The 113,963-nt window shown below is 38.0% G+C and overlaps 7 protein-coding genes, 1 non-coding gene and 4 pseudogenes across 13 annotated transcripts; 1 reads left to right on the top strand and 11 right to left on the bottom strand.

Moving 5' to 3' along the window:
* Positions 1–1,891: 1,891 nt before the first annotated feature.
* On the bottom strand, positions 1,892–32,730 carry LOC103977681 (alpha-N-acetylglucosaminidase). Of its 3 annotated transcripts, none has more exons than XM_065098639.1 (19): positions 32,340–32,725; positions 32,175–32,248; positions 31,840–32,051; positions 29,408–29,529; positions 28,082–28,167; positions 26,231–26,325; positions 24,651–24,732; positions 21,811–21,917; positions 19,012–19,042; positions 16,881–16,998; positions 15,279–15,329; positions 13,855–13,964; positions 13,604–13,706; positions 11,969–12,067; positions 5,895–6,005; positions 2,833–3,077; positions 2,451–2,688; positions 2,298–2,376; positions 1,892–2,218 (listed from the first exon to the last, which is right to left on the bottom strand). In XM_065098639.1, the coding sequence occupies exons 1-19, from the start codon at positions 32,574–32,576 to the stop codon at positions 1,983–1,985; spliced, it is 2,436 nt and encodes an 811-aa protein (XP_064954711.1). In that variant the 5' UTR covers positions 32,577–32,725; the 3' UTR covers positions 1,892–1,982. The 3 variants fall into 3 exon arrangements, with proteins under 3 accessions (XP_064954711.1, XP_064954713.1, XP_064954712.1); XM_065098641.1 differs by having other exon boundaries at positions 24,627–24,732; positions 32,340–32,724; XM_065098640.1 differs by lacking the exon at positions 5,895–6,005 and having other exon boundaries at positions 24,627–24,732; positions 32,340–32,730.
* Positions 32,731–35,161: 2,431 nt separating this feature from the next.
* On the bottom strand, positions 35,162–36,516 carry LOC103977680 (probable membrane-associated kinase regulator 1). Its single transcript, XM_009393260.3, has one exon. It carries the CDS (start codon positions 36,453–36,455, stop codon positions 35,328–35,330), a length of 1,128 nt encoding a protein of 375 aa, XP_009391535.2. The 5' UTR covers positions 36,456–36,516; the 3' UTR covers positions 35,162–35,327.
* A 221-nt stretch (positions 36,517–36,737) lies between these two features.
* Positions 36,738–36,809, top strand: TRNAH-GUG (transfer RNA histidin (anticodon GUG)). Its single transcript has one exon. It is a non-coding gene; the product is annotated as a tRNA-His (tRNA).
* Positions 36,810–46,009: 9,200 nt separating this feature from the next.
* LOC135607111 (cytochrome P450 709B1-like) lies at positions 46,010–48,260 on the bottom strand (annotated as a pseudogene).
* A 1,398-nt stretch (positions 48,261–49,658) lies between these two features.
* LOC135607110 (cytochrome P450 709B1-like) lies at positions 49,659–51,907 on the bottom strand (annotated as a pseudogene).
* Positions 51,908–53,307: 1,400 nt separating this feature from the next.
* On the bottom strand, positions 53,308–55,571 carry LOC135607109 (cytochrome P450 709B1-like; annotated as a pseudogene).
* A 3,239-nt stretch (positions 55,572–58,810) lies between these two features.
* Positions 58,811–60,902, bottom strand: LOC135607108 (cytochrome P450 709B1-like; annotated as a pseudogene).
* Positions 60,903–67,395: 6,493 nt separating this feature from the next.
* Positions 67,396–68,604, bottom strand: LOC103978074 (agamous-like MADS-box protein AGL80). Its single transcript, XM_009393776.3, has one exon. The coding sequence runs from the start codon at positions 68,143–68,145 to the stop codon at positions 67,453–67,455; it is 693 nt and encodes a 230-aa protein (XP_009392051.2). The 5' UTR covers positions 68,146–68,604; the 3' UTR covers positions 67,396–67,452.
* Positions 68,605–74,000: 5,396 nt separating this feature from the next.
* LOC103977677 (probable transcription factor At5g28040) lies at positions 74,001–75,577 on the bottom strand. The gene has a single exon (XM_009393256.3). The coding sequence runs from the start codon at positions 75,485–75,487 to the stop codon at positions 74,159–74,161; it is 1,329 nt and encodes a 442-aa protein (XP_009391531.2). The 5' UTR covers positions 75,488–75,577; the 3' UTR covers positions 74,001–74,158.
* Positions 75,578–76,214: 637 nt separating this feature from the next.
* On the bottom strand, positions 76,215–77,893 carry LOC103977676 (acyl transferase 4). The gene is made up of 2 exons (XM_009393255.3): positions 77,373–77,893; positions 76,215–77,222 (listed from the first exon to the last, which is right to left on the bottom strand). Exons 1-2 carry the CDS (start codon positions 77,778–77,780, stop codon positions 76,383–76,385), a joined length of 1,248 nt encoding a protein of 415 aa, XP_009391530.2. The 5' UTR covers positions 77,781–77,893; the 3' UTR covers positions 76,215–76,382.
* Positions 77,894–86,652: 8,759 nt separating this feature from the next.
* On the bottom strand, positions 86,653–89,317 carry LOC135607106 (S-adenosylmethionine synthase 5-like). Its single transcript, XM_065098637.1, has 2 exons — positions 89,164–89,317; positions 86,653–88,065 (listed from the first exon to the last, which is right to left on the bottom strand). The coding sequence occupies exon 2, from the start codon at positions 88,053–88,055 to the stop codon at positions 86,865–86,867; it is 1,191 nt and encodes a 396-aa protein (XP_064954709.1). The 5' UTR covers positions 88,056–88,065; positions 89,164–89,317; the 3' UTR covers positions 86,653–86,864.
* Positions 89,318–90,436: 1,119 nt separating this feature from the next.
* Positions 90,437–113,082, bottom strand: LOC135607105 (calmodulin-binding transcription activator 1-like). 4 transcript variants are annotated; one of them, XM_065098633.1, is made up of 12 exons: positions 112,799–113,082; positions 111,888–112,007; positions 110,008–110,123; positions 108,858–108,946; positions 106,146–106,191; positions 102,582–103,041; positions 102,077–102,342; positions 100,659–101,135; positions 99,836–100,524; positions 96,586–97,168; positions 93,975–94,283; positions 90,437–90,572 (listed from the first exon to the last, which is right to left on the bottom strand). In XM_065098633.1, the coding sequence occupies exons 1-12, from the start codon at positions 112,836–112,838 to the stop codon at positions 90,507–90,509; spliced, it is 3,261 nt and encodes a 1,086-aa protein (XP_064954705.1). In that variant the 5' UTR covers positions 112,839–113,082; the 3' UTR covers positions 90,437–90,506. The 4 variants fall into 4 exon arrangements, with proteins under 4 accessions (XP_064954705.1, XP_064954706.1, XP_064954707.1 ...); XM_065098634.1 differs by having other exon boundaries at positions 102,624–103,041; XM_065098635.1 differs by having other exon boundaries at positions 102,681–103,041; positions 112,799–113,081.
* Between the last annotated feature and the right edge of the window lie 881 nt (positions 113,083–113,963).

The following is a 113,963-nucleotide window of genomic DNA, read 5'->3' as shown; positions in this document are numbered from 1 at the left end:
CTTACAAATCAGTATAAGTATTCGGAGGAACATATAAGTGAAAATTATTTTTTGATTATAAAGGTCTTTTTATTTGCTTCCGACCTAAACACCGACTTCGCATGTGACACCTCTCGTGATCCACATGCGGACACCCATATGAAACCAATGTGCAATCAATTTTGCTCCATCATTTAATGTGTTTGTTGTACCTTGATAATTAAATGGCAATAAGAGGATGGCAACTTCAAATCCTCCAAAGATCCATATGAACTGATGCCCATTTAAGTGCTGAAAAAGACACTCTAGTAAACGAGAAAGTGATATTATTAATGTAAGGTAATGGTTCAGATTAACATTTATACATCTATATACTACACTCTTGAAGTTAATGTAAGAACTTGTTTGGAGGTTTAACCTTTATTCATCTACATAGTACATTCCTGATATTAATGTGCCAAAATCTATTAATTTAGTTCGTTGACATAACAAATCTAGTTTATAAGAAAGTCTCGTATAGTTGACATGGTTTAATGGTCATCCATCAACAACATATAGGCATTAACACAAAATCTACATATAAATGAATATATTATCTCATGCTTTAGCTGAACAAGTCACGTACAATGCAATTCGATACGGGGTAAAAATCGAAATCGACTCATAATAGTATTTCAATAGTTAAATTAATCATTGAAACATTATTATCCCTCTTATTTCATTTCATTTTACTCTCATATTATTTTAAATTATCTCAAACTCATTTTTTTCTTACATTTACGCTCTTCTGAACTTTACATAGTAATTATTTATGAATTAAATCGAGACTAATTTGAAAGAATTAAGAGGAATAACCTTTTAATCATAAGTAATATTTTACACATGTCACCCAAGATTCAGATCATGAAACGCGACAAGATACTGATCAAATTTATGCATGAAACGAAAAGACAATGAATAGAGCAAATGTGACGAAGCTTATATGATGTAAACATAGAACGAAGCTTATTGTATTCACAACCGTCGTATTATGGAAAATCATATGACCTACAACAATACGATGATAATTGATCATACTTCTCCGAACAACAGTATGATATGAAGCAAGAGATCAATAGCAAAAATAAAAACTCTAACATTCACCAATACAAATGTGATTCATGTAATTAGTAATTACATAAATTTTCACCAAAATTCATATAAAAACTCTATCCTATTTTTTTTAAATATTTTTTAAAAATTTTACACCTAAATTAGATGCATCGATACATCATACCATACTATACCGAGCAAAACTCAAAACTCCAGTACGATATGAAATTTCAATCCTTAATAAGAAGTATAGTTGCTCAATAATATATTCTTTCACCTTATACACAATTACTGCACAAAATAGAATTTCAAATGTTATTTAGTTTATCTAAAATTAAAATATAAAACCATAATTATATTTTCATGAATGAAGAACATATTATTGTTTACCTTTCCTATATGTACATAAAGAAAAACTAAATGCTAATTAATACACCTTAATAATTAAAAAGAAATACTTTTAGTTTCACCAATGAAAAATATATGATAATGTGAGCATTAACTAATTATGTTGAGGAGATCATTATCAATACAAAAAAACACTTGGCAGCTTTGAAGCTTCGAAGCAGAACCAAACTGCCAGAGAACATCAAGATCAGAACCTCTACAGAATCTTTGCACCATGACTGCCATCTTGGAATCTTGGCAACAAGTAATAATATGTCAACAAGCCCTCAGTGGCCTAACACCTTTGTACCTGTAGTACATGGTGGGAACAAGTTTTGTTTTCTCCATATGATCTTGCGAGGAGCAAGCAATCTATGGAGTGCCAATACCAGCACTGTTTTTTGTCCACATAACATGAAATAGAAATTGGGAGTTCAGATCAGGGAAATCACTGGAACCCAATAAACTGCAATCTGCTTATTTATTTTACATCCATAGTTCGAATGGAGAAAGAAAAAGTGAAATCAGCTAAAATATTTCTCTAACAAGGCTTTAGAAATGGCTATAGAGTTGCCTGCAGCTTCGGTAGCATAAACTTCCGTGCCTGCTTGCCAATTATTAGAATATGATATCCAATCCATTCTCCATTTCTCCAAAGCGAAGTCCGTATTTTGTTGCAGGCTTCGAGATAGATAACTGAAATAAGTTGAAGCCCTGGGTAGGTAATAGCTCCTGAGCAGGCCACTCCAAAATTTGTTGGCTGAGCATAAAGATGCATATGCAAAGGTCAGATGTATGCAAGCATTATACTTCAAGATTTACATTCAAAGAGTATCTACCATAGTCATGAAGTCTGCTCTGGTTGGTCTTCGTGTTGTCATACCACATTGTTACTTGTGTTCTTGCATTCCATTGATACTGCACATCGGTCGAGTTTAGCTATACCAATAAAGAAGATCTAAATTTATACAATTACAGATAATTGGACTCACCTGCCTTCTCTCGCTATCACTTACTGCTAGGCTTTTTGCACTTTCTAACCATGTCCCAAGCAAAAAGTTGTTATTAGAAGCCAAAAGCTCGTCAATGTCCTCGATAAGATCCAGAAATTTTTGGCTGTGAAAATTTAATGCTTTTGCATCCTTCTCTTGGTATGCAGTCATCACATCTAAATAAACCTGATTTCCTAGTTTTGATAACACTTGCCTTGCAAGATCAACAAGGTCATATCTGGTACAAACAACAAGATTTAGGTATACCTCACGTGGTTAAAATATCAGGTATCAATTAAACCTAGTTTGACACTTGAAAGATAGGTGGCAACAACGTGATGTGAGTATTGGAGAAATAATGAATGGAAAAGCAAGTACTTACCTGTATGTTGCACTTCTTGTGAGATTATCTCCTGCATCAAGAAATAGCTTAAGGGCATTTATCACTTCTTCAGTTGAATACCATAAATGTGGACGTGGCATACTAGAACTAGTCTCCCTAAATGAGAACCTATGGTTCTTGTCCACCACTGAGAATCTTCTGCTTGGTCCTTCATTAGAAGACTGAGAATCCTGTAGAATGGGAACAGAATCTGGGAACTGGACTATGTAGTCTCTGTTATGATCCTGGTTCGGGACACAGTTCATTAGAGAAGAAATGGAAACAAGTTTTATATTTAATAGCACAATTTTCTAACTGTAAATTAATAGGGCTAACTTCCTTTTGCAGAATCAGGTATACAAGGATTACATATAGATTAATAGACAAGGTACCCAACAAACTTTTGTGCAATCACCAAAACTAAATGGAGATACCTTATGATTCATTCTGTGGATGAAATTGAACAATCTCAATAGACCATTTGAGATGACAAAAAGACCTACCCTGGTTATAACAAATGTCATAGTTGCAGTAAAACAAATAGATTTTTAGGGATTAGCTACATATATCCTCACCCATTAATTAATTATGTTGAGTGAAATATCACTAATTAAGCTAAAAGCATCAAATGATTCTTTATGGTTTACAATGACTTCTTTTCTCATTTTATCCACAGTTGAAGCTTTCATCTTACTGTTCATGAGTGTGAACATTTTCTGTTTTGTTTTTTCGAATATTAACACATCAATCTCACATCGTTGTCAATGTAACACTATCTTTCTTGTACTATATATTCTGATAGCATATGAAATTTCTAGAACTTAACCTTTTTAGAATTTAAAATCCAACCAAAGAAAGATTAAAGCATAAACAAGATTGCCAAAGAATGGGTCATAGTTGTTTAGCAGGAACAAAGCAATTGGTTTCAGATTTCAAATGGGCCTCAAAAAGTATAAATGTGCAGAAAAGGATGCTTTTATAAAGATCAGTAGTTGCATCCTTGCTGAGTTTCACAGTTTGTAGAGATGTCAGCACTCCGTGTTGGTTGGTAGAGCTCAAATCCATTGCCTGAGGAACAAGTGTCTTTGGACTTTTGTAAACAATGAAAGGGAAGAGATTCTGTCCGAAAGAAACCATAAGCAGACCAGCAGCAGGGTCAGAAAAATAAAAAGATAACTAGCAAAAAATGGACATACCTAGTTTACATGTACTAGGGAGGATCCGCCAATGCAGGGTCCTGCCAAAGAACCCAAGGCTCCCACCAATGCAAGGGTCTAGGGAGGATTAGAGACCAAAAATAAAAATCAACTTTACATGGACTCTTGAGTTCCCATATATTTTATGTTGGATACCAAGCTTTGCCATTTTGGATACCAGATCGATGCCTATCCATAGTCGGACCAATATGGATGTGATTCATGCCAATAAATCGGAACATGATATGTGTATACATACCATGGTACCAAGAAGGGGAGAGAGGAAGAGGAGGGAAGAAGAGAAGGATGAGAGGAGAACAAGAGAAAAAAAGTGAGGCGACAGAAGATAGGAGAAGAAGAGGAGGAAAAAGAGGCAGTAGAGGATGAGAGAAGGAGAAGCGGCCGAGGTGAGACTAGGAGAAGAGGACGAAAAAGAGATGGTTGAGTTTTAAAGGAGGAGAAGAAAAGGAAGAGGAGTAACAAATAGATCGACAGGATGACTATAGTGGTCGGTGCAAGGCAGGTGACAATGAGAGATGCATATAAATAGGGAGAGAAAGATACATACCACCAACCTGTATAACATGGCACCGTCAAAAAGTTAATTGAGAAAATTAAATATCGACTGGTACCGAGCTATAAGCTACAGTTTGGATCTTCGATCACACCAAAAATTATTGCTCAATACCAAATAATCCTACCAGTATTTGATTACTTGCATCAATGGCTTCAAACATGTCTAGCTTATTATAATTGGATTTATTGCACTTTTTATTTGTATATCCATTATTTTCAATTTTTAATGTCATTCTTTTTCTTTCCCAAAGGGAAGATCTGTATTATTTCAAAAACCTGATACAACCAAAGCCCTTCTCATCCAATAACTAAACTTCAAGCAAATTTAGAGGCAGAGTGTCCTTCAAGAACTGTTTGCATTTACCAATCTTAGCATAGACAGATAGCTAGTTAGCACAATGATTCCCCTCCCTCTATAAATTTGAGATTATATAAGCTCTCAATTGTTCTTAAATGAAAAATGTGTCTCTAAATATGAGTAAAGCAAGGATTTAGTTAAGAATAAATCGGCTTGGTCTAAGTTTGCACAGATGCAGGTCAGATCCTCATGGGTTCAGCTTAGATCTGCAAGGACCTCTGCTGATTCAACTCATTTGTCATGTCTGCTTGGTTTTGGGCTCTCCATATATTGGGATGGCCTTAAGGCTGTGGCATGATCAAAGCTCTTATTGCAGAGCATCACTGCTTTGGAACTATTGCTTGAGGACTCACGACTTCATAGGTTACTTCACTAAAGGTATGTGATAGTTTTCTCTTGATTCCTTTTTCTTCTCCTCCAACTTTTCTTCTCTTTTTTTAATTATTTTAAACACAGTTTCTCTTTGCCAGAAATTACATAGTAACTGGGTAGCATATCGTGCCAATGACATATTGATATGCCTTCTGGCTAGCACTGACCCTTTTGACTAAGCCAATTCAGCTGACGTGTGGGGCACGGTCCACATGAGCCTCCATATATTTATATATTTTTTATTCATAATTTATACATAGACATTTGGCCACATCTGTGCCCAAGTGGCCACTTCATGGAACACTGATCACTACAATCTATTTATTTAAGATGAGATAATTTAAGAAATACTTTTCTGTACACCAACTCTAGATATACTTATCCAGAGCAAATATATTTGTAATCTGTGTGCAAGGAGGTGACATGAATTTCATTGCATAGAATGTAATCTCATTGAAATTTGAAACAACATTTCTAAACTTTATTTTTCAAATAATAAAAATCTTTGGACATCTGTAAAGTTGAGAAAGATAATTTCAATAATGGGACAAGAAACATACAGCTACTCCATCTGTGCAATTATATATTGTATGATAAAGAATATTCCATGCAGCTTCTATCTGGGGAAATGCCTGACCATAGCGCCTAAGAGAATAGCTTTTCAACCATTCCTATAGGATCAATAGCACAAATTGGTTATGAAGAAATCTCATCTGGTAGTAGTTCACATGTCATTATGAAAACCATGGGAGTAGTTAACATCCAAACAATGAAGAACCATACAGGTCAACATGAGCGAGTTAAGATCCGAAAGACAGACAATTGCTACAGACAAATAATGTGGTTCACAAGTAAATGTTATTGTTCATGTAAGTGGTCTTATCCATCATGATAATTTAATTGACAAACTTTTAGGGTACAATAATTGACCCAATAGTCCAATTTAACGAGTTCCATTGAAATGTCTCATATTACTTCGTAAATTCTTCATGTTTAGTTCAATTTTCTCAAATTCTTCATACCAAAAAGATTAAATCCTAGTGCTTATACAACATATGCCAGGGGGTTAATGGTATTAAAAGAAAGTTGACATACACACACACATACATACATTCATATTACCGGTCCATACCAATGTACCGACCAACTATCGGTACGGTATGTATCAAACTGTACCAAATCGTACTGACATATGATACATAGGAGCATACTGATATACCGCCTGTACTGGTCACCTATTGGACCGGTACATACCATCCCATACTAAGTAGTACACTACGGTATGATGAATCTTCACACACACACACACATTATGATTCATCTATATATATATATATATATATATATATATATATATATATATATATATATATATATATATATATATATATATATATATATACAAACTACATTTCATGTATTATGCAAACTGGATGCACGGTACATATCATTTAGGAAAGGAGAAGTACCCAAGAATATAAAACCTACAATGGCAGGGATATTTTGTTGGAACATGTGAAGAATGGATATAGATATGAGATAATGCTGAGGCGATGACTGTATGACATGATATGAATGCATTGATACGAGCATAATATAGATGAACTGATATGACAAATCTCGAATAAAATAGGATACAATACAGCATGGAGATTCATTGTGACAAAATATGTAATTACATCTCATTATATATTATGACAAGATATTAACTGCCTCACCAACCTATCATTATGAAAGAGATTATTTTAAAGACATAATAACTCAAGAGTCAAGACTATGGAAAAGATAACAAGAACTTTGAAAATTTGAGTACTATTATGTTAATTTTTATTAATCATAACTTGATGTTCAATAAAAGTAACATAAAATGACATTACCTAATTATACAACCATCCTGCATGTAATAAAAAATAAATTTCACCAAAATACTTTTTGTCAAGTCCCCAAAGGCCAGAGTATCCTAAAAGTGTTTGGTCTCTTTAATAATTATTTACAAAAAGAAACCTCTGAGCTAGCAAGATTTTAAATATAGGTCCAATGTCGGTTTCAGTAACCTATAAGACTGATATGGGACAAGTATACAAGTCAAAATACCAATTTGTACCACCAAGTATCATTGAATAAAATAAAGAGAGAAAATAAACGGTTCACTAAATATTAGAATTTTGGTTCTTGGTTAGACTCAGGGTTCTCAATTTCAATATGTACCACCCAGTACAAATGGTACATACCAGTCCGAGAGAATATCAGTACGTGGACCACTCTCTACCGGGCTGTCACGGACTTAACTGGTTTTGCCTAAGTCGTGCGGCACCCTTGTATGTCTGTCTACAAAGGTCAGCCTCCCCGAAACCTCCTATGGTCTCTTAGGACCTACAAAAGAGAAAACGGGTTAGAGAAAGCATCTCACTTGGGATCCACAAGAAATCATTTCAGTAAACACTTCATAGCCAATGCAAATTATAGACTTTATAAACTCTGAACGGTCGCACAACAAAGGGTCCAAAATGGTCCACTACAGATCGAAATCCCCACAAGTATCCATATGACACAATATTTGTTTGCAAGCCTAAGACGACCACCAAAACCAAAGAAAAGGGGCTGCTAAGCCTACTACCAGCCTTTTATATGCTGTGCAAAGCATAAACAAAACTGAAAGACACGGACATACATAAGCATTACATCGAACACCCCGTTTACAATTTTGTCCGTGACATTCTCCTCCACTTATTCCTTCGACATAGTTGTCGAAGCCCTTGTTGACGCTACAACTCTTCACCTTTGCTGAGTCTTTAATTTTCTGCTCCAGCTGCAATGCGCCTCTTGGCTCCCAACTGCTCTCCGCTGCTGTTGTTGAGTAGTCAAACTTTTAATCTGTCATGTTGCTTCAACACGCCAATGACTCTACCATCATGTTATAGGGTTTGCACCGATTCTGTTCTCCTTAGCTTCCTTGGTAGCAACGTTTGTTTACCCGGTCTTGTCCTCTGACTTGCCAAGCTCCCTTAAGCAAATATGAGCTCTGGAGTAGTCCAACTCTCCAGCCACTCTGATCATACCTCTACATGATCAAGTCCCTCCTACGGGACTCACTGGTACTCGCATTCGGTATACTCCCTCGATGGTACACAGCTCCCATATGCTGATGACCAAGGCTTTTATCCGATGCATAATTCGATGCACGCACGGAAGACCCGCCTCTGCGATACCATGACATTCACTCCTTGAATCAATAGTCTTTCTTGTCGTCGTGTTGTTCATCGAAGTGGAGCTCCCGATCATACCTTCGTATGATATAATCCCTTGTAGGACTAGATTTATATGTATCGCATTGCCACGAACTGTTCCACCACGATTCGTTGCACCATGTCGCTTTCTGGTGACATCTCCATTGCATTCTGATCCTTGTGGGATGAACTCGGATTGTGATCCCTCCATGTGTGGTCTCTACCAACACATCGTAGGGCCTCTTCCACTTTCGATTGTATTCGCTCCTGTGGCAATCGACCTTCGTCCACACACTCTCGGGTCACACCTAGACAAAGCACCGCTCTAGGACAGTCCGTCGCCTAGTAGCTCTCGAAGTCCACCGACTTCGCTGAAATTGGCGCACCATTATCTGGATCTTGGGCCTCTACCCCTACCAACACAATCTCCGCTGCGCACCGCTTCCTTCATGGCAACTTGAATGACAGCACTATAACATATTCTTCAAGAGTACTCGCCTTTGCATTTTCTTGCCCTGTGCCAAGGCCTTCTGAACCCAACTTTGCCTCCGCAAGTTGAGTTGTCTTAGTTCCTCCATCAAATTCTTCTCCGAGATAAAGTGCATGTATCTCGAAGCTCCCTTTGTCTTTGGCACCATGCAGGATGAGTCCGCTCCATTAGAATGAGGGACCCATGGAACGACATGATCCCACTCTTGCCTCTGCAAGAGTTCATATCCTTGACCTCTGTCCAAGGAAAGATTTGTGCCTCCGCTCCATGTTCCATCTTCTATGTCGGCTCCCTTCATGCGGCTTGGGTACTTCGCCAAGTTACACCCAAGTTGCTCCGCTCCTCGATTTGCATTGAGTTGATGATGGTCCTCACGCCCACCATTTCACGGGTCAGCCCTCTATTGAGTCTGATCTTCATATCGACTCCAAGTGTGCCTTCATTTGTGTTGTCTTGGGTCGCTCCCCCACTTAATCTCGCAATGCATCCCCCAATGCATTATCTCAAGCGAGATCATGCGACGACTCCTCACCGCTCACTCGGTCCGTTGAACTTTGTGGAGTTGTTTTTGAGGTACTCCTCAACATGTGCGGTCTGTTGCAATGATTCTTCCTCTGGAGAGCCGGGACTTATCCCTCCTAGATATCTGTCCCGTTGGAGCAACTTCGCTCTTCGCATCCTTCCCTATTGAAGTTTTCGGAGACCACCATCCCCTTGGACTACTCCGCTATACTGAACAAACTGTGCATTGTTCTACCCCTGCAAATGCACTTGCTAGATTGCGACTTCATGTCAATACAACCCTCGCTGCACCCCTCAAGGAGTATCAACATGTTGAACTCACTGCACACTGCAGCCTCCTACGGATGTATCCTTCTCATGTTGAAGAGAAAGTTTCAATGCTCCATGGTGCCAAGTTTCGGTCGCCTTGAGATGACCATGAACACTCCATCGTTTATATACAAGTCGTTGCATGAGTACCAAATTCTTTGAGTTAGCAATTCCCCTCGCCTCTGTAAGCTTTGCACAACTCTTTCGGTCGTTGAACAACCCATTCCACATTGCATAGTCTCATCCTTTACCAAACGCCTCACTTGCCTTGAGCACCATCAAGTATGGTTGCCAACGTTGAGCCGTAGCTCAAACTCAGTCATCCCAACCTTTGCGTGCTACGCATTCTTCCCAACTTGCTTGTTCTCGTGGTGCCTCTTGCGCGAATGGTTGGTCGTTCCTCTGAATGCCAATCTCAGATGCTCGCTCCTCTGAGCGACTCCTTTTCCCTACATCTTCATGCCCGTTTTCACCCAAACGATCGCGCGTGCTGGCTGCCCTCAACGCAGCCCTGCTAGGTCCCCTACGTTTGCATGCCAAGTGTTTCTATGAGTGCTTGTCCCACTCTGATATCATAATGTCACGGACTTAGTTGGTTTTGCCTAAGTCGTGCGGCACACTTGCGTGTCCGTCCACAAAGGTCAGCCTCCCCAAAACCTCCTATGGTCCCTTAGGACCTACAAAAGAGAAAACGGGTTAGAGAAAACGTCTCACTCGGGATCCACAAGCAATTATTTCAGTAAACACTTCATAGCCAATGCAAATTACAAACAAACTTTACAAGTTCTGAACGGTCGCACAACAAAGGGTCCAAAATGGTCCACCACAGACCGAAATCCTCATAAGTGCCCACATGACACAACCTTTGTTTGCAAGCCTAGGACGATCACCAAAACCAAAGAAAAGGGTCTGTTAAGCCTACTACCAGCCCTTTATATGCTATGCAAAGCATAAACAAAACCGAAAGACACGGACATACATAAGCATTACATCGAACACCTCATTTACACCCAAGCGTGGTTGGTGGAGGTATTTTTAAGGTTTTAGGGTATATCATCGATACGACCTGACGTATTGACGGTATATACCAATAGGTACCGTATTGAGCAGAGCTCGATACACCGGTACAAACCAGTATTCAAAACCCTGGTTAGACTATTAGTCACCAATTATTGCATGCCAGTTGGACTTATATTTTTAAAATGTTGATATCTAGTATGCATCCGGAAGTATCTTATTGTACAATTTCTAATATGTATGTGACAAGTAATTTGAAGCACAATTCCAAATTATGGTTTGGTATAGTACCTTATTTTCATGCCCAACATTATCAAAAGACTCAATTCTTGTTGTCTCTTACATTGAGCACAAAAAAGAAAAAGGTAAAGAGAAGTGACTATTGCAATCCTTAATACCTTAAGATTTATGCCTCTGGCGGCCTCTTGTTCTCATTCCCAACATGCTTCTGTAGATCCACCTAGCGAGGAAATAGAGAACCAACTGATCTCTAGTACTATCTCCGTATTAATGTCCTTGGTTATGAGAGGTAACAGCATGCTATTCTACTTAGGTCAACCTCGCTAGAGATATGAGGTAGCAACCCCAGTTCACCATAAAGGAATGGATAAATGTTTCTCTTTTCCTTTTCTCTTTTGCTTCTTACTCTCCCTTCTTTTAGTTTCTTACAATGGTAAAACCAAAATGGATGGTTATTCCACTGTCCATATAGGTTGGTATACTGGCACAAACACTTAGCATCGCATGATATACAGGCTTGTACATTCCAGCAGACATACAGCACCCTCGTGCTTCTAGAACTTAAAGCTTGTGTTTTGCAAGGATACATATTATTCAGGTAACAAAATACATCATTATGTTTTGCGTATCAGCTGAAATATCTGAAAGAAAATGACAATCAATTGGTTCACTGAGAACTGCATAGAAACTAAAGATCAAGACCAGTATATAAGTTTGTGAAGTTGAATTATCAATAATCAAATTCAGATGATATGTATATTAAACATAATCCAATATCTAACAGAATAAAAAACTATAACAATCTAAAGAAGTTGATAAAGTTCATTACCTTGAGTTCAACCTTTTGACTTCTAAATCCCATTTCAGACATAAGCTCATACACTACAGGATTGTGCTCTATTCCTTCCATGCACATACCAACACCAACCTATAGCATAATTAAGCAATGGTGAAATTTTAGTACATGTACACTACCAAGGTGAGGTATAATGGAATATTAATAGATTTTAATTTAAAGAATATGGCTTATGTGGCACCCAACCGACAAGTACCTCAAACAGCGATGCATATACATGAATACATTAAAGATGGCAGCAAACTAAGAAAGACTCACTCAAAATCATGAAATATCAAGGTTCAATCTATATTAAGCTATTATTTGTTTCTATTATGAACAGATGAAGAAAATTAAACAATTATAAAAAAATAAAAAACACAATATCAGGTGGATTGTCAATTTTGATCATCAGAAACTTCATCAGCATGATTTTACTAATATGAAATTTTTAGAAGTACATATTGCCATATGATAGATATTCTGCTATCTTTTGTAGATAGCATACTGCTGGTTTCCTCCTGTCTTTACCATCTATATATGTAATCATGAACCAGACCCTCTAGTTTTACCATTCTCTTCTCCTCTTCTTTTTTACCCTTGCACTTGTCAATGCCAAATGTGTAGGTGATAAAACAAATTCTGATATCATTGTATATGCCTCTAGTCTTTGAAGATTTTCTCATCTTCAAAAAGGCAAAGAAGAAACTGTTCTTACTGCGGCACAAGAATAGCATGTCATTCTAATTATTATGGAAAATGTGAACAATCATATTAGTGTCTGCAAACAAACCAGACCCTTGATGTCATTGTAAGAATTCTATTTAGAAAGGCCAGCACTCCGGTTTTTCATTAGCCTTTTCTAGCATATCACTGTCATTCTTGAATTCAAGCACCAGAGTTCTATAGTGTGTGCTCTTTGAATACTTTTTGATGTCTGATATGTATGTAATTTAGCATTAGGATAAAACAAGTGCATATTTGAAGCTACATTTTTAATTTCGAATAATACCGCCCGGTATGGGTGGTACCATCGATTGGGGCTGTTTCCACTCCGTTACCATGCAAAATCGGTCGGTGACAATCGATTTTGACCATCACCACCCACTACGGGGCGGTATTAGCCGAGGGAGAAGAAAAGGGAAAACCTGAAGATCCGACGCTGCTCTCCCTTGATGATCCCGATCCGTCGCTGCCCTCCCTCGTACCGTACCATACCGAGCTGAGCTCGATACTCCGGTATGATACGAAATTGCGAACCTTGATTTGAAGCAAGTGTGGTGAAGAGTTATCCTTATTTATATGGTTCAGCCTTATGGTAGCTTTTAAATATTTTTAAGTGAGAACAAATAATTAATGCTGATAGTGTTTGTATCTTCCAGAATAGTACAGTCTGCAACTTGTTATGAAATCTTGGCATCACAATTGATTTGGACATTTAGTCAGATTATTTATGAAGAATGTAGGAAAACGATTCATGTGACCAATCCCAAATAACTGAGACATTACAGCTTGTTGTTATTGTTATACATTTAGTCAGATTCTCTCCAGAAAATGCTTTTGTAACTCTCATTTTTCATCCTACTATTTCCTCAGTCAGAAAAATGTATTAACTGACTAGTAGCATACCATGGTAGAATTCTTGCTAAGACGAGCATCATTAGGGCCTGATGAGATCATGTCAAGTATGCCATACATTTCCAAGTTTCCACCAAAGTTATGTAACATGCACCTATTAAAATAAATTTCTTGTAAGATAAATTAATAAAATCCTGGTTATAGAAATAAAACAACTGTCTCACATCTGAAAATTTTACATTTGATATGAAGTTTAATTACAATAATAAGAGGGCATAAACACGTTAAGATAAGGATTATACCAGACATATGGAACCCCATAGAACTGAGAAGATTGTATCCATATAGGTTTGACATCAGCAAACAAGTCAAGGACTATCATCTTTCCAATAGGAACAGAATGCAGAAGTGCCTAGAAAAACCAATAAATTGAATTACTGCATTCCTCAAGAATTAAAAGAGCTCAATTAAAATGCAATCTACATATGTGACAAATTTCCTAAGAATGAAATTTCCAACGGAAAATTAAAAGAAAGAACAATTTGTGATGTCTAAAAATTTCTTCCAGAAAAGCTAAATTCCATGTGGAAAGAAAAGATAAGATACTATACAGTCCATGAACAAGCCATATTCAAACATAAATTTATATACTCAACCAGACACTGAAAAAGCCTCCATTATTGTCATGTCAAGCATAGTTCATAGGCAGGTCCATCCGAATACCTAGGACCAGGTCATTATTGAGATGTCAGCATCAGATTCTTAAACTAACTTATTTCTTTGTTCATGCCACTCTCTCTCTCTCTCTCTCTCTAACTTTCAAATAGTAGAATTGTGTATTCTGATAACTTACAAGCTTTTTAATGAACTTACACTTGCCTTGAGAATCTGGCTGCAATCCACTAAGACCATTGTCTATGGTAAAAAGAAAAGAGAAGGTGGTTCAAAGTACAATGCTTCAGCCAATGCAAGATTTGGGAAGAGTCGATATAAGCAACCTTAACCCTAGAAACAGGGAGGGTGTTTCCGTGGACCCTTGCTTGTGGCATTAATCATGGTTTAAAATCTTGGGTACTGGTTCCTCCTATAACCAGGTCAGACTAGTATGGGTTTGGCATGAACCACGATACTGACACAACATCATTATGTGCCATAAAATCCAAAGGGGGGAGGAGGAGAAAAGGAGGATGAAGAGGAAGAGAAAAAAACAAGTAGAAGAGGAGGAAGAAGAGAAAAATAGAAGAAAGAGGTAAGGGCCTATGGCAATGGGTGGCGCGAGGGATGTGAGCACGGTGAGAGATCAAGACGGGAGTGCAAGGGCAGGGGGTTGATTAATCCAAAATAATTATAATAATAATCAAGGTTTCTTGTACCGCCCGAGTTGATATAGTATGAGCAGTACGTACCAGGCCGACTCGCCACCGAGACGTGGCTCACCCGAGTCCCTGTCGGCATGCCCCGACATACCATGTGTTGGTACACTGATACAAATCAATACGTACCATACCAACAAATCTCCAAGATGGGTCTGATACTCAAAATGGCGAACCCTGATGATGATGATAATAATAATAATAATAATAATAATAATAATAATAATATGTATAATATGTATAATATGAATAATCATAGTACCATTGAAAACAAGGAAATACAGAATTTATAACTTGTAATTCTACAACAGCTTTGTTTATTAAATAAACATGTAGTATAGAATGATACTTACTTTCATTTGAGGTGGCCTCCAAAATGCTGCATCTGAGGAAAATAACCAACCCTGAAGATTAATAAAGTTATCAGTAATTGGAAGTATATCATCAAGTAAATTGACAACAAGAAGTGCTTTCAGCAAGACATAAGATTAGCATCCTCCATTTAAGTTTTCCTTTTTCTTGAAGGGACCAATTAGATTATTTTTCAATCCTTTTAGAGTTCCAATAAATGCCTTATGTGGATACAGTTAGAACTTAGTTAGAAGAGTGATACAGGAAAGACAAGTAACAGCTTCATCCCTTTGCTTTAAGCTATGCCACTAGTGTAGCTTTCTTGGTAAAGCAACTTATTTCCTTGTTAATGATATGGGACAGGAAAGTGTTTTCCTTGTCAAAGAGATTGTCATTGTATAGGCAGCCCAATGTCTTATATGGGCAGAAAAAAGAATAACCAAATCATTCATAAGGACACAACTTTAAATTTGTAGCATAGGCCCACAACATCATATGTACTTTAATTAGCCAAAAGGACAATCAACAAGGTCGTTAAAACTTAGCATTAAAACTTAGCATTCATCATAAAACAAAATAGTCAAGTACAACAGAATGGAATATGGACATTTCTTTACTAGTGAAGTAAAAACATTCTTGTTACCAAGGTTTGTAATTTCGTACCCTACTAGAGTTTCGAGCTCAGTTCGGTATGGTCCGGTATAAATATACCGGGTGGTACATTTCAGTATACTGCTCGGTATATATAAAAAAAAATTAAAAAAAAAAACGATGGCTCTGCTCGGGTGAGGAGGAGGTTCCTTCTCCTCCGCGCAAAAAAAAAGGGAAAGGCGACGACGTCGCTCAGTTTCCCCATGCAAACAAAAGGAAAAGGGAAAGGGAAAAGCGACGTCACCTTGGTTTCCCCGTGCAAAAAAAAGGGGAAAGGCGACGTCGCTCGATTTCCCTGTGCGAAAAAAAAGAAGAAGAAAGGCATCGCCTCGCTCGGTTTCTTCTACTGGGGAGAAGAAATCGCTTCTTCCCACGACGTCGCCACGCCAGATCTCCAAGTTTTCTTTTTTTCTTCTCCCTCTTCTTTCTTCTTCGTCACCGACCGATTTAGGAATGAAAACAATCGCAATCGATGCTACCACCTGGTAGCAGACAGTCCGTGTACCAGTTACAACTACCACTTCAATGCATTATTGGTTTTAAATAATTATAGCCCAAATTAAAGAAATTATAAATACAATTTCAACTAAAAGCTTCCCTTCTTTATTGGTGATCATGCAAGTAGAAGACTTCTACAAATTATTTATCATGGTTGTCTTTATTAATCACAATTGTCTTTTATGTCATATATTTGACCGATGCATTTTTTATTCTTGTTTCCCGATTAGTAACTACTCTTTTATTGAGGTAAAATCTCTAAGAGCTCTTAGCATGTATCATGAATATATTCACCTTTCAACTAAGTATTATAGAACAGACAATCAAAAGTATGGTAATGCTATTTAGAAAATAATAATAGATATAAACAAAAAATGAAAGAAGTTTCTAATTAATATAATTTCATTATGAAAAGGGTGCTAATTTGGAACATGTTAAGCTAAGGAATGAAGTACCTGCATTAACCATACAGCATCTTTATCACCTTTAGACATGGCCTTATAAACAGCTGCTCCAAGCAATGAGATATACTTTGGATCATCTGTTGGTGGGGAATTTTCGTTAAATGTATCACTACAAAAAATAGTATCAAATTAGAATTTGCATAAACAGTACAACTGTGCATTTAATTTGGGAAGAGACATCAGGATCCAGAAATATAACAAACAATCAGCTCATCAAGAGAATCACCAAAGTAGTCATAAACTCATAATTGTCCATCTACCAAAGTGAAGGGACATCAAACTGGATAAAGATTAAGTACAAATGATAGGGTGCTTGAAAAGAAGCCAACTAAAGATTCCATATTTTAAGTGAGTAACAATAAACTAAACTCCAATCCAAGGTTTCAAGTCTGGTCCGAAACCAGTACTGTTCCTGGCAGAGATTGCACTGTCGCAACTGAGCAAAGAAAAGAGAAAGAAGGGAAATATGTTAATAGCAACTTCAGCTGATGCTCCTACCATTCTACAGGTTCAACTAGTCCTTATATCTACAGCAGAAATTATACTTAATTAAGACTCTCAAGCAAATGTATAAGGCTTCTATCATTATTATCTTCAGATATGATTTCTTTTGGAGGAATCTAAAAGCCTTTGTGGGACTCATTCAAATAGGAAAAACCAGCTGAAACTTATGCCTTTTTATACTCACAATATATCTGCTACATAAACTCACATAAACCCAAGATGCATTAAAATTGACACTTGTAACCATACAACAAAAATTTATGAAAATACTACGATAATATCCAAGAAGTATGAAGTCTTATTTAAACTTAATCCATGGAACTACTATGACGAAATACTGTGGTATTAACTGAAGGTTATCAATATCTTGATTTAGCTTGCATCCAACCAAACTACGTAGCATGCATAGCTCATGAACTTTCTTGGCATCAAAGATTCATCATGTTTAGATATGTTTATTAATATTTTAAAAAATGAATGATTCTCCTCAATCCATGAATTTTTATAGTCGGGCAACCCAAGGTCTCAAAACTAGAAGTACCAGTTGGTAGATGCCATGGACCGGGCAATTTCACCTGGTCCCACACAACATCGAGCCTACCTCTACAGCCATCAGAGTGAAAGCATGTTCTTCGAAGATACATCCAGTCTCTCTCTCTCTCTCTCTCTCTCTCTCTCTTCTTGTAGAGGTCTGACTAGTATTGATTCAGATTTTACTTATTGGTCAAACAACAAAATTATATTGGAAATGGATTTTCTCCATTTTGAAGGTGGCAGCCATCTCTGATATGACCATACACAGATTCATATCAAATTTACCACTGAATCAAATTTTGCCATTTCGGGAACCAGAACCGTGTTAGTCCATGTGTAATACCCCAAATTTAATTTGAGGACCTAATTGTAAATATAGATATTATAGGGACTAAATTGCAAAAGTATTAAAAAAACTTTCCATTTGGTTGGGGGCATTACACCATAACCGTGGTACCAAGAGAGGGATGAGAAGGAGGAGATGGGAGAAGAAGAGGAGTGGAGGAGGAGGTGGAGAAAAAGAGGCGTGGACCGACAGTGATCGGCCGTTGGTCGCACAAGCAACAAGTAGGCGAGGTTGACAAGGGAGGAAAGCACAAGAGACAAAAAAATCACAAGAGAGAGAGAGAGAGGGGCGGGAGGTAGTATAACTTGAAATTTTAAAATAACTGGGTCGTAAACACAATTTAATAGGCTTACCAAGCAGTAAGCCATGTACCAGACCCAGATGACCGGAAAAGAGGTCGTCCATGTCATGATTTACCAATCTGAGCGAAATGGAGTTCCATGCATTAAATATTGTTTCGGAACCAACAAAAAAAATCTACTTGAATAAAGTTGAAATCAAGCCATATTCTGATGTGTCTAAGGCAGTTTTGGTTTAAACCCACTCCCAAATGTCAATTAGGAAACTATATCTTTTGGTGATGGCCTCCTAACAAATAAAGACTCCTTTAGCATGCCCCATGTCTAAAAATGAAGGACTTATACTAAAGTACATGGCTATTACAGAACATTTAAGGATATTTAGAGATTGCATAACTAGTATGAATAACTCAAAATTCCAACAACAATGTATATTTACCAGTTGTAGATGTCAGTTACATCCCCAAATTCTGCAATATGCAGAGGCAGCAGAACAGTCAGAGACTGAAACAACTATATATTAAAAACAAAAGTATGTTGACATACAAGTCACGAGCTTACACAACATATGAACAATTGCACCATATGTACAATAAATACATATCAGAAGGCAACACTCGTATTCTGTAGTTCAAATATGTCATCAACAACAAAAACACTTAAATTCTTAATGAAAATGCAGCCAAAGTTGATGTGATGAATTTCATGCATGATGCTGGGAGATTATCAGAACTGAAATTCTACAAGGTTTATAAAACCAAACAAGTACGCATTACAGGTAAAATCAAAGAATATTCTCACTGCCCTAAGAAAACAGCAAGCAGTCTTCGGATGCTGAGGATGGTAAATTCTTGCCAACAATCAAGAAACATAACAGAAACCAGTAACATATAGAACAAACATTAACAAAACAAGTAATTGAGTGTAATAATGTTAGAGAAGTATACACAAGCAATAGCATAAAAATCATTATAGAGAAAGCAGGTATCAGAGAAAAAGAGCAAGTAGAGAGTGATGGAGGCTAGAGACGCAAAGAATGCAGTTGAGATCTGAAGAAGAAAGAGAAGCCTTAACTGTTCCAATTAGAATCAGACTAAGACATTCAGGAAAATCCTGAGGCCCTAATATCCAAATATAACTTGTTTATTGCTATTGCCTCTTCCATGTTATCTGGATCATCCCTAATTCTGAGTATGCAATTCTAATCCCACTGAATCTGAGTGCGGTCAGGCACTCAGGAAGGTTTATTATTGAGCTATAATTTCTGTGTCATGACTCATGACCTCCACCCTTGCTCATACACAGGTGGGATATTTCAGGGCCCATATTAATGCAAAATAGACATTTCTGAAACCTCTCAAGACATTGAAGGCACTTCTGGATGCTCAATATGAGTGGAATATATCTGAACTCTCCAGTGCACGTCTTATAATATGATTTTGCATTTTACTCAACCTGATCATTTATGTAATCTGGATTTTACTTCATTCTTGGATCGTCACACTACCATCTAGATCTTCACTGCTATTAGACCTTTATGACAAGCTTGTTGGGTTGCCTAGCTCTATTTACTTAAATATTTTATAGATAAATTGGTCATTTTGGGATTAAAGCTTCAAAGATGTCTCTGATCAAGTCACAATTTGAAGTTTTGGGCTTTTGAAGACTATTTGTAGTTGGATCAGGAATTACAGAGTATGCATAATTGTAGCAAGGTCAGTAAATAACAACATCAAACGTGTTTACTTCAGTTTGTAATTGATTTCATACATCACAAATGAAAGTTGGAGTCAAGATTTGCTTAAAAGCTAAATATCCTGGAAGAGTATTTTGGAACTCATACATATATCTGATGTTCATGACTCCTCCTAAATTGATTAAATTTGAATATTAAATTACAACATGCTCAAGTATGTTAATGCTTAATATCATGGATCCACATTCAATCTTTAGATATTATGCATATCAAGCTTATGGATATCTCCAGTGTTCACTCTTGGGATGAAAAGCAACTAAACGTTCTTTTAATGCTTTCATCCTAAATCACCTCAAAGAGGCACCACTTGGGCGCTCGCCCGAGCCCAAGCGCCAGGCACTTCGAGCGAGCACCCGGGTTAAACCAGGCGACCGAACCAACGTTTTAGGTATGGTTCATTCTTCGGTGCTTTCGTTGCTTCAATTGAAAAACTCAAGCACCGATATCAGCCTCCCAGCATTCCTCTCGCGACTTCCCCAACCCTAACCAGCACACAATTCTACCGTCGACATTTCCTCCTTGCTGTCGTTGCCTCTCTCCGTTGTTGTTGCCTCTCTCCGCTATTGCTGCCACTGTCGCTGCTCACCGTGCCACTACCACTGTTGTCGCTGTCGCTGCCACTATTGTTGTTCTCCGTTGCCACTATTGTTGCTCTTAGTCAACAGCCCCGGTCTTGCTCTTACTCACACTCTTCTCACATCGACTCGATAGTATACTATTAACAGTATATTAACAGTATACTGTTAACTGTATACTAATAATTAATAAATATAAATAATAAATAATTATATTTATTAATTATATTATATATTTTTATATTTTAGTGCCTTGTTTCGCTCGGGCGAACACTTAGCGCCTCGGGCATTTTTGGACCTTGATGCCTTTTGGCACCTAGTACTTTTTAAATCACCGATTTTAAATATAATTGTTTACTTGTAAAATCTATTTATGTTTAATTATTTGTGTTATTTCATTAGCAAAATAATTCTGAACTACCAATTTCCAACAAACACCCATTAACAATTTTATCTAACCAAATAGTTGTGAACTTTACATAAAACTAATTAATAAACGGTTCTCTTCTAAATGACTTGTGATAGTGGATTTTACAACAAAGCATATGTGAGGAGATAACTTTTGCATGTATTTAATTTTAAAATTTTTGATAGTATTGTTGGAAAATATCTAAAATTGCAGGCACTCATATATATATATATATATATATATATATATATATATATATGAGTGCCTGCAATTTTAGATATTTTCATGTATTTAATTTTAAAAATTTTGATACTACAAAGCATATATATATATATATATATATATATATATATATATATATATATAATGACTAGATAAAATTCAAGTAAAAATTTCTAATCTGGCAATAAATTTGTTAACAAGAAAAAGGAAAAAATGGACTCGCATGCAATTAGCTGATGATTAGATTAGAAATATCTTCCGTAATTGAAATGGCACCTTCAATTTGTTGCTTGATAAATGCCTCTCCCACTTGAACAAACAAAGGATCTTTTGGATCAAGAAGATATGTACAACACCACCGAAGATCACCATCAACAGTGTTCCTGAAATAGAGAAATAATGAGATACAAATTGTATATCATGGGGAAACAGAATATAGGCTCTCTCAATTATCAGATATATTTCAATTGTCATATCGCAGTGGTCCTACTAATGAAGGACCACCAGTGGCCAATTTGGTATCAAGAAAAAATGCTTTAGAGCCTAAGGCAGATATTTAAATAACTTACAAAATGAAACCCGAAATTTGGTTCCAAACTGGGACTTGATTTCAAATTACAAATTACAGCAAAGGAAGGGGCTATAATGGATTAGGATTTCAGAATCCTAAATACTACAGCCTCAAAAATAGTGGATAGCTAACAGGGGAGATAAGACCAATAAGATCAGGAAGAAGAACTTCAAAAGGCAATTCTCAGAGCTGCCATTGCATATCCGTAGATGTATGTTATGTATTACCATCTTGTAATCAATCAGCAGCTTCTAATTAGCATGCCCTTCAGTCCAATCCTCAGAAAAAATACATTAAACCTTGTTGGTAGAATTCTGGATTGCAAATAGAGGAAGCTAAGACCAATAAGATCAGGAAGAACTTCAAAAGACAATTGTCACAGTTGCAATTGCATATGCGTGGATGTATGTTAGAGTTAGACTACCATCTTGTGATAAATTGGCAGCTTCTAACTAAAATGCCCTCCAGCCCAAGAATAAAATCCATTCAACCTTGTTCTTAGAATTCTGTATAAAATATTAATCAGATATCATAGAAATATTCACTGCACTCTGACACTGATTAGATAATAAACATACAGGTGAGTTAAGGCTGTAAGGAATAATGACACTAAGGCTACAAGATTAACAATATAGAAACTGAACAACCATTCAGGTTCTGGACTGCAGCAAAACTAATTTGTCAAGGTTCAATACCAATGCAAAAGGGTTCAAGATAGGCATGTGACAGAACTGTGAATTAAATGAGTTGATTAAGTGATGTGGGTTCAACCTCTCAGGAATTTAGACATGGAAGCAACAATTGCTGATTTTTCAGGGATGCAGGTTTCTGTGGATGGAAACTGATTTGTAGCTGCTGCAAGAAGGAAACAAAGGAAAAAGGTAAAGAAAGCAAACAAAAAAGAGAAAATAGAAGAGGAAAAGACATAGGGTCTATCTCATACAAAGCACCTAAAAATCTGCACTTCCAGGACTTCATTTCATGGGAAACAGATGACAATTGGTTCATATTTATAACATAAACTGGCTATAGAACCCTCTTAGCTGGCTAGCTAAGTCAAATATTCATGATATTACCTATTTCTAGAAATTAATCTGCCTACAATGCTAACTAAAACAAAGAAAAAGGAACTACTAAACTTAGCACTGATGACCTTAGAGTTGGAGAAGCTCCTAATCACAATAGGAAATCCAGCAATGAGATCCACATCAATACTGAATAAGTTTCTCAACAATGTACTCCATTTAAAAACATTGATTCACCAATAATTCATTGAAGAACTATCCATGTCTAATGATTAAAATTGAAAGTACATTATATTGGAAGGACATGAACAAAGGAAACAAGTGGGAATGAAACTTCAAGACCAATGTGCATCATGATGAAATAGAGTGTCCACAAATGATGTTAGAATCGATATCATTTTGATCAGCATAAAGCACTAGAGCTCAAACAGTCTGCTAAAATTCAAAACTTTTTGCTGTAATTTGTTGCCAATGTAGTTTTGACGATAATTACTGCTAAATAATATAACAGGAAAGAGATCCTCAAACAATAGATAAAGTACTTCCAAAGAAAATCCAAAGAAACTCAAGCAAAGAATGCCATGCATGCACAAAGCAGGTACAGGTTGTGCAGCATGGTATATTACTAACATGTGACAGGTTCTGCTTCAAATAAACCCATGCTGTGACAGTGTTTCAACTTTGTGACTAAGAAGGAATACCATACATCAACCAGGCATAAAAATATATCAAACAATTGAACTTGGATGTCATAATTCCTTTTACTAGAAATTGGGCTTTGGTGTACATGTAAGGTTCAGTGTCAAAAAGTTCTATTCATGAAAATAACCTCTCTGCATTTTAGAAGCTTCATGTAGTGGGCTACCCTCTTTCAACTGCGGCTCTATTTTTGTATTCAACTTGCATTTGGATTTTGGAGAGCAAGCAGATGTGAGGAATCAACAAATAATGGACAATGGGATCTTCAGATCCATTAACACTAATTGCTCCACATGGACTCACTATATAAGTTTCTGTGACGAGCTTCTAGAATTAGACTATACTGTGTATCGTTAACAAGTTTCTACTGTAAGGATCCATGTGCATTGTCAAGAGAACAGATAGATGAAGAATTTTGTTGAATATCTGAGATATATGCTCAACATTGAAAATAAGTAAGCAACATTTAAAAGAAAATGTTTTCAAAATTCAATGTAAAGGCACTTTCTTTAAATGTATATGTTCTAGGATGCCAATTCTAAGCATGCAGTGTATTCATCTTTGACAATGAATCACCACCAGGAAATTGTTCTCTTATTCCCAAAACTCTCAAACCAATATATCCATTGGTACTTAGCAGTCAGATGAAAGGACAACAAATGAAGCATTACAATCACATTTTTCCAAACAACCCCCTAAATCTGGCTAAAATTGGTAGCAAGCAAGTAGCTAACCATGAGAAATACAAATACCAAAGGCAGTACAAACAAAAAACTTCTATCGTATCTGTCTAATACCAAAAAAAGAAACCAACAAAGTACCAATCGCCAAGTCTGGTAATACTTGCAGAGGGGAATAATTTTCTAAATACAGCTGGAACATTGCCGGAGAATGATGGTAACACTGAAAATCACAAGAACTATATAAGTGAAAGAATAAAGTATAACTCTTAAAAAATTCATTACAAAATTTATTGAAAATGATAAATATCTATTTGTCTGGAAATTGTTAACAAAATAGTGGTCGTTAATATAAAAATTAAAAGGAAAAATTTTTTTAGTAGAGTGTCCAAATTTTTTCCTTTTTTTTTACTGTAAGTATTACCTAGTTAATTCCCAGAAGTAGTGAGAATTTAAGCAAAATATCACAACATTGATGGGAAAGCAAGTGGAACAACACAAAATTGAATTTATACAACACCATATGTAATTGGTGATTGATAGGACAAGGACAAACACTGAATAAAACAAGCAACATATAACAACATGACATCTTCAAGAACAACAAGATTGAGCTTGCAGAAAATGCTACATTTTGTAATTCATAAAGATACAGACCAAGTATTTTAGTTTTAAATTGTTTCAGGCGAAATGGTTGAAATTTTTGTTGTACCAATTTGGTACATCCTATTATTTAACTGTCCAACCATGGACCAATACAAGACCATATAGGTTAATACTGGTTAGTATTTATCTTTCTTATTTTTCTAAAGATACTGGGTGACATGGGTCCATATAACACCCGATATACCAGTACCACATTGTTTTGAGCAGTGACCAAAGCTGGTAGCATGTTGAGATTTAAATTCTTGCTCAAAATATCTTATTATGATGAGGTTCTGAAACTCCAAAATGACGTCATATTATACCAGAAGAATAGCCATTCCAAAAGCATTAAACAGTCACATAAATAGGCGATTCAGTCACTTAAAATGGAAAACTTAAAAGAGTACTAACCAGTTTAAACGATTGAACTGGACACGACCAATTACTAAAACTTAAGTGTTTTCCCTCTTTAGGGCTCAAACTTTCTGGCTGATATGGCATGCCCCTTGTCCTTGTCAACCGAGTTTTGGTACTCGACATCCACATTTCACAGCACTACGTGGCTAGAAAAAAAAACCTACAACAGAGCGCATACTGGATAAGCTCTGTTCTCACAGCATAAGTTGATTGTTGTTCATTTTGTTGTTTCTTTCAATTTTTTGTTCCATTTCAAGTGAATTAACATGAACCCTCCGATAGCCCGTGTCATACTGTCACCACAAACTGTATCACTGCAAAGCCGAGATGGGGGGTTTCAGCTAGACTTGAATCCTTGATATTGGCAATTAACAAAGAAACAACAAGCAGCACTTAAAATGAAGTTTAACTTCTCTTGAGATTTGCATATAGTCCAAAGAGACATGCAGACACTGAATATAATCATGTCACATGCATTATCATGTATAATTCAATTGCTATGTTCAGATTAAAATCATTAAATCCTTCGATAAGACAATAGTTCATAGAATCTTCTTTTTTGAGTATGGTCAAGATCATGAAGTAAAAAAAGATGGGCAATATCAAAAGCTTTTAGCACAAATCCCTTGAATGTGTAATAGAACATGTTAAAGAAGTACCAGGAGTCATTCCAAGCTCAACCATATGAGATAGGATCTGTTTCTGCAATAATAATTGTTGATTCAACCAATTTTGAGACAGCGGTCCACCCCATCTGTGTGACAAGTAATGAAATATCAAGGTTATTCATTATCTTCAATGTTATACTTCCAACTAAATCTTTTAATATGTTCCTTTTTTTCTTGTATCACATCATTAACATGCCCAAGATGCTCTTGTCCTAAAGGAACCAGTTCGTAAGATTCAACTAAGCGCTTTTGATTGACAGAATAAATTGCAACAGACTCATCAATACTGATTTTTAGAAGTGGCAAATGTTCAGAAACTTGAACATGCAACGAAAATATAATGCACTATGACTGAGCACCTGGACCCCAGGTTATTCCCGAGAGAGCCCCACCCTGGACAGGAGGCCTTTTAAATAGGCTTTTCTATTTCTCTATCATTTTTATATTTTTTCTATCTTTTCTGTTACTTTTGGGTTCATCTTCATACATATTTGTATATTAAGTTCACTGTCATATTGTATTTTGTCATGTTTTGGTTATAGATAGAGTAGGAAAAGCCCTTAAGCCAGTAGGAGTAACTAGAGAATCCTAGACTTACTTTTAGATAGACTTTTGTAGAATGACAAATTTACAAAAGTAACAGATAAAAATATCTTCTCCTAAACATTATCTCAATTTACTATAGATGGTATATTGTATGCCCAAAAGACCATATCTTGTTATTGGTTATTTCATTTTGTCATAGATTTGTCATGAAAGTGGTAAAATTTTAATCTATCTGTTTTTCAGCCTTGGGCAATTAGTTTTGCTTGAATTGGAGATAACCTGATGCAAGAATCATATCCTACTAAGCTCCTGAAAAAATGGTGGAGCTTGCTTATCTTGACCTAAATATAGACACTGACCACACCTTATTAGTGTCATGTGCAAGATTATGTTCCATTCTTCAATCTTTACAATAAAAGATTTCTCATGGTATAGAATTATCAAATGCTATACAATTGAAGATAATCCTAGGAATTTTAAGATGGTATGATTTTTCTAATGTCTTGCCATTGAGCAAAAAACAAGCTTCTACTGGTTGATCAACAAAAGGTAAACAACATATCCGAAATAGAACATAGAACTTCCCAGCTATATCCTCTGGTTCTTCAAATTAAGTTTACCAGCATATTAGTAGGTCATTACAAGAAAAAGGGGAAGCAAGTATTGACAGGAAATAGAGCAAAAACAATATTATATTATTAGATGATAGGTTAAAGGTCATTGAGAAGTTAATAAAACATTACTAGTCTTCTGTAATTAGATTCTTTAGACATCAAAGGAAAAACTATGGATGATGTATAGAATTTCACAAGTTTGAATTGTCGGGACATTATATTGGCAACAATATGAATTGAAAACAATCAATTAATACACCTGAGTGCCATAAAAAAAGCAAAAAAAGATAGTGGAATCAAATTGGCTTCATTTGCCAACATTTTCCTATGTGAATAGGCCAAGATCCATCACAAGCGAATAGAAAACATAATTATTAACATATTATAATCACAAAATTCATAGTCTTTATCTATTCCTATTGCATAAAAGATTCACCAACATTTTAGACATAAAAGTGAATGATCATTTTATCATAACATGTCAATAATATAGGGAAGTAAATAATAGAAAATATGTTTATTTAATCTATGTGTCCTTATGCTTTATTATATCATGCAGTATATTGATTTATTTGGTCAACATTTTTCTGCTTGCATGTGCTTCCAAGTCCAAGAATATACTAAATATAGATGTCTAAAAAGTATTCAGATTTCCTGCAAAATTAATTTGCACATGACATACCCATGTAAGTTTCCCATTCGAGCCCAAGCAAGAAAGGCTGGTCCACCAAAAAAATCATTCAAATCATCACTACTAACATTAAAACCCTGAGACAAAAAAGAAGAAAATCATTCAGAAACAAAGAAAGAGAGAAAACTGTTAAAATTCAAATAAGATATGCCAGTGTTTCTGGAAAGATACACAGCCTGATAACTTTGAATTTTCAATGCATTGCTTGAATTCCAAGGAACCTCATAAACGGTGTACCCAACCCACACCACAATTGTCCCCCTTTTTTCGCAACCCCACCGCCCCCCCCCCCCCCCCACCCAAGAAAAAAATACAACCAAATGTGTGTGCAATAGGGCATGTATGTTAGCAAAACATATACACCTACTAAACAATAGGGGAAGATGGGCATGAGATTATCTTTTCTGAAAAAACAGCCCTCTTCTTCTCTTCTTCCTTTCTTGGTCATTCCATTTTCTGTTTATTGCTATCTTAATTATCACTTTTTATTTTGTTATTAATAGCATGAGAGAGATAAAGTATAAGAAAATTCTCTGATGGGTAGATTGCAGCCTTCTTCTGTCAACCATCATTCCATTTATTTTACTTATTTTCTTTTATACTTTTTATTTCTGTTCAGAAATCAGAATTATAATCAACCAGATGTTCTAGAAAATAGAAATATAAACTATAACTAAGAAAATCAAAGAATCAATTCACAATATTCTGAGAACTCCATTAGCACCACAACCAAGCAGAATATTTTGCACTCAATTGGATTACCACATTGCCACCGAATCTTTCATATGCTTGATTTGCCAAAGCCTTTAATTACAGTTTGTCCATGAATAGCAACTTAATTTAATTTAAAGCTAAGTAATAAAATTATTTGTTACAATATCAATCTAGCTATGTTCATGATGACACAGTATATGCAGTTATGCACTATGCCACTGATGAGATAAGGATTAATAAGGTCTCATTATTACAAAGAAATGTAAGCAAGTTATCATAAAATCTATCTTAAATCTATTCATCATGACATGGAAGTGCACTCTACCACTTGACAAGTTGACATAAGGAAGCAATGTAATGGATATATTATGTATATCCAATTATCTGTGGATTTATCATAGAGGTAAAGCAGAACCTTTTGTAGTTATTTAATTACTTAAAGAAACTCAATTCACAATGATAAGTTCCTAAAACTTGTTGAAGGCAATGATTTTCCCAACTAAAATCTAGAGCTCGTATTCAATGAAATAAGTTTCAATTAAAAGAAAACAAACTAGGAAAAAAATGGTCATGAAACAAACATAATATGATTACTAACATCACCTTAAAAACCTTCTTCCAGATGGCTTCTTGCCCTGTAAATGCCAAAGGTAAGTTGATTCCTTGGAGTGCCATCCAGTCAATCTCTTTTTCCCATCGTCTCCAGTCCCACCAAACATAGGAGTCTTTGGAGAGCACCAAAGGAAGATAAAAATTTCAGGGCTTTAGACGATCGTTAAATATATGGCATTCCGTAGGAAAAAGACTAAAAACATTTCATTTGATACTGATGTTTAAGAAACCAAGCAGCATATTTAAAAGAAGAAAAATATCACAACAAGTAGGCAACAGTTACACATTCAAAAGCAGGCTTCAAAAACTAGCGACAAGGACTTCAACACTTACCTGTCCTAGATATAAATTTTATTTCACTGAGGGAGAGGGTTACATAGTGAACAGACATAAGGATAGACCGATGATTTAAATTTGGATACACCGAGACAGTACAGATACAGACTCATCAAAATTGTCTAGTTCCCTCATAAAAACATTATCAATTCTCAGAGATAAAACAACATCTGATGGAGACCTTTAATGCAACTTAGACCTATATATCATAATTTACTCTGTTTCTTTTTCTTTTTGTTTTCCCATGAGATTGAAACAAATAACCCAATCCAGTAGAATCTTCCATCATTTATCCTTCTTTTCCTCCATCAGTCCCAACTCCCAAATTAAGGTAGCTCTAGTCGAGTGAGAATAAAGAAGTCCCTCTTCCACATTGGCTTTGCAAAAGGGCAAATGAGCAGGATACAATCCATTGTTTACAGAAGATTGCTGCAATACCAAAAGGGTATCATTCCTCCTTTTTTTCCTTAATTACAGGATGGACAGGTACCCTCTCTTAGAGCTGACCACATAAATTTGTCTTGATTTAAGAAGAGTCATTTCCACAGAGAACTAGAATGAGTCAATAAGATTCCACTAAAATTTAATGCTCTATAGAAGAAAACTATTAATCCCAAACAATCCCATCCCCATTTCACTTCCTGTCTAATGTGAAAATCTTTTACTCAGTCAAAAAGGGCAACCAATTTGAGAAACTATTATGGCTTTGATGCACACCAAAAGTGACATCTTAGATATGCCAGTTTTATCTTGGAGTCAAGCAAGAATTGTAACAAAAACATCATATATCCTTGAAGATAGCAAAGGGAATTCAGTTTATTGTTAAGCCCCATCCAAATATCTATCTTGAGTATGGTTTCAACTTTCAAATACTAATTGGATTGGTAATATTCATTTTATTGTTTTTAAAATGACATAGGGTGATATAGGGGCAGTATACCACTTGGTACGCCATTACCTTATCCATTCGACAACATGTCAAAACTGATATTTAAAACATGATCTAGAGTCCATCAAGCTTGTCATTTCCCATGACAAAGGAAGTCACAAATATAAATAATCCAAATAAGATCATTTTCTTCCAGATAAGAGAGAAGACCGATTCACTGACAAAGTTATCCCATCAAGGATACTATGAGAAAGTACTTGGCCCAAGTAAGATCAATCCATATTAGCTCCTTGTGGTTAATGAACTTCCACCACCATTTAGCAAACTCTCACCAACCAAATATATGACAAAGTGGTGATGAAAATGATAAAATTTGTAGTTTCAAAGACAAAATACAATATCTCAATACAGGTGACATTGACAACCAAGCTCCTCAAAAGCATGTGAAACTCATGAAGAGGATGACCAAAATTAATCATATGAAGAGGATGACCAAATTTAATCACATTGTGCATTAGTGTTGACCAAAAAGTAAGTGCATAAGTTATCTCATCGGATCAGGTCATGATAAATGATATTTGAACTGATGAGGAAGCTAGGTAAAAAAGGACTATCAGTGGATGGTACTAAAGACATCATTCGTGGAGTCACCATAGCCTTGCCCTCATATGCATTGTGTTAGGATTTGATTCTAGACAATGTTGGGTCTTGATGAGACCTTCAAGTCATTAAGAGAGGAAGATTATTATGGTACCCAAAGAAGATTTAAGTTAATCTATAAAAACCCGATGGATGCACTATCATTAACTTAGGCGCATGCATTTTGGATCATTAATGATGGAAAGATACTGCAAAAGTAATTAGCCATATTTCAGTTCATTATTTTCTTTAAGCTAATGCTGACATCAAGTGTTGTTCATATAATAATCATATCATTCTAATAAAAAGATAAACTAAATATAAAAGGGAAGGCCTAGATTCAGCAATTGAAATTTATAAAGGTCTAAATACAAAATTTTCAGTGAAGCAACAAATATGAATTGTCTACAGAATTATGTTCCTCCCTCTATCATCAAAGTAGTACAACATGCCAGCCTAGAAAAACAACTTCAAAATAAAAGCCGGAGTTGAGATATTTCTTATGTCTTTTGCATATTAAGTACTGAGAAGAAAAAAGCAAATTTGATGGAGCACGTACAACTGGAAGTAACAACATTTTGGTAGTAACTCCAAGGAACGGGGCGTTCAACCTTCACCCCTTCACCATCTACACGAGCCAACGACCCAGGTGGAGGAACTGAAGCTAATTGAACACCACCTGTTTTGTCCCATGAAATATGGGCACCACACCAGTACTTGAGATACCAGTGAAGACCGGAGGAGATCTCTACTGCTGTGGTACCTCGAATCCTATTTGGCAAAGACAAACGTTTACATAATTCATGATCACAAGTTGCTGAACACCTACCCTGATTCAATTTGGAACAAGAACGCAGTAGTTATTGAGCTTAATTAACTGATTAGGTTTCATACAATATCTCTGCTCCATCACTGTTCGAGCTATTGACATTACTGATATGGAAGCAACCGTTTTGCTTGCAAATTCCCTGACAAGAAATAAAAACAGTAGTAAACAATGGTAAAATAGCAACAAACGAGAACATTATGAGTTACATCATGTCTAACCAGAGTTCCAACCTTGGGGATGATCTCAAAGCGGAAGCTGGAGTGATGGGTGGGGAGCAACCGCAGGAGGAGGGCATGGGCGGCTGCCACCTGGACGGAAGAAGAAGGCCGCTTGTTCTCCAACCTTCGCAGCAACTCCCCGACGCTTTCCCGCACATCAGGAGGCGACGAAGACAGCGACGACGAAGGAAGAAGCAACAGCAGCAGGAGGGGGGCAAGAAGCCGGAGACGATCGGGAGCTCTCATCATGCTCGGCACCCGGGGCTGCCGCTTCCTCCCTCGACAACGGCAATCGGACGAATACTCGCGATCGAAGCGAGAAATCGTCGTGGGAAGCAAAGTTGGGGCAATGTTTGGTTGTGATTTCTTCCTCCGTCCGTCGCAATCATTTTCGATTGAAATATCCACCTCATGGTAGGGCCCCGTCGCCGAATGAAACAGGTAAGCAGATGCTTAATAGGATGCCCCCATTGCTTGCCACTTGTTTTGGATTCTTGCATGTATCTTCCCTCTCTGTTATTGTCTCTCCTCACACGAATGTTATATATCATTTAATTTAGTGTATATATATATATATATATATATATATATATATAAAGCTCAAAAAATGTCGTAGATATATCATTTATATCTACGACATTTTTTTAGTCAATCATTGCCATAATGATGTCAAAACTCAAGCTGATAATAAAATCCCTTTAAAATATTTGAAACTATGAAATGTCAAATAATTAATGTAAGCAACAAAAATAAATTTACGTAATTATTATTATTTTTAATTTAATGATAACCATGACTGGTAGATGTTTTTATCTATCCATCCTAGAAAACCTTCGATAATCTAAAAAAATCTAAAATCAATGTGAAATATACTCAGAGCAACGCCTCAAACGTCAAAACTCAAAAAAAAAAAAAAAATTGAATAATTTGATTAATAATTGACTATATCGTGACTAGTCGTCTCCTATTTTTATCAATCGTGGTGAAATATAGTCCCAAAATAATATGATCAAATAATTTGGAGCTGTTTGATTATGTTGGGATTAACTTTTTTTTATTTGCATTTTATGTTAATTAGGAAACTAATTCGAGATGGGATTAAGTTTTGTATTATGTGATCCAAAACTCTCGAAGATTTCATATTAGGAAGAAAAAAATAAGAATCTTTATTTTTTGTGCACAGACAAATATATGAAAACTTCTTATTTTAAAAATAATTCACTGTGCATTTTATTCATTGTAAATTCACTAGATAAATCAGAAATTGCAAAATTCTTCTTATTATGAATCTAATCATATTATTTATTATATTAGTCACACTGTTACATCTTGATCATATGATACCAAAATTGTGGCATCTAAATTGTAATTATACTCATCATCTATCATAGTTTAACTATGGCATCGTCTTGTAAAGGCACAAGTTATAAGCAACCTACTGCACATGTCGGCCCTTCGATCCATCAACGAGCATCTGCAGAGGCACATGCCAACCTTCCACGTGACTTCTTCTCTCTACTGCTGCATGTGCATGGCTCATGACGCACCAGTTAAATATCTCCGTAGATGCAAGCAAACACTGTACGTTCTGTCTTCGCTCCATCTGCTCCCGCTTCCACCTGTGATTCCGGTGGGCGAGAAGAGAACTCCTCATGGGATCGCATCAGCTGTCGGCGGACCCGCCCTGCGCAAGCGCCATGCGCATCGGTCTGGCTGCTCGACGACAAAGAAAACACGGAAACACGGCTCCCCACCACCCCGTTCCCATTTCTTTTACCCCTGCAGGTGTCGGTAGCTGCGAAATGATGGGATCTCAGTAGGTCGAGTTCGCTCTCGGCTCCCTTCTTTACTGGTTCTGACGCCATGTTCAGCATCTTTTTCTTGGGTCAGGATCCCTATATTTCAGAGCTTGCTGATGAGATTCCAGGGTTAACTTATCCTGGTGTGGAGCTGGACACGTTCAATGAGTGTACTCTAGTGCAGCAGCACGCATAATCCAATGATAAACGCTATGACAATGATAGAACTAAATGGCGCTGATGATTTGCTTGATCTTTCCTTTCTCCGAAAGGGTTGGCTCTTGGATCAGTATTCTCTATGTCAGAGTTCGCGGATCAGATTCCAGGTGTAAAGTTACCATCATTAAGCAGCACGGTTGCCTTTGTAGTTTGCTCGGAAGTGGAAGGAGGTCGACATCATAGATAATTGATCTGATGAGGTGCCCTCTTTGGTATTTTGAACAGCAAGGATGATCTTTCAGTTTCTCTCAATAGCAGATCGTGAGCTTTGATATTGTTTCCTTCTTTAGAGAGAGAGAGAGAGAGAGAGAGAGAGAGAGTGACACACACACGAATGGATGAAACTTCTCAGAATACACATGGAGTTGGCATTAATCCACCACACATGGGTTCAGGTGCATGGCAGCGAAGACAGCTCTGGATGAAGTGAACAGGGAACTGATTCCAAGAGCTGCAATGAGAAAAGGTGACGCACGAAAAAGGCAAAGGTTTGACCTAGTACAGAAGTTTGCTGAGAGATTCATCTACTGTTGAAGCCGGCCATTGCCTTTAATCCGGTATTACTCCGATTTTGTTCTTGGTTCAGTGGCATGTTTACCGTTCTCACATTTATAATTACTGTAGCTCTTAAAGTTCGATTCTTAAGTGGGAAGTTGCAGGCTTTTGAGATCAATATGGATGGATCTACCTAGCCAGAGGGAAGCTGGACTTTGGACAAAGTTGGAATCTGTTGTCGACAATGCAGATTTGAGATTACTTTGGTTGGATTTTAAGTAGGCGAAAAGATCTCTGTGAACCAGAGAGAAACATTTAACAGGAGAAAACGAAGAGCAAAAGCACACTTGATGTTGTGGATCTCATCATTTGACAAGCTTACTGCAATCACATCTGATTAATCTTTCTGAACGAGAAACATAAAGAGGAAGGCTTCGCCATGCAAGTACGACAACGTTAGTCAGCTAGCAAGGGATGCATTTTCTTCTCAAGATCCAGCGAACTCCTCCTCGTTGCTTGACAGAAATGGTGCCTTCTTCTCATTTGCTTGGATCATTGAACTCTTGCAGTGGGCAATGGCGCCTTGTATGGCGCTTTGCAGCTCCTCCATTGACGAAGCCGACAACGAAAGGGCAGGGGGAGGCTCATGAAACCCGCTCCCACCAATGTAGAGCAAGCCCGAGTGGCTGGGTGACGACCTCATGGAGGATGGACAGCTCGCAGCCCACGGCTTCTTCCTGGTGGGGTGTGCAAGCAGGTTCCCGGAGAAGGACGAAGAGCTGGAGCAGTTCATGCCCTTTCTGCTGGCATGGTTGCGGTCGTACCCCAATACATTCTTTTTGCCTGATCCGGCGAGTACTCTATCCTTCCTGATCGAGAACGAGAACGTCTTCTTCCGTTGCTGCTGCAGGGGCTGCTGGTTGTTTCTGTGCTGTAACGCCGTGAGTTTCTCGTAGATCGGCTTTACCTTCTTAACGTACTTCCTGATCACCTCCTTTGCCGACGACGATGACAATGAGTTTGCTCGTTTGGTGGGAAGAGGAGGAGGAGGCAGAGGAGGGGCGGGAACGTTACTGTTGGGAACGGAGGATGGGTCTAGTTTCTTGCTACCGCGGTGGAGGAAGACGGAGAAGCGGGTGGCCAAGGAGGAGAGGTATTTGGAGCCCCCAGGGCGTTTGGCGGTGGAGAACCGGCGGATCTCATCCTCCGTGATGGAGCTGGGGCGGGAAGAGTCGAATTCCGGGAGGATGAGGTCGGCGGCAGAGAAGGAGGAAGAGGAGGAACTGCCGTTGGAGTCGCGGGAGGCGGTGGCTGTGGTGTCGGTGGAGGAGGAGGAAGCGGAGGCGGAGGCGGAGGCGAGGAGGGTGCGGACCATGGAGATCCGGGGGGAGAGGTGGAGGGGGAGGAGCTGGCCCTTGTAGAAGAGCTCGTCGGCGGGGCACAGCTGGGCGCAGGATCGCCTGGAGGAAGGGGATAGGGAGACGGTGAACTCGAAGTCGGAAGAAGAAGACGAGGACGGGGATGGGGACGGGAAGGAGGAGAGCGCAGGCGCGGCACTGCCGCCGCTCCCCCACGGCCCATCCCCGTCTCTTGTCCTCTCCATCCGCGAACGCATCCTTGCGTCAATGCCTCCTCGGCTCAACAGTTATGCCGATGGATTTCAACCGAAGGAAAGAAGGGCGCAACGAGATTGAAGTATTCGCTCGGGCAGAGGGAGATTGCCACGTCACGCTTTAGCGAGGAAACAAAGGTGGGCCACGTGACAAGGATGCTCGTAAGGCCGAATGGAAAGCCCCTTCCCATTGTGAAAGGACGCTCACAGGAGTTCATGACACGTAAGCACCTCGTTTCCTAAGAATTATAATAATAAATTATTAGCCTCAAATGAACACAAATAGTGGCTGTAGTTTAGTGGTTAGAATTCCACGTTGTGGCCGTGGAGACCTGGGCTCGAATCCCAGCAGCCACATGTTATTTTATGTATTTTTAATTTTATTTATAATTTGTGTTTTACGGATACTTAAAATTAAGATCTATTTTCCTTTACACAATATAAATTCACGCATGATTTTTTGTTTATATTTTCTATTTTTATCTTAACATTTAAATTGCAATGACTTGCAAGTTTATTTTAGCATTGTTTCCATTTTCGTCGATACTTTAATTACAATTTCCACAGGATAGTGCACGCTCCACACCGCTACAATTTCCACAATTTTTTTATTGATACTTAAATTAAAATATATTTTTTGTTTACACGATGCAAAAATCTCACATGACTTCTTTTTATCTTTACACTCAAATCACACAAATCTTCTATGCTTAAATCACAGGATTCATTCAATGCTCGCTTTTTTTTTTTGTTTCGATTTTGTTACATGATTAATAAAATTATTTTTCATAATCCACACAAGTTGATTCAGTTTTCATTTTCTTGTATATTTGGTTAGTCTCATCTCTCCCTTGATGAAAGAAACAATGCAAAGGAACAGGCTTGCTCACCAAACTAAGTTCATCATCCTGAGGTCTCAAACTAAAGAAGCACACTCTAATTGGCTCGGTCTCTCTTGTTGTCCTTTTCATCTCTTTTCCTTTTGCCACTGTAGCGGAACTTGAATCATAATTTATTGAGTTTTTTCTAAGGTACAAAATTAACACGAAGAAAATTCAAAATGAAATTAAAAAAAAGGAAAACATCTATGTTGTGCCAAAAACTAGCTTTCACCACAAACCAGAAATAGACTAAAGATCTTTTGTCTTATAGTATCACAACACTAAATGATAAATTGAACGAACCATTCTTTTTACTAAGTGATAAATCGAACCAACCTTTTTTTTTTTGTTCAGAAATTTCATGTTAGATGGGCTTAGATCAAAGGTTCAACATGGACCATTCTTTCACCACAAACAAGAAATATACTAAAGATATTTAGACATTTTATCAAAAAATAATAATTATTGGCTTTTTATTGGATTAGCATCCCCCATTTGTTTTTTACCACCGAGCTTTTTTTATAATAATAAAAGATCTATGAACCATACCAAATTAAAATTAGAGATTTTTTTGATAAATTATGTGATTGAGTGTAACAAATATAAATTAGTTCAAATTTGAGTGTAACTGGGTCAACTTCTACTAAACCAGCTCAAACATTTTACACAATAATTATAACATGATCCTTAGATTATTAATATTATTTTTTATTTTAAAATTTTATGATAATTAATTATCAAGATTTAAGATTTTTTGAATCAACTTTATCAACTTCTACTATACCAACTCAAACTTTCATAGATCTACTAAGGCATGGTTCTAAGATGACTAATATAAATTTTTTTATTTTTTTAAAAAAATATTATAATTATTTATGAAAATATTTTTTAAAAAAAATATGTTCTATGATCAAGAGTAACTAAGTTTAGTTTTAATTGTAACTTGGTCAACTTTCATCAAATTAACTAAACTTCTGGTAAACTATTTGCCATGATTCTAAGATGGTTAGTATCATTCTTAAAGGATTTTATGATAATTAATTATTAAAATTAATATTTCTTTGAATATGTTTTGTGGTTATGTATAACTTACTTCAATTTTGAGTGTAACTTGGTCGATTTCTACTAAATCGATCCATACTTTCATGAAATCACTATGATATGATTTTAGGATGATTAATACTATTTTTATTTTTAAAAAATTATAATAATTAATTATTAAAAATAAATATTTTTTGAATTGGTACTATAATCAAGTGTAAATTCAATTTCGAGTATAACTTGATTAAATTTTACTAAACTAACTAAAAATTTTATATAATTACTAAAATATATTTATAAGATGATTAGTATTATTTTTAATTTTTTATAATAATTAATTATCAAAATTGAAGATTTTTTAAATAATATATATCATCAATTCATTTAAATAAAAGTCTGAGGATAAGGATGCCTTGAAGTTAGAACAAAAATGAAAGATGGTTTAAATTTTTTAAAGAAAATATCTCATATCTTTTATGTTATCACAACACTAAATAAAATTGAAGTTTCATGTTAGATGGTTTAGGTGAAAGGAGACAATTCAAGATTACATGAAGTGAGGAAGAATTTAACGGAGATTATGAAGGGTTGTTTTTTTTTTACTTGTGGAGTTGATCCATCACTAGTCCAGTCGATATAATACTGATGACAAATAAATTTTACTTTCAGTTCCATTGTAGAATAATTATGTCCATATGATTGAGTAACCACAATTATTAAAAACCTAAGTTATTAGGAAAGGAATGATGTATGTTTTAGCATCATTTTAGATGTTGCATTTTGCTATCTCATTACATCTTCCGAATATTTCTATGGTCAGTGCGTTTGATTTTTATTTTATAACGGACCCCACGATTCCATAGTTTAGCTAACGAAGGATAGATTATTATTACCATAGGGTATTTGACGTAATATTTATATATATTCATATTTTGAACAATATATAGATGACTTTGTGTTTAATAATCCTATTTTGATTCATTTTTATGATTATTGTATTCTTATAAATAATAGTTATGTATTGTGTAGAAATAAAATTATTTAAAAATAAATTATTTAGATAGTTATTTTGAAAGGTTTTAGCTCCGTGGCGTAAAGTGTTTGTTAGTATAACACCCTAAAACTACCCGAGTGACATATAACTAGATGGGTCTTTGGGGTATTGTCTCTAGTTCGTTGTCTTGTTCTATAATAGTATTTTATGAGCATTTGTGGAGACTTTTTGTCGTGGCGAAGTACTTTTGACATTTTGTCGTGCAATCATTCGGAGCTTACAAAATCTATGTTTATCATATGTATTGTTAATCAAGTGTTTGTTAAAATGTCAATTGTGAGATCCTGAGTTAAACACTTCCTCTGACCCATCTTCTATTTTGTAGGTCCTTAAGGGACCATAAGAGATTTCAGAGAAGTTGATCATTTACGGATGAACACGCAAGAGTATTACACAACTTAAGTAAAACCAGTTAAGTCTATGATATGGTATTAAAGTGGGACAAATATATTTAAAAATACTTGGTATGTAAACGTGAGTGACCTAACGGAGTTACGTTGAGGATTAGTGCTTTCGAAATAAAGTTTTGATTTAAAATTTTTGATTGATAAAACCCATATCAAAAATGTATTTAACTTAAAATGTAAGTAAGGGTGGTGAGCAACTAAATCAGTTAGTAATAGCAAGGAAAAGTATAAAGAAAAATACAAACCAGATTTATAGTGGTTCGGTCGTCTGAACCTACGTCTATTCTCGATTCTTCTTCCCTTAAGGTCATCGGCTTTTACTACCGATCTTTTTTTTAATAAATGAAGATCAACTACCTTATTACAATATTTTCTCTTTTTCACGGCTTAAGAGAGAACTTTTATACATCTCTTTTATAAAAAATCTCATACCACCTTAATATAATCTCTAAAATCAAGGAGGAAATGACTCGACATTTTTTAAGAGAGTTTACTATACTTTTATGCTAAAAAATTCTTGTTCCATCAAGCAAGCAATGGGATATTTATAGACCCCAAATGACTTCAAAAATATAGCCAAAAATTTAAATCCTCAATTTTTTGAGGTAGTGACGGTACTACTATCAACGTTGCATGGTATTATTACCATTGAACAAAGCCCAAGAATTTGGGCTTTAGTGGTACTACTATCGTTCGGTGGTATCATTACTAGCAGTAGGCATTACTGCCACCGGGGTTCCTAGAAAAGCATAGACAATGCTTTCCGACTCTCAAGTAATATCATCGCTTGAGCCTGGTGGTGCCACCGCCCAGCCCAACCCCAAGTCACTGAATTGACCTTCAAATAGACTTAATTCAGCCCTTGTTTTGGCCCAAAGGCTCATAATCAAGTTAGCATGGTTACACCCGAAAACTAACTCAATTAGACTCTAAATAACTTCGATTAAGACTTAAAAACTCTAATTACAATCATGAGGCCTTCAGCACATCGTCCGACATGTCATCTGTTCATCCGACACTTCGTTCGAGCCTTCGGCGCATCATCCTTTCTTTCGTCGTATTGTCTGATCCATCGGTGTATTGACCTCCCACAGCATCCAATCTTCTTAGCGCAATACCCTATCCTTCCGACTTGATGCCCGAACTTATGGCACGAAACCTATCCTCCAACACGCCGACTAATCCTCTAGCTCGATATCCAATCTCTGATATGATGCTCTTTGGCCCAATGTCTTATTCTCTTGCTTCAACGATTTGTCTTTCGATGGTTTAAGTCCATGATCAAAGTTTCTCTTATGTCACTTATCTTAAACACTTATTAGTCCATAAACTTATAAATTGATTTCATCATCAAAATCTAAGATTCAACATGACTAACCTTTTGCGTGAGAGGCACCACGAGGATAAACAAACTAGAAATAATGCATAGCTCACAAAGATTGAGATGGTAGAGTTTGAGCTATGGCTTGACATTAGTAACCAAACTTGATGGTGCTCAAGGTAAGCAAAGACTCTTAACAAAGGATGAGACTATGTAAAGAGGGATGACTTGTTCGGTAATCGAAAGAGTTGTGCAAAACCCATAAAAATAAAAGAAATTACTAACTTGAAGAATTCAGTACTCATATAGGGGCTTATATACGAATGATGGACTATTCATGGCTATCCAAAGGCGACCAAAGTTTGACATTATAGAGCATGAAAAATTTCTCTTTAGAATAAGAAGACTATGGAGATTGTGTTACCTAGGGAGATCGTATATCTTTGAATTTTTTCAAATCTATAGAAAAGAATGAAGGAGGTTAATTGTCCTCATCTCTAGTGATGATCCATATGGTAGGGGCTGCGAAGACGCTCCTCAAATCGCTACATAATCCTTATCGTAGCATGCACCATGCAATCAAGAAGGGGATGCCCCTTCTTGCTATCCACATGCCCCAAATAGGGGCTGTGGGTTGAGAAGGAGAGGGAGAGAGAAGAATAGGAGGTGCCAACTAAAAAGAACATTGCTTATGGCCCTTTGGTTCCCTCTTATTTATATAAGTCTCATGTCAACTTAATCCTAATGAATTTTACCATATTGGATATTAGATATTGGATCTCCATCTAATTACCCAAGCCTCTTAGATTAGTAGGTCTCTACTAAATAATCTCTTATTAGCTCTTATTGGATCTTATCTATGAGATCTAATAATTCAGGGGGCTTAATGGATATCTAATAAGATAGGTGTTTTGGCGGATATCTTATATCCGAAACTCTACTCGTCGTGTTGAATCACAGATTTTGATGATGAAATCAATTGACGAAATTATGATCCAATATGCATTTGAGTGACACATGACTAACTTAGATCAAGGAAAGACAATTCGATTAACGTAGGAAGAATCAGACATTGGGCTAGAATAGAATATGTTAGAAGATTGGACATTAGGTTGAAGGAATGATCGACATATCGAAAGGACTTCGTGCCATGAGTTCAGGCACCGGGTCAAAGGATCGGATATTGCGCCAAGGAGATAGGAAATTACATGAGTCAATATGTTGATTAGGCAATACGTCGAAAGAGAGGATGATGCGTCGAAGGATCGGACAAAGCACTGGATAAACCAATGACATGCCAAACAACATAGGATTCATTCTTATAACCGTGTGAATATAGATCGAGTTAGTTTAGGGCTAATTGAGTTAGTTTTTTATGTAATCAGACTAACTCAATTAGGGGCCCATTGGGCTTGAAATGAGACTATTTTGGACCAAGAGGAAGGCTCATTCAATGATCCAAAAGTTGGGTCAATTAGTGGCATCGCCAAATTGGCGGTAGAACCACCTATGAGCTAAAAAAGTCAAAAGCCCAATCTCCGAGGCTATTAGGCAGTGATACTATTAGATTGGGCGGTTGTACTACCCAGTGTTAGTGTGTCAAGCGATGGTACCACTAGACTAGGTGGTGGTACCGCCTAGTGTCAAACTAATAGGCGATGGTACTGCCAATACCTCGAAATCCCATAGATTTGATTTTTTGCTCCACTTTTTAAAGTCATTTGAAATATATAAATACTCCACTAGTTTCTGCTCGGGAAAGCAAGAAATAGAGTTGAAAAAGGGGAAAGAATACTTGAGAAAAAAGTTAAAAACTCTAAGTTATATAGTCTCTTCCTTCTAGGGTTGGAAGTTTTCTAAGGGAGGAGTAAGGTCTAAAAGAGATGTGTAAATGTTCTCTCCTGGGCTTGTGAAAAGGAGAAAAAGTTGTAAGGGTAGTTGATCTTCGCCCATTGAAAGAAGTAACCAATCATCATTCCATAAGCAGATCATTTAATGAACTTATTCTCCAATCACTTATACTATATCCCTAATATCTCAACATAAACAGTTATGAGATATGGATGAGTATATAGTATACTAGTCTATTTGATTATTTCGATGACCTTTTCGAGTAATCTATGATTAGGAATATTTAGGATCTTATATTTAAAGGTAAATTGGTCTCATTTTCATGATCTCATCATGATCCAATTCCCATTGCACAGATCCAAGGACATCACAATATATATTCATTACCAAATATAAAACGAGAAAAAGTAATAATAATAATATTAACGAAAAAGATTGTGTCGCATGTCAAACATATCATCACTCACGTGATTGACTTGCAGGGCACCTATAACTAGTACAAGAATTACCAAGTCCCATAGGGAGAGTTAATTATACAGAGGTATGATCGTAGTGATCATAGAGTTGAACTACTCAAGTGCTCATATTCACTTAGGGGAGCCCAACAAATCGAAAGATAAGGACAAGTGAGTGAATATTATTACCAATGATACAAAGGAGAATAGAATCCACATGAACCCTACAACATAATGGCAAAGGCTATGCATGAAAATTATAGTTTATCTTTTCATTGACCAAGGGGAACTGCCTATAAAATATAAAGATGTTAAAGCAACTAGTCGAAAGGAGTGAGGAAGTGACGAAGAGTCTAAGTGACTTAACTACTCAAAACCATGAGACAATTATAATAGAGGTAGACTTAGAGGAGTGCCACAGTACTGCAGAGGCATACATACTGATGACAAAGAAAGAGATGCAGATGCAAGATGCTGGATAGTAGGGTCATGGGCATAGCAGTACCATAGTATCACGAGAGCGAGATTTTCGTGGAATCATCGATCCATTACTCTCATGGAGGGAGAGTGCATGCTCGTGAAAGGGGCTGAGTATGTGGAGAATATAGAGGCAAATTATAAGTATTGAGACAAGGCAGAAGAGTATAGGCTAGAAAAATTTATAAGACCGATGTCGATGAACTTCTCATCAAGATAGCCAAAAGTGGGGATTACAAGTTGATGCAAGAGTGCTCGATCAAAAATAATGTAGGTAGTTTATAGTATTGTATTTCTACTTAGAGGAGTAGATAGTAGAAATTATAAAGAAGACTAAATCTATCAATGACTTGCTCCAAATTATGATAAAATTTTACTCTTTTTAATCAAAACTTCTTACATTCTAGAAGTCAAATAATAATGAGTATGTGAATTATAATAACTAACTTAATGTAAGGAGTGCAAGCACTTTGGATGCTTTATAAACATAAAAAAACAGATGAAGGCTTATAACCAACTTGATGCTTAAAATATAACCCTTGAGGAGATAGGCAAAGTTAAGTAACTTTTTCTTTCTCAACTCCTAAGAGAATAAGTGAAATCGAGTACTCTAGTTATTTTATTTATCTAGTAGAGGAGCTATACACATGTTCAAAGACCATTCGAAGAGACTTAGTGAAAGACAATAATTATCAAATCCTCACCAACACTGATTGATTCTATCAAAAGTAGATTGTTCGCTTTATTTCTCCATAAAATATTAATTAAAAGCGAAAGTGATGTGAACATACTTGGAGGTGATAATTAAGTAGAAAAAAAATTGATGGCAAATTTTATAGAGAAAAGACCTAAAAAAATTTTAAATCTATGAGACAATGCTCATTAAAACTTCAATAAGTATTTACATAGTTCAAGTGGTGCGAAACGTTTAAAAGACTAGTACACAATAAGAAAGGTATTTTTCTTTCATCTAAGAGATCCGTTGGAATTAGCAAAGATAAATATAACTCACTTGACTGAAGTTTATAATTCGAAGACAACATTTATAGATCAAAGTTTGACTACTTAATAATAACGATGAGAAGTGGTTGGAAGCCTAGGGAGATACATTGTAGCTAAAGTGAAAGATTAAAAATTTAGCAATTGTGAGGAGATGTAGTGTTCGTAAGGCTTCAGCAAGGATATCAAAGGAATAAGTATTGTGCATAAGGTGTTCGATGTAATATTTGTGTATATCTGTATATTTTGATTTTATTCATGCTTTGCATAATATATAGAGGGCTTATAGTAGGGTTAGTAACCCCATTTAATTGACTTTCATGGTTATTTTAATTGTATAAATATAAATTATGTATAATTATCATGCAGAGGCAAAACCTCCCAAAAATAAATTAGCTAGATGCCATTTTGGGTGTTTCTCAAGTTTCGCAAAATGGGATGGAGTGTTAGCCAACACCCTAAAGCTACTTGAGTGGTACATGATTGGATTGATCTTTGGAGTATTATCTAGGACTGGTTTGTTGTCTTATTTTAAAATAGTGTCTTGTGAGCATTTATCAAGATTTTTGGTCGTAACAGATCATCTCAGACCCTTTCTCGTGTGATCATTCATAGTTTATAATATCTAATTTATATTATTTATAAAATATTTATTAAAATATCTACTTGTGAGATCTCTAGTTACTTCCTTCATGTCTCATCTTTTGTGAGTTCTTAAGGAACTATAATATCTTTCTAGATGAACATATAAGAGTACGTACCACTTAAGTAAAATCAATTAAATCAATAACAATATGATATTATTTATTGAAATGTCTAGTCGTGAGATTTCGACATTAACGTGTCTCATCTTTATAAATCAATTAAATTAGTTAAATTAATATTATTTATGAAATATTTATTGAAATGTCTAATGAGATCTCGAGTTAAACATTTCATTAACGTGTCTATCTTTTGCATGTTTGTAAGGAACCATAATATCTTTCTAGATGAACACTACGTACGATAATATGATGGTTAATCATCTAGTTTTTATCCGATAAAAAACAAGAAACAATGATCAGCAACCAATAAAGAACCACCAATAATTTTATTTATGGGTTTATAGTTGGATCCAAGTCACAGACTACGAAATCCAAGTGCAAATTATCTGGTGGTTTCCTCGACATTTAGATACAGTTCCATGAACATGCTGGCCATACGCTTACATGGTAATAATAAGCACGATGACATAGAGATAGAACCACAGTATCAACCAATTCAGGTTCCGGCTCGCAGCGGCTTAAGAACGACAGGAAGGCCGTACTGAGGTTGGACGGTGGTGGAGCGTCGAGGAGCGTGCTTGTACTCGGACGAAAGGGAAAATGAGAACCTCTGCAGTATCATTGCGATCACAGTCTTGGCTTCCAACATGGCGAAGTTTTGGCCGATGCAAGCCCGCGGCCCTACCGCGAACGCGAGCAGCGCAGTGGGGTGTGTGGCAGCTTTGGTGACCCCGTGCTCGAATCTGAGTGGGTTGAACTCATCAGCATCAGGTCCCCATATCTCCTTGTTCCTATGAGTCAGCATGATCGGCATCACTATCTCGGTGTCTTTGGGGATATTGATCTTCCCCAAGGTCATATCTTTACCGGCCTTTCTCCTTAGCACGTCGACTGGGCCGTAGAGCCTCAAGGTTTCCAGGAGAACCATGGTGACCTGCACAGGATCGACACACTGTCACACCACAGCTTTATCGAGCTTACATGGAGAAAACGGGCAGTGAATTTACTAGTTTCAGCTTGCTGAGCATATCTGCATCTGGGGTTTGCATCCCACACTCTCGCTGCACCTCCTCCCGGAGCTTCTCCTGCCAGTTCTGGTTTGTGCTCAGCAAGAACATAGTCCATGTCACGAACTGGGCGGTGGTGTCCTGTCCTGCGAAGAAAAACGTCTTGCACTCGTCTACAATGTCGTCCCTGCTCAGGATCTGCCCCTCTGGCTTGTGACAAGCTTCTAACATCAAGCCAAGCAGATCATTTCCGTAGCCACAGCGTTCCTTGGAATCCACTCGAGCCTGAATGATACTAACGAGTTTGCTCCTCACTCTCTTCTCCAGCTTCCATTTGTACAGGTTACTCCTGCTAGGGATGTATCTGCAAAGCAAATGAATCCAGATCAAGGATTCTGCAACGCCTGATGACATATCCCTGCAAGACTCAGGTGCAAACTAGACTTACTCGGCTCCTGGGATACTTAAATTAAGATGACTGGCTACCACGATCTTCTGGAGTTCTTGCTGTGCTAGGAAGACTTCTTTCCCTTCCGTGAAGCTGCTTCCGAAAGTGGCTTGAGAGATCACATCTACTGCCAGTTCTTGAAATTGTGCAGACACCTCTATTTCCTTCTGCTGATCCTCTGCTTCCCAACCTTCTAACATTGCCTTAGCGCATTCTGCCATTGTCTTTGTGAGTATCTACAACAAGCAACGAGTTCTTTGTGTTAATCGATAATAAAGGTCCAAAAGAAACAAACAATTTGATTTCTGATACAATTACAGTAAATTGCACCATCAGCTAGGCCAGACCAGACATCAAATTGAGGTCATATAAAAGATATGGGAAGCTGACCTTGAGCTTGTCCATGTGGAAAGCAGGGCCGACGACCCTTCGATGCCTCACCCATTCCGTGCCTTCTACAAGGACCAATCCCTTGCCCAGGAGGGACGTCACGTTGGGAGGCGGATCGATCTTGGGGTAGAACCCGAACTTGTTCGCAAGAACTTGCTTAATTAGCTCCGGGTGGCTGACGCAAATCCTTGGCTCTGGTCCAAACCAAAACAAGAATGGTTCACCTGCTTGAAGAACAACGGATCGACCATCAGCGCAGCCACATAAGAAATCCACATGGAGGACTTGATTCTTTTCAGCATGACAGTGGAACTGACAAATAAGTTATGCAGGATCTGAGGAAGGGAAGATGGAGTCTGACCGTATTCCGACGTCCACTTGCGGTAAAAAGGCTGAACTCTCGTGGAGATATCATGTGACTTTACGTCCAAGGTCTGCTCCATGGCGGCTTTGCTTATGCTTCTGATCTCCCCAAGGGATCCCGACCAGAACCTGTAAGCAGGGCCTCTCACCCCTTGCTTCCTGAAAGCTTCTGTGATCACGTATGGCCTCCATGTCAGATACTTCAACCCCTTCCATAAGTACCAGATCAGAACCACCAACAGAGCACCCAGTACGAGACCGAGATTACTCATCGGTCTTGCAGAAGGGAGAGCTCGGAAAGGCGAAGCTGTGTGCGCTTTCTCTTGCGAATGACCTCCGATTCTTCCGGTTTTATCTACAACAAAACGATCTCTCCCACACATTGACCCACTTTGCTTCGTCCACTGGTTACGTTGATTTGGATCCTTCTGTCCGTCATTTGCACTAACAAAATGTGGACACAACTGTGTTGCTCGGAGTCAAGTTTCTTGTGGCCATAAGAAGATTTCTGCTGCAAGCCGTCACCCTATTTTAATAACCTCATTTTAATTAATTTTCATGATTATTTTAATTATGTAAATGTAAGTTATGTATAATCATCATGCAGAGGTAAAATCGCCCATAATTAAATTACCTAGATAGCCAACCAATTTGGTTGTTTCTCTAGTTTCGTAAAATGATATGGAGTGTTAGCATACACCCTAAAGCTACACAGTGACTGGATTGATCTTTGGAGTATTGTAGACTGGTTTGTTGTCTTATTCTGAAGTAGTGTCTTGTGAGTATTTATGAGGATTTTTGATCGTAGCAGGTCTTTTCTCGTGTGACCTTACAAAATCTATATTTATAATTTATATTATTTATAAAATATTTGTTGAAATGTCTACTCGTGTTATAAAATATTTGTTGAAATGTCTACTCGTGAGATCTGAATTAAACACTTCCTTAACCTATCTCATCCTTTGTAAGTTCGTAAGGAACTATAATATCTTTATGGATGAACACAAGAATACGTACGAATTAGGTAAAATCAGTTAAATTGATAACAATACGATGATTAGTCTTCTAGTTTTTATCAAAAAAAAAATACAAGAAACAATGATCAGCAACCAATAAAGTGTTGGGTCCAACCCATATGTCGGCTTGGACAAATTTGGACCATAAGCCCAAATTAGAGAGAAAGGGCAAAAGTGGGTCAGTAGGGTAAACATAGAGTGCAGCGCGCAGCGTGAGTGAAGGAGTGAACGTGTGTGGCGGCGTGCGAGAAAAGAGGAGAGAGAAATAAAGAGAGAAAGTAAGATTTTTGAGTTTTCTACTTGACGATCGGTGGTCAAACGTTATCAGTTTTGGTCCAAATTTTATGTGGAGAATCCTTGCAGCAAACTCTACAATCCTAACGGTGTTGATCTTCAGTTTATCCTCTCTAAGATACTTTTCTATGATATCCATTTTGTGAGACCTAGAATTCTTTTTGAAAAGATTCATCCTATACGATGATACGCTAGAGCCAAGATCTATGTTGTTGATGTTATTCTGATCCTCTAGTTATTCTAGAGAAGATCTACTGTAAACTTATTATCATTATTATTGATAATTAAAGTTTGAGGTGGACTAGGTCCCCTGTGTGATTGATTATTTACTCTATTGTTTATGCTGTGCTGGTTGATATTTACGTTTGGATATCAAGTTAGTATTTTGATATATAAAAAGGAAAAAAAATATTCCGCTTTAACAGGTTTTTCCCAACATAAAGAACCACCAATAATTTTATTTATAGGTTTATAGTTGGATCCAAAGTCTCAGTCTACGAAATCCAGTGCAAATTATCCGGTGGTTTCCTCGACATTTAGATACAGCTCCATGACCATGCAGGCCATACGCTTACACGGTAATAATAAGCACGATGAAATAGATATAGAACTACAGTATCAACCAATTCAGGTTCCGGCTCGCAGCGGCTTGAGAACGATAGGAAGGCCGTACTGAGGTTGTACAGTGATCGAGCGTCGAGGAGCGTGCTTGTACTCGGACGAAAGAGAAAAGGAGAACCTCTGCAGTATCATTGTGATCACAGTCTTGGCTTCCAACATGGCGAAGTTTTGGCCGATGCAAGCCCGCGGCCCGACCGCGAACGCGAGCAGCGCAGTGGGGTGTGTGGCAGCTTTGGTGACCCCGTGCTCGAATCTGAGTGGGTTGAACTCATCAGCCTCAGGTCCCCATATCTCCTTGTTCCTATGAGTCAGCGTGATCGGCATCACTATCTCGGTGTCTTTGGGGATGTTGATCTTCCCCAAGGTCATATCTTTACCGGCCTTTCTCCTTAGCACGTCGATTGGGCCGTAGAGCCTCAAGGTTTCCAGGAGAACCATGGTGACCTGCACAGGATCGACACACTGTCACACCACAGCTTTATCGAGCTTACATGGAGAAAACGGGCTGTGAATTTACTAGTTTCAGCTTGCTGAGCATATCTGCATCTGGGGTTTGCATCCCACACTCTCGCTGCACCTCCTCCCGGAGCTTCTCCTGCCAGTTCTGGTTTGTGCTCAGCAAGAACATAGTCCATGTCACGAACTGGGCGGTGGTGTCCTGTCCTGCGAAGAAAAACGTCTTGCACTCGTCTACAATGTCGTCCCTGCTCAGGATCTGCCCCTCTGGCTTGTGACAAGCTTCTAACATCAAGCCAAGCAGATCATTTCCGTAGCCACAGCGTTCCTTGGAATCCAATCGAGCCTGAATGATACTAACGAGTTTACTCCTCAGTCTCTTCTCCAGCTTCCATTTGTACAGGTTACTCCTGCTAGGGATGTATCTGCAAAGCAAATGAATCCAGATCAAGGATTCTGCAACGCCTGATGACATATCCCTGCAAGACTCAGGTGCAAACTAGACTTACTCGGCTCCTGGGATACTTAAATTAAGATGACTGGCTACCACGATCTTCTGGAGTTCTTGCTGTGCTAGGAAGACTTCTTTCCCTTCCGTGAAGCTGCTTCCGAAAGTGGCTTGAGAGATCACATCTACTGCCAGTTCTTGAAATTGTGCAGACACCTCTATTTCCTTCTGCTGATCCTCTGCTTCCCAACCTTCTAACATTGCCTTAGCGCATTCTGCCATTGTCTTTGTGAGTATCTACAACAAGCAACGAGTTCTTTGTGTTAATCGATAATAAAGGTCCAAAAGAAACAAACAATTTGATTTCTGATACAATTACAGTAAATTGCACCATCAGCTAGGCCAGACCAGACATCAAATTGAGGTCATATAAAAGATATGGGAAGCTGACCTTGAGCTTGTCCATGTGGAAAGCAGGGCCGACGACCCTTCGATGCCTCACCCATTCCGTGCCTTCTACAAGGACCAATCCCTTGCCCAGGAGGGACGTCACGTTGGGAGGCGGATCGATCTTGGGGTAGAACCCGAACTTGTTCGCAAGAACTTGCTTAATTAGCTCCGGGTGGCTGACGCAAATCCTTGGCTCTGGTCCAAACCAAAACAAGAATGGTTCACCTGCTTGAAGAACAACGGATCGACCATCAGCGCAGCCACATAAGAAATCCACATGGAGGACTTGATTCTTTTCAGCATGACAGTGGAACTGACAAATAAGTTATGCAGGATCTGAGGAAGGGAAGATGGAGTCTGACCGTATTCCGACGTCCACTTGCGGTAAAAAGGCTGAACTCTCGTGGAGATATCATGTGACTTTACGTCCAAGGTCTGCTCCATGGCGGCTTTGCTTATGCTTCTGATCTCCCCAAGGGATCCCGACCAGAACCTGTAAGCAGGGCCTCTCACCCCTTGCTTCCTGAAAGCTTCTGTGATCACGTATGGCCTCCATGTCAGATACTTCAACCCCTTCCATAAGTACCAGATCAGAACCACCAACAGAGCACCCAGTACGAGACCGAGATTACTCATCGGTCTTGCAGAAGGGAGAGCTCGGAAAGGCGAAGCTGTGTGCGCTTTCTCTTGCGAATGACCTCCGATTCTTCCGGTTTTATCTACAACAAAACGATCTCTCCCACACATTGACCCACTTTGCTTCGTCCACTGGTTACGTTGATTTGGATCCTTCTGTCCGTCATTTGCACTAACAAAATGTGGACACAACTGTGTTGCTCGGAGTCAAGTTTCTTGTGGCCATAAGAAGATTTCTGCTGCAAGCCGTCACCCTATTTTAATAACCTCATTTTAATTAATTTTCATGATTATTTTAATTATGTAAATGTAAGTTATGTATAATCATCATGCAGAGGTAAAATCGCCCATAATTAAATTACCTAGATAGCCAACCAATTTGGTTGTTTCTCTAGTTTCGTAAAATGATATGGAGTGTTAGCATACACCCTAAAGCTACACAGTGACTGGATTGATCTTTGGAGTATTGTAGACTGGTTTGTTGTCTTATTCTGAAGTAGTGTCTTGTGAGTATTTATGAGGATTTTTGATCGTAGCAGGTCTTTTCTCGTGTGACCTTACAAAATCTATATTTATAATTTATATTATTTATAAAATATTTGTTGAAATGTCTACTCGTGTTATAAAATATTTGTTGAAATGTCTACTCGTGAGATCTGAATTAAACACTTCCTTAACCTATCTCATCCTTTGTAAGTTCGTAAGGAACTATAATATCTTTATGGATGAACACAAGAATACGTACGAATTAGGTAAAATCAGTTAAATTGATAACAATACGATGATTAGTCTTCTAGTTTTTATCAAAAAAAAAATACAAGAAACAATGATCAGCAACCAATAAAGTGTTGGGTCCAACCCATATGTCGGCTTGGACAAATTTGGACCATAAGCCCAAATTAGAGAGAAAGGGCAAAAGTGGGTCAGTAGGGTAAACATAGAGTGCAGCGCGCAGCGTGAGTGAAGGAGTGAACGTGTGTGGCGGCGTGCGAGAAAAGAGGAGAGAGAAATAAAGAGAGAAAGTAAGATTTTTGAGTTTTCTACTTGACGATCGGTGGTCAAACGTTATCAGTTTTGGTCCAAATTTTATGTGGAGAATCCTTGCAGCAAACTCTACAATCCTAACGGTGTTGATCTTCAGTTTATCCTCTCTAAGATACTTTTCTATGATATCCATTTTGTGAGACCTAGAATTCTTTTTGAAAAGATTCATCCTATACGATGATACGCTAGAGCCAAGATCTATGTTGTTGATGTTATTCTGATCCTCTAGTTATTCTAGAGAAGATCTACTGTAAACTTATTATCATTATTATTGATAATTAAAGTTTGAGGTGGACTAGGTCCCCTGTGTGATTGATTATTTACTCTATTGTTTATGCTGTGCTGGTTGATATTTACGTTTGGATATCAAGTTAGTATTTTGATATATAAAAAGGAAAAAAAATATTCCGCTTTAACAGGTTTTTCCCAACATAAAGAACCACCAATAATTTTATTTATAGGTTTATAGTTGGATCCAAAGTCTCAGTCTACGAAATCCAGTGCAAATTATCCGGTGGTTTCCTCGACATTTAGATACAGCTCCATGACCATGCAGGCCATACGCTTACACGGTAATAATAAGCACGATGAAATAGATATAGAACTACAGTATCAACCAATTCAGGTTCCGGCTCGCAGCGGCTTGAGAACGATAGGAAGGCCGTACTGAGGTTGTACAGTGATCGAGCGTCGAGGAGCGTGCTTGTACTCGGACGAAAGAGAAAAGGAGAACCTCTGCAGTATCATTGTGATCACAGTCTTGGCTTCCAACATGGCGAAGTTTTGGCCGATGCAAGCCCGCGGCCCGACCGCGAACGCGAGCAGCGCAGTGGGGTGTGTGGCAGCTTTGGTGACCCCGTGCTCGAATCTGAGTGGGTTGAACTCATCAGCCTCAGGTCCCCATATCTCCTTGTTCCTATGAGTCAGCGTGATCGGCATCACTATCTCGGTGTCTTTGGGGATGTTGATCTTCCCCAAGGTCATATCTTTACCGGCCTTTCTCCTTAGCACGTCGATTGGGCCGTAGAGCCTCAAGGTTTCCAGGAGAACCATGGTGACCTGCACAGGATCGACACACTGTCACACCACAGCTTTATCGAGCTTACATGGAGAAAACGGGCTGTGAATTTACTAGTTTCAGCTTGCTGAGCATATCTGCATCTGGGGTTTGCATCCCACACTCTCGCTGCACCTCCTCCCGGAGCTTCTCCTGCCAGTTCTGGTTTGTGCTCAGCAAGAACATAGTCCATGTCACGAACTGGGCGGTGGTGTCCTGTCCTGCGAAGAAAAACGTCTTGCACTCGTCTACAATGTCGTCCCTGCTCAGGATCTGCCCCTCTGGCTTGTGACAAGCTTCTAACATCAAGCCAAGCAGATCATTTCCGTAGCCACAGCGTTCCTTGGAATCCAATCGAGCCTGAATGATACTAACGAGTTTACTCCTCAGTCTCTTCTCCAGCTTCCATTTGTACAGGTTACTCCTGCTAGGGATGTATCTGCAAAGCAAATAAATCCAGATCAAGGATTCTGCAACGCCTGATGACATATCCCTGCAAGACTCAGGTGCAAACTAGACTTACTCGGCTCCTGGGATACTTAAATTAAGATTACTGGCTACCACGATCTTCTGGAGTTCTTGCTGTGCTAGGAAGACTTCTTTCCCTTCCGTGAAGCTGCTTCCGAAAGTGGCTTGAGAGATCACATCTACTGCCAGTTCTTGAAATTGTGCAGACACCTCTATTTCCTTCTGCTGATCCTCTGCTTCCCAACCTTCTAACATTGCCTTAGCGCATTCTGCCATTGTCTTTGTGAGTATCTACAACAAGCAACGAGTTCTTTGTGTTAATCGATAATAAAGGTCCAAAAGAAACAAACAATTTGATTTCTGAAACAATTACAGTAAATTGCACCATCAGCTAGGCCAGACCAGACATCAAATTGAGGTCATATAAAAGATATGGGAAGCTGACCTTGAGCTTGTCCATGTGGAAAGCAGGGCTGACGACCCTTCGATGCCTCACCCATTCCGTGCCTTCTACAAGGACCAACCCCTTGCCCAGGAGGGACGTCACGTTGGGAGGCGGATCGATCTTGGGGTAGAACCCGAACTTGTTCGCAAGAACTTGCTTAATTAGCTCCGGGTGGCTGACGCAAATCCTTGGCTCTGGTCCAAACCAAAACAAGAATGGTTCGCCTGCTTGAAGAACAACGGATCGACTATCAGCGCAGCCACATAAGAAATCCACATGGAGGACTTGATTCTTTTCAGCATGACAGTGGAACTGACAAATAAGTTATGCAGGATCTGAGGAAGGGAAGATGGAGTCTGACCGTATTCCGACGTCCACTTGCGGTAAAAAGGCTGAACTCTCGTGGAGATATCATGTGACTTCATGTCCAAGGTCTTCTCCATGGCGGCTTTGCTTATGCTTCTGATCTCCCCGAGTGATCCCGACCAGAACCTGTAAGCAGGGCCTCTCACCCCTTGCTTCCTGAAAGCTTCTGTGATCACATATGGCCTCCATGTCAGATACTTCAACCCCTTCCATAAGTACCAGATCAGAACCACCAACAGAGCACCCAGTACGAGACCGAGATTACTCATCGGTCTTGCAGAAGGGAGAGCTCGGAAAGGCGAAGCTGTGCGCGCTTTCTCTTGCGGATGACCTCCGATTCTTCCGGTTTTATCTACAACAAAACGATCTCTCCCACACAATGACCCACTTTGCTTCGTTCACTGGTTACGTTGATTTGGATCCTTCTGTCCGTCATTTGCACCAACAAAATGTGGACACACAACTGTGTTGCTCAGATTCAAGTTTCTTGTGGCCATAAGAAGTTTTCTACTGCAAGCCGTCACCTCGAAAGCTGCCACGCTAGTCATCAGCCACTGAGGATGCTTGTATCCCGAAAAGTCTATGCATAGTTGACTTTGCATTCGAGGGCATGCAGACCAACAATTTACAAAGATCCTCGTGGAGTTGTATCATCGTCCATCAGTACCCATTAGAATGAAGCATCGTGTGGTTGAAAATGACTCAGCATCAAAAGCTAATATAAATAAAAATAAATAAATAAATTTCTTTCATTTGGGCCTCAATAGTTATTTTCATTTTCTCATTTGATGTCGTCAAACTTTATTCTAAACTCAAAACTGTAGTTATCAAAGTCGGATTAGAGATTGACTTTCTTGAAAAAGATTGGGTTAATGAGTCATCGGTTGAACCATTGATCAATCCGTGAGAGTGTAATTTTTATTTTTTTTTAAAGAAAAAATAACATTGTATTATGCTGAAATATAAAATGTAAATAATAATATTTTTATAAAAATAAATAAGAGGTAATGGTGAAAGAAGAATGGGACCGCCATGTATCCATAGTTCACATGAGTACTTAAAATTCATGCATCGATAGTTCAAATAAAAACTTAAATTCTGTGCACGGTACTAAAAAAATTAAAGAGAAAAATCCACATTCAATCAAATAATATCCGGGTCTCATTTTCTCTTTAATATGCAATCAGGGTCTAATTTTTGGAATCATCTTTTGTTCTAATCAGACGGATAATTGAGATGACGATGCAAAGCTGTCCATACATAATGGATTCAAAGAGAACGAAAAAAAAAGCCAGTGAATAGTAGTACTGTGCAAGAGAAGTTCAATAATTTTGGCCCAATTAAAGCAAGCATCCACCATGAAAATGCCTTTTTGTATTTCTCTTTAGATTTGAGATAATTCTCCTATTGCATGAGTTAGATGTTTGAGGAGGAGGAGGAAGGAGTTGCAATCCATTTTGCGATGTCAAATTCTTATATTTTAATTGCTTTTTTCATACCAATAATTGATACATATTTCATCAAATTCGAACAATGGTCAAGTAAATATTAATAACAGATTTAGGAAAAAAATTTAATGTGCATATTTAAAATATACTATTGTTTAAAATATTTAAATTATTAGATAGTAAATTACTTAAAATATCAAACATATAATTTAATTAGTATTTTTTTTAAAAAAATATTCTCTTTTTAGTACTTTTCAAATGGCAACCCATCTTTTCGTTATTTCCAAACAATAGTTTTAAGATATCATAAATATCCCTCCAAAAGCTACCAGCTATTTTTTCGCCCATTTTTGATCTACCCTATTGGCCGGTCCATAGGGTGGTATGCTCCGAGTGTTCCAAAAAAACATTATATAGTCATAATAAAATAAATGTATGGCTGATCATAGAGTATTAGAAGACTATATCTGTAAGTACTGAGATAATACAGAAGAGTAGAGGTTAGAAAATTTTGTAAGATCAGTGTCGATGGACTTCTCATCAAGATAGCCAAAAATGGAGGATTTCAGGTTGATGCAAGAGTGCTCGATCAAAGAACAATATAGGTAGTTTGTAGTATTATATTTTCCACTTAGAGGAGTAGGCAGTAGAAATTATAAAGAAGACGATATAATCCTAAAGGTGATTAAAACTATCGGAGACTTACGCCAAGTTAGAATAAAATATTACTCTTTTCAGTCAAATCTTCTTGCATTCTAGAAGTTAAATAATAATAAAGAGGCAAATTATAGTAACTAACTTAATACAATAAGTGCAAACACTTTAGATGCTTCATAAGCATAAGCAAAGAGTCGACGAAGCCTTGTAACCAGCTTAGTGCATAAAGTATAACCCTTTAGAAGATGGGCAAAGTTAAGTAATCTTTTCCTTCTTAACTCTTAAGAGAATATGTGAAATCGAATATCCTAGTTCTTTTATTTGTCTAGTAAAGGAGCTATACACATGTTCAAGGACCCTTCGAAGAGACTTAGTGAAAAATAATAATTATCAAATCCTCACTAATGGTGATAGATTCTATTGAAAGTAGATTGTCTGCTTCATTTATCAATAAAATACTAATTAAAAACAAAAGTGATGTAAACCTACTTGGAGGTGATAACTAAGTAGAAAAAAAATTAATAGCAAATTTTATAAAGAAAAGACCTAAAAAACTTTTAAATCTATTAAAACAATGCTTATTAAAATCCAACAAGTATCTATCCAGTTCAAGTAGTACAAGATGTTTGAGAGACTAGTACATAATAAGAAAGGTCTTTTGAACTAACAAAGGTCAACACAACTCGCTTGACTAAAGTTAATAATTTGAAAGTAACATTTGTGGATCAAAGTTTGACTATTTAACAATAGAGACGGAAAGCGGTTGGAAGTTGAGAGAGGTGCATTGTAACTAAAATGAAAGATTGAAGATTTAGCAATTGTGAGGAGATGTAGCGTCCGTAAAGGCTTCGGGGAGGACGTCGAAGGAATAAGTATTATACATAAGGTGTTTGATGTAATGTTTGTGTATATCGGTGTCTTTTGATTTTGTTCATGCATAACACAATATGTAGAGGGTTTGTAGTAGGGTTAGTAACCCCATTTTGATTGACTTTCATAGCTCTTTTAGTTATATAAATGAAAGTTATGTGTAATTATCATGCAGAGGCAAAACTGTCTAAAAATAAATCACCAAAATAGTCATTTTGGGTGTTTATCTAGTTTCGGCTATATGAGTGGTACATGACTGGATTGATCTTTAGAATATTATCTATAGTTGATTTGTTCAAGCAGTGTCTTGTGGGTATTTATTAGAATTTTTTGTCATAAAAGACTATCTCGGACCCTTTCTCGTACAACCATTCATGACTTACAAAATATATATTTGTAATTTATATTATCTATAAAATATTTGTTAAAATGTGTAAGATGTTGAGTTAAACACTTTCTTAACATGTCTCATCTTTTGTAAGTTCGTAAAGGATCACAATATTTTTATAGATGAACATACAAGAGTACGTACAACTTAGATAAAATCAATTAAATCCGTAATAATACATGGTTAGTCTTCTAATTTTATATGATAGAAAACAAGAAACAATGAGCACCAACCAATAAAGAACCACCAATAATTTTATTTATGGGCTTATAGTTGGATTCAAGTCACAGACTACGAAATCCAGTGCAAATTAGCAGGTGGTTTCCTCGACATTTAGATACAGCACCAAGACCATGCGGGCCATACGCTTACATGATAATAATAAGCACGATGACATAGAGATAGAACTACAGCATCAACCAATTCTGATTCCGGCACGCAGCGGCTTGAGAACGATAGGAAGGCCGTACTGAGGTTGCACAGAGATCGAGCGTCGAGGAGCGTGCTTGTACTCGGACGAAAGAGAAAAGGAGAACCTCTGCAGTATCATTGTGATCACAGTCTTGGCTTCCAACATGGCGAAGTTTCGGCCGATGCAAGCCCGCGGCCCTACCGCGAACGCGAGCAGCGCAGTGGGGTGTGTGGCAGCTTTGGTGACCCCGTGCTCGAATCTGAGTGGGTTGAACTCATCAGCATCAGGTCCCCATATCTCCTTGTTCCTATGAGTCAGCATGATCGGCATCACTATCTCGGTGTCTTTGGGGATGTTGATCTTCCCCAAGGTCATATCTTTACCGGCCTTTCTCCTTAGCACGTCGATTGGGCCGTAGAGCCTCAAGGTTTCCAGGAGAACCATGGTGACCTGCACAGGATCGACACACTGTCACACCACAGCTTTATCGAGCTTACATGGATAAAACGGGCACTGGATTTACTAGTTTCAGCTTTCTGAGCATATCTGCATCTGGGCTTTGCATCCCACACTCTCGCAGCACTTCCTCCCGGAGCTTCTCCTGCCAGTTCTGGTTTGTGCTCAACAAGAACATAGTCCACGTGAGGAACTGGGCGGTGGTCTCCTGCCCTGCGAAGAAAAACGTCTTGCACTCATCTACGATTGCGTCCATGCTCAGGATCTGCCCCTCTGGCTTGTGACAAGCTTCTAACATCAAGCCAAGCAGATCATTTCCGTAGCCACAGCGTTCCTTGGAATCCACTCGAGCCTGAATGATACTAACGAGTTTGCTCCTCGCTCTCTTCTCCAGCTTCCATTTGTACAGGTTACTCCTGCTAGGGATGTATCTGCAAAGCAAATGAATCCAGATCAAGGATTCCTCAACGCCTGATGACATATCCCTGCAAGACTCAGGTGCAAAGTACACTTACTTGGTTCCTGGGATATTTATACTAAGATTACTGGCTACCACGATCTTCTGGAGTTCTTGCTGTGCTAGGAAGACTTCTTTCCCTTCCGTGAAGCTGCTTCCGAAAGTGGCTTGAGAGATCAAATCTACTGCCAGTTCTTGAAATTGTGCAGACACGTCTATTTCCTTCTGCTGATACTCTGCTTCCCAACCTTCTAACATTGCCTTCGCGCATTCTGCCGTTGTCTTTGTGAGTATCTACAACAAGCAACGAGTTCTTTGTGTTAATCGATACGAAAGGTCCAAAAGAAACAAACAATTTGATTTCTGATCCAATTACAGTAAATTACACCATCAGCTAGGCCAGACCAGACATCAAATTGAGGTCATAGAAGAGATATGGGAAGCTGACCTTGAGCTTCTCCATGTGGAAAGCAGGGCCGACGACCCTTCGATGCCTCACCCATTCCGTGCCTTCTACAAGGATCAATCCCTTGCCCAGGAGGGACGTAACGTTGGGAGGCGGATCGATCTTGGGGTAGAACCTGAACTTGTTCGCAAGAACTTGCTTAATTAGCTCCGGGTGGCAGACGCAAATCCTTGGCTCTGGTCCAAACCAAAACAAGAATGGTTCACCTGCTTGAAGAACAACGGATCGACTATCAGCGGAGCCACATAAGAAATCCGCATGGAGGACTTGATTCTTTTCTGCATGACAGTGGAAATTACAAATAAGTTATGCAGGATCTGAGGAAGGGAAGATGGAGTCTGACCGTATTCCGACGTCCACTTGCGGTAAAAAGGCTGAACTCTCGTGGAGATATCATGTGACTTTACGTCCAAGATCTGCTCCATGGCGGCTTTGCTTATGCTTCTTATCTCTCCGAGTGATCCCGACCAGAACCTGTAAGCAGGGCCTCTCACCCCTTGCTTCCTGAAAGCTTCTGTGATCACATATGGCCTCCATGTTAGATACTTCAACCCCTTCCATAAGTACCAGATCAGAACCACCAACAGAGCACCCAGTACGAGACCGAGATTACTCATCAGTCTTGCAGAAGGGAGAACTCGTAAAGGCGAAGCTTGACCTCCGATTCTTCCGGTTTCATCTACAACAAAACGATCTGTCCGACACAATGACCCATCTTGGCTTCGTTCACTGGTTATGTTGATTTGGATTCTTCTGTCCGTCATTTGTGATAACAATCAAGATATCCCGTGATAACAACCGCAACAACAGTCAAGATCTCCCGTGATAATAACAGTCAATATCTCCCTAACTATATGATAAGATATCATAAATCTGTTGAGGAAAATTCTCTCTTCTAAACATGTATAAATATGAAGTATTGTGTACTCATGTTATCAGAGCAGTGAGAAACTTAAGGGGAACGAAAGGAACGCCTGTGCCCTCAGATTCCTTGCCCGCTTTTGCCTCCTCTGCAGTGCATCGCTGCAACCTCCTTTGCAGCCTCCTCGCTGCAGTTCATCGCTGTAGCCTCCTTTGCAGCACATCATTCTGCTTTTCTCCTCCTCCCTCTCTCGCTACAGTGGCCGTCAGTTTCATAAATCACCCAACCCATTGCCTACTCGTCGGTCGCAGCTCTAACTGATGTGTGGTATCGTCGTCTTGGTCATCCCTCAACTTTTATTCAGCAAAAATTACTTTCCCGTTATTCTCTTCCTACGCTAATAATCCAACTGATGTGTGGTATTGTCGTCTTGGTCATCCCTCAACTTTTATTCAGCAAAAATTACTTTCCCGTTATTCTCTTCCTACGCTTATAACCAATAACATCATCACTCATTGTGATGCTTGTTTAAGTAATAAGAGTCATAGACTTCCCTCTGGAAAATCCTTTATATTTTGCTCTAAACCCCTTGAGGTTATTTACACTAATGTTTGGGGCCCCGCTCCACTCACTTCCTTTGACAAATTTAGATTTTATGTTATTTTTGTAGACTATTTCACGAAGTACACATGTTAGATTTGGGCTTGTGGTATACAACATCCTTGTCAGAGACTACTGAACCTACCACAATTACTCAAGCCCAAAAATCTCCATACTAGCGTAAAGCCATGTGTGAAGAATATGATGCACTCATCCATAATTCTACATGGACTCTTGTACCCTCTCATCCCACACAAAACATCATCGGGTGTAAGTGGGTCTTTCGAATTAAGCGGAACCCAGATGGATCCGTAGCTAGATATAAAGTGCGTCTAGTGGCCAAAGGATTTCATCAACGACCTGGTGTTGACTTTACAGAGACATTCAGCCCTGTTGTTAAACCAACAACAATTCGACTTATTTTGAGTTTGGCCATCTCAAAAGGCTGGCATTTACGTCAACTCGACGTTAACAATGCCTTTCTACAGGGGACCCTAACTGACGAAGTCTTCATGCAGCAGCCTCTTGGCTTCATCCACCCTCAATATCCAAAGCATGTTTGTAAACTACAAAAAGCTATTTATGGACTTCGTCAGGCTCCAAGAGCTTGGTACACTGAACTTGGCTCGTTTTTTGTATCAATTGGCTTCATCAACTCTAAGTCTGATACTTCCTTATTTCTTCGTCACCAAAGTGGCAATATATTATATCTTCTGGTATATGTGGATGATATTATTGTCACAGGCAATAATCCTATGGAAATCAAGACATTCCTTAAGCATTTAGCAGATCGGTTCTCCCTTAAAGATCTAGGAACCTTGAGCTATTTTTTGGGAGTGGAAGCAACATATATATCTTCCGGGCTCTTTCTATCACAACGTATATTCAAGATCTATTATCTAAAACGAACATGCAAGATGCAAAGGCAGTTACAACACCTTTGTCTACTGGCGAGTCGCTCAAACTATGTGATGGAAGCTCTACTACAGACCCAACTCAATACCGTCAAGTCCTTGGCTCCTTACAGTACTTATCTCTCACCCGTCCGAATATCTCATTTGCGGTCAATAAATTATCTCAATTTATGCATCGACCATCTACTATGCATTGGTCTGCAGTCAAACGAATATTACGATATCTTCATGGGACTATAAATCATGGCATCTTTTTTCGCAAACACTCTCCCCTTCATCTCCATGCCTTTGCTGATGCTGATTGGGCAAGGAATTTTGATGACAGAACATCCACATCGGGGTATATTCTCTTCCTTGGACCTAATCCGATCAGTTGGAGTTCCAAGAAGCAAAAGACAGTTGCACGTTCTACAATTGAAGTTGAATACCGTGCCATTGCCACCGCAGTTGCAGAACTCAATTGTGTCATGAATCTCCTCAAGGAACTTGGCATCAACATCAACTCTACTCCTATAATATATTGTGACAATGTCGGAGCCACTTATCTATGCGCCAATCCGGTATTCCACTCCCGCATGAAACACATCGCCATCGACTTTCACTTTGTGCGAGAACAAGTTATCAAACATCAACTACGTGTGTCTCACGTACATACGGCTGATCAATTAGCGGACTCCCTCACAAAGCCTCTCACCCGCAAATCGCTTTTATCACATCGGTCCAAGATCGGCGTCCTTGACAGAAGCACCGTCTTGCGGGGGTATGATAACAATCAAGATATCCCATGATAACAACCGCAACAACAGTCAAGATCTCCCGTGATAACAATTGTCAAGATCTCCCTAACTACATGATAAGATATCATAAATCTGTTGAGGAAAATTCTCTCTTCTAAACATGTATAAATATGAAGTATTATGTACTGTTTCGATCAATACAATCAATCAATACAATCTTCTTCTTTCTATGTCATTTCATTTCTATCAATTTGCACTAACAAAATGTGGACACACAACTGTGTCGCTCAGATTCAAGTTTCTTGCGGCCATAAGAAAGATTTCTGCTGCTATCCATCACCCCGAAAGCTGCCACGCGAGTCATCAGCCAGTGGGGAAGCTTGTATCCGGAAAACTCTGTGCATGGTTGACCTTGCATTCGAGGGTATGTAGACCAACAATTTACAAAGATGTCGTGGAGTTGGATCATCGTCCATCAATACACATAGCATGAGGCATCGTGTGATTGAAAATGACTCAGCAACAAAAGCTAATATAAATATAAATAAATAAATAAATTTCTTTCATTTGTGCCTCAATAGTTATTTTCATTTTCTCATTTAATATCATCAAACTTTATTCTTAACTCAAAACTGTAGTTATCAAAGTCGGATTATAGATTCACTTTCTTGAAAAAGATTGGGTTAATGAGTCATCGGTTGAACCATCGATCAATCCGTGAGAGTGTAATTTTTATTTTTATTTAAAAAAAAAGAAAATATAACATTATATTATGCTAAAATATAAAATGTAAATAATAATATTTATTTATAAAAAAAAAATAAGAGGTAATGGTGAAAGAAGAATGGGACCGCCATGTATCCATAGTTCACATGAGTACTTCAAATTCATGCATCGATAGTTCAAATAAAAACTTAAATTCTGTGCACGGTACTAAAAAAATTATAGAGAAAAATCCACATTCAATCAAATAATATCCGGGTCTCATTTTCTCTTTAATCTGAAAGCAGGGTCTAATTTATGGAATCATCTTTTGTTCTAATCAGACGGATAATTGAGATGACGATGCAAAGCTGTCCATACATAATGGATTCAAAGAGAACGAAAAAAAAAGCCAGTGAATAGTAGTACTGTGCAAGAGAAGTTCAATAATTTTGGTCCAATAAAGCAAGCATCCACCATGAAAATGCTTTTTTGTATTTCTCTTTAGATTTGAGATAATTCTCCTATTGCATGAGTTAGATGGCTGATGGAGGAGGAAGGGGGTTGCAATCCATTTTGCGATATCAAATTCTTATATTTTAATTTCTATTTTCATGTCAATAATTGATGCATATTTCATCAAATTCGAACAATGGTCAAGTAAATATTAATCACAGATTTAGGAAAAAAAATTAATGTGCATATTTAAAATATACTATTGTTTAAAATATTTAAATTATTAGATAGTAAAATACTTAAAATATCAAACATATAATTTAATTAGTATTTTTTTAAAGAAATTTATTTTCTTTTTAGTATTTTTCAAATGGCAACCCTTCTTTTCATTATTTCCAAACAATCATACGATATTTTAAAGATATCATAAATATCCCTCCAAAAGCTACCATCTATTTTTTCGCCCATTTATGATCCACCCTCTTGGCCGGTCCATAGGGTGGTCTACTCCAAGTGTTACACAAACACATTATATATAGTCATAAAAAAATAATGTATGGCTGACCATATTTATTTAAAATATGTTTTTAAAATATTTAAAACATTATATACTCCATCTTTTTAAAATATGTAAAATATATTTATTCAAAAAATAATTATTTTCTCATCAAAACCCAACCAAGTGAATCGATTCACAGTTCTTTCCTTCACCGAATGGATTACAAAGTTTCCGACTAAAGTTACAGTGATTTGTCGAGTAGCCAAGAACACTATAATTCTATTAAAAAATATTTAATTTATTTTTCATTATCATTGATCACCAACGAATGAAAACAAGTACTATAAGTTACCCTAAAATATATACATATAAGTTTAAGATTAGATGGAAAAAATTAATATTTTTTTTTCTATGACGAGGAGCTGACTATGATGGATTAGAAACACTTGCTTTTAAATATAATTAGGATTCATACGAAACGGGAAATATTTTTTTTTTCAGTTTTTGTTAAAATAATTTTTATAAGTGAAATTGTATAATAGGCTCCAAATTAGTCGATGAGATGATAAGCTTACTTGGGAAGGAGAAGACGAAGACGACAACGATAACGAGAGGAGGGAGGAGATAGATCAATTTTAATTCTTTTCAATAGAACATGCTATATGAAATCATAATTATATAAAATATATTACAACTTTTATATATTTTCATAATATTTTAGTATAAAACTTGTTATGAATGATGAATAATAGAGGATAAATCTTTATCAGCTAAGCTAGCTAAGTAATTTAAGGTGAAAATAAAAATTCAGTCCAATTTATGATGAGAGTTGAAGATAATATTTTTACTACCTAAATTAGTCAATATCTTCAAATTTTAATAAGAGCATCAAGTATCAATGAAAAGATCATTTCTAAAAATTGACATAAGAAAAATCATGACATTTACTTTTAGAGTGAGAAGGTTGACCTCCAATTGGAGTTGCATTACATACAACATAAATGTATCAAGTGGATTTCATGTAGACCATGGAAAACACATTATGAGCAAAGTTAAAACATACTGGTTTTGGAGCCTCCCAACTTTGATCCACACACACAGCTCGACTCATTGAATGAATCCCATCATGTCGCTTTGCGAAGAATAATGCTTGTAATTTAGTGTGCCAAATCCTTGAAAGCTGGTGGCTGAGTGGGTAGACAAAATGCGACATTAATATGTGGGTTGCAAGATCAATCATTAATACTTATCTCATCACTATGTTTCTGAGTTTCTCCACAATCATATGAATTTATCTCTTTTTATTTAGAAACAAATATGGAGTTCATGGAATATTATTATTCCCGAAAGAAAATATAATTTTTTTATCAAACCAAAGTTTCTTGAGAATAATTTCTATATCGATTGATGGCTAAATAATATGATATATCGAAGAAAATCCAAGTATCCTTCTTACTTAGAAAAATAATCAAGTTTATAATTGAGGTAATAATTGGTCTCCATTTGTGCAGCAAGTAATTACTGATGCTTGCATTTGGAATAAGCATAGTCCTCAAAAACGTTGAATATAGTTTTGAGAATGGATGTGCTAAATAAATGAGTGTATGGTGTATGAAACATAATTGCAATGGATATTCCTAAATTAGAGTCTTGAAATGAATAAGGACCGAGCATTTCGAGGTTTTTCAGCAAACTTACATGAAAATTAAGATATATTTCTGAGATTTGACTTACAAGTCATTATTCTAGGTTCTATCACTCTTGGAGTTGGTGCATAATTGTTTGACTGATATAATTTCTCATGTCCTCCATTATTCTTAAAAATGAGCAAACAAATGCTTCCTGTTTGGTGTTCACTTTCTGTCATATTGTCTGTCTAGTTCTAGTGAGGTGGAAGATGATGATAATGAGTCATTCAATTCTATTGATATTTGTCATCTCCTATCCATGATATTTATTGTGATCAGATTGAGATGAATAGCTGCATCACTTGCCATTCTAGTAAAGGTAAGTCGAGCTGTATCTCTCTGTCCAAGAGCACGGTGAAGTGAGTGAGCTTCTCTTGCTTTGATATGATGGATTGTTGTTCTGCATCATTGACACTTGAAGTTAATGCTTGCCATTTTGTGCCTTCAATAAAACCGTATGTTAACGTAAATAAATAGATGAAGGAGAGATTTGATCGAATAAGTTCTTATTTGTTCATATGGGACACCCTTTATCCTACAGTTAATATGACTAGCTGAAGAAGAAAGGACCAAACGAGAGAGAAGAAGGAACAACAGACATCAGACATGACCAGTGAGGTCATGAGGTTTCAGTTCAAAGGGTAGTAAGGATCGAGCCATGGGCTGCTGTGGTCGATGTAGGATGGAATCGTTTCATCCCCTCCACCAAACATCACGTTGTGATCGTTGGGGTTCATCACCTCCATGAACCAGTCCTGCCGCTGGAGCGCCTCCATCGCCGCCTCCACGGGCGTCTTCTCCCTCGTGGCCACGGTTGTCTCCGCCGTTCGCAGCGCGGCGGCCACGTGCTCCTTCCTCACGCGCTCGATCCGATCGTGCACCACCTTCGCCTTCATCTCCACCATCCACGCCAGGCTCGTGGCGTCCTCGATGCTCACGTCGTCGAGGCTCCGCCCCGCCAGGCCCTCGTGCACGAGCAGCGCCACCTCCAGCTCACGGTTCTCGCGCGCCTGCTTGCGGAGCTGCTCCTGCAGCTTGGCCACGCGCTGTCGGAGGAACCCCTCCTGGTTCATCATCTTCTTGCACTGCTCCATCTCCGGCATGCTCTTGAAGCGCGCGAGCACCCGGGTGGCCTCCGGCACCGACGGCCACACCTCCGGGTGCGGCTCCTGCGGCCCGTACACGATCATGCACGCCTTCACGTCGCACAGAGTCGACAGCTCGCTCACCTTCTTCATCAACCCCTTCCTCCTCTTCTTGAAGGTCGCCCTCCTCGTGGAGTCATTGGCGATCCATGCAAGGTTTACCTTCTTCCTGGCCATGTGTACCGTATGCTGTGTACAGTTAGTTACCTTTTATAGGGGGAAGCAGGAGGAGTGTTTTGACCGAGGGATTGCATCTTTAATTCACTGTTTTTAAGACATGCTGAGGTGGATGGAAAGAAGTGTTAGGATGGAAAGGGGGATTAGGGGGTAGCATTTAGATTGGTTAAATGATGATGGAGATGGAAAGAAATCAGCCTGTGAGGATCATCATGATATTATGATTATAAAGATGGGCTTTGACCAAGGGATTGCATCTTTAAGACATGCTGAGGTGTGTATCAAAATCTTTAAGGTACCCAGCTTTTTGGAGTTGTGGATGTGCTAATTGAGACCACGAGCTACAAGAATATGTTACTACTTGGCATTGGACTTGGTTCATGGATTCATGGACATGAGGTCTGTGACATGCAACCTATTAAACCTTCACCACATTATCTTATATTCTAAAGACTTTGATGGGCATGGAATTGGAGGATAGAGATTAAACTAGGCATGCACCCTTTTCTTTTCTTTTTTTCTTCTTATCTATATATGACGATGATGATAAGCATGAGAAATGCCTAAAAATTAAGCTGTAAAATGTTTTATGTTCCAACTTGCATGTCGTTTTGCTCGAACAAAGACCGAAGGGAGATTATTCCCATGAAGATCCTTGGTTGCTAGTTTTTTTCTACATAGTAATAATCAACATGATCGAAATATTTATTACCTGATTGATGGTTTCATCAAGTAACTATGCAAGAGGGAAAACATGTATTCCATATGCCCAAACGGTGGTGTCTAAGTCAGCTGCTTTGCAAGTGAAAATTTAGCTTCAATTTTTCTCAAAATCTAATTTAATCATAAAATGCCATTTGTCTTCGAATAATTGATTTGACATTGATGCTTGTGACATTTGACTCCAACCAATGATTGATGATCGCTCGAACCGATGCGAAACAATCAATTCACTCATGTAAAAAGGAAGTAGCGGAACCCAAATCGCACTTCCTGCACACAAACTGACCTCTTCATGCATCCTAACCACGTAGTGACTTGCCTTAATCATACGTAAGATACATCACAATATCATCACACACTACCGTTGTGCATCGTCACATATCAGTACGCCTCTTCTCCTCTTCCTCTTAGTCTCCACTTCCCTCCCTCCCTCCCTCCTCTTCCTTCCGTTTGCTGCCTTCTTCGTATTTTTCTTTTATATCTGAAATAATAATGTACCGACACAAAATACATTGACACTAATTGATTGATACTGATCCAACTAATGGTACATCAGAGAAAATTGACTTGTACTGATCCAACAAGATGACTGAAAAAGATCTGATACTGAAATGACGATCCTCACTCCAACTAAGCAATCATTTCAACTTTTTATGCAACATTTAGGAAAGTAAAGCATTATCAAATACATAAACAATAGCATGTAGCCCCGGATACCAACCAAGTTCATGTTGATAACCTACATATGCAACACCATTCTCGCAAACTCCTGGTGAAATATGTAGCTGCTGATCTCCTTACAAGTTTCCACGTACGGAAGATAACATACTATTCCATTTGCAACGTCTTGAGAATCAAATCCCATCCAACGAAGTCAAAGAAACATATCCAGAGCCTTGAATGGTTTCTGATTCAGCAACATTCAGAATTAAGTGCATTTTGACCAACTTATGAAGGCAATTTTGACCAAATGTTTTACCAGCTTAAAATGTCTGTCCCATTGAACCAAGTCCAGCAGCAGAAACAACAAAAAAAACCTCTGCATTGTAGGCAAAAGTATGTGCTATCTTCATAGAGTACCATTTGCTGTCCACATCATTCTGAAATATACATGTAAAAGATGCTCCACAGAAAATTCAAAAGTACATTTCCAAAGAGCAGCTCCTTCACACCTGCTGCAATATTTACAAACTTGTGCCCTTGTTTTGTGCATTGCTGATCAGCTAAGCTATACATATCTCCAAGCGAAACAGCAAAAGAATTCCAAAACATTTGCTTTTCATTGCAATATTGTTCAGTTCAAAAACCAAACTGAGACCATTGAAAATTTGCTATTAGCCAATCATGTAATTTGAAGGAAAACAAACATATGACTCAAAGTTGCATACTGGCAATATTCTCTATGGCTGTCTGCTGCTGACATCACTTCAATAATGGAGCACTTTCTACAAGAGATCAAACATCTGGAACTCCACAAACACAACTTGATACCTATTGACCCTCTTGAAAAGAATTTCATGCAATTTTGTAAGGTTGTTAATGAAGACATTTACTGTTCCAACTCAAAAACTTGATGTGTTACCTGAATTTGTGTGGTTCTTAAAAAAAGAACTCATTGTATCTTGTACTTTAAACTTCTACATTAACCGACACCATTTCCTGTCATGGTTACCAAAATCATCTCCAAAGAGTTTCATCAAAATATATTTCTATGCAAAATAAGCAGGCAAAACTTGAAATCAAACAGTCCAAATGCAGACAAAACAAGACTGTTATCTAATGCACATCTTGCCAAAAGACAATTGAAGCACCTGAACTAAACTGCTGAGAGAACAAGAAGACCTAGAAACCAATGAAACACTTCGAAGACAAGTATCACTCAACTAGGTACATTTATCAATCTCCTCTACGACTGCCCAGTGCGCACTACTGAAGTCAATTCAATGATGGAGAGGACCTTTTGCAAGAACTGAGGCATGTGCATCTCACAATAGCCGACTTAATTTCAGTCAATCAGTAAGGATTCAAATAAGGTTGTGTGATTTTTAAGAAACATCTCAGGATTCCAACGCAAAAAGATCAAATATGCTACAGCATTAGCACACTGAAACAATAATGTAAATAGAAAAGTGGGCTCTGTTTCTGTTATAACATAAGCTTCTCTATCAACATATAATGATGACATATGCATGTGCATAAACAAGAAGTGCTTGTAACTAAGAGCCTAGTCCAATTTTAGCTAATGATTATCAAATAATTCACAATATTGTTTGACACAATTCTATCAATCCAAACATGAATTCTATACATGCCTAATCCTCAAACTCTAATATCATAAAGCTCGTAGCCTCAGTGAAGACAACATCATCAATAAAGGGAAAACCATTCATTAATAGAAAGTATGTTGTCTTCACAACCAATCCACAACAAATAAAATGAAGATTACTTCGGTCTTACTTTCAATCGTTAGTGTCTTTATCTTAAAGACAATGGGTAAGAAAGGACATTTGTGTACCATATTTTTTAATATATTTCATAATTTCCCTAATTTTATGGTTCATTGCTGCATTATATACATTATAAACACAATTTTGGTCTGGCATGTGGAAAAAATTACTTCAAGAATATTCGGTATGGATCAGCACTCTAACATGTGCTCGACCTATGAAATTTAGATACACATTATTTTTCTTACAAATATTTTGTTTGCAACCCAAATGCAATCTGTGGCTCTGTGCAACAGCATATCTCAATGTGGTCATATGATTGCAGAGCATAAAGCCCATGTGGCTATGATACACACCACTATTGTGTAAGCTAAATATGTGGCAGCATAATCAACAGAAAATAGCTATGCAGGAACATGCATTGGTGGCATTAGCACAAAAATTCAGTCACATAACTAATATTTCCTTTCCATTTCTATTATATATTACCCTAACATATGCTTGTGATGACATGACATTAATAACTCAAACCTTCAAGTTTTCTTATAATGTATCACTTAAACATCTCCATAAATAAGTGCAAATGTCATCCTATAAATTCTTAATTTGCTATAGTGTACAACATTTATTATTTTACCTTAATGTATTATTCTTAATTATTATATTTAAATTTGAAAAACAAACAACCATATTCGTGATCAAATATGAGCTATGCCATACCTCAAAGGCAAGCATATGGTAGTGGCAGTTTAAAATAATCTATTTTAAGATCTCAACCTCAATTTAATTCAAAACCATCAAAACAAATGCAAACTAATTGAAACCATTGAAACTGACTTAAAATGACCAAAAACCAATGAAATGGAAAGAAAGATAAAAACCTCGGCTGGCGTGACATAAAGTTGCATCATGCAATTATATGTTTTGGAAAGTTCATTCATAAGACCTGACAAGAGATTATCTGTAAAGTTCCAAGTAACCTACTTGTCCAACAAGCTACATGTAAGAACTTCAAAACATGATCCAGATAATTTATAATATCAAGCCATGCAACCATTTCCATTTCTCTAATGCAAAGCTAATGGGTAAAAGGATATGCCATATAACTAAGCATCTGCCTCTAGGAGTCACAAACAGAACGAGGCATATATATAGGCTTCAATTATATTAAATATAAGTAGTTCCTACATTTCTTTCTATGACAACAATCATATCATCAACGTCGACTTGGAACATAGTTAGTGAGCCCACATGAACATAAAGTATTTTATGATAATCTAGTGCTATAAATTGCTTATCTCAAGTGAATTTTACTAGCATGACCCAATATACCAAAACTAAAATTTAGTAGAAAACCTCTCTAAGTGTTCTCTCTCTCTCTCTCTCTCTCTATATATATATATATGTATGTCTATACTTTCTGTTTTTCCTGATATTCCACCTATCAGGATATTTAAATGCCCATGTATCAAGTGACAATTTGAGTAATAAATACAGTAAGTGTAATTCCATATCAATCATCATGATAATTTACCCTACCTTTGATAGAAAACAAACTAAAACCTGTAAAAATTCTATGCCATATCAATGTAAAAGATAATTTAATTTCTTCAAAAAAATAATCCACATAAAAGAACTAATAAATCATGAGTTGCTGACATTTAAACAGTGTGATGCCAATAACTACTAATACAGCATTCGTAATTGCAAGCAATGCATCTTGTAAATGAAAGAATCAGTAGTAATATGCTGCCCCAAACAAACTTATTTGACTAAGTTTCTAAAAGAGATAATAGCTACCCAGATAGGTAATTTGGCATGCTTCAGAGATAGTATTTATAGCATCTAAATTGACCATTTCTAGTTCCCAAGCCTGGTGCTTTGCCATCTTCAGGGACCAAGTTGAAGAAAATGCATTTATATGAAATACGCCCTTAATTTTCCCAGTTATTGTACTGTTGCTTATGTATGCCTATTTCTGTTTTTGTTGCAACCTTACATCAAGTCTCCTAAATTATTGTCTTTTCCATAATACGACCTTAATTTTTCTCCCAAGTTATTGTACATCCTTACATCAACTATACTATGTTTTTCTCTTTCCATAACCTAAACACTATTTGCCACTAACTGTCAATTTCTAGTGCACCTTCTCCGTCACAAAAGATCTTCTCCATCTTCAAATTACAAATTCATGCATAAAATTTCAAATCCAACGACATCCAAGCAACATCTAGTTCTGTCGTACTGTACACAATACTGTCATGCTTAGTGTCTAAGACTAGAGCTTACTGGTTAAGGAATGGAGAACATGTATTAACAAAACGGTATAATAAAGAGCAAACGATGTCTTAAGAAGTAATAAGTATATCAATAGTAAGCATTATGTAGCAATCCTAATTACTATGATGCATGTAACAATATCCTAGAGAAAACAAGTAGTCTTGTCCAATCAACAAAAGATCAGTGAGCAATATGAAAATCTAGTGTAAAAGTGCTTCCACAAACTAGTGACTCTCAAAGCATAAACAGCATAAAGGCAGTGAACAAAGCACCCACCAAAGTAGATTCTAGGAAGGATCAAATTTCGCATCCTTACCCCTGAAAGCAGAGTTGTTTCCATATCAAGCTGCCCACTTTCTTTTCTCCTATTTTTCCTCTCAAAAAACAAAGATCAAAAGATGGAAATGATCAAAGTTAACTAAGACTAATTAGGGACTATAAGAAGGCGAAAACATAGTCCATTGAAGTCCAGTATAGCTAACACTGTCCAAGGAAACAAGAATCACAAATCAAAGCACAGGATCCAGCACTAAGAGTTGCAAGCTTTCTGGCAGAACCTCTAATCAGTTCCCTGAAGACTTGAGTTCCTCCAAGGTCGCCTTGATGTGGTCCCTTACAAGATCTATCCGTTTCAAGTAAACCTCCATTTCCAGAATCTGCTGCTTTCTCCATTTGTCATCCACAGGTGTCCCTGGGGCCCCCAAAGAACTATCCCCAAGGCTCAGGGGCAGCAGGCTGAATGGTGATGTCCCACCACTGGGTCCTGGACCAAGAGGCCCTCCAATAGCAGAATTTATCAGCTCCTTAAACAAAGGTGAGAGGCAGCTCTTCACAGTCTCCTCGATGATGCTTGGCATCCCAGATGCTGAAGCTAAAGGCGTTTGCATCATAGGAGTGGAATTCTCTGTTCCGACTCCTCCAACTGGTGCTGCTGCAGCTGCCTCTTCCGCGAGTCTCCTATTCAAGCGCCTTCTCGATCTTGAGATCCTTCTATTAGAACTCAGAGAACCCTCGTTGATGGGAACTGTGATGACCTCGTTGGGGATGGTGTTGTTGGGGGTATTCAAGTCCTCATCGTCGCTCTCATGGGCCCTCTTCACGCTCGCGCTCCAGATGTTCCGAGCGATGTCATAGATGGCCCGCTCGTGGGCGCTCTTAAAGGCGAAGTCTTTCCCCATGGACCGCATTCGACTGACGCAATTCCGGTACTTCTTCTTCAGCCGGCGCAGTTTCTCGATGAGCTGGTTCTTCGTGAACTCAAATTGGAGCTGCTTCTTGATCTCCTCGTAGAAGGGGCCGGTGTCGTACTGGTGTGAGGCAAAGGTGGTGCCGCGCCTGGATGTGAACTCGAAGAATCCCTGCAGAATCTTGATCTCTTCTTCGTCGGTCCAAAGCCGCTGGAAGAGCCGGCGGGAATCATCGAACGCGACGACGGCAAGGGACCTTCTATCCTCGGAAGCGGAGGCCGCGGAGACCAGGACAGGGACGGAGGAAGAGGAGGGAATGAATAGGGCAGCGTCGGAGGAGGGGGCAGAGGCGGCGGCGGAGACGGATAGTACTTGGACCGAGATCGCACCATTCTGAGGAGCGGCGGTAGCGGTGCTGGTGGTGGCGGAAGCCACGGTAGCGGCGTGGGTTAGGTTGGGGTTGGCTTTGGGGTCAGAGTTAGGGTCTGCAGCGTGATGGGAGGAGGCGGCAAAATTCGGATGGCCAGCCGCAGGTGATGCCTGAGGCTGCAGCGGCGGAGGCGGCGGCAAAGTCGCCTGGGAGGCCTGGCCATCACCACCGTCGTCGTCCTCATCTTCGCTGTCGTCGCTCTCGTCGTCGTCGTCGGTGTCCTCCTCGTCCTCGAAGACAGCGCGCTCCTGCTCTGCTTCTTCCGCGCTCGGCATCTCCTATTTTTCTTCTCTCTTGAAGCGAATGGATCGATCCGGCACGGAGAAGGGTTCGGTTAGATTTGGGTTTAAATTAGGGTTAGGGTTTGGTCGCGATGTGATACCTCGGGCGATGTTGGGTAGGTACGACTACGGCTTCAGGTCTGATACACGAGGATTTGGTGTAATCCGCAGCAGGTCGTGAATCTTCACCGCACGATGCCTCTCGGACGGTCATGATGATGATCGTGGTTTGGTGGAACCACGGGTTCGATAAGGCCGTGACAGTTTCCAAACAATAAAAGCTCCCATCGTCATATCTACAGCTCGAATCTTAACCGCTCGTTAGACGGTCAAAGCTCGGAAGATGCCACCCATCCGACGGCCGAGATTGGTCGAATCGCAGATCTGTCCTTGCCTCCGACTGCCTCAGTTCAGGTAACAGAACCAATGGAATCGAGCCACGTATGACAAACCAATCATTTTACTTACGTGTCGCATGACAAAGCACGTGTTATGGTGTCCAGAGTGCAGTAGCCACGAATCCTAGGAATTTGACTGTGTCATACGTGCCTATGAGCCCCACGTAGAACATCTCCTATTGCCTGTTTGCAAGTAGCCACTACGGCATGCAGTTTACCTTGGATTGCTTCCATGGAAGTTGAAAGAAGATGAAGAAGACAAAAGATCGAACACCGAGAGGACAATGGAAGACAGTGAGGGTGCAACATGCTGCGGACAACACTTTGTCGAAGTAACCTTTATTGCACAACAAAAACACTTGCTTACATGAATCACAATAAACCATTCCAATCCTGCATAATTCACCACTCCACTGGATCTCTAAGCTATGGTAATTTGAGCATGCTTATGCAACATGATGTACGGATAACATGGAGTCTTCTTGTTGCTTTTATGCGGAAGACTTCATCTCTTCTAGGAAGGCTTCCATGTGCTCCTCCTCCACGCACTGCGTCATTATTCGGGTACCCTTCTTGGGCGTTGGCGGCGCCCCGATGATGCCGACCGCCATGAAATCGAAGTAAGCGAAGGGTATCACGTGGAGCGGCTTCCCCCACCCGTAATCCACGTCAAGGAAGCCCAATCGCGTCCAGTCCGACACGAACAGCGAGTCGTACGTGAAGGTGAGCTCGTAGGGATCCTCCTTGAAGTCCCCCACAGCCCACTTGGCGAACTTGCCGGGGAGACCGGCCTTGGCGATCCTGATGATGTTCACCACGTCGACGAGCTCCGCGGTAGCGACGTGGCCGCTGCGGGCGGTGACGGCCACCGGGTAGAAGCAGTTTCCGTAGAACCCGCCTTCCGCGGGCAGCAGCTGCTGCATCAGGTGGCGGGTGTTGGCGAAGAAGCAGAGGTGGACGTGGGCCTCGGGGTCGAGCTTGATGGCGCGGGTGCGCGACCGCCACAGCTTCGCGATCGCGACGTCGAAGGTGGAGCAGCGGTGGCCGGTGAGCTCGAAGTACTGCGCCTTGATCTGGTTGACGGCGTCGTGGGAGACGTCCATGGTGTTGTAGAGCAGCCTGAAGGCGGGGAAGACCGGTGGGCCAGCGGGAGGGAGCTTGGGAGGGCTGGGGATGACCTCCCTTATCCATACCGGGTCCACGATGGGCTTCGGAAGGCCCCGAGCAACCTCACCGATGGCGTTCACGAACTGGGCGGCACCGAGGCCGTCAGCGATGGTGTGGACGGAGATGAGGCCGACGACGAATCCGCCGCAGATGAACTCCGTCACCTGTAAGGGAGAAGAACGTAGAGTCAACTGCTTGCCATAGAAGTCCCTCTCGCCACAACTCCACACGCGCGCGCGCACACAGTCTTAAGATCACGGACAAGAACATACAGATCTGTGCTACATGTCATGAAATCATCAAAGTATACATGCCTGCATCATGAGAGGAAGATTTATGGGGTCGAACTCTGGGCTTGGCACAGGAAAGAGCTCATCCTTGGAGATCATGAGCGGGAGGTCGAGATACTTCACGTCCTCGAGGCTACAGTTCGCGGACGCCTCGACAAACCAGGCGCCCTCGCCGGTGCAAGCAACACACACGTCACCTTGCTCGGAGTCCACGAACCGGCCGGCGAAGGGGTAGTACATCACCAGCACCCTCGACAGTGCGTCCTTGATCACCTCGGCCGGCTTCTCGCCGTGCTGGAACACATGGAGCGACCGCACCATGTGCCTGAGGCCGGCGACGCGGTCGATGATGGAGAGGGAGAGCGTCTCGTTGGGAGTCGGTTCGCGTGGAGCGACGAAGGAGTGGGACGTTCTGGTCACGGAGAAGCTCATCTTCTTCTTGGCCTGCAACTACTGGATTGATAGCACATGTAGGTTTTGGGGCGTTTAAATAGATGGAGAAGATTGCAGGTTGTTGCGTCTCGAGTTCATGCTGTGAGGAGGAGAACACCATCAGATCGTAGGTGAAAGTGCAATTCATCTCTAACAGTCGAAATGTGTACTCTCAGACAACGATCGTTGTTGGTGTTGGTGGAGATGAGTATGAAGAATGTGTGGATGAAACAACCAAGATGGTTTCTGGACTTGCAAGTTTTGTGCACACCAACTCTTGACGTTGATAGCATTGCATCCACATTATAATTATTTATATCACACGTCTATCCTCTTAAAGTATTGTTACATATCTATCCTTAAAGTATACAAATTGTAATTGTTCCTCCAAAATTAGCATACTATAATTATAAGTAGACTATCTGAATTAAAAATAATATAAAAATTTTAAATACCTAAAATGATTTTATTATTGTATTAATTATTTTACCCTCCATTTATTGCATTAGGATTATCTATCTCTTTCATTTTGATCCTGGAAAAAATTAGATATTTGAAGGATTATATCAAATATTTTAGAAGAATTGAATATATATATATAATTTAGATGGGAAAAAAAGAAAAAATCACCAACTTTAAAGGAAGATACATGTAATTTTGGTTTTCATTTTTTATAATTTACTTTCTATTTGGGCACAGTTGGAAGGTTAAAGGACCACTAAAAGAAAAAAAAAAAAAGTCAACAATGGTCGACCCAACTTATCTTGTATCCCAAATCCTAGCAAACCAATAGCCAACATGTACCTTTCATGTTTATAACTGGCTTGTGGATTGGGTTGCTTAATTGCTAGGCCATCGTTAGCTAGAATAGGTTTTTGAGATGTTATCCAACACTTAGCTTGATTGATCATAAAGGAATCATTTGGATACTTGTTTACATAGCAATATTCCAATTCCTTTTAAGGATCCATGCAAGTTGGCGTGTTGCATCAACTACAGGCTTCAACCCCTTTCTTAAAATTAATTCAAATAGTTAAGATTAGATAAAATAAAAGATAAAGTTTTAATTTTAATTAAATAGATTAGGATAAAAAAATTTATTGGGATATTATAGATTTTTTTTATTATTTATTGAAAAACTATAGAAAAATCAATAATATGATATCAAAGTTAACAATGTGGTATTATATTCGAAGAAGATCAATAGGAGTATATTGATTAAAAAAGAAAGGAAGACTAATAGATCCAAAAAAAATAAAAAAAAAGAAGATGATAGACGTTCGAGTAAGTGTTCATATTCAATTCCTTATCTTCAAGGGTGACAACGATCAATTCAATTTTGGACTATTAAAATGAAAATCAGATTTCAAGAAAGAGATCAAAATAGTATAGATCATGATTGATCAAAATGAGAGTTAGAGGAACCCATCAATGTTTTTATTATAAAAAAAATTGACATATTGAAAAGAATTATTGGTTAAAAATAATAATAATAATAATAATAATAATAATAATAATAATAAAAGAGATAAAAAATATATATTTTTTATAATATTTGATGAAAAATATTTTAGATCATTTAGTTTTTGAAGAATGGATGTAGTAATCATCGTTATTTTCCTTTTATCAGAGCAATGAACGGAAGGCAACAGTCGATTAAGGAAGAGAGAGTCATAGTCACATGCCACCTCCATCACCAGCAGCCAAGCCAACAATTAGCGTACCATCAAATGCATGATATATCGGTTGCCGACGTTCGCTTGGAATGGATTGTCTTATCCTTTCAAAGAGAGTGACGACGCTCTAGTTTTACCGGTGTGGGTTTAGCAGGAAGGAAGTCTTCGATAAAATGGAGTAAAGGAAAAGAAATGTTCATGCAACATTTCTATCACGCATAAAATTAAACTAAAATTAAACCCAATTACACTTAAAATTAAATTAAAATTTAAATATCCAAACGAGATCTGATCGGTTCACTTAAAATATTCAATTTCAAATTGATCCAAACAAGATTTGATCGGTTCAACATAATAAAAAGGACTATGAATTCTTTCTTGATTCTAATGTTAATTGACATAAATAGTGAGAATGTCGCCATACAAGTAGTGAAATTTTTTTCTGATAAATATCATAAAATACTGATTAAAAATCTAAGAAAAAAAATCTAAGTTCTCAATTCTTCAGACAACTTCTCAGATGAAAATGCTAAATACAGTGAACCTAAAGCCACAGCTGAACAACTTCCATGACCTTACACAACTTGGAGAAACCTTTTGCCTCAAAGACCTCAAAGGGACACTTCAACCAATATATCCAGCCTGTCTCAGATATAGCATTGATTAATTTGGTTAAGTTGGTAACATGATCACACCGAACCTAAAATCGACTACAAGTCCGTGCTTGAAATCCAATAATGGAAGTAGCTCCCAGTTTGTATGCAGAGAGAGATTCACTGGATAGGAGGACGACAGATTCCTTTCTTCTCTGTTATATTGCTTAGTTAAGTATTGACTTGTCTTAAAACGAAGCCGGCGAGTGTCCAGAGCTAAACATCGGTTGACAAGTCACAAGAAGTTGTGTGCATCTCTAGTTTACTCTAATAAAGCCATGTTTCATCAGTCTTATACGAACTTCAAAGTTACGTAGGAAGAACTTCTGCTCAGAAGCAAAGTATACCAGTAATAATAAATTGTGGGAACTTTAGAGAACTATTGAGTAATGCTGATGTATAAGTTCCATCATGGCTGCGTGGAGCATGCTACAAGGATAACTAAATGTTGGACACCAACTTGTGACTGTGCTACAACACATAAAGCCATGAGTAGAATGCTGTAATGATCATAACATGGTGATATAATGAGGTGTGTGTGTGTGTGTGTGTGAGAGAGAGAGAGAGAGAGAGAGAGAGAGAGAGAGAGAGAGAAGAAACGGGGAATTCAAAGGCCTTAGAATGCTATCCATCTTTAAAGATTTCAAATACTGACGCTATGATAATGATCAAGTGGCTCTCATTCTATAGTCTTGCCTTACCGTGTGGATAAATATTTAACTTTTGTCATTGTATGGAAATAAACTACAGCTGATAGATAGCACCTGTTTGTCTGGTGGAGTGTGGAACATCAGAAGAGGCATGAATAATTTAGTGAAGACCCCTTTTTTGGTTGTTGGTAGTGTGGGCGCCATGAGACAGATGCTTGCGAGATTCTTTGTCTTCCGTCTCCTTGTTCAAGACAACCTGAAGTTTTCTATTTTTTTATTCTCGTGGGACAGAAATAGAAAAGTTTGGTGTTCCAATCTAGATAATATATTTGAAGGTTTAGATTATATGATCTAGATAAGATATATTATAAATATAATTAGATTTTATGATTATCGATAAATACAAAGAAAATTATCATTGATCAATGTTGATATGTGAGTGGGAGCTAATTATTATTGATCTATATGTAGATAATATTTTATTTATCAATAGTAATATTAGTTTATTATATTAAATTTAAAAAATTTAAAATTTTAGAATGATTGATATGAATGAATCATCTTATATTATTGACATTGAAATTACTACTTATAAATAAGTGTCATGAAAGTTAATCATGTGAGTGATAGTACGTGTGACACGTGTAATCAGTTTGTTTATTATTATTATTATTATTATTATTTTCTTACTTTATGTTACATATAATATATATTGTGATCTTCATTGATCCGTACAATGGAATCGGACCATAATGAGATCACGATAATAAGACTGATTTATCTCAAAACATAAACCCTAAAAATTCTGGTCATAAATTACTCGAGAGGAACATCGAGATAACTGGACAGACTGGTGTATTATATATATATTTATATGATAGAGGAAACTAGTCTCATAGCTACTCGTATGGGGACACTAGGAATATATTGCAGGTGCTCATTGATTCCATGATCCTTATTTTGTGTCTAGTCCTTAGACTTAAGGCACCAAAGATATCATGTATGAGTATTCTATTCTTTGATACCAGACTTGTAGGTTTGAAGATTCCAGATCTAGCATAATTGATCATCAGGAGTAGTAGCCAAACTTACTAGGTCAATTGAGTATCGATAGAGGATCATTATCTCTCGGTGTCATAAGAGAAATATCATATATATTCTTGCTCAAGCAAATCCCTAGCTAATGTCATTCAGATTAGAAAAAAGAGTTATCCGAAAGAATTTAATTATAGTGAAACTTGAGTAGATTCCGTATGGGTTTTATAGCACCATGCACGGTATACGGTCTCTGAGATATTAGATGGATAAGGGACTATAGATACCTAATAAATGATGACAGATAGGTCTAATTAATTGGATTCCCTTATATCATTTGGGAAGTACGACGTAGTGGCTAATATGTCGGTAGTCGACGAGTCGAGTGAATTATTATGAATATAATAATTCATTGAGCAAAAGGAGTTTTGATAAATATGATCACAACCAGCTCGATATTGAGCCTAGAAGGTCACATACATATGATAGGTGTTACAACGAGTAGAGATTTAGATATAAAATATCCGTTAGAGCCCTTATCTTATTGGATATCTAGTAAGCTCCTGGATCTTATGGATAAGATTTTCTAAGAACCAATGAGAGATTATTAGGTAGAGATCCACTAATCAAAAAAGCTTGGGTAGTTGAATAAAAATCTAATATCCAATAGAGTAGGATCCATCAGGGTTAAGTTGACAGAAACCTCTATAAATAGGAGAGAACTAAATGAGCATATGCTAGACTCTTTCCCCTCCATCGATAGCCTTAGTTTGGGGCATGTGGACAACAAGAAGGGCCAGCCCCTTCTTGATCACATGATGCACGTGGAAAGGAAGATCATGTAGCGATTTGAAGAGCGTCTTTGCTGCATCTATCGTATGGATCACCGCTAGAGAAGAGGACAATTGTATAGAAAAATATATAGGTTACATCACATGTGCAGTGGAAGAACAAAAACAAAAGTTTCAAATTTTCATAAAAAGGTTTCATCATCATGCGAAGATTGATGTGTAAAAATCTATGAAACTAAAATCCACATATGAGATAGTTGTGTTACTTAAGGAGATCTTATATCCTTAAAATCTGGCAGATCTTTGAAAAAGGATGAAGGAGGTCAATTGTACTATTTAGCGGTGATCTATATGGTAGAGGCTGTGAAGATGCTCCTCAAATCGCTACCCAAATCTTCATATTTGTTAGCCGAGAAGAAATATGGTGGAGGAGAATAGGAGGTGACAGCCAAAAAGACTTAGCCTTTAACCCTTTGATTCCCTCCTATTTATAGAGGTCCTTTGTCAACATAATCATAATAGATCCTGTCCTATTGGGTATTGGATCTTCATGGGTATTGGATCTCCATCCAACTGCCCAAGCCTCTTAGATTAGTGAACATATATCTAATAATCTCTCGTTGACTCTTATTAGATTTCATCCATAGGATCCAATAATTCAAGGGTTTATTAGATATCTAATAAGATAGGGGCTCCTACGGATATCTCATATCTGAACCTCTACCCGTCGCAATGCCTACCATATATGTGTGATCCTCTAGGCCCAATATCGAGTTGGTCATAAGTCATACTTGACAGAACTCCTTTTGGCTTAATGAATTATTATCTCTATAATAATTCACTCGACTCATCGATTGTAAACGTATTAGGCCATTATGTCGTAATCCCTAGACGATATAGGGGAATCCAATCCATTGGATTTATTTGTCCTCGCTTTAATCAGATTCTTCCGGAGAACTCATCTCTCAATCTGAATGATACTGGCTAGGGATTTATCTGAGCAAAAACACATGAGATATTCCTCTCATCACACTAAGAGCGGATGATCCTCTATCAACACTGATTAGCCATCGTAAGGTTGACTGCAAGTCCCGATGATTTGTTGTGTTAGATTTGGAACTTCCAAACCTATAAGTCTGGTATCAAAGAGTTGAGTACTCACATAAGACATCCTTGGTATCACAAGTCTAAGGACCAGATATACCACTAGAATGATGAAATCACTATTTAACAATAAGGTATCATCAACAATCCAGCATTCCGTGAGCGGATTAATCAGTGAACTTATTATCCAATGAGCACATGCATTATATTCATAATGTTCCCACACGAGTAGCTATAAAACCAATCGCCTCCATTATATAGACGAGTATACAATACGTCAATCTATATGGTTATCTTAATGTCCCTCTCGAGTAATCGATAACTGAGATTATTTATGATTTATGTTTAAAGATGAATCGGTCTCATTATCGTGATCTCATCACAATTCGATTTCCATTACACATATCCATGAATATCACTATATATATATATATATATATATATATATATATATATATATATATATAAAGTAATAAAAATTAAAAATATAATAATAATAATAATAATAATAATAATAATAATAATAATAATAATAAGCAAAAAGAGAGTGTGTCATGTGATAGTGTCATCACTCACGTGATTGGCTTATAAGGCACATATGACTACTAAGTTGACCTCTTTCATCCTTTTTTTATAGATATGGAAGTTTTCAAGGATATACGATCTCCCTAGATAACACATTTTTTATATATGGGTAGTTTTCGATTTTGCAAATTTTTCACACACCAATCTTCTCACGATGACGAGAATATTTTTTTGTGAGAAATTTAATATTTTTGTTTTATATTCTTCCGCTGTGCATATGATACTGCCCAAGGTTTCCTAATAGAAATATTCAAGAATAGATCTAAAGAATTACTATGATTGTATCAGAAAGGACATATCGGTTGAGTTTTCGAGAGATTTAGTATACAACTTTACTTAGCAGATGATAAAAATAAAAATTTAAATCAAAATATGTGTTTTTAAAGTAATTTGAAAAAGGATCAGATAAAAAATATTGATTATGTATGTACAGTTGAAAGTCTTATTACATACTCAAGTCTATACCAAAGATATCAATTTTGTAGTTAGAATACTGGTATCTACTATCCAATAATAAAAAACTAAAAGACTATAAAGAAAATAATAGGATATCTGGAAGAGACAAATATTATACAATCAAATATATAAAATTTAATTAGCTTGAAATGATGGTATTTTTTTTATGTTGGTTCTATAAATTATCTTAATAGGTGGAAGTCAACTTTATGTTTTATATTTATATTAGTTAGAGGAGTAATTTATAAAAAAATATAAAATAAATGTATTATTATATTATCATCTATAGAAGTTGATCTTATGATATGCCTAGAAGCCACTAATTCTGATGACCGTCAAATTTTATCTCAAGACTTTGAGATCAAACTTAATTAATTCACCGAAGTTAAATGACAAAAGTAAAAATTTTAGCAAATGAATATTGATTAAGTTTTAGAGAGATTTAGTTTACAACTTTCTTCAACAAATGATAAAAGTAAAAAAAATTTAATCAAAATAAATATTTTTAAAATAATTTAGAAAGATCAGATAAAAATATATTCATTATATACGTCGAAGTTGAAAGTCTGCTCAAGCTCATGCTAGAACAAATATCAATTTGAGAGTTGGAGTACTATGTGTATATTAGAGCTACCTAAGAATGAAATACTAAAATACTATAAAAAATAATAAAATATATAAAAGGGATAAAGGATTATATATATATATAATTTAATTAGCTTGAAATATTAATATTTTTAAATATTAATTTTATAAATTATCTGGATAGTAGGAAATCCACTTTATGTTTTGTATTTATATTAGTTGGATGACCAATTTATAGAAAAAAAATATAAAACAATGTATTATTACATTATCAATTATAGAAGCTAATTTTATGGCATGTTTTGAAACAACTAATTAAGCTTTATAATTATAAAATTTTATTTCGAGACTGGGTGTAATCAGACTCAATTATCAAGTCATTGAAAATATATTATGATATATCGTAATAATTTTCTTCTTTAAGAATAGTAAGTATTATAGTAGTTTTATGCATTATAGTATAAATCATTTGATGATTAGAAAAAATATTCAGAAATAATTAATGTTAATTAAGAACTTCACTACGATGATTCTTTCTCCCTTTTGTTCCTAATTTATTATTTATAATGGTCATAATAGGTAAAAAGAGAAATACGAGTTTAACTGTTCTTGCATATCAATATTATTATGACTTTCGAATCCAACTATGATGCGTTTATAAATTAGATAAAGACCAATGATGATGCGTTTATAGATTAGATAAAGACTTTTGAATGACATTGAAAAGTATATATCATATATTTAAATTATTATAATTTTATTTTAATTTCTAATATTAAAATTTTTTACATAATAGGAACATAATCTTAATTTTTATGCTCACATAAGTTAAATGCAATTGGATCTAACAAGTATGTGTACTGGTTCAAGCATATCAACCTCAGTTTACTGGAGTCTTGCATCAATGGACGATATTATTTCAATATAATAAAAAAATGATGGAGGTAAGACTGTCTTTGACTTTTTTTTCAAGAATAATTAATAAAATCATATTCAAACCCAAATTCTTGAAAGATCTATCAAACTATTTACTAGCTAGCATCATTATTTATTGTCTTGCATTTCGATTTGTATTGCCTTTCATTTCGATTTGTTTTATCTTACGTAGGAGTCATGCTTTTTTTTTTAATATTATTTTAATTATATTAGAAGTTAAATGAGAACTCAATATACGCATGAACACTTGACTCAAATACAAGCCAAATAGCCAAATACAGAAAAGGAAAAGCATATCAAGAGCAAATACAACTCATAAAACTTATAATAGATTGGATAACTAGCGATTCTAAAAACTTGCCTTCAAGAAATAGGTCAATAAAATTATAAACTTTTATCAATTATAATAAAAAATACTTAAATTTCTTGAGAAAATTAACAAGGATGACTACAGCGTAGAGAACAAGCAATAAGCTGTTCGTTGCGCTTCTGTTCTAATCAATTAATGGAAATCAAACCAGACGTCATTACTTTTATTCTCAGGAACGAAGACACAAAAGAGAAGGGCCAAAGCAGCAGAGGAGGGTAGCAGTAAGGGAGGCCGAGCTGAGTTCTAGGCGGCGAGCTTCTCCCACTTGAGGGGCTTCACCACCTCCCAAGTGAAGTCGGGGTCGTCCCTCCCAAAGTGCCCGTAGGCCGCAGTCTTCAGGAACCTGCCACTGCCTCCCCTCTTCAGGTCCAGGTTGATGGTGATCATCCCAGGCCTGAAGTCGAAGTTCTCCTTCACAATGCTCAGGATCTCCTTGTCCGGGATTTTGCCGGTGCCGTAGGTGTCCACGAACACCGAGAGCGGCTCCGGCACGCCGATGGCGTACGAGACCTGCACGATGCAGCGGCGGGCGAGCCCACTGGCGACGATGCTCTTGGCCGCCTGCCTCACGATGTAGGCGCCGCTGCGGTCCACCTTAGTGGGATCCTTGCCGGAGAAGGCGCCGCCGCCGTGCGCGCCCCAGCCGCCGTAGGTGTCGATGATGATCTTACGGCCGGTGAGCCCGGCGTCGCCGTGGGGGCCGCCGATGACGAACCGGCCCGAGGGGTTGAGGTGGAAGATGGTCTTCTCGTCGAGGTACTGCTCGGGGACGACGGGCTTGATGACGTGCTCCTTGAGGTCGGCGGCGATCTCGTCGTTGGTCACGGTCTCATCGTGCTGGGTGGAGATGAGGATGGTGTGGACGCGGATGGGCACCATGGCACCGTGGTCGTTGCGGTACTCCACCGTCACCTGGGTCTTGCCGTCGGGCCTCAGCCAGGAGCAGGTGCCGTTCTTGCGCACCTCGGTGAGGCGCGCGCCGAGCTTGGTGGCGAGGACGTGGCTGAGGGGCATGAGCTCCGGAGTCTCGTCGGTGGCGTACCCAAACATGTGACCCTGGTCGCCCGCGCCGATCTCCTCGGGGCGCTTGGTGAAGTGGCCGTGCACGCCCTGGGCGATGTCAGGGGACTGCTGCTCGATGTTGACGAGCACCTTGCAGCGGTCGGCATCCAGGCCGACCTCGTCGGACACGAACCCGATGGCGCGGCACGTGTCGCGGACGATCTTCTCGTAGTCGACATTGGCCTTGGTGGTGATCTCCCCGAACACCATGACCATGTTGGTCTTGGTGCAGGTCTCGCAGGCGACCTTGCTGTCGGGGTCTTGCTCCAAGCAAGCATCGAGAACAGCGTCGGAGATCTGATCGCAGAGCTTGTCAGGGTGTCCCTCGTTCACAGACTCGGAGGTGAAAAGGAAGGTTTCGTCGGTAGCCATGGCGTCGAAGCTGCAGAATAAACACAAAAATAAGCAACTCTAAATGATTGAGCAGTTGATACATCTGATCCCAATAAAATTCTACATCTTCCTATGTCCAAGTAGAATGTTCTGTAGAGAAAGGCAGCAAAGAGGCAATCTGATTCCGACAAGGAACTCGTCAGCATCGACAAAGTAATGCGCATGGAATGTCAAGAGAATCTACTTGCCCAAGAATCAGAATCCAAGGAACAGAGGGAATATCAAAAGAATCTATCTAATCAAGAATCAGAATCCAACAACGCGATAGCAAAGTGGATCACTTTAATGTGGATAAGATCCCCGGCAACGCAAGCCACCACAGGAAGCAAATCAACACTCGAGGATCTTAAAACAGAGTTAGGAGAAGTATGAGTGAGGCATAATTTGACATTAAGCAGCATCGAGAACCAGAAATTACACCGAAGTAAAAGTGAGGTGCTATATGACACAGGATCGAGAGTGTGCCATAACAGAGATGCGGCAGAAACCAGACATTAGCAACATCAAATGGCATATGATAGTAACTGGATCTAATAATAAGAGTGATTCAGTGCATGAAGCTCCTGCAACATAGCAATCTTACCCCTTTACATAAAAAGAAATCTTCTTCTCAATTGTAACCCTAGTCACCGAGGCCACAGAAGAACAAGGCACAATCTATCTAGATCTAATCATCATCAACGAAATCAAAATGGGCGATCGATTCACTTAAGCTGTTAAGCTTTCTCGCCGGAACTCTCAGATCCAGGCAGTCAAAAGTACAATCATCGGTGATTGGCCAAATAATATACCAAATCTGGCCTCAAGCAACGATGCAAGGACAAGAAAACTGGTTGCAGACTATCTTATTTAGGACTATGGCCAGATCTAGTCACTCACGAAGAAGAACAACACGGATCAAGCAAACAAAAACACAGCATTTGCACAACATGCGAGTAGATCTAAAGCCATCAGATCCGGATATTCATGAAGCAGAGGAACAACCTCAACGACAGGTTAAAAGCCCCCATTCCGACCTATAAATCGAAGAACAGCATCGAGTTCACAATGAAACCATTAAGAATCTAGAGAAGAAAGAGCATCATACCGGTAATTCCGGAGCTGATGCCTGACCTCGCTGGATCAAGAAGACCCCTTTGACGGCGTCTTCCCTTCGCCCGACGTCTCAATTTATAGATGAATGGCGCTTCGAAGCTACGCGCTTCTCAACCGGTGCTTATTATTTACTTATCTCATTTCTCAGATGCGGATAAAAATAGATCCGACGATTCAGAATAGCCCTACGGAGCCGAAGCAGCCGTCGGATCCTTTCCGAGCGAAGAGAGAAGTGGGTGGCGGACAGCGATCTCAGCGGGGGCCGCGCTATGGTCGCGCCGGGCCCCACAACATTCGCTGGCTCCTGGTGCGGTGCAGCAACTTGTGTCGGCTGTGGCAGGGATCGGGGAGAGAGTTGCCCCCACCGCGTTCGCGCCGGGCCCGACGACGTTCGCTGGCTCCTCGTGCGGTGCAGCTACCTGTGTCGGCTGTGCCAGGGATCCCCCACCGCTGCCGTCATACGTAAGCACGATATTGCGAACATTTCTGTCCTCTGTCTCGACGGAAACACGGTTTTGGGTTAGTTCGTGCTGCCATCCATCGCGTGTGATCCCCAAGTGCGTTGGCAGCGGGTTCGACGCGGAGTGGGATTCACTCAACTCGTCCCCTACTCACCGTCCCAAAAAAGGGTTCGAAACGGTGGGTGCACTTGCCGAATCTAACGTCGTGTCGTTGGTCAACGGGTCCCGGTGCGATTTCCCCCACCGTTGACCGGTCCTTCGGTTCGCTGTTTGACTTCGGTCGGGCCATGGTCCATCTCGATCGACTGTAATCACCCTGGCTCCTCGGATGCTCAGCTGAGAACGGAAGGGCACTCCGCTCCTACTCCTGGATGATCCTAGCCACAAATGTGAAATCAATATGATAGGATCGATGGTCAGGACCTTTCGGGAGATGGGTTAATATTAAACTTGCTAAGTGGACCAACCTGGGAGTCCAATTTTATTGTAATTATAAAAGGTGTCACATGCATCAATTGCATCCATCGTCAGCCAGCGCACCGAATCTGCTCGAATCCACGGCATGTTTTGAGTTGACTCGGTAGGGTATAAAACGCCTCAGAAGTGCGAAGTGACGAACCAATATTACAATGCTATAGGGTTGAGCGGATGGGGTTGTGATGACTGGTGCTTGCCAGAGAGAAATCAGCTTCTTTCTGCACTTCTCTTCAGCCTTATCAAAAGGAAGGACAATCTTTACATCTTATCCATTACATATAAGCAAGTAGGGGGGGGGGGGGGGGGGGGGGGGGGGGGGGGTCAGAACCCGACGCCTCTTAACGTCCAGAAATCACAAATATGGTCGTTGTAGCTCAGCGTGGATAGTGCCATTAGATCAGCCCCCACCATTTTCTTCTTCGGTGTTTTGAAGTTGGGCTGAGCCACCACCTTCGTCTCCCAGCTGTGAACAACGTTTTAGGTTTTATCAAGGTTGTGCAACAACACAATGAATATTAATAGGCAAAATCAACTTGAAAGAGAAATCAAAACAGATAGAAAGGAAAATAGTAAAAAGAATATGACTACTAAACAGAATAACTCACCCAGTAACATATCTCATGTAAATGAATTCATATAACTGCAAATGTTTATTTCATTTTCAGATTCTTAACAATAAATAGCCAAATCTGCAACTCCTTTGTTGATAAGAATTTAAAGAAACATATAACTAAATTAAAACATCCTGGTGTTGCTACAAGGTTCTACCAAGTTGTGGGCTATATACAATCAATAATCGATTAATTTTTATTAGTTTGGTTGTTGAGACTAACTTGGCAAATACATTGGACGAGTAAAAACTTGTGAACAATTTAATAATTTTTCAATGATTTGGAGATTATTATTACCAGGTTCTGAACTAGTAAAACAAGAGGTAGTTTAATTTCATAGCTAACTACCAGCTTTGAACATGAACTTCAAATCAGTACATTGTTGGTGTAACCACGGAACATTGGTGGCAAGGGATTCATTTAGTCAACCCAAATAGTATAATACTTTGAGCAACCGGACCTCAATCCTAAAATGAGACATCCACTTTGTTAAGAACTAGATACCATAATCATGTGATTAAAATTTCATTATCCATGAATAGGATGAAGAAAAAAAAAAGAACACCAAAGCCAAAACCATCTGCCCCACTACATGCATGCATGCATGTGTCATGCATCCACGCTGCATGCATGCAGTGCCGCTAGGTGGTTTCAAGTGTTTGTCTGCATGTCAATCTAGCCCATCCACAACTCCCAATGAAATACTAATCAAGGTAAAATAATATTTTGCATTCAAGTTTGATGCCCTCATCAGGGTTGAATGCATAACCCAGAGTAATTCATAGTGGATCCCATGTGTAAGTGGTGCAAAGCACCAATAATAACAGTACACGTTGAATGCATAATGCAGAACGATTCCTAGTGGATTGCATGTGTAAATGCAAAGCACCAAAAACAGTACAACTCTTGACAAGCCCCTTGCACCTATCCACAAACAGTATTTTCAAAAGGCGCTCGCCTAGGCTCTAGGGTGAGGCAAGGCAAGGCCCAAACACCTCGCAAAAACCCTAGGCGTTGCACTTCAATGAAGTGCTACTCAGGTGCTTGCCTGAACCCAAGCACCAGGTGTGTCGGGCAAGTGCCCGAGCTAAATTTGATCAGGTTCAAACTTTGGTTCAATAAGACGTAGAACTTGGTTCAATCGAACCAACTAACGTAGTTACCCTAACACTGTCCAACCCCCTCCCTTGCCCGACCCAGGAAAAGAAAACAAAGGTGAAATGAAACCTTACATCTATCACCTTTGTTCGCTCTACCCGTCGCCATCGGCAACCTCATCCAATCTGGTTCGCCGCTACAGCTCGGCTAAACCCTAAACCTTGTCCACCATTATACCTCTGTCTGCTGCTATAGTAGCTATGTCTGCCGCCGCCGACAACCTTTTCCATCGCCTTCGTTTGGGCCTTAGCACGCTCCCTCCAACGTTGCAGCTCCATCCACTGTCATCGACAACGTCATATGCTGCCTTCATACTCCGCTGTAGCTTCATTCATTCCTAGCTGCAGTTTCATTCTCCACCCTCTACTTCCCCCACCTTCCTGTTAGTTAAATTGCTTCATCCATTCCCCTGTTAATTAAACTGCAAACAGACGAGCAACAACTCGTTTGGAGTAGTTTAAATATATTTGTTGTATCTACAACACCATAGGCAATATGCACTTTGATTTATACATGAAACTCCCTTAGCTTTTACTTGATGATGTCTTAGAGCAACAAAACATTCCTGGTTAACACGATGCTTTTGGAGCAGTTTAATTCTAACATGTCTCTATAAACCTGTTTAGCATATTTCTATTTAGTCGCATATTATTTTAATTATAATATTTGGGAGCGCCTTGCGTCGCTTGGGCGGGTGCCTAACGCCTCGAGCGTTTTGAGGCCTAGTGCTGTTAAAAACATTGTCCACAAGTAATCTTTTCCCACTAGGACTACTTATTCTACCATCTCTTCTGATATTGATGGTGGCACCCTAACCTAGACCCGCATCCATCCAACTCATCCGCAACTCAATTGCAGTACTAAACAGTGTATCATAGCTGTAGATTACAACCCCTGTATCATAGATATAATATCATTGTACAAAAATAATTCAACGGTTGCAATTGAACCTATTTAGAGAAGCAAAGCATAGGGCAACTTAAAATGAACAATAAAAAGCAATGATTCCTGACAAAAGATTTCTTATCTGTTCAAATTTAACCAAGGTGAAATCATAAAAATTAAGATATGCAAATGGGCACTCCTGACTCCTTACCCTATCCAAAACTATATAGTGGCTCCATTGTGTGTAAAGCTAAGAATTTTGCAATCAAAATTAATAAAGAAAAAAACTACAAATTTCATTCAATTTTATCAAATTCCAAATTCATTTAACTTTGCAATTTTTCTTGCACAAATAGAAAAAGATTAAACTACTTTGACATTCAACTCAATTTAGAAGTACAAGGAAGAAAATTTTATTTAATTTCATCAAATTCCAATCAACTGAACTTTGCAAAATTTTCTTGTACATATGGGAAAAAAAATGAAGATGTTCGACTTAATTTAGGAGAATATTATTGAAACAAGAAACCATAAATATTTGCATGCTCTTGTTAAACTTATTAAACTCAACTTTACCTTTCAGTTATAAATCATTTTCCACCATCTGCATTATCGTGGAACATGTGAATAGGTGAATCAGTCAGGAAAGATAAAAAGGAAAACACTACTTAGCATGTATAGGAAGGCCACTCTCACCACTTTCTGCATTTTAGGAAGGCATGTTACCCATTTCATTCTTGATTAACTGAAAATAAATCTAAACAGTAAGAAATTCCGACAATATCCACCTGTGACCAATTTGATCATAAGTTCTGCTTGGAGCTTATTGAAAATTAGAACCATGTATGAACAATCACATACGAGAAAGAAAATTGGGAACTAGAAAGAAACATGGCATATTAGCTGTAGTAAGAAAATTTAATGAGAAATCTCAAGAGTTTCCTTGGCATTTACAAAAGAAACAATAATCATGATTTAAAATAAAGAAAGCACATCAAATATAGAAACTGGAATAACACAAATCTTAATATACAATCCATTGGAATAAAAATGTCAAGAAGAATAGACTCACTGCTCAGGTAATTAATCACCTATGTCTAGTATCAACTACGTGGTGCTTGTGCGGACACTGTGAATTAACTGCAGTAAATTCCTAGATTGCACAATGCACAACAGTAAATAGCAAGACTCAAGTTAAAATTGCAAAATACCTTTGATTTACGAGAACATGCCACCAGTCTCATGTACTGATCACGGCCTTCTGGATGGCGTGCCATTGACTGTACTCTTGCCAAAGCTTTCTCCACACTAGCAACCTTCTGTCTCCGACCAAGACGGAGAAAATCATATTCATCAGTTGCCCCAACCTTTCCCTCAATGCATATAGTTGTATTCTCAGCTCGAAAGCCCCGTAATCCAGCTCCTTTGCGCCTCCAACGTAAGATAGCCTTTTCAACAATGCTAACAGACCACACTACCTTCTTATACTGCTTGCGAACTTGATGACCCCTCACGTGTGCCTGAAATAAAACTGATGAGCCCCTGACTTATGCTCTTAAACTAGTTAGTGTAAAGCATATAATATCCCAAAGAAAATACAACAAACATATTTCCTATTAGAAAACACCACAAAAGCATGAAACCCTATGGATGTCTATTCCATGCTATTTGAGAGAATTTTTGAGTATTCTGACTTCAATATTCCTTTTGCAGATGAAGCTTTTTTATTATATTATAACAGAAAATCCTGATTTATTGATTTATGTTTTATAATTGTTCCGAGAAACTCTAAAAGCACATCTAGCCATGGAGTTAGAGTTATAGGGAAAATGAAATCGTTGGAAATAAAATTATATTTTCCCATGTTTTGATAAGAATCTGTGTCCATGTACAAGGACCAGAACCTTAAATGGAACAAAAATACAGCAAACAGCAAGTGGATTGTATACATTAATATTTTTAAAACTTGGGCAAACATACATGGATTTCTTCTTGCCATCCATGGCAATTATGGGCAACACCCTTAGAATCATAATGTACTTTCTACTGTGCCCTCTTCCTTTCCTCTACTGTGTAAATGGCTGCACCAAGGAGGTTTGTCCAAAAAAAAAACAAAATTTGCAATTTGACTATATAATGCATGAAACAAAAAATGTTTTATGGTTCTAAGGAACTTACATAAAGATTAAGGTCAAGTGCATGTACTCAAGTGGAGGCTAATCCAAAATTTCCTTTTAAGAATTCCACTTAAAGGGAAAATCAACCTATTGATTTACATAATGAAGAGGAATTCAAACCCGAAGTTGCGTGAAATTTGTCTTCAACTTATCTCTTTGTTTTCTTTATAATTGTTGAAAATTCTTGGTAATGCAATTGGTGTAAAGAATATTGGTATTCTTGATTTATTAGTGATTAATAAAAAAAATTAAGATCTAACAAAGTATTTGAGAAAAAATAGCTTAGATTGACCATGTATTGACTTTTTGTACGAGCTTAATCTACCATGTTGAATGGATAACTAAAGGATTATTTATGCTTGTTTATGTCCTAAATTTAATTTATATACCGATAAATTAGGATAAAAAATCCTGAAATAGGGTTTTTTTATTTCAATTGATTTATCAATCCTTTTTTGGTGTAGTAACACACGATACCAGTACATAGAAGTCCAACCATGGACTGATAGGCCTAGTCAACATGATAAGCCGAATCATATATATCAGTATATGACACATAAATAAAAATATATAATAATAAAAGGAAGACTTTATTAAATGTGTAGATTAATGTATACGGCTGGTTGTTCATGAATGAAAACATTAGTGGACAGAAGTTGTAGGTGTCGAATAGAAGGAAAATATGATTCTAAATACCAGGGGACTCCATTCTAAATATCAGGAATTGAGATTCCTGCCAACCTTCTCAAGCATGGAGACTCAGTACTTTCTATTACTACCAGCAAAACATCACTTTCCCTTACATTAGTGGACAGCACCCTCAATAAACAAGATAATAGAGCTACTGAAAATAAAGTGGGATGCTAAACCATACATCACAAGAGTGACAATTATCTGCCAATTGCTTCCTTTCTCATCTATGACAAAATAGTCATTTACATTTTCTTCCGTCTAGGGGGATGTCAAAGAGGCCAAGGACCGTACAGCTCCAACTAAAGTGCTCTCCACTAAAGAACCAAAGGCTTCCTACATGAAGATCGTGGAGCTTTCCCTTCTTATAAGTACAAATAGTGGGTTAGCACATCGATCCATCTTATTCCTAGAGATTTATTACAATTAATTCCGCTGGAAAAGTGCATTACCACAGCAATGAAGAATGCATCACTTGTAAAGTCAACACGTGGATTTTCTCAAATGTTCCAGTGAAGAGAAGAGTTTGGAAAAACTTAGTGTTCATAAACCTTTATTTGAAAGTCGGATGCAAGAAAACTACGAACCTTTAAGTTTAGTAATCTAGGACTTTTGGTTGATATCAAATATTCTAGTTCCATAAAGAATTTCAGCATAAAATGAAAAGATAGCAATAAGCTTTGTTTTCATGAACTGGCTTATGTATATGACCAACGATTCATGATATCCGATAAAATTCATTCACAAGTTGCAAGAAGCTCAAATCTGATGTTCCATAGAATGCTAAAAACATGTAACTAAAGTTGTAAGCGCCATACCCATGTTTCAAAAAGACCAGGGAAAGGAGGCATTTTACACATATAGCTACCATACAAAACGTGGAAACATTTCCATCAATGAAGTAAACAGTATAAACACAAATAAAAAAGCACCCAAAAACTCAAACAAAACTTACCTGGATTTTCACAATTCGGTCACGGATTTTCAAGAACTCTTTACGACCCTTCCATCCACGATATTTTTGTTGTATTTTAACAGCAGCCATATGCAAAGATTCATTGTAGTGATTTATCTTGGGGAACTTGTTCAGATAGGACCGAACCATCAAATCAACTGAGATCTCAGTATCTTTGTCTTTGCTATCTGTTAATTTTCTTTGGCGGAAAGAATGAAGCCTAAACGCAGCTTGAATTCGTGCAGCAGCTTGAGCTGAATTTCTTACAGCAGCAAGAGACCCTCTCAGAGATAATTGTTCCCCGTTTCCACCATCTAGAGAAACTGTGTTTTGCTCTTGTACATTTTCGATGGCCTTTTCTGCAGCCAAAGTTGCAGAAAGTCTACCCATCTCACTTTCTTTTACCGTTAATGAAGAAAGATGGCTGGTCAAATCTGCTTCGGCCAAGTATCCAGCAATTCCTTTATGTCCTCTACTAGATGCTAAATCAGCAGCAGTTTTACCAGCAGGAACTTTTGATGTTGGGTGTTCAACTGCACCAGCAGCAGCTCCAAGCCTCACTAACTCAACAACTGTCTCCTCTCTGATCAGTCAATGACTAAATCATAGTTAAAAATCCAGGCATGGAGCTTAAAGAATAAGGTAAATTATCAACTTAATGCATGTTTTAAATAAGACAAAAAAAATTCAAAATAAGGTTCTTGTCTTCTTGGAATGAAGCACCAACTAAAAAGCTTCTTGAACCTAAAAGTGACGGCAGCACAAAATAAACAGATAAATACTAAGTCTGTTGGTTACAAGTAAAAGATGCAATGTAAAATATAATGCATCATAAACTTGGTTGGAGTAGTCTGAAAAGTATATTACAAAGAATTACACCTTTGATTGAAAATAAGTAAACGGTTGTCATATTGCTAATCAATTTAACAACAATATCTAGAAGTAAAAAAGGTGATCAAGCATCTGTCCTTATCCATAATTTGCCTCAACTTCAAATTGACACGTCTACAATATTATGCAGCAATCTATTTGCAATACCAAATTTAGATCTTTGGAAACAGATAGCTGCAGAGAAATCAGGACTCCTTGCCTGTTCCATCTCTTCACAAGTTTCTATAAGCATTTATATTATTATCAGATCATGCAGCTAGGATTAAACTTTTTGGTCTGTCTAAAAGCATGTAGATTATTAATCCCATCAGAAATATTAAGGATATTAAAGTGAAACAATTATATACAGAGATTAAGATGGATCTGTGAGTAAATAGACAGAAAATAACACTATCATTTGAAGAGTCGAGTATGATGTATATATATCTACATACAATCAAGTCATAAAGAGTGGCGTAGATAATAAAGATTCCTAAAGAGTGCACATGAGTCAGCATAGAAGCTAGCATAACTAAAACATAATAGTATGTAGCAATGATCACCGTTTTGCCTGGACTGGTATGAAAAGGGCAACACATACCGGTCTGAGCACTGACCGATATGCGGACCCATCCCGGTTCGGTCCAGCATATCGAAGGGAAGTGGGAAACCCTAAATCCCATTTCCGTGCTACCTCAGATTCTCACGCGATTGATGTAGCGACTACGACTTCTCACCACCACAACCTCCGCTTGTCGCGATGGAAGTTGCACATCGCCATGCAACTAATGCTGCAATCGACGCTTCTCACGCAGGCAACTACTGACGACCTCCACTTGCTGCGACCTCACTGCACATCACCACGCTAGATATTTGCCCTAATCACTTATCAAGAATGTCTCCTTTCCTCTTCCTCTTTTTCCTTTTTACTCCTCTGCTGCTTCCTGATCTTCCCACTTTCTTCCTTCTTCCTCCACCGTCCCTTCCTCTTCTCCCTCTTTTTCTTCCTCTCAGAAACACCGATATACATCGATACATACCGACTTGACAAATCTCCAAGACGAGTCCGGTGCCCGAAATGGTGAACCCTGGTCTGTAGTATGTGCCAAGCATGCATGGCAAGAAAAAACCTTGACTGAGGGAAGGAGATAGAAGCATGCATCAAGAATACCTTAAGGTTGTGTGCTGATGTACTAAACATCAGCAAATTGGAAAACATACAAAGATAGAGAGAGAACTGAAGATGGTCAAGTGACACATTAGTAGAATTGACACAACTGTAATATAAGCTGTACATACACTTCAGCACCTATTGTAATATAAGCTTTACATGCACTTCAGCACCTATGTAAACCAAAAAGGGAAATACCTTAATTTGCTAAAGTTATCATTTCAAAACCATATTTCCATTATTGTGGTGCAAGAACATGTCAATGAATGAGCAGTAAGACATGTGACATGCAAAGTCACAATGCATGCGTCATTCACATGTGACTATCTGTGGGCACAAAAAGAAAGGTGGAGCAAAGAAATACATGTAGGAGGGCTGTAACACAAAATAGACGAGTCACAATGCAACATTAGTAATTAACCCAATTAAAAGTACTCCACTAAGCCATTATAAACATCAGATCATATAACCTACAAATTGAAAATAGCCAATGCCTAAAGAGAATAGATGAGAACAGATTATGTAGATCCAGAATGACTTAGGATAACTACTTTAGTTTAGCCATCGAATAAGATTAAAAGGTTCTACATAAGGGATTTCAGATGGTACAAAATAGAAGGTGATCAGTAAAATAAACTGAAATCCATAGTCCTACTAGAAATAGTGTCCACTAAGTAGAGATCATGGTTTCCATAATGTTTTTCTTCTTTTGGTTTTAGATATGCACCATTATCCTTGTTTAACACCTAGAATGAAGAAGAAAGGCCCATGTAGGAGTTTCCAGTTCAGAGGGTGCCCACACCCTCCTTGCCCCTTCTTTCTTCTACCTACACCCTTGCAAACATGCACATGCTATAACATCCATGATATCCTTGTTCTGCATACCCACAAGTCACAATGGAAATGACATTTGCTCCATAGTCAGCTGCATTTCTTCTGGCAAATCACCCAGCAGCAATGATATCAAAAAGTGCATCTTAATTCTCTTTATTTTCATCATGAACTTATTTCTTCTTCCACACAAACTGGCACAATTAAGCTTTGATAGTAAAAAGTTAAAACTACTTAAGACTTTTGGAACTGCTCGTGCTTAATTATTGCTAGAGTAAATGTTCATTTTCAGTTTACATAACAAACACGAAAAACAGATAATATGATTGATGTTGAACTTTTTCTGCACTAAACAGTTCTGAAGCATGATAAACAAACCTGCCAAAGTATGCAGCCCAATGGAGCCCGGTCCTACCGATTACATCTCTGAAACTTGGACTGACTCCAGCACAGACTATAGGACTCATTGCCCATTCATAACCAAGAGCTGCAGCCAGATGGATAGCCCCTTGACCATTCTCATCCAAAACATTAGGTCCTTTACCTTCTTCATGAACTTTACACAGCAACCACTCATATAGTTTACCCTTCAATAACTTCTGAATCAATCCATCCTTAGGTATCCTGAGATCACTGTGAAAGGCCTTAGAGTCTTTGTCGATAACATTCCACTCATTTTCCTGATCCCTTAGCATTAACAACAGTTTTTGTTTAAGGAAGCACTTTTCACAGTTTTCAACAGAGCAGACCAGCCAGTTCCGGTCTAACCCAGTCGATAATAACTTTGCAAAACGCACTTGAAGATTAACTTCTTCTAAATCCCTTTCTGGCACTGAAGAGAAGCTAGAAAAGTTTTCACGATACTCGAATTCTCGAATCTCACTACAGGCTATCCTATTACTGCATGTAATATAAAATGGAACCCGACCAGGGGTATGTAAAGGGGCTTTACAACGAATCACATTACTCGTCAGAACTTCAGCAGACACCTCAAACTCACCAAACATACAAGACCATTTGATGCTCCTGGGCTGTAAACTACCTAAAAAGGTACCTGCAATCAGAACCTGTAAAAAGATGTTAGCCATGGAGATGTAATAAACTGAATCTGAAAAAAGTGCTCCCACATAATAAGAACAAAAAGATCGCAAGACAGATGCTTTCTGGGCTTATTTCTGTTGGCACAGAAAGTAGATAATACCTTTGTTTCAACGCCAGAAAAAGCCCAATCCGGTGAGAAGTCATGAATAGTGAATAGCTGTTCCTGGGAAAGAGATGGTCCTAGTGAATCCATATCCAACTGCATATGGGAAGAAAGACTTGATACCTCCTTATCATCATTCTGAGCATCCATTGCATTCCAGTAGTTGCAAGAGTCTGAAGCCATCAGTGAGTCATCACAATCCTTACCGATTTCTTTGCTCATCCATCTTCCAAAGCTGTCTAACTTCTTCAAATCTCCCTCATTCTCCAGTGACTTCTTTAAACCATATAAAATTTGTGCTTCATAACTCAGAGGTTGGTCAGAAGCAACGGTCACCTTAGAGCTGCCATTGTTTATGGTTTGCAGTGTGCTCTGAGAAAGATTAGTATTGGGCACCTGAAACATATAGCCTGGTATATTGACCAAGTGTCCATGATCAAGGTTGCTTATATTCTCAGAATTTTCCACTTTAACCTGCACAATGTGATGCACATTCTCAATTCCAATCAGACACATGGACACAAAGGTTTTTATATGTACAAGCAACAAACATAATATCTACAAGCATATAAAAAGAATGCAAATTTCAGCTAAATGTAAATGAGCTATAAATATAGAATGTAACAGGAGCATACTTGTTGGAATTTGGTTTATAAAGGAACTAGCGATATCTGTGATCAAGACAGAAAATTCAAGATAAAGGACAAAAATGATAGTGGTAAGGAGTTGGAACTATCATGCCAATTGTGTTGGTAGTTTAATAACCCACCAATACTTTACAAAATTCATTAATTTTCAAGACATCTTTTGCAATCAAGGATTGCAAGTCAGTCATCATTTGTGTTGACTTGAGTTCAAATTAACAACAATCACTTCATGATAGCAGGTTTTTTGGAGAAAAAGAAAAACTTTGCAATCAAATTTAACACAAAACCACAAATTTCAAAGAAATATTATAAGGTATTTCTTGAGTGCTATAAATATAATTCATAAGGACTTCCAGGAAAAGCTTAAGTGGCAACCTCCTAAATAAACATAAGGTAGATGATAAGCGCCTAGCTTCTTGGAATTGCATATTAGCAATATCTAAAAGATTGTGGTATAAAAGCAATCCAACCACTAAGATGTCTATTTGGTACAATTATAAACGATGACATTGAAAACCCCATCGCACCCTTGCATGGTTATTTCGGGCTAAAAATCACCTTAGATCCATTTAATATCTATTTGTAAAGCTAAGAGTACTATAGCACCAAAGAAACTTTAAATATGAACTTACAATCTAGTAGAAATAATGAAGTATGAAGCAAGAACTTAGGATTTTCATAAGTGATGACTAAGAATCCTCGACTACAAAGGGGCAACAAAATTAAAAAGAATATGCAAACAGCAAATTTTACAATTCGATCATATACCTGATTCTCTTTTGTGCCTTCTCCAATAGATGTTTTTTGATGATCGCTAGTTAAGATACTATTGCCACTATCAGTAACATATTTGACTACCTCATTGCCCTCAGAGGTGGTATTTGGAAATATTTTAGGCATGTTAACAGACCATTTAGCTTGTTCAATGGAAACATTCTCTTCCAGCATGCCAGAATCCTTTCGGCTTATGTTAAAAAATTCAGGCATCTTGGATGCTGCAGTATGATGATCAAAACTAGCACCACCGAGTGAACCTACACATCAACATATTTAGGTGAACAGTAAGAGATGAAGATAAAGCTAAAGGAATCCAAGGAATTTGAACAACCAATATAAATTTTACTAGTAGTACTGATATTCCATTTAATCATCTGCACCAGTATGTATCCACATGTATATACTTATACATGTGTATAATCTAATTATGATGACGATGTGAAATACAACAGCAAAATAATACGTGGAGTAAAGGTAAGAAGCTAATAGGTACTACCAGCTCCTTGAGAAACTTCACAATTTTTTTGTTGGTCTTCACCTAATATAAGATTTTGCAATGGCACTTGGTTTGCAGATGAAGGACCAAATAATCTACCTAAGATTCCAGTATCTATAGAATCGCTCGAACGAAGATGAGCAAGGGAACCACTACATCCAGCAACGTTTTCTTGTCCAGTATGGTTTGCAGATGAGGCAACATGAATTCCTGAATGAGATAAAGAATCTGCAAGTGAAGCTTCACTATGTTCCTCTCCAGACTCTGCATCTTCAAACTCAGAGGATGGAGCTTGGCGATTCCAATCAGCAGCATGGGCACTTGTTGCATAGGATGGTTGGGTTGGAAAAGTAAGATGATCCAAATAAGAACAAACAGCAGAACTGGTTTGAGATCCATCTGTGTGACTCATTCTCATTGCATCAGTATTTAACAAATGAGGAATGGTAGACCTGCTTCCCTAGAGAAAAGAAAGATAGTCACAACATTTATTATGTAAACCAAATACAGAACAGTTGTGGCCCTTTCCCTTTCTCCAACTCCAAATAAAACTAACACAAGAGTAAAAGTTGCATCATTTATTTGAGAGTCTGCACAACATGGATTATTGCCAGGTGCAGAGGATGCATATTTTTAATAATAATTATTATTATTATTATGTGCCTGTTAACATAGACAAATAATTTTCAATACAATATCAGAGACAGAACTCATGTGCCATATAAAATGTTAACAAGGATTTTTTTTTATTGTGCATACATCACATAATAAGACAACATAGAAAGATTTTTATACATCAAAAAACATACTTGCAAATGTTACATGATACAGCAAATGTGCAGTCCAAAATAAGAAAAATAGCATTGACGCAATGCAAACCATATTTGTTAAGATTGTAGTAGGGGCATGAACCACGGAGACATAATCAGGACCAAGATCAGGATCAGCCAGTGACAAAATTAGTATAGGTTGAACCATAATGAGGGAATTTGAAAATTAACTAAATGAAGAATCATCAAACATAAAAAAATAAAAATATAATTCAAGAAAAATTATCTTAAATATTCTACAAAAATAATAAAAACATTTAATATTATTATAGAAAATATTATATTTAAATTTTATATGCTATATATTATATGTATTATGTATAATCATGTATATTATATAAAATATGTATAATCTTGTATATTACATAACAAATCATCAAATAACTAAATATTCCAGAATATCAATATATAACATGTCATATAATTGACAAAATATTATGAATTAGTAGTCTAACACAAGAAATATAACTTATAGCACTAATTCCTAAACTCAATTTAACTAATTATTTAACTTTGAATAGCGCAAAAAAGAGGAAAGATTTCTCTTTCAAAGTTTGGATCCTCAAGCAAACCTCTTCTCTCTCAGATCCATAGGCAATGCAACTGCAGCTACACTGGAGTATGTAGAAACTGAGGTGGCGACGGCAATAGTACACTACAATCAACTAATTTCCTTCATTTTTTTTCTTCCTTCTCTAACACATTTTAGCTGGAATCAGCCATAGACGAGGACCACCTGTTCTTCCACAAAATCAGTCAATCCAGCTTACCTTCTGACACTTTGACCAATTTCAAACTAATACCTGATTCTTGGGTAATATCAGTTTGCTCTCTGCTGAACCTAAACCAACTCGGCCAAATTTTAAAAGCTATGTGATAAAACACATGGAAATAAATCAAAGGAAAGAATAACCTAATTTTCATAGTTTATACAACCCTGGTTGCACATCTAACTAAAGAAGTACAACAGTCTATGAGGCATGTACCCTCTTCTAATGAATGCTGTTCTCTGCCGCCATTGCAAATGATAGTGACACTTGCCAAAATATAACCCTATATACATCAGATGCTTGAAAAGACATAACAAGTGTATTGTCTATAATTATGTTAACTTATGAAGCTAGTGTAAAACAATTATTTGACAGCCATAAGGATACTAGGTATGTTGACCAGTGGCAATATTCATGAAATTTGGGCATTGCACTTACTATGATAGTATGACCCAGTGTTTTTTAAAGTGTTAGGCGACAAAAGACACCAAGATCCCAAAATGCTCGACAAGATCCCAAATGCTCGAGCGCTAGACGCCCGTCCGAGCGAAACGAGACGCTCTAGAATATTAAAATACAAAAATAGATAATATGATTGATAAATATGATTATAAAAATAAAAAAAATACAACTTACCAAAAAAATAAAAATAAAAAATACAACATTAAATTGATATTAATATAACTTTGAACACTTGCATTATTTCTAAAACCCTAATAACAGTTCTAAATAGAGATTAAAAGTGCCAAATAAGGACTAATAACATTTTTAAATAGCGAGTAACAATACTAAATAGGGATTAGTAGTTCTAAATAGGATTAGTAGTTCTAAATAGGGTTAAAAGTTCTAAATAGGGACTAATATCAGTTTTAAACTATTTAAAAGTTAAAACTAGCTGCGGTGAGGAGTTACCGACAGTGAAAGGTGGGGAAGGAGAGGACAGCAGTGACGAAGGAACCTTTGGATGGCGACAATGACAACGAAGGAAGCTACGAACGACGATAGCAGTGGCAGAGAAACTTGCAAATGGCAGCAGCAACAGCAAAGGAAGCTGCAGACGATGATGTCGGGGGCTAAGGAAGCTTCATATGTGTCCGTCGGTGACATAGGAAGCCACAGACCTATCCCTCAACAGTGAAGGGAACATGAAAATTGCAACGACAGGAGCCTTGGACCTATCCGTCAATGACAGAGGAAGCGTCAAACCTGTCCATCGACGGCGAAGGGAGCTGCTCACGGAGGCAGCGATGGCAGACCAAAGATGGGTCAGAGCGACGATGATAGTCTAGAGTTTACTGTGCTTAGGTGGGTTGTAGGGGGATGGGGTTTTGTTTACTATGCTTGGTTTGACTGAACTAAGATACTATTTAACTGTTTAATTGAACCAGAGTTGACAATCTGGTTTGATTCTTCACATTCAACTGGACACTCAACCCCAGGCGCCTGGCGCCTAGGCTCAAGCGAGTGCCCGGATAGAGCTTCACTGAAGTGTCATGCCCGGACATTGTGCAAGGCACTCAGGCCACGCCTCACCTCGCCCGAGCACCTGGGTGCCTTTTAACAACACTGTTATGACTACAATATCTAGATTAGTGGCAAAAAAACTTCCATGTACAAGTGAAATATATAATCATCATAAACTTACTAAAGAAATATATATTTTAGCGCATAAATTCATTATAAAGTATAAAAATATGCATTTGTTAATCACCATAGTGGTTAGTGGAGCCATCATGTTTTTATCATGTTGTGTCCTATTTTCCTAAAATTTGTCGAGTTGGCATGCTTTTTGTGTGTCATGTCCAAAGATGTGTATATATCCAGAGAAAAGAGAGGGAATATAAAAGCAAGAAAAATAATGAATGTGGTCGACAATCAAAAAGTTGGACTATGATAGAAACATAAATGAATTAGCTGATAAATGATAATTTAATAGAGTAATTAATGCAGGCTAGAAAAATCACCTCATTCACATCTCGATAATGCACAAGAACAATGTGTTCCAATTGCCTGCAAAACCACCATATTAAAATTGCATTAAATTTTTTTCATATTGACTGTTAGAAGAAACAAGATATTACCTCGAAATTCATTTATATTTAATAAGCATACAGGTGAAAATTAACAAGGAAATAAGGGTCATCTAGTTGAACATAGAAGTCAGAAGCATAACATCACAAAAGAACATTTTAAAGTTTAGAAGAAAAAGGAAATAACACTTGTTCATTCTCTATGGAGAGAGAGATGAGTATAGTCATTCATTCTCTACACTTTTGGATGTGTCATCTCCTTTGGCCGCGATTTGGGATTGGAATGAAGAATATCATATCTAACATAAGCTCTCTCTCTAAAATAATCTTAATGAGGGAACCCTCAAAATTCGACATGTAGGACTATCAGCCTGGGCAAGCCTTGAAAATGTAAGTCTTTGTCTTGAGCAAGAAATGGGTCTGGGCAGGCTTACAACTCAATGCTACAGAGATCGTGAATCAAGAGCAATTCCACTTCCACTAGAAAATTAAAGAGATACATAAAATAGATCCACAAATACAATGTTTAAGCAATTGATCAATGGCAGGAAAGACACGACAAACCAAGTTGGACTCATTATACATGCCTCAGTGGATAACTTAGGTGTGAACATGTACATTCGGGCAGAGGACACACAGATACACTGAACCCTTACCGTTTTGGAAAGGGGTTTTTTTTGTGCAAACATGTCTCACATACCAACATGACAAGTTGGAGATATATAAGCCTAAGATATTGTAGGAACTCTATTTTGTGATTATGTGATCATGGAAGAGTGTCCCGCTCAATCTCACCTCACAATTCCCAAAATCGAGGGAGTTCAGGTAGATTTTGCTGGTTAATTGTTTCTCTAAACGTGCACCATTCATTCCTGCAACTCAGTACTACTCAACAGAGAAGACAACAAGACTCGTCATAAGGATAGTGTAGGAAATCCATAAATAATAGTTAGTGATATTAAAAGGGCAGTTCCAGATGTAACTCATAACGCTATTGGAATCAAAGTTGGCCCCACAAAACAACCAAATTAAATGAATCCATGCTATTTAGAGAAATATCTATAGCACTGTGTAAATGCTAACCACTGAAATTGAACAAAACTTATAAATATCACCTAATTCTTGTACAAATTGCAGTAGAGCTCTGCATTAATGAGAGCCCTTTCAAAATCATCGACCATTAACAAACGTCAACACCATAATGTGGTCATTGGACACTCCAGAAATAATATTGTGCATATTATGTAACCAAGGAGTTGCACCAAAAAGCTAAGATTGCACAAGATTATTGGAAAAAATATATCATCAAGAAGATAAGAAAAAGGGACAATTTCAAAACAAGGCCTCAAAAGTTCAAGAAAGGCAATATGGTTCCGGCAAAATTCTCACCTGGATCTCTCAAATTCTTTCAGAAAGAACACAAACAAGTTATAAACAAATATGAAGGCCCTTTCCCATCACTAAACAAGTAGGGATTATCAAGAAGAACAGAAAAAACAAGAAAGATTGGTTCACATCATATAAAAAGGCATTGATACGGGCATTGATATTTTCAAGTGAGAAGCATGTCAGGAATGTACGTGTTGATATGTAATATTTTGTCACATTGTTTAGTCCTTGGAGCCTAATAAAACACCTGTATATACTTCATGGTCATTATCAGGATTCAGAAAACGGTTTTTTACCATGACACTGTTTGGGTTTTGCAATGCCACAGACGTTTGCAATAATTTAGCAAAGAAAACATTTTCCAAGAATATTGTCATGTCTCAACACCTTGAGATGAGATTTGGCAGATGAACCCCTTGGATAGCAATCGGAAGGGGTCAAGATCAATTAAGAGAGTTGTTTGACTTGCAGAATCCTTGGGCACCATTTTTGTCCTTAATCCTACCTCTTTTTATCGGCTGCCACTTGTCAATTGTAACCTTTTTCAGTTTGAATATAAGTTTCTGAGTTTCCAGTGCAATTTGTGTGCTGTTCCAAGTGCCTTTCCTCTACAAACCCCAGAAAAATGAACTTACCCTTGGTCTCATGCATTGACTTATTTTGTGTAGGTTTTGATAGGTCCAGTGACTGCTTATCGGATGGGTATGGCGTATAAATCAACATGGTGCACAATCAGTGTCATGCACAGAAAATTTTGGCATGCACTTGGCAATTCTTCTTTTGGTGTAGAAAGTTATGACCACTTTCTTAAGTCTCTAATATCAGTGACATGTGATGATCAATTAGCAATACTATATTTCCACTATGTTCCATGAGTCATAACCTTAGCATAATGTCATGATTACTCATCGGTTCTCCTGATTGTTATATGGTTCCACTAGCAGTTCATGATTTAACTTTAAAGTTTGAGCAAGAACTTCTCTCTTTTCCAACCTTGTCCATATGTATTTATCATTTTGGTGTTCATTGTTACATTTAGCCACAAGCCTAACATTAGGCACATAACTTGTATCTGCATCCAGTGACCACATAGGAACTGTCAAAACCTCTAGGTACCTCCAACTCAAACATCAAAAATAAGAGAGGAGAAAACTAATAAAACAATCTTCACTACCAACATAGAACTTTATTATCTGACAAGGCATAATTAACTGGTACAGATGACTGAATCTAATTCACTAGAAAAGCTATACTCACCCATCAAGCATCCAATAGCTTCGTCTCTGGAAATTTTCATTGTCCTCACCATGGGCATAGTAGCAATGAAGCACATCAACACTTCCACACTGATGATAAAAAAGAATCAGAAAGAAAAGATAATTCCCGTAACAAAACAACGACTCAGTAGTGCAGTGGCATCTTTAGCTTCAACCGTATTTACTTGAAACTCTTAAAGTGAAGCCACTGAATTAGATCCCGTGACAACAGGATCTATGGAAAGTGAAACAGATGCAGCCTACGAGATAAAATCTGTTGTGATATTTTATATGGATAAAAAACAAGATAAAGTTCTTTCTAGATGCCAAATATAACCATGGCAATTCCAAAAATTCTTGCATCACAAAACAGGCTCGGGGGTTTTGAAATGTCAGTAATGCATAAACTGTATGTGTGGTGTGCACAACAGGTGCACTGAGCATACAAAACAAGTTTTTAATTGTGTGTTCATTTGGTTATATCAGGTGCGTGAGAACCCCCAAGAGCTGCTTGTGTTGCTCATTCACTAAATATGACAAAAATTAAGAAACAGGAGCATAAATACATTTTTCACTGGCATGCAGAAAGAACATAAAATCATTATTCCTTCTTACCAATTTTAATGTGCCAAGTTATTGCAACTAAACTAATAAAAAATGCTGATAAAATATAACATAGTGCAATATCCAAAGATAAAAGGTAACACATTCAGAATATTAAGAACTTCCGCCAACAACTTAGGCTAAAATAACCATAGACAAAGTAAATTTAATATCTTCACCATGAAAAAATTCACAAATGAATCATCGAGAAGTTTCATGACCACAGATAGTACACTAAATTATAACCTTGTTTAGAAGACTTATTATGTAGAAGCAAACAATACTCATAAAAAACACACAAGAAAATTTCCAGTTTAACATAAGGCTTTAAAAACAGAGCTTAAGCAACATATCAAGTATCATCCATTTCCAAACCAGTGAGAAAAGGACAAATCAAATCAACAGAAAACAATATTTAACAAATTCTTGAACTCTAGGATTCACTTTTCAAATTGCAATTAACGGTAGTTATTCGTTAATTTACATTGGAACCTAATGAGATATCCACTTATATTAAGGGAAAAAACTGAAATGAAGCAGTATCATACCTTTAGCTTTTCATGAGCTTCTCGAACAGTTTTTCCATCTCTCTTCTTTCTCCAATTATGGCCATCTTTCCGAAAATATCGGAGTGCTTTGCGATCAAATAAAAACAAAGAACCACCTATAGAACTCCAGATCTATTAGCTGGCTATCATGGTGTTACGTATTATAAATGGAAGACATTGGTCATCCAATGAAAAAGTCTAGAAAGTCAAGTTTGTGAAAAACAACACAATCAAGGTTCGAGGTCTTGATTGCAGCAAATTGTAGTTCAGCAAATATCTCTGTATATGAGAAAAAAAAAATCAAATTCATCTGCTACAAACATATATGACTTACAAGAATTTGATCATAATTCATTCTTCTTTGACGGTCAGTGGTTAAGTGGGAAAAGAAAACAGAGAGACTTTCCAATTAAATGTGTACCAATCAACTCGGGTGGTTTCTCTGCGATAAATGTTGATTGCTGAATGAAGTTCAAGGAAATAAAAGTTCAACACCCATGGGTCATGAAATCAAAATTCTGTACACAATCCAATATATAATATGTAGACATAGATAACTGCATGTGTAATATAAGTTGTGTTGTTACAACTTATTGGGTTTTCCTTATGATCTCACCTAAACCAACCACCATGTTTGATATGGAAGTGAATAAGTTAAGCAAGGGCACTCAAGCGAGCTATGTGATGCGAAGAAGGGTGGCATGAGGCATGACTACGCAATTGCACAACAGGCTGTATTTTCCCGTTGACATAGAACTCTCACTTTAATCCTCTCTCTTTCTCTCTGTTCTTCTTCCAAACTTTTGACTCTATCTTTCCTCGCTTTTTTTCTCGATGCTGGCTCCTAGAAAGAATGCAGCTAAGGGCACTTAAGTGATTTCTATTCTATTTCTTAAAATCAACCAATTTCTAATCGGTCATGGATAATTTCCCATTGGTTACTCAAAAAACCCTTTTTCTTGGGAAAGAGTTGATCGCCCTCAGCTGATCCTTATACAAATAGGAATCATCCAAGTTTGAAAATTAAGATAATTCAATATCATAATGGTATGAGGCTAGGGAATAACAAAACAAGAATACACAGGATTAAATAGGAATTTCCAAGCATAAGATGCACACTTAATATATCCCAAATATTTTAATTCTTCCCAAAATACTCTGTTTACTATGACAAACCAAACTACGAGCCACTACATCTTTTTGACTTGTTTCTAACATAAATTTTGTTACAATTTTATCTAGCTTTCCTCACAACAGTAATTTGAATTAACTCACATTGTGATCCTAGTCTAACCAAAACATACGTAGGTCTACTTCCTTGCATGCCACCTATTTTAGAGGTTCATACATACATATCAAATCCACAATTTAGGCATCCCACAGTGTTATTATGTAGTGCTATCCTAGGAGCCCAAGCAAGAAGACACGCCAAGCATCTCAAAATATTTCAGGTGAGGCATTCTGATTGGTCGTTGCAAAGGCATGCGCTTGGGCCCAGCAATTCGTCTGGCCCAAATCAAACTGGTTGAGCCTGTGTTGAATCTACTACCCAACGTATGGATTTTATTTTTTTAGCAGTAAAACAAGAGTGGAAATTTTCCTCCACAATACAGAGGCTAACAGTCTTATTGTGTAATTGAGGCTAGTATGTAGTTTACACTTTACAAATTACGATTCAACAAAATCCTTAAAGGAAAAAAAAATTGAAATCCATGAAAGTTAACCTAGAATGCCAAAATCATCATAAGCATGACTTAAAAACAAAGCTAGCAGGAGTTTTTTGTTGTAATTACAATATGTGCCTAAAAGTTACAACTACAAAATAAAATTGCCTTTCAAATAGTTCTTTTAAAAAAAAGGGTAAATACTGTGAAATGTACCAGGAGGCTTGTAAGGCGGATCTGGAGTCAAATTGAACCTCTGATAGTTGCGGAGGATTTCACAAATCTCACTTGGACGAAGCCAACGACTTTTTGCCTCTTGCAAAATCTGTGCAATGTCTGCCCAGAAGAGAAAAGACAAATTTGGATCTTAGTTCTCAAATGCCATGACAAGGACAATACACAAAAAAAGGTTTAATTTCTCAACTTACACATGTACGACAAATATTTCACATAAATTTAGTTTCAAAATCTTATTAGCAGCAACTCAACAGTAAACTATAATTTATTGTGAACAATAATCACAAAATACAGCATTCTTGTGAATAAGAATATGAAAAAAGATACAAGGAAATAGAGACACTCTTTTGACCTTCCATGTCCATGGAAGAGAAACAACATGCAAGTATGAATTTAATCAATTAAGCAATGCGCTAGACATTAAGGTAGTTCGTGGCACAAATTGAAGCCTTACATAATTTCCAAACAATGCAAAATTTAGTTTACTCTATTTGCTGAAAACAATCATATGAAAAAATAAAGGAAAAAGATGCATCAGAAAATGCCCACCTCTGGAAGTAAACAAGATCAAAACTAGCCAAAGACATCACAATACGCACTAAACAGGGGGGAAAGCACATAACTTAGCAAGGCTGCCCAAGACCCACCAAGGTGGAGCTTGCAAACCACCATGACAGCTTCTCCAACAAAGTGAAACAGTATTAGGTTACAAGAGTAGCATTAACAAAGTGATCATATTTACGTATACTCAAAACCTACTCTAAAACGGTTTCAAGGAGAAACGATAAACACGTTATTGGATTCTACCAAACATCCCAAAAACACACCGCAATTATATCCTAGGAAAAAGGAAATGGTATTCGATGTCATGTGGGTGGTGCAGAACCGACCTAGTTGAGGATTGAGAGCGTATCGCCGGCCCTCTGCCATCCGCCAGAGACAATCCGAATAAACCCTCCCCCGCCTCACATCACCCGGACCTCCGGGATCGATCAGCAGCGCGGTTCCGAATGGATGGGATCGAATGAGAGGACCAGAGGAAGACGTTAGGGGGAAAAGGAGAAACCCTAAGGAGCAATTAATCGGCCGATCGTATCCCCGCTGCTTCCTCTCTCTCTCTCTCTCTCTCTTAAAACCAAAAAGGGACAAATCCAGGATAAAAAGGGAGAAAACCCCAAAAGAAAAAGAAAAGGAGAGAGGCGTAGCGTTTTTATTATTATTATTTTACTTATATATGTTTTTATCGATTATTTTTAACCAAGAGGAAGCAGAAGTGGTACGAGAGAAGTCAAGCCCCCGTTTCACACCGGGAACAGACCCAAAGAGAGGTTAGTACAACCCATCTCTATTTATTTGCTTGATGCGTTTCTCGATTGCTGCGAGTAACTGTTGTTCCTCCCAATTTCCAATTTCAAACACATTTATTATTCTTATAATCAAATATATACATCTGAAAGTTGAATGGTCAAAGAGCTACCACACCTCATACGGTCCTACCAAATAGTGGGATGCAATTATGGTTTAACTCTCCGATGCAGCGTTGTTTATCGGACACTCTACCGTCCAACCGTATATCGTTAGATACGGTGATTTACCGTGTAATATAAGGTAAAAAATTGCATATACATATATGGATATTAAGATTAACACACACACACACACATATATATATATATAAGAATATGTTATGGTCAGTTATTATTCTCTAATTTAATGACGTTGAAATCAATTTTTTTATTCAAAGGGTAGATACGTGAAATCCGGGTGAAAATGGCAGCCTCGCGTACGCACCAATCGACGAGGGCATGCGTCACGGTGACGTGGGCAGTCGCCCTCGCGTAATCATCGCGAGGCGCGAAATATGATTCATGCGGGTCCGGTGATGGCGCATAAGGAGTCAGTATGCGCCGAGGGCTGCGATTGCTTGCGCCACACGGAACCGCGCGGGCCCGGGCGTCCTCGGCAGCGAAGCGATTGGGCGGTTCAAGTGGTGCCCCTCCCCCGCGAAGGGAATCTCATGCGAGCCACGTGGGGACCAACCCACCGCTGTCCGGC

The sequence above is a fragment of the Musa acuminata genome, chromosome BXJ2-3 (assembly GCF_036884655.1).
Source record: "Musa acuminata AAA Group cultivar baxijiao chromosome BXJ2-3, Cavendish_Baxijiao_AAA, whole genome shotgun sequence".
In the NCBI taxonomy this organism is placed as follows: Eukaryota; Viridiplantae; Streptophyta; class Magnoliopsida; order Zingiberales; family Musaceae; genus Musa; species Musa acuminata.
The sequence above is the reverse complement of the archived record's forward strand: the minus strand, read 5'-3'. Positions and strand labels throughout refer to the sequence as shown.

Coding starts and splice junctions, on each gene's coding strand:
- LOC103977681 (XM_065098641.1), bottom strand. CDS start 32,576: ATGATGAGAGCTCCCGATCGTCTCCGGCTTCTTGCCCCCCTCCTGCTG. Junction 16,999..19,011: donor GTAACTGACATCTACAACTG/GTAAATATACAT, acceptor TATTTTTTGTAG/TGATACATTTAACGAAAATT. Junction 6,006..11,968: donor GTCAAAAGGTTGAACTCAAG/GTAATGAACTTT, acceptor TTGATCCTATAG/GAATGGTTGAAAAGCTATTC.
- LOC103977680 (XM_009393260.3), bottom strand. CDS start 36,455: ATGCGTTCGCGGATGGAGAGGACAAGAGACGGGGATGGGCCGTGGGGG.
- LOC103978074 (XM_009393776.3), bottom strand. CDS start 68,145: ATGGCCAGGAAGAAGGTAAACCTTGCATGGATCGCCAATGACTCCACG.
- LOC103977677 (XM_009393256.3), bottom strand. CDS start 75,487: ATGCCGAGCGCGGAAGAAGCAGAGCAGGAGCGCGCTGTCTTCGAGGAC.
- LOC103977676 (XM_009393255.3), bottom strand. CDS start 77,780: ATGAGCTTCTCCGTGACCAGAACGTCCCACTCCTTCGTCGCTCCACGC. Junction 77,223..77,372: donor ATCTTCCTCTCATGATGCAG/GCATGTATACTT, acceptor TCTCCCTTACAG/GTGACGGAGTTCATCTGCGG.
- LOC135607106 (XM_065098637.1), bottom strand. CDS start 88,055: ATGGCTACCGACGAAACCTTCCTTTTCACCTCCGAGTCTGTGAACGAG.
- LOC135607105 (XM_065098633.1), bottom strand. CDS start 112,838: ATGGCAGAGGGCCGGCGATACGCTCTCAATCCTCAACTAG. Junction 103,042..106,145: donor ATTATCGAGATGTGAATGAG/GTGATTTTTCTA, acceptor TCTTTTCTCTAG/GGAAGCAGGTCTACCATTCC. Junction 94,284..96,585: donor ACCGAATTGTGAAAATCCAG/GTAAGTTTTGTT, acceptor GTTTTATTTCAG/GCACACGTGAGGGGTCATCA.